At 37.9% G+C, this 144179-nt stretch overlaps 9 protein-coding genes, 4 long non-coding RNA genes and 2 other non-coding genes across 35 annotated transcripts in view; 7 read left to right on the forward strand and 8 right to left on the reverse strand.

Annotated features, from left to right (window-relative positions):
* The first annotated feature begins 9373 nt into the window (after positions 1-9373).
* On the forward strand, positions 9374-15611 carry LOC123865577. 5 transcript variants are annotated; one of them, XM_045906692.1, is made up of 6 exons: positions 9374-9553; positions 11090-11237; positions 12931-13639; positions 13936-14042; positions 14316-14537; positions 15366-15611. In XM_045906692.1, exons 2-6 carry the CDS (start codon positions 11127-11129, stop codon positions 15480-15482), a joined length of 1266 nt encoding a protein of 421 aa, XP_045762648.1. In that variant the 5' UTR covers positions 9374-9553; positions 11090-11126; the 3' UTR covers positions 15483-15611. The 5 variants fall into 5 exon arrangements, with proteins under 5 accessions (XP_045762648.1, XP_045762645.1, XP_045762647.1 ...); XM_045906689.1 differs by lacking the exon at positions 9374-9553 and adding an exon at positions 9578-9819; XM_045906691.1 differs by lacking the exon at positions 9374-9553 and adding an exon at positions 9869-10014.
* Positions 15612-16310: 699 nt separating this feature from the next.
* LOC123865583 (mediator of RNA polymerase II transcription subunit 20-like) lies at positions 16311-18951 on the reverse strand. Its single transcript, XM_045906710.1, has 3 exons — positions 18341-18951; positions 16952-17070; positions 16311-16724 (listed from the first exon to the last, which is right to left on the reverse strand). The coding sequence occupies exons 1-3, from the start codon at positions 18352-18354 to the stop codon at positions 16444-16446; spliced, it is 414 nt and encodes a 137-aa protein (XP_045762666.1). The 5' UTR covers positions 18355-18951; the 3' UTR covers positions 16311-16443.
* A 1385-nt stretch (positions 18952-20336) lies between these two features.
* Positions 20337-28456, forward strand: LOC123865579. Of its 10 annotated transcripts, XM_045906699.1 has the most exons (8): positions 21428-21690; positions 21879-21943; positions 22172-22654; positions 23883-24030; positions 25920-26628; positions 26928-27028; positions 27334-27555; positions 28086-28456. In XM_045906699.1, exons 4-8 carry the CDS (start codon positions 23920-23922, stop codon positions 28200-28202), a joined length of 1260 nt encoding a protein of 419 aa, XP_045762655.1. In that variant the 5' UTR covers positions 21428-21690; positions 21879-21943; positions 22172-22654; positions 23883-23919; the 3' UTR covers positions 28203-28456. The 10 variants fall into 10 exon arrangements, with proteins under 10 accessions (XP_045762659.1, XP_045762660.1, XP_045762655.1 ...); XM_045906697.1 differs by lacking the exon at positions 21879-21943; XM_045906703.1 differs by lacking the exons at positions 21428-21690; positions 21879-21943; positions 22172-22654 and adding an exon at positions 20337-20506.
* A 6228-nt stretch (positions 28457-34684) lies between these two features.
* On the reverse strand, positions 34685-37000 carry LOC123865582 (mediator of RNA polymerase II transcription subunit 20). Of its 2 annotated transcripts, none has more exons than XM_045906708.1 (4): positions 36713-37000; positions 36215-36357; positions 35728-35987; positions 34685-35005 (listed from the first exon to the last, which is right to left on the reverse strand). In XM_045906708.1, the coding sequence occupies exons 1-4, from the start codon at positions 36724-36726 to the stop codon at positions 34793-34795; spliced, it is 630 nt and encodes a 209-aa protein (XP_045762664.1). In that variant the 5' UTR covers positions 36727-37000; the 3' UTR covers positions 34685-34792. The 2 variants fall into 2 exon arrangements, with proteins under 2 accessions (XP_045762664.1, XP_045762665.1); XM_045906709.1 differs by lacking the exon at positions 34685-35005 and adding an exon at positions 35058-35164.
* A 2407-nt stretch (positions 37001-39407) lies between these two features.
* LOC123865580 (homocysteine-responsive endoplasmic reticulum-resident ubiquitin-like domain member 2 protein) lies at positions 39408-47062 on the forward strand. Of its 2 annotated transcripts, XR_006795997.1 has the most exons (5): positions 39408-39785; positions 43189-43631; positions 44617-44841; positions 45330-46016; positions 46085-47062. XR_006795997.1 is itself a non-coding variant. In XM_045906705.1 (4 exons), exons 1-4 carry the CDS (start codon positions 39651-39653, stop codon positions 45580-45582), a joined length of 1056 nt encoding a protein of 351 aa, XP_045762661.1. In that variant the 5' UTR covers positions 39408-39650; the 3' UTR covers positions 45583-46167. The 2 variants fall into 2 exon arrangements, 1 of the variants encoding a protein (XP_045762661.1); XM_045906705.1 differs by having other exon boundaries at positions 45330-46167.
* Positions 47063-49787: 2725 nt separating this feature from the next.
* Positions 49788-50567, forward strand: LOC123865585. Its single transcript, XR_006795999.1, has 2 exons — positions 49788-49844; positions 49896-50567. It is a non-coding gene; the product is annotated as an uncharacterized LOC123865585 (long non-coding RNA).
* Positions 50568-50877: 310 nt separating this feature from the next.
* LOC123865576 (putative uncharacterized protein DDB_G0282133) lies at positions 50878-59134 on the reverse strand. The gene is made up of 6 exons (XM_045906688.1): positions 59109-59134; positions 58794-58945; positions 53787-53933; positions 53402-53538; positions 53018-53235; positions 50878-52718 (listed from the first exon to the last, which is right to left on the reverse strand). The coding sequence occupies exons 2-6, from the start codon at positions 58936-58938 to the stop codon at positions 50903-50905; spliced, it is 2463 nt and encodes an 820-aa protein (XP_045762644.1). The 5' UTR covers positions 58939-58945; positions 59109-59134; the 3' UTR covers positions 50878-50902.
* Positions 59135-59802: 668 nt separating this feature from the next.
* LOC123865575 (protein lingerer-like) lies at positions 59803-89721 on the forward strand. 6 transcript variants are annotated; one of them, XM_045906681.1, is made up of 29 exons: positions 59803-59950; positions 62610-62758; positions 63294-63368; positions 64795-64917; positions 65664-65775; positions 66605-66766; positions 68452-68528; positions 69647-69715; positions 71475-71552; positions 72262-72354; positions 72978-73062; positions 73568-73659; positions 73925-74227; positions 74861-74953; positions 75395-75476; positions 76411-76541; positions 76896-76982; positions 78080-78181; positions 78712-78858; positions 79978-80062; positions 80213-80370; positions 80932-81030; positions 81658-81747; positions 82390-82537; positions 83646-83749; positions 84139-84258; positions 84755-84790; positions 86056-86163; positions 86882-89721. In XM_045906681.1, the coding sequence occupies exons 2-28, from the start codon at positions 62651-62653 to the stop codon at positions 86143-86145; spliced, it is 2949 nt and encodes a 982-aa protein (XP_045762637.1). In that variant the 5' UTR covers positions 59803-59950; positions 62610-62650; the 3' UTR covers positions 86146-86163; positions 86882-89721. The 6 variants fall into 6 exon arrangements, with proteins under 6 accessions (XP_045762637.1, XP_045762641.1, XP_045762642.1 ...); XM_045906685.1 differs by having other exon boundaries at positions 74864-74953; XM_045906682.1 differs by having other exon boundaries at positions 59933-60014.
* LOC123865587 lies at positions 65145-80663 on the reverse strand. Its single transcript, XR_006796001.1, has 3 exons — positions 80650-80663; positions 67725-67729; positions 65145-65257 (listed from the first exon to the last, which is right to left on the reverse strand). It is a non-coding gene; the product is annotated as an uncharacterized LOC123865587 (long non-coding RNA).
* Positions 67089-68205, forward strand: LOC123865584. Its single transcript, XR_006795998.1, has 2 exons — positions 67089-67413; positions 68072-68205. It is a non-coding gene; the product is annotated as an uncharacterized LOC123865584 (long non-coding RNA).
* Positions 89722-90357: 636 nt separating the features above from the next.
* On the reverse strand, positions 90358-97728 carry LOC123865586. Its single transcript, XR_006796000.1, has 3 exons — positions 97719-97728; positions 94912-94916; positions 90358-90659 (listed from the first exon to the last, which is right to left on the reverse strand). It is a non-coding gene; the product is annotated as an uncharacterized LOC123865586 (long non-coding RNA).
* LOC123865581 (6-phosphogluconolactonase) lies at positions 90963-92905 on the reverse strand. The gene is made up of 4 exons (XM_045906706.1): positions 92683-92905; positions 92157-92357; positions 91428-91708; positions 90963-91070 (listed from the first exon to the last, which is right to left on the reverse strand). The coding sequence occupies exons 1-4, from the start codon at positions 92801-92803 to the stop codon at positions 90969-90971; spliced, it is 705 nt and encodes a 234-aa protein (XP_045762662.1). The 5' UTR covers positions 92804-92905; the 3' UTR covers positions 90963-90968.
* Positions 93358-93441, reverse strand: Trnal-cag. Its single transcript has one exon. It is a non-coding gene; the product is annotated as a tRNA-Leu (tRNA).
* Positions 97729-140143: 42415 nt separating the features above from the next.
* On the reverse strand, positions 140144-140216 carry Trnam-cau. The gene has a single exon. It is a non-coding gene; the product is annotated as a tRNA-Met (tRNA).
* Positions 140217-144002: 3786 nt separating this feature from the next.
* The window catches only part of LOC123865228 (la-related protein 6), a 4571-nt gene continuing 4394 nt past the window's right edge, over positions 144003-144179 (forward strand). Inside the window, exon 1 of the mRNA XM_045906158.1 lies at positions 144003-144179. This exon is cut by the window's right edge and continues 4394 nt beyond it. The gene's annotated coding sequence lies outside the window, so the exon portion shown is untranslated.

The following is a 144179-nucleotide window of genomic DNA, read 5'->3' on the forward strand; positions in this document are numbered from 1 at the left end:
TACCCAGTAGCTAGAACAGCAGTAACCAGGTGTAATTGTGAAATATCTGTAGTCACTGGGAGCCGATAAGCCTGATTAATGTCGACACATTGGGGGCTCGAACCATATTTATTGTATCGCTTTTAACCTATTTTAAAACAAGACAGCCGTAAATATTGAAAAGGATTGTCGTGCACTAATAGTACCTACGTACACTGTAGTAATTTCTCTTTGGGGTTCCGTACTCGAGAGGTACCAAAGGGACCCTATTGCTATGCCTCCGCTGTCTGTCCGTCTGTCTGTCTGTCAGCGGGCTGTTTCTAATAACCGTAATCCATTTCCATACTTTACTAATATTATAAATGCGAAAATGTGTCTGTCTGTCTGCTACGTTTTCACGGCCCAACCGCTGAACTGATTTGGGAAATGGGCACAGACTTGGGATACACCTTGGGGAAGGACATAGGCTACTTCTTATCCTGGAAAATCAAAGAGTTCCTACGGAATTAAAAAAATCTAAATCAACGCGGGCGAAGCCGCGGGCATCCCCTAGTAGAATATAAAGAGTTGAAATCACAGAATGTGTATTTCTATTGCCGCTACAAAATATAACAAAAATATCAAAATGGCTACCGTGAAAATTAAAAAGTATTATTTCTTGTACGATGGTACGGAACCCTTCGTGTCACAAGTCCAACTCGCACTTGACTGGTGTTTTTATTCATTCGTATCAAAAAGTAACACTAAAAAGAAAAAGAATCTTTCGTTATTCTGGAATCGTTTCTGGAAGTTGTGAAACAGGCCCTGAGTCTAATACCAACTTACAACTAAGTAGGTAGGTATTTCCACAAGACAGTTTCCCATGTTCCTAGCGTAATACAAACGTTTGTTTGGTAAACAAACTATTGTTTGCCCGAACTGGCATAATTCTCTTCACAAGACGACGATGGGTGGCGTCAATTTTAATCAACGTAATATCTTGCCATAGCACGAGAGACCGTGGAAATTTTTAAGCAAGTGTTTGAAAGCTGGATAAGAAAGTGAAAAAATATGAAAAAGTTGCCAAGTGCGAGTCAGACTTGCACACGAAGAGTACCATCATACTAGAAATAATTAATTAAATATTTTCATAGCAGCCATTTTGAAATTTTTATAATTTTTGCTATAGCGGCAAAAGAAATACACATTCTGTGAAAATTTCAACCTATTGCGGTTTACGAGATACTGTCGGCTGTTAGACAGGCGTACGGACGGATGTACGTACGGATGGACGAACGGACAGACGGATAGACAGGTTCCAGCTCAGCACAGTGCTGTAATGTCCTTAATAAAAATACAAAGGCATACAGCGCTGATCTTCAGTCATAAGTTAGTAATGGTGTAGTAACTAAAGTAAAGATGCTTCCGTGTCAATAAAAGAGATACTTATGAAAGAAAAACTTGCTCAGCGCCGCTCTCTTAACGATTGACACTCTCAAAGCAATGTTGAAGTCTAGGTTACAGCGCGCTTGCCTAGAAGATGCATTGAAGATACTTACGTGGCAGGGATCCAAACCTTAGCAGTTCATATCAGAAACGTTGAACAAAATCATTTCGTGCGAGTATATTGGATGCCGTCTACATAAGGATGCCAACGCTCACGATAGGTACAACAATAATGCAACGGATAGAGTTTGAAGTTAGAACCACTGAACTTTCGGGATTCAGTCTGCTCATTGACCTTTGAGCTATTGAGGCCTCAATTATTTTCAAGCACCTCCACAAAAGCCGCCACTATCTCTCCAACTCTCAGCAGAAACGGCTATCTCAATTACATTAAGTCAAAACAGCTCCGTTTTGGTCCAGTTATGGTGGATGATGTAGCGACCATGTTTGTTAATAATTGAGGACAATAAATAGCTGGCTTCCTCTGGCCGTTGGCAAAATAATTGGGCCCTAAGGGGTGGAAGTACGTAGTGAAAGGTACATATTTTATTCCGTGATAAATGTTGTTATATCCGGGTGTAATTAATGAATGTTTTCTTCTTTTACCTAGCAACTATAAATAAATGTACCTTAAAATGACCTTAAAACAGTTTATCTCAATATGAGATCAATTTTATTTTACCCAACAATTTTGGGCTACCTTTACACAATATAAGTAGTCCTTCGAGCTGGTTTCAATGTATGATTATTAAGATAAAAGATTGGAATGGTAAGAAAGGATTTTTGAAAAACCACCTAATAGAGTTAATTATTATGGGCAATATAAGAAATATTTTCAAATTCTGTATCACTGATTTTGATTCATTCCCTAAGGGGATAAAATACTTACCGACTGAATAAAACTCTAACACTGATTATCTACTAATGGACAAAGCATAACTTAAACCGGGTGTTCAGAAGCATGAAATTTTGTACAAGAGTTCCATATAATATGACGTAAGTGGGCACTCGGAAAGGATTTTTTGAAAATAGGAGGTAAAATATGTGTAGGGGTGGCTCTTTCAAAATCAATGAAAATAAGGGACGAAAGTTTGTATAGGAAGTATGTACCTACTTATATCAGTTTTGAAATTGTGGAATTAATATAGGTAGTATAATATAGGTTTCTGTTATTAAAATAACAAGTGTAAATTAAAAATTTATAACACCCCCGACGATCCAAATTATCTGAGTTTTCCAAAACATCATTTCCAAATAAATAATTATGTATTTAGGCAACGTCCATCTTGACAGCTTGACATTTGTCTATTGACATAATATTATGAACCTAACGGTTATCTAACCTTCTTTTCTACAAGAAAACTAGAAAAGAGCTAATAACTCTTAAACGGCTGAACCAATTTTTTTAGATTATAGCTAAGAACACTCTCGATCAAGCTACCTTTCAAACAAAAAAAACTAAATTAAAATCGGTTCATTCGTTTAGGCGCTACGATGCCACAGACAGATACACAGATACACAGACACACAGATACACAGATACACACGTCAAACTTATAACACCCCTCTTTTTGGGTCGGGGGTTAAAAATAGTGTTTTTGGAAGTGCCTCCCCTATTAGTAGGGGAATAAAAAGAAAATTCGGTTCCTGAAATATTGTTGCCAACGGAAAATATCATCAAGGAGGTACCATCACGGCAAGTTTCAAAAGAACAAGCAGATCATTTTCTACAGGTAAGTACCTATTATTATAGAAACTTTCATTGATGCCTAGGTATAGTATGTACTTACCTACACAAATATGGATGTCAGATGCTTTGCGTCCAATGCCGATATACCCGTTAATCAAACACAGCGTGGTCGCCCCAACAATGGCCAACATTGCGTAGGTCGTGTTGAGTAATCGGAATACTACCAAACAATGCCCGCCCCGGCTTTGTGCTTTGAGCTCTACCTATATCTTGCTGGTTATCTATTGTTAAGTACAGTATTGATATGAAAGGCCAACGTTTTACTCTACCTGATTGGAATAAGAGTGAAGAGCTAGAAGACGGCATCTACGAGAATTCCGTGCCAGATAATAATATTATAATAAGTATATTATGGTGACAGAAGGGGTGGCTCATTTTTCGCGCAATGGATCAACCAGCCAAATGCAGCCAGTATTCTTGGCACCATTTCCTTTTTGGTGTGGAATAGACGGGCATGATGTGTACAGTAATAATATTAGAGAAGGCTGACTTTTAGTTTTATTGTAACATTTCCAATTTTTATTTTGTCTTTAAACTATGGTCAGAGATTTCCATTGTCCATTTCGATTCCATTGATTTATCATCATCATCATCATCATCAGCCTGTGGACGTCCACTGTTGGACATAGGCCTTCCCTCTACCTGACCTCTACCTCTATAGAGCGCCACCACACCCGGTCCTCAGCCTTCCTCATCCAGCCACTATCGGGGGGTAAGGGAGTGCACTTCCATCTTAGCGCTTCAACAGTCAACCTCACCTGCCCGCGGTGCCCCCTGCTAGTTTACTAACAAGGCTCTGGCGACCGATAAATGGCGGTATAACCATTTCCAAGCAGCTGGACTTGACCAAATTACACTGGGTGGTGTCGGGCAGCAGCGACACCAACACAATCAAGTCTAGCACTGCGATGACCAACACGCCTGCCCAGCGTGGTCATTATGGGCATATTTTCTCCCTATGAGTAGCGGCAATACACAGTGGCATTGATTTATAGAAATTATAAAATAAAAATTGCTTCCATGGAATACCGCAAATCATCGCCCGGTTCTAATAACGTGGCTAGATCTAGAGATACAATTGGAACCTGTGTTTAAGCAAGATTTGATTGTGTCGGACAGCACAACGGGCCTTGTATTGCAATCTGCAATATCTAGATTGCCGAGTTGCGCTGAGACTAGATTCAATTATGTCAAGTTATAGCGCTTCTCAATTTATACCTAATTCAAGATCCTAATAAAATACGTCTACATTCATGTTTATCTAGGCACCTACCTAGATAAGACATGATTTTATTTAGTTTGAAGTCAAAATATTATCATTTGAGCAGGCTAGAATTTAGAGTAAAAAGAGCTTTTCCATATTTTGCCTTAGTTGAAACTTCATTTAAATAAAGTAAGAATTACTCCGCCTAGGGACCTTTACGCGTGGGTGAAGTCCATTACCAATATCACGTTAGCCACTTACCATCAGGTGCGATCGCAGTACCTGGACTTACCTACTAACTTACCTAGAACAAGTGTAAATTAAAAATTCATAACACCCCCGACAAGTGAAGGTTACAGTAACTAGAAAAGAGCTGATAACTTTCAAACGGCTGAACCGATTTTCTTGGATTATAGCTATGAACACATTCGATCAAGCCACCTTTCAAACAAAAAAAAACTAAATTGAAATCGGTTCATTAGTTTAGGAGCTACGATGCCACAGACAGATACACAGATACACACGTCAAACTTTTAACACCCCTCTTTTTGGGATCGGGAGTTAAAAATGCTTATCCACTATTAAAATATTTTCCAAATGGAACTCTATCCTCATGCCCCAAAGGAATTCAATATCCGCTCGCTAAAATTACTCAATTTTAACTTTCTCGTCTCTAATTTTGAACAAAAGCCACTTCCACGTCTCAATATTGTCAGATAGATGCTTATCACTCCAGACATAAAGCTCGATAACCCGGCAAAATTAAATTGGTACACATTCAGTTTAGTGGGCAAAGTGTGAGATTTTACATCTCACCAACGCGACGTTGATAGAATTCGAACATTGAAACAAAAATGTCAGAGTAAAATGGACCTAAAACCCTTGGTATAAAATCAAAAATTCAGTAACATCGATTTTAATTTCACAAGGCTTTCAAACACGCCGCATCAAATCGCGCGGTAGTGTATTTTACAGGGTAAAGGAAATTACAGTGTCTACAGTCTACACAATATTATTATTATATAAATCCATCCATCCATACTAAATTATAAATGCGAAAGTGTGTCTGTCTGTCTGTCTGTCTATCTGACTGTATATCTGTCTGTCTGCTACCTTTTCACGGTCCAACAGTTTAACCGATTCTGACGAAATTTGGTACAGGGTTAGCTAATATCCCGGGAACGGACATAGGCTACTTTTTATCCCAGAAAGTCAAAAAGTTCCCACGGGATTCCTTAAAACCCATCCGCTTAACCGATTTGTATGAAATTTGGTACCGAGGTAGCTTGCGTCCCTGTAATTGACATAGGCATTTTATCCCGGCAAATCAAACAGTTCCCACGGGATCTTTAAATATCTAAGTCCATGCGGACGAAGTCGCGGGCATTCTCTATAGTAATACATAGAAGGAAAGGCTGACTGACTGACTAACTTACCTATCAACGTACCTACAGCTCAAACTGTATGGATCGGGCTGTGGCATGCAGATAGCCATTATGACGTATACATCCGCAGTTTTGAATATTCAACTCCTAAGGGGATAGAATACGGGGTTTGAAATTTGCAGCTACTGCAGCATGCAAGCTCATACGATTCCACGGTGCATTTGACGTGAATCTTACAAGAAAAATCTTTTTTGATTTGACACTGAATCATTTCGACGATGCGTCGAATTCTATCAACGTTAGTGAGGTGCAAATGTCATACTAGCACACAGAGCAACGTCCCGGTAACGAGGAATTTGTACGAATCTGTCCCATTTCCACCTGGTCGTTGTCACCTCTCCCGTCCCGCACGTTCATTTATAATTCATTCATTCTCTCACGACCCGAGTCGACATCCGAGTTTAAACCCCATCGGAGGATACGTCTATAATGCTACTAAATTGTAAATGACCATTCCCGACTTTGAGAACTTCGAATTTGGAGGTGTTTAAATTATTCATCTCAAATTGGCTGCGTGCCATACGGCTGTGGTTTTCATGAATAATTTAGCGTTTGGAATCTCTAAGGGCGCTGCTTGATAACGTTTAATTTTATTTCCACGTGATTTTACTAGCTATTTTGTGGTGTGTATTCACGGTGAAACTTCGTCTGGAATCGAGTGGGTGATGGCGGTAAAACAATTTTAAGCTCCTCGCTGCCTTGAGCAAAGACAAACTTAATATCACTTATGAGTTTCTGCAAGAGCTAGGCATCATATAAGCGTCGCATCAGATCACTGATAATGTATTGCTTGGTAAAATGTTAAACTTAAACAACGGAAGTCACCAAAACACTACTGTTAAAAACACAGCAAAAAAAAACACGCGCCGAATACGCCCGAATTCAATAAATCCCCGGGCCGAACAGAACTGGCGGGCCGTAATTTGAAAGGGTCGCTCTAAACAACGGAAGTCACCAAACACAATACTGTTAAAAACACAGCAAATACAGCCCCGGGCCGAACAGAAATCCCGGGCCGTAATTTGAAAGGGCCGCTCTAAACAACGGCCCGGCGGCGGCGCGGCGTCCGCAACAGCACAATCACTAGCATTCGTACTCGCAATTGGCAGTATGACTACGAAGCGATTCAATTATTTCGTTCCGAACGTTTTGAATTTAGTTATATCCTTGTTAAAGCTAGTTTTACCTGCCTCTAGTCGCTTTAAATTACAATGTAAAATGTATTGCTTAAATTGTTTTTTAGAATTATTCGTTCAGTGTCAACGAAAGATGACCAGGGCTGGAGTTAGGTCTCTTGCAGAGACTCTCACACGTAGCAGTCTTGCACCGCCACCACCTAATAAAAGACAGTAAATATGACAGCTATCTGCCAGTAAAAGTCTCGTCAAAATCGGTCCAGCCGTTTCGAAAGTACAAGTAATCTGGGCGAACTCAGTGCGGCCCACTTAGGACTCAGTCTAGAAGCTCTACCCTTCTTAATCCGCTGGGCAGATGCATTCGCCCACTTTTGGCCAAAGGCTCCAGAGGTTTTAAACACACGCATGAAAGAGTGTTGCTAGGAATGACTTATGGATCCGAAACATGGTCGCTAACTATGGACCTCATAAGTAAGCTCAGAGTCACTCAGCGGGCGATGGAGAGAGCTACGCTTGGAATTACTCTACGTGATCAAATCCAGAAATGAGGATATCCGTATCCAGAAGAACGATAGTAACCGACATACTCGAACCTCATTGGGTTGGGAAGCTGAAGTGGTAATGGTCAGGGCACACAGTTCGAAAAACCGATAGACGATAGGCGACCTAGCACCGGAAAACGCAACGTTAGAAGAACTCTCCACTAAGTGAACAGACGACATCAAACGAATCGCAGGGAGCCGCTGGATTCAGGCGGCTCAAGACCGTGGTGTGTGGAAGTCCCTACAAGAGACATGTCAGTAGTGGACGTCTATCATTTGATAATGATGATGATGATGAAGAGAGACACAAACAAAAATGGGAAACGACGACAGACAAAGAGGTCGTAGGCATAAAAGCCTACTTGAATAAAGCATGCCACTTAAGTGAAAAGCTCGGTTAGGAAGAAGTAAATTGAAAGCGTTCTGTTCTGTACGTGATAATTGAAATGCCTCTGTTAGCCCGCTAATGGAGTTCTCGTGATTGTTCCTTTGTCGGTGCGGCTCGTCTTAGGCGCAACGCACACCGTCAGAGTGTGGAGGAGCCGAGATGGAGGCGTCTTTCCTAAAGTATCAACTTAATATAATTTTTTTCCTCCCCACCCCCCGACTTTTTTGACCCCCGACCTCCCGAATAGAAGCCATGTCCTAACAACTTAATATATCACCGCACCACCGCTTTTAACTACCTATAACCTATACATGTTTGTGTGTTGGTTTGTCCTTCAATTACGTAGCAATGGGGCAACGCAAAGACGTGATTTTTTTAAAACGTAAAGTGAAAGAAAGACCCAGGCTAGAGAAGAGAGTGACCTAGGCTACTTTTAGAAAATCAAAGGGATGAGTTTTTAGAATCTAAATTCATACGGACGAAGTCGCGGGTATCAGCAGGTAATTACTTAAAATAGCTTTTGAGGCTTCAATACAAATAATCTTATATACATACATGTACATAACCATTCGGTGACGCTACGTAGGTACGATAGAGAGTAGATTTAGCTATTTGTATAAAACAACAAGTGAACAATCCAATGCAGCTTGAATGCTATTGTACCAATACTCCAATTTGAAATTGGCTGTATCGCCGAGTGGAGATTCAATTATTTCGTTTGGAAACAGAATACGAGTAGGTACTCAAGTATATACGATGTAGCCTGTAGGCACTTACCTAACTATACCTCAGCCTACATAGAGATAAATAATAATATATTATGTAATTAAATGTTAATAACTAATCTCTGCCCTGTTTAGTATAGGTAGGTACATACATTCTACAACTACATACTTAATATCGTGGTAATTTATGTACTAAGATCAGTATTTTTAGGGTCGCGTCTGCCAAGAATACCTATAGGGTACCTATTTCCCGTTGACCTAGAATCATGGGCAGGTAGTTAGGCAGGTCTTAGGTATAGCTCAAGTAAAGGAAAAAATCCGAAAACCGTGAATTCGTGGTTACATCACAAAAAAATGTGTTTATGAACAAATAAATAATATTTTCAATTTTTAAAGTAAGATAAACTATACCAAGTGGGGTATAATATGAAAGGGTTATCTTACCCTTAGCCGGGCTTAGGGTTAGGGGATAATATCTTACCTGTACATTCCAAAACAGATTTTTATTTATTTTTATGCATTTAATAGTTTTAGATTTATCGAGCAAAATGTTGAAAAAAATACTCGAGTACGGAACCTTCGGTGCGCGAGTCTGACTAGCACGTGGCCGGTTTTTTTTATTATTCGTCCTAAAATTATTCTAATCGCAGACCGTTCTATTTATCTCCAAGTTCGCCAACATGGACAAATAAAAATTACCGAAACCGGAAAACTGCCGTGTCGTCAGATTTGACGTGTCAAAAAGTTCTCTCATGAATCAACTTAACAATTTCAAACGATTTTGTAACATTACTAGAAGACTAGAACTTAAAAAAACAAGATTTCTTACAACTATTATTTTGTTTTACAAAAAGCCAAAAATTGCAACTTTTATTCATTTGAAAATCATAAATAGTTGTGAATTCGTTCCGCTTCCAGCCGGGCGATAGAATAGAATAGGTACCTACCTACTCGATTTGGTAAGTTTATCGTTCTGTATCGTCGATAAGATACGTATTTTTCAGAGGGAAGTTTACTTTGTTGTCAGATGGTTGTTAGATTTCACGTGTAAATTGTTAAATGTTAACCCAAATTATAATACACCCAGGCAATATAATAATATGCCACCCCTGTTTACTTAATTTATCGTTGATTTCTTGCATTCAGTGGTAAAAGTGCCGTGCAAGCCAAGTTTGCTACTTTCCTGAAACCTGAAGTATTATTGAATAATTATAATCGTACAGATGTAAGTAGTAATAAAATACAATGTGATCAAATTTAAAAAAAGAATAGGAACGACAGTCGACAATGACCTCTCCTCGTCCCTCGCCTCGACCTGTCAAATAATTAAGCTGTCAGTTGGTTGACAGCTGTTCGTACTTTGATAATTTCGTTCAGAGTATAGAGGGAATTTTTGTTGGAATTTTGTTTAGATACCTAGGTTTGTTATTTTATTTTCTTCTAAATGATTCAGAATCAGAAACGAAGTGTTGTTTTGGCTGGGAGAGCCCGAGAGATGGTCCACAATGTAGACAAATACTTTGAGAACAATAAAAAACAGTGTTGCATTGCTGGAAGAAATGAAGACAACGAGCGTCCTATCAAGGCCAGATGGAGATATAACTGTGACTCGTGAAGTATACGCAAGCATTTTGAAAACCCTGCAAACCGCTATCAGAGTGGCTGAACGAGTCCATTTGGCCACTGGTATAAATCAAAATACTCGTATTCGACGAGTGGCGGGAGACCGAGGCTAGCAGTGGTGAATTAACGACATCAATAAGAACTTGAGCCTAAAATAAAGCTTGAGGTCGAGGAAAATATAGAAAATGAGAATAACACGGAAAAATAATAGTAAAATGACGGACTAATAGGTTAACTGATGTTCAAAGGGTCATATTAATGTTATCTAATAATTATGTGTGTCTAATGTGTACCAAGACCATTGGCAAGGTAAGTAGTCCAGTTTGAAATTGCAACATGACAATCTGAGATCTGTTTTTATATACTGTACTGCATTATTTACAGATTGGACTACTTGTTTTGCGATTACTGTGCTTTGTAACTCTTGATTAATCATTGAATGACACATATTGCTAAAACAGTTGTCAATATGTAGCAGCTTTTTTTAACCCCCAACCCAAAAAGAGGGGTGTTATAAGTTTGACGTGTGTATCTGTGTATCTGTCTGTGGTATTGTAGCTCCTAAACTAATGAACCGATTTTAATTTAATTTTTTTGTTTGAAAGGTGGCTTTTTTGAGAGTGTTCTTAGCTATAATCCAAGAAAAATGGTTCAGCCACTTGAAAGTTATCAGCTCTTTTCTAGTTACTGTAACCTTCACTTGTCGGGGGTGTTATAAATTTTTAATTTAAATTTGTAAATTAATTTATTTGTTTACTAAATAGTTTACAAGGCTTATTAGATTATGGTATTAGTATAGATTTACAGTGATAAGAAATTTGTTTGAAATATAACTTCTTGAGATAAAAACATTGTTTTTTTTTTGTTTCCAGTTACTAATTACTACTAACGCTATACTACTGGATAGCAATGGAGGATTTCACGTCTTTGCTGCCAGTTTCTCCTGTTCTCACCAATGAGCTACTCAGTGAAGCTCTGACAGAATGGTTTAAGGAGCCTATGACTTTTACACATTGGGAGGTGAATTAGTTTGTTCAACTTAATCTACATCATCTAAAAATTCTCAACTTAATCTATATCATCATCTCATTAACTCATAAATTACAAAAAATCATAAAGAGCAGTTTACAATAACTTGGAACAACTCATCATGATGAGTTCTATAATAACAGAACTCATCTTGACAAGTTCATCTGTTGTAGTTCTATTTTGTCAAGACTATTTTTATATTTGTAGATATAATAACTTAATGAATTCTTGCAGTTATCCCACAAATTATCTCTCCCTGCATGGTATTTCTCATTGCTGAGGATTGTAGCCATTCATACCATTACTTAAATAATGGTAGGGGTTTTATGGGATAATAATAATTCAGTGGGTTCCCAGAAACTTCCACATACTTAGGTTCTATCTATAATGTGGACCTCAATAAGATTTATGCTCTCTTTGACTTGCTATCCTACAGCTAAGTATATACTTATATTGTTTACAAATTAAAGTGTTCCACACAAAGTCGTGGATCAATTTCTAGTATTTATGAGAATAAATGTGTATAGTTACACTTAATTTTAATGTAAGTACTGTTTTGATATAGGTTAGTAGTAGGTACTTATCTATTTATTATCTTATCATTCTTGATCAATAGATAAATAAAAATTTGTACTGGTGAAGGAATAGCTATCAGTATCACCACTCCAAATGATTATTACTATGTATCACAGCTTTTTGGCGTAGGTACATATTGTAGTTGCGTCCCATGCTAGCCTAGCACAGAGACTTAAATCTTTTTATCCACCTGCGGCAAAGCCAAAAGGGAGGGTTATGATTTTAGCAGACTATATAATTATGTATGTATGTGTGTATGTTTATATCCAGATTCTGTGTGTTCCACCGTAGCGCCTAAAATACTGGGCCGATTTTGATGAATGAGGTGTCAATCGATTCATCGTAAAGGTCCGGTTGACATAGGCTACATTTTATATGAAAAAAATTGACCTAACGGATGTTACATGAAAAAAAGTCTCCAAAATATTTTATATTTTTTGCTATTGTATCAAGTTGGGTGTTAAATGAAATAGGAGAAAATTCTGAGTTCGTAAATATAAATGTACTACAACATTAAAATATACCAAGCGACAGAAAAACAATTTTACTATAATATTTCAGCGTTTATTAAGACGATCGCAGTCGGGTTTTAGTTTTCAACTTTTTGACTTTACATCCCCATTACTGCCACCCCTACTATAGCTCAGACCACTCGAACATGTAAATTGTATACCAAATCAAAAAGAAAGAAACTGCGATACATATTACAACCGAACTTGTTAAGTTCGTTTCATTTTCAATCACACTAATATTATAAAGGAGAAAGTTTGTATGTGTAGGTATGTGTGTGTGTATGTTTGTTACTCCTTCACGCAGAAACTACTGGACGGATTGGGCTGAAATTTAGAATGGAGATAGATTATACCCTGGATTAGCACATAGGCTACTTTTTATCCCGGAAAATCAAAGAGTTCCCACGGGAATTTTAAAAACCTACATCCACGCGAACGAAGTCGCGGGTATCAGCTAGTTAATAATAAAATTAAGAGTAGATACCTATTCAAGTTTATTTTGTTACTAACATCGAATAATTGCTTTCTTTGAAAAGTTGTTTTGTAATGAAAATGTGTTATGCAGCAAACCTTAAGTATAATACATTACATTTCAGTATGTTGGAGGCATGGGAAAAGGAGACTCTTTTCTAAGCGAAGTGATTCGAATCAAAATCTACGGTGACTCAAACGGCACATCGAAATATGTGCAAGTTGTACTCAAAAACATTCCCAAAAACGTGTGCAGACGTTTAACATACAGAAACGACGAATTCTTCAGAAACGAAATCAATTTCTACCAGAAAGTCATTCCGAAATTACTAGAATTTCAATCTAGTAAGAACGTCTCAGATCCTTTTACAGGATTTACCAAATTATTTCTTGCATATAGTGACGGTTTAAATGACGTCGTATGCCTTGAAGATGCAAACGTCGAAGGGTTTGGAGGCCATACTTCGCGACAAGAAGGCATCGATTTTGAACATTGCAAGGTGACGATGAAAACTTTAGCCCAATATCATGCATTATCCTTCGCTATAAAGGATCAAAAACCGGAATTGTTGGACAGGATAAGTGATGCTATTTTCGAAACTTACTATGATCCCAGGCTTTGGGATTGGTATAAAAGATTTTGGAAAAGAATTTGCGGTATTGCAATCGATGCTGTTGAAAAGGAGTATCCAAATTCCATATACCTAGAGAAAGTCAAACAGTTTGCTGTACCGGAGAGGTATGAAGATATGATTCGGGCTGTAAGAGATAAAACCAATGGCGTTATATCGCATGGAGACTGTTGGACAAATAATTTTTTGTACAAATACAATGGTAATTCTGTTTTATATATTTTTATACTTAATAGTTTCAAAAAATTTGGGCTTTGGAATGCCTCACACAAAGGAGCTCACAAAAGTGAAACAAACAGCTCCCATTTTGTATACAACAGCAATTTACTGCAATCAATTTTATATAAAACAAAAGAACTGTAAAATTGCAGTTGAAATGCAGTTTTATTGTAAAGCAATAACTACATCCAAACTCAAAATTAATCCATCTTTTTCAAATACTATTGTCTTAATCCGAACGGTTATTTCATTCATTCAAAAAGTGTTTTCTTTCATTGGTTCAAGGCACTGGTCCGGTGAGCGCTAAGATTATTGACTTCCAGCTGGTTCGATGCGCCAGTCCAGTGTTAGATGTCGCATTCTTCATTTACGCTTGCACTGACCAGGTATACATACATTATTATTATCCAGACGAGGTACTTTTTCATTTGCAATTAGGTGCCTACAAGTTTTGAATTTCTTTGATATCCGAAAACTTGAGTAGTAAAAAAATCTAAATCTCAAAAACTTATTTTTTTGAGGCAAATCTTTTTTATCGGGATTTGGGCTCCGCCGGTGAGTCGGACTTGCACATGAAGGGTTCTATACCATGTAAAATAATAATTATGGTTTTTACTATTTACTTCCGAATTTGGATTTTGTAAAGCTACGTATTTCAGGTTTTGCGGGAAAAGTATTACGATGACCTCCTAAAATATTACTACGAGGTCCTGTCTGGACAAATCAGGCAGTTGGGCAGCGACCCTGACAAGGTTTACTCTGTGGAGACATTTATGCAAGAGATTAAAAAGTATTCCTACTTCGGCCTTGCCTTCAGTTTCGAGTCCACACCGTTTATTGTGTTAGCTCCTGAAGACGCAATAAGTATGGATACTGTGCAGGTATGTATTCTAGTCAATCTATGAGAGCGAGGGAATAGACAGCACCTGTGTTTGCACATACATAGTTACTTGTGCAATGGAGATTAGCCACCGTGGCTGATATTCTATGACTCAAATAATTTGCTCTCGTAACGACACAATGTAACACAGTAAGCCCACGCAAAGAGCAACCGCCGAGTTTCTCGCTGGTTGTTCTCGGTAGGAACGGCATTCCCAATCAGTGGATTAAAGAAAAAAAAAGTGGTAAATTATTTTGATGATTCAAAAGCACTTGTTAAGTTTATTTGCATAAAAAATAAATCCTACTTTATTCACTTGTAAACAATCTTTCGGATATTATACAACATTTTCGTATCACATAGAATGTATGTGTGTAAAATGAATCTATGTGATGAGAAAGATGTTCCTAAAAGCCTAGGGTTGGCCCTGCGCTTCAAAGATTCATTCATTTTAGATTTGGTATGCAATTCAAAATGAAATTATCGACTATTTTGAATTTACTATAACCGATACTGGCATTATTCACTATTGAGAAATGGTCTAAAAACTTGTAGATTTTTTTAATGCATCTAAAGATTATTGTTTTTAACCCCCAACTCAAAAAGAGGGGTGGTATAAGTTTGACATGTGTAGTTATCTGTCTGTGGCATTGTAGCTCCTAAACTAATGTTTTTTTTGTTTGAAAGGTGGCTTGATCGAGAGTGTTCTTAGTTATAATCCAAGAAAATCGGTTCAGCCGTTTAAAAGTTATCAGCTCTTTTCTAGTTACTGAAACCTTCACTTGTCGGGGCTGTTATAAATTTTTAATTTACATTTATGTTGTTACAGGGTGATAAAAAGTTGAACATCGAGGACTTTTGGCAAATACCACCCTTCAAGACCAAGGAGGGTCGCTTGAGGGAGGTCAACAATATAGTGCACTGTGTGGACAGAGGCTACATATAAAGCGCATAAAATATAAATATAAGCGCATATAAAGCTGCATATCATAGAATAAGTTTTCAGAAAATTCATTGTCAAACTGTCCCTTGCCATCATGTTGGTATCATAGCAGTTCACACTATAATAAACTACCTTCCGGGACTTCGTCTGCGATGGTGTTTGCTGGCGCGCGTGCTGTGCTTGTTTGGAGTGTTTTTTTTTTGTTAAGAGTGGCTGATTTTTGTGTTAGTTGGTGTTTTTTGGTGGAGGAACTGACTGGGAAGCGCTCTAAAGGGGCGCCGCGCGTATGTCGGCGGGCGCCAGCGCAGACGGAGTCCATACTTGTATAAATTCAATAACTTGAAAATATCACAAACTTGACATTGGCTAATCAGAGTAAAGCCAGATTTAAAGAAAAATAAAACTACCTTCCTAGGCAACAAAGCAATAATGCCAACATGACAGCAAGATAATAGTTATAGTGTCTGTAGTAGCAGCTTAACATGCTCTGACATTGACATTCCACAACACTATATTTTAGTTTTATGGGGCATGAGACAGTCCCAGGTGGTTCCAGTTTAAGAATTTAGCTCTAGTATCGACTATAACTCACAAATTAGTCGAAACTAGAGCTAATGTCTTAAACAGGACCCTTTGAAGTAAAGATTTTTATATAAACCTGTGAGGATGATACTGCCATTGGCGCAATTAAAGTGCCATTAGCCTAATTTGTCGTATTAGTTTACAAATTGCGAAAAACAAAATTAAATTTAAATTTCGCGGACAGGCCCGTCTCATGCACCTTAAGGAGAAAATTGTGCCTGGATGAATAAATAAACTTTATTGTAATAATATTTTATATAGTCTATTTTTAATTTGTTGTTCATAATTAAATTTTTAACATAATATACTTATGTTTTAATAATAAATTGAACAAGAGTTACACAAATTCGAAATTCAATTCGATTCTCAAAAATATACGAAACTAGCTTATGGCCGCAATTTCGTCCGCGTGGACTACACAAATTTTTTTATTGAAGGGCAAAGAGCCAAATTTAACACAGAAGTCACCCAGCTCAAACCTGGTGCCCTTACTCTCCATCTTAGTCTGTTTCTTAGATGTGTAGATGTTGCTCAACTTCATCATGAGCAGGTCAAACAGGCTGTCTGCGACCACATGGATGTTCTTTGAACCACTCTCTAGTATTGAGAATACGGATGCTGGCTGTTCAGAATTGTGTAAAACATGCACTGTTTTTGTTGGACCTGAAAAAGTAAAATAAAAATATAGGAAAGTTGTTTCTTGTGGATTTGGCTAAGCCTACAGAATCCATTCAAAAATAACTACTTTGTTGTTCTGTATCAGTTTTCTAACAGCTAAAATCAATAATTAATTCTCAATTTATATGATTGAAATTATATTTAAATTGAAATTAAAGTATTATGGGCATCTATCTTATATGAGTAAACCTATTAAAATTTTCGTCACTTACCCATTTGAGGGAGCGATAGATAACTTTCACAGTCGACTAGGAACTGTCCCTGTTGAGTTGCCCCCAGCGCTAGCAGCCGCTTGCCAGTCTTGTTCTCTGGTACTGGATACTGCTGCAAACTAATAAAACATACATTCATCATCATTATCAACCCATTGCCGGGTCACTACTGAGCACGGGTCTCCTCTCAGAATGAGGTGGGTTTGACTTTGGCCACATTCAATCCACACTTGGCCAGTGTGGTAACACTAGCCAAGTGTGGATTGGCAAATTTCACACATCTTTGAGAATATTAACGGCGAATGGCCAAAGGTTCTGGCATGCAGTTTTCCCCACGATCTATTCCTTCACTGCTAAGCGAATGATATTTAGGTTTAAAGAGTTTATTTCTCAGAAGAACAATGTTCACTTATATGAGAATAATTCTAAATATAAATATAGTTAAAACATAATTTTTAAAGGTACGGTGACTTTATACAATAATAATATTTCAAAACATGCTATATCCTAAGTTAACAAAACTAAAATATATATCTATCTATCTATCAATCTATTGTCTGACAGTACTTTTTTAACTCGGTTTTAAATTTTGGAAAAGATTTTTCCTCCGATATGTGTTTTGGCAAGTCATTATATAGTAGCGCTCCCTCAAACTGTATAGTTTTGGTACCATAATTAGTCCTAGCTTTAGTTAATTGTAGCTTGTGCTTGTTACGTGTACCATATTTATGAGATTTTGTTTTAAAAGTGATTTGTGTATGTACGGAGTCCAAAAGTATTTTTCTAACTAGTAAACATATTTTGTATTTGTATAATTGACTTATAGATAGTTCATCAGTTTTCTTATATAATTCTTTAGTCGGGAAGCGATAGTCTAGATGAAACAGAACTTTTAACAATTTGTTTTGAGATATCTGAAGATCCTTTAAATTAGTTTTATATGCACATCCCCAAATCTCTATTAAGTATTCCAGTAAAGGCTTGGCTAATGAGTTATAAAATATGATACTTCGGACTTTATGCGGTATACAGCGTGCAGATTTACGCAACGCTCCAGTCAATGATGTAATTTTTGTCTGCAGGTAATCTAAATGAGCTCGCCATGTTAATTTAGAATCCAGTACAAGACCAAGATATTTTTCTGCTTCTGACTGTTTCAGTTCTTGGTTATTTATAGTTAAGGGATCGATATCAGGAACTTTTTTGTTTTTCGCAGTAAAAAGCATGTAAGAGGTTTTAGCAACATTTATAGTGAGCAAATTGTACTTAAATATTTAGTTAATTAAAACGCACATAACTCCGAAAGTTAAGAGATACGTACCTACATGCCGGGATACATTACTTACTTCGCTATTAAGTTGATAAATTTTGTAACTATAGAGTACTTACACTGTGACACCCATTCTTTATTAAAACATAAGTATGAAATAATATATTGGGCTTTTAAATCGGCATCAATAACTTCGTGTAGGTTATGTTCAGAAATAACGCTATTTATACGATTAACGCAGTTATAAATGCATTTAAACTATTATATACATAAAATTGTCCCTTTCGATAGTTTAATAAGTTTAAAAGCAAGAGTTTTATTAGTGGAAATTAAGAAATTCAACAACAAAATAACCGCTCAAATCACAACAATAATAAAAACATAAATGCACAGACCACGAATCCGAATAAATGGGGCACCGGGCAACGCATCTTTAGGGGGCATCTTTTACGTTTAGAACGTAGGTAGTGTAAATATACTCTTTGGGGGGCAACGCAATAGAAATTAGAAATAGATAAGAATTGATACTTGACACAGTTGAAGACAGTTTTTTTTTGCTCTCGTCTGGCTTTACAAAGATAAGCCAATGTCAAGTTTGTACTTATTTACAAGTTAGGGAAACTAAATTATGTAGTATGGACTTCATCGTGCCGACGCTCGCCGACATATATGCGGCGCCCCTTTAGAGCGCTTTCCCGTCAATTCCAGCATGGTTCCAGCACCAAAAAACACCACTGAAACACAAAAACCAGCCACTTTTAACAAAAAAAAAACACTCCAAAAAGGCAGCGCCCGCGCCAGCAAACGCTAACATAGACAAAAGCCCTGAAGACAGTTGGCACTTTAGAGATATAATTGGTATTCTCCTGTATTCTTGTCGGTTTCTGCGCATGAGAACAAATCCACTTCTATGATCATAGACAATGAAATAGACCAATCTCAATACGCAAACTCTTAATTGAAAGTGTTTTCACCAATAGTAATCAAGCTTTATTGATAACTAAAACAGGCATTCTTAAAAATACCTACTTTGCTGGACCAATAGGAAATGGACAGATAATTTTAATTTATATGGCAAATTGACAAGTGCGCGGGGTGTCTTCTATTATTTTGCGAAGTATTTATTTACGTACTAGAGGATGCCCGCGGCTTCGCCCGCGTGGATTCGGTTTCATTAAATCCCGTGGGAACTCTTTGATTTTCCGGGATAAAAAGTATGCCTATGTCCTTTCCCGGTATGTATTCTAAGTCTGTACCAAATTTCATTAAAATCGGTTCATGACAAATGACAAATGCGTGAACGATAGCATGCTATCCCGCGGGAACTATTTGTTTTTTTTTTTCAGAAAAAAAGTAGCTTATATCAATTGCTAGGTCTTCAACTATGTCTATGCAAAAAATGCCGTCAATCGGTAGCTCTGTAGCGGAGTTATTGAACGACAAAGGCGTGAAAGATAGCGTGCTATCCCGCGGGAACTGTTTATTTTTCCGGGATAAAAAGTAGCCTATGTCCTTCCCCGGAAAATAACCTAAGTCGGTACCAAATTTCATTCAAATCGGTTCAGCGGTTGAGCCGTGAAAGCGTAGCAGACAGACAGACAGACAGACACACTTTCGCATTTATAATATTAGTATGGATAATTCGACTAAAATCGGCAAATGCAAGACATGTTCGAAGATTTAGCGAAAGATTAGTGAAAATTACTTGTTGCATCATTTATTTATTTATAAAGTTATAAATTTGTGGGTCAAACTTATAGCTAACTAGAGGATGCCCGCGACTTCGTCCGCGTGGATTTATGTTTTTAAAGATCCCGTGGGAACTGTTTGATTTTCCGAGATAAAAAGTAGCCTATGTCTTTCTCCGGAATGTATCCTAAGTCCGTACAAAATTTCATTAAAATCGGTTCAGCGGTTAAGCCGTGAAAGCGTAGCAGACAGACAGACAGACAGACAGACAGACAGACAGACAGACAGACAGACAGACAGACAGAAAGACAGACAGACACACTTTAATATTAATTTAATTTAAATAATTAAAGACACACTTTAATTTGATATAATATTAACATGGATATTAATATATCTAATGATTATCTAATAACGTTCTCATATTTAATTAGATGACATCGATGATTAGATGATCAAAAATGATAGCAGATAACGTGACATTGATTGTGAAGGCACCAAATCAGCAGATCGAGGATCAAAACGTCGAGTGCCAGACTTCTTGGACCGTGAGGCAACTGAAGGGCCACCTTTCAGTAGTATACCCAAGCAAACCGGTAATTTTCTATATCTTACTTTGTCTTTTTACTTGTATTGCTTCAATTGGTATCTAATCTCTATGTACTTTGTCGTATGCGGAAGTTTATTTTGGTCTCTATCTCTACTTTCCTTATCCTAGCATACTATATAATGTATAACCGTCATGATATCCATGGTAATCATTTTTTTCTTGGTTAACAGGGCTTAGTATTGTTATTTTTGCCTCTACAAACTTTGCGGCTGAAATAATTGAGTTTTCAGCATTATCTTTGCGCCTATCTCATATTATTTAAGCATCGAGTAAGGTAAGTAAATTTTATTGGTAGGTAAAACGCGTCTACTATGTAATTAAATGTTAATAACTAATCTCTGCCTTGTTTAGTATAAGTAGGTACATACATTCTACAACTACATACTTAATATCGTGATAATAATATGTACTAAGATCAGTATTTTTAGGGTCGCGTCTGCCAAGAATACCTCTAGGGTACCTACTTCCCGTTGACCTAGAATTATGGGCAGGTAGTTAGGTAACTAGGTCTTATAGCTCAAGTAATGGAAAAAATCCGAAAACCGTGAATTCGTAGTTACATCACAAAAACAATGTGTTTGTGAACAAATAATTAATATTTTCAATTTTTAAAGTAAGATAACTATACCAAGTGGAATATCATATGAAAGAGTTATCTTATCCTTAGCCGGGCTTAGGGTTAGGGGATAATATCTTAACTGTAGGTATATTCCAAAAAAGATTTTTATGCATAATAGTTTTTGATTTATCGAGCAAAATGTTGAAAAAAATACTCGAGTACGGAACCTTCGGTGCGCGAGTCTGACTAGCACGTGGCCGGTTTTTTTTTATTATTCGTCCTAAAATTATTCTAATCACAGACCCGTTCTATTTATTTCCAAGTTCGCCAACATGGACAAATAAAAATTACCGAAACCCCGAAACCGGAAAACTGCCGTGTCGTCAGATTTGACGTGTCAAAAAGTTCTCTCATTAATCAAATTAATAAAAAGTATCAAACGATTTTGTAACATTAATAGAACTAAAAAAAACAAGATTTCTTACAACTATTATTTTGTTTTACAAAAAGCCAAAAATTGCAACTTTTATTCATTGGAAAATCATCAATAGTTGAGAATTCGTTCCGCTTCCAGCCGGGCGATAGAATAGAATAGGTACCTACTCGATTTGGTAAGTTTATTGTTCTGTATCGTCGATAAGATACGTATTTTTCAGAGGGAAGTTTACTTTGTTGTCAGATGGTTGTTAGATTTCTCGTGTAAATTGTTTAATGTTAACCCAAATTATAATACACCCAGGCAATTTAAATAATATGCCACCCCTGTTTACTTAATTTATCGTTGATTTCTTGCATTCAGTGGTAAAAGTGCCGTGCAAGCCAAGTTTGCTACTTTCCTGAAACCTGAACTAAAATCGTACAGACGTAAGTAGTAATAAAATACAATGTGATCAAATTTAAAAAAAGAATAGGAACGACAGTCGACAATGACCTCTCCTCGTCCCTCGCCTCGACCTGTCAAATAATTAAGCTGTCAGTTGGTTGACAGCTGTTCGTTCTTTGATAATTTTGTTCAAAGTTTAAAGGGAATTTTTGTTAGAATTTTGTTTAGATACCTAGGTTTGTTATTTTATTTTCTTCTAAATGATTCAGAATCAGAAACGAAGTGTTGTTTTGGCTGGGAGAGCCCGAGAGATGGTCCACAATGTAGACAAATACTTTGAGAATAATAAAAAACAGTGTTGCATTGCTGGAAGAAATGAAGACAACGAGCGTCCTATCAAGGCCAGATGGAGATATAACTGTGACTCGTGAAGTATACGCAAGCATTTTGAAAACCCTGCAAAACGCTATCAGAGTGGCTGAACGAGTCCATTTGGCCACTGGTATAAATCAAAATACAGTAACTCGTATTCGACGAGTGGCGGGAGACCCAGGTTAGCAGTGGTGAATTAACGACATCAATAAGAACTTGAGCCTAAAATAAAGCTTGAGGTCGAGGAAAATATAGACAATGAGAATAACACGGAAAAAAAATAGTAAAATGACTTGACTAATAGGTTAACTGATGTTCAAAGGGTTATATTAATGTTATCTAAGTATGTGTGTCTAATGTGTACCAAGACCGCTGGCAAGGTAAGTAGTCCAGTTTGAAATTGCAACATGACAATCTGTTTTAACCCCCAACCCAATAAGAGCGGTGTTATAAGTTTGACGTGTGTATCTGTGTGTCTGTGTATCTCTCTGTGGCACCGTAGCGCCTAAACTAATGAATCGATTTTAATTTAGTTTTTTTTTGTTTGAAAGATGCCTTGATCGAGAGTGTTCTTAGCTATAATCCAAGAAAATCGGTTCAGCCGTTTGAAAGTTATCCGCTCTTTTCTAGTTACTGTAACCTTCACTTGTGGGGGGTGTTATAAATTTTTAATTTACACTTGTTATATACCGCATTATTTACACTGCATTATACTGCATTATTTACAGATTGGACTACTTGTTTTGCGATGACTGTGCTTTGTAACTCTTGATTGATCATTGAATGACACACATATTGCTAAACTAAAACAGTTGTCAATATGCCACATTTTTTTTTTCAATTAATTTATTTGTTTACTAAATAGTTTACAAGGCTTATTAGATTATAGTGTAAACATAAACTAGGTTGGGGTTTTCTGTACACCATAGTACTACGGACAACATAAAGCACACATTCTAAAGTAATTAATCACAAGCACACAGTTATATCAAACTAATTACATTTACCTAACTAACCGAGCTATGTTGATCCCTTGCTGATCACTTGGAGTGCGAGCTATCTTGTAACAAATGAATAGAAAATTGTAGTTCACTATGCAGATGGCTTGAAGCAGTCAGTTATAACTGCTTGGCCTACTTGTACAACCTTAATATCAGTTCTCTTGTAGATATCAAACCTTTGCTATTTTGACTATGCTCTAACATCACAACATAAGTCATTTTTTGGCAGTTTTAACATTTCAAAGCCATTTGCTAGAGAATTGAAAGATGCATTGTTTTGGCCAGACGAACAAGAATATATCCAAGAGAAACTCTTAAAAATTAAAAGTATAGTATGGGACAGGTTGAGATGACAATTAGGGTATGAGGCAGGCAACACCCCGCACGTTTGTGCTCACCCCTAGTGGGTTAGAGCGGGGGCTGTGCGGGTGTGCGGGGCGTCCTCAACCCAGTTGCCATCTCAATCTGTTGCACACTATAACTGAGTTAAACTACTTTTTGATATAAAGTCTATATTAGAGTCATATTATTTTTATTTACAGTGATAAGTAATTTGTTTGAAATATAACTTGAGTTAAAAACATTGTTTTTTTTTTTTTGTTTCCAGTTACTAATTACTACTAACGCTATACTACTGGATAGCAATGGAGGATTTCACGTCTTTGCTGCCAGTTTCTCCTGTTCTCACCAATGAGCTACTCAGTGAAGCTCTGACAGAATGGTTTAAGGAGCCTATGACTTTTACACATTGGGAGGTGAATTAGTTTGTTTTCAAAATATTCACAAATTAATCTATATCATCTCATTAACTCATAAATTACAAAAATCGCAAAGAGCAGTTTACAATAACTAGGAACAACTCATCATGTTGAGTTCTATAATAACAGAACTCATCTTGACAAGTTCATCTGTTGTAGTTCTATTTTGTCAAGACTATTTTTAACCCCCGACCCAAAAAGAGGGGAGTTATAAGTTTGACGTGTGTATCTTTGTATCTGTGTATCTGTCTGTGGCATCGTAGCGCCTAAACGAATGAACCGATTTTATTTTAGTTTTTTTTATTTGAAAGGTGGCTTGATCGAGAGTGTTCTTATCTATAATACAAAAAAATTGGTTCAGCCGTTTAAAAGTTATCAGCTCTTTTCTAGTTTTCTTGTAACTTTGTAACAGATCGTTAGGTTCATAATATTATGTCAATTGACAAATGACTAGCTGTCAAGATGGACGTTGCCTGGATACATAATTATTTATTTGAAAATGATGTTTTGGAAAACTCAGATACTTTGTTGGGGGTGTTATAAATTTTTAATTTACAATTGTTCTTATATTTGTAGATATAATTAATGAATTCCTGCAGTAATCCCACAAATTAACTCTCCCTGCATGGTATTTCTCATTTCTGAGGATTGTAGCCATTCATTCCATTACTTACACAATGGTAGGTGTTTTATGGGATATTAATAATTCAGTGGGTTCCCAGAAATTTCTGCATACTTAGGTTCTATCTATAATGTGGGCTTCAATAAGATTTATGCTCTCTTTGACTTGCTATCCTACAGCCAAGTATATACTTATATTGTCTACAAATTAAAGTGTTCCACACAGACAAAGTCGTGGATCAATTACTAGTATTTATGAGTATAATAATGTGTATTAGTTACACTTAATTTTAATGTAAGTACTGTTTTGATATAGGTTAGTAGTAGGTACTTATCTATTTATTATCTTATCATTCTTGATCAATAGATAAATAAAAATTTGTAGTGGTGATGGAATAGATCAGTATCACCACTCCAAATGATTATTACAGCTTTTTTGCGATTTGGCGTAGGTACATTGGTATGTTGTATTTGCGTCCCACGTTTCAGCCTAGCACACAGACTTTTAAATCTTTTTTTACTTTAAAAGTGGCAACACTAACTAGTACCTACCTGCTTTCAACCACAGCCTCAATAGCTCAACGGTTATACGAGTGGACTGAAATCCGAAAGGTCGACGGTTCAAACGCCACCCGTTGCACTATTGTCGTACCCACTCCTAGCACAAGCATTACGCTTAGTTGAAGGGGAAAGAGGAATGTTAGTCATGATTCAAATGGCTAATACTCTTTAAAAAAAAACCCCCATTACTACCACCCCTACTACAACTCGGACCACTCGAACATGTAAAAAACCAAATCGCAAAGAAAGAAGCTGCGATAGGTACATATTACAACCGAACTTCACTTGTTAAGATTGTTTCATTTTCAATCACACTTCACTCTATCACACTAATATTAGAAAGGCGAAAGTTTGTGTGTATGTGTGTATTTGTGTGTGTGTGTATGTGTATGTGTGTGTTTGTTACTCCTTCACGCAAAAACCACGACCGATTTGGCTGAAATTTGGAGTGGAGATAGATAATATCCATTATCCAGGATTAGCACATAGGCTACTGTTTATCCCGGAAAATCAAAGAGTTTCCACGGGATTTCGAAAAACCTAACACCATGCGAACGAAGTCGCGGGCATCATCTAGTTAATAATAATCAAGAGTAACTATTCAAGTTTATTTTGTTATTAACATCAAATAATTCTTTGAAAAGTTGTTGTGTAGCGAAAATGTGTTATGCAGCAAACCTTAAGTATAATATATTACATTTCAGTATGTTGGAGGCATGGGAAAAGGCGAATATTATCTAAGCGAAGTGATTCGAATCAAAATCTACGGTGACTCAAACGGCACATCGAAATATGTGCAAGTCGTACTCAAAAACATTCCCAAAAACGTGTGCAGACGTTTAACATACAGAAGCGACGAATTCTTCAGAAACGAAATCAATTTCTACCAGAAAGTCATTCCGAAATTAATAGAATTTCAATCTAGTAAGAACGTCTCAGATCCTTTTACAGGATTTACCAAATTATTTCTTGCATATAGTGACGGTTTAAATGACGTTCTATGCCTTGAAGATGCAAACGTCGAAGGGTTTGGAGGCCATACTTTGCGACAAGAAGGCATCGATTTTGAACATTGCAAGGTGACGATGAAAACTTTAGCCCAATATCATGCATTATCCTTCGCTATAAAGGATCAAAAACCAGAATTGTTTGACAGGATAAGCGATGCTATTTTCGAAACTTACCATGATCCCAGGCTTTGGGATTGGTATATAAGGTTTTGGAAAAGGATTTGCGGTATTGCAATCGATGCTGTTGAAAAGGAGTATCCAAATTCCATATACCTAGAGAAAGTCAAACAGTTTGCTGTACCGGAGAGGTATGAAGATATGATTCGGGCTGTCAGAGGTAAAACCAATGGAGTTATGTCCCATGGAGACTGTTGGACAAATAATTTTTTGTACAAATACAATGGTAATTCTGATTTATATATTTTTATACTTAATAGTTTTTAAAAATTTGGACTTTGGAATCCCTCAAAAAGTGAAACAAACAGTTCCCTTTTTGTATACAACAGCAATTTACTGTAATCAATTTTATATAAAACAAAAGAACTGAAAAATTGCTGTTGAAATGCAGTTTTATTGTAAAGCAATAACTACAGCCAAACTCAAAATTAGTCCATCATTTTCAAATACTATTAATAATAATTGTTGTCTTAATCCGAACAGTATTTCATTCATTTAAAAAGTGTTTTCTTTCATTGGTTCAAGGCACTGGTCCGGTGAGCGCTAAGATTATTGACTTCCAGGTGGTTCGATGCGCCAGTCCAGTGTTAGATGTCACATTCTTCATTTACGCTTGCACTGACCAGGTATACACACACAAACATACAAACTTTCTCCTTTATAATCACAGTGTGATTATCCAAACGAGGTACTTTTTCATTTGCAATTAGGTGCCTACAAGTTTTGAATTTCTTTGATATCCGAAAACTTGAGTAGTAAAAAAATCTAAATCTCAAAAACTTATTTTTTTGAGGCAAATCTTTTTTATCGGGATTTGGGCTCCGCCGGTGAGTCGGACTTGCACATGAAGGGTTCTATGTCATGTAAAATAATAATTATGGTTTTTACTATTTACTTCCGAATTTGGATTTTGTAAAGCTACGTATTTCAGGTTTTGCGGGAAAAGTATTACGATGAGCTCCTAAAATATTACTACGAGGTCCTGTCTGGACAGATCAGACAGTTGGGCAGCGACCCTGACAAGGTTTACTCTGTGGAGACATTTATGCAAGAGATTAAAAAGTATTCCTACTTCGGCCTTGCCTCCAGTTTCGAGTCCACACCGTTTATTATGTTAGCTCCTGAAGACGCACTAAGTATGGATACTGTGCAGGTATGTATTCTAGTCAATCTATGAGAGCGAAGGAATAGACATAGCTCCTGTGTTTGCACATACATACTTGTGCAATGGAGATTAGCCACCGTGGCTGATATTCTATGACTCAAATAATTTGCTCTCGTAACGACACAAAGTAACACAGTAAGCCCACGCAAAGAGCAACCGCCGAGTTTCTCGCTGGTTCTTCTCGGTAGGAACGGCATTCCCAACCAGTGAGTTAAAGAAAAAAAAAGTGGTAAATTATTTTGACGATTCAAAAGCACTTGTAAAGTTTACTTGCATAAAAAATTAATTCTATTCTATTCACTTGTAAACAATCTTTCGGATATTATACAACATTTTCGGATCACATAGATTCATTTTACACACATACATTCTATGTGATGACATAGATTCATTTACTATACTTAGACATATTTACTATGACCGATAATGGAATTATTCACCAACGAGAAATGGTCTAAAAACTTTGAGATTTTTTTAAATGCAGCTAAAGATTACATATTGTTTTTTTGTTATTACAGGGTGATAAAAAGTTGAACATCGAGGACTTTTGGCAACTACCACCCTTCAAGACCAAAGAAGGTCGCTTGAGGGAGGTCAACAATATAGTGCACTGTGTGGACAGAGGCTACATATAAAGCGCATAAAATACAAAAAGAGCATATAAAGCTGCATATCATAAAGATCAGAATAAGTTTACAGAACGTACACTTTGTCCCTTGCCATCATGTTGGTACCATTGCAGTTCACACTATAATAAACTCTACCTTCCTAGACAACAAAGCAAAAATGCCAACATGACGGCAAGATAATAGTTATAGTGAAGGGTCTGTAGTAGCAGCTTAACATGCACTCACATTGACATTCCACAACACTATATTTTAGCTTTAAGGGGCATGAGACAGTTCCAGTTTAAGAAAGGGACTTCGTCTGTGTTGGTGTTAGCTGGCGGGCGTGCTCTGCCTTTTTGGAGTGTTTTTTTTTTTTTGTTAAAACTGACTGGAAAGCGCTCTAAGGGGGTGCCATGCGTATGTCGGCGAGCGCCGGCACAGACGGGGTCCATACTTGTATAGTTTAACTAACATGTTACAAATAACTACAAACTTGACATTGGCTAATCTTTGTAAAAGCTAGACGAGAGAGGAAAAAAGAAGTTTAAGAAATTAACTCTAGTATCGACTATAACTCACAAATTAGTCGAAACTAGAGCTAATGTCTCAAACTGGACCCTTTGAAGTAAAGATTTTTATATAAACCTGTGAGGATGATACTGCCATTGGCGCAATTAAAGTGCCATAAGCCTAATTTGTCGTATTAGTTTACAAATTGCGAAAAACAAAATTAAATTTGAATTTCGCGGACAGGCCCGTCTCATGCACCTTAAGGAGAAAATTGTGCCTGGATGAATAAATAAACTTTATTGTAATAATATTTTATATAGTCTATTTTTAATTTGTTGTTCATAATTAAATTTTTAACATAATATACTTATGTTTTAATAATAAATAATACATAATAATTGAACAAGAGTTTTTTTTTTTTTTTTTTTAATTCTTTATTTTGTGATGGGGCTTAATCACTTTGTGATTATGTCGCCCCCATGAGCAAATCAACCTTTATATAAAACCTTAATCACTAAAAAAAACAATATTTGAAAGTATTATACGTACTAAAGTTACTGGGCTGCAAATAATAATGCACACAGCTTCTTAGCCTGCTCCGATAAGGGGCAAGCTAAGAAGCTGTTGCACACCCCCACATCCATGTGTCGAGGAAGCACTCGTCGACGCAGAGCCGCGTTCCGCTCACACTCCATCAGCACGTGTTGAGCATCATCTATGACTCCACAAACTGTGCAGTTTGGGGAGTCAGTTTTACCCATTAAATATGTAAACTTGCTCGACGGAATGTGACCAGAGCGCAGTCTGAGTAATGCAACTACGTATTTCCTCTTAACTTTGTCAAACCATGGGTACCGAAGAGGCTCACTCTGCAGAGTCTTATACCAAATACCTTTTGTTAGTGAACGTTCATCAAAATATTCACGCCATGCTTGCGTACACATCATCTTCACGCTTCCAAGGAGGTCAGAAGGCAAAGGTAAACAAGAGTACGGTGTACCGTCACGCGTCGCTTGTCGGGCAGCAGCGTCAGCCTCTTCGTTTCCCGCTATCCCTATATGTGAAGGAATCCATTGTAGAATAACACTTTTCTTTGATTCACGTAATTTACAAATAGCATCTATGATAATCATGGCTATCGGAATGCCTCGACAACTCGAGGGTATCTGAGCCAAATGTTGGATACTGCTTTTCGAATCTGTAAATATAACGAAATTCTCTCTGTCTATTTTCATTATGTGTGAGAGTGCTTCTGCAATAGCTATAAGTTCACAATTCATGATGGAAACGTTAACATTAATTTTAAATTTAGTAGCAACAATCATTTGTGGATCATAAAAAGCAGCTCCTAGACATGTTTTATCCTTAGACCCATCCGTGTACAATCTGTAGTGTGATCCGTATATACTATTAATAAATTCCAAACATTTCATTTTAAGGTCCATGACATTAAGTTGTCTTTTAGCAGCGTCTATCCCAGTAATTTTAGTACAAATAACTTCTGACAAATCAATATTACTAACCCATGTACTTAAAGTAAATACATCAGGAATTGAATTACAATACATCGGTGTTTCTTTATAAGTTCTATATATGTCTACTAATAATGGTAATTTTTTATTCCTCCAGTAATATCCGTGGCATAGGCGGGAAAGCTCTTCTAAAATGTTGTTAGTTATGTTGTTATTTGTAATATTAAATCTCAAATAAAACTTGCCTGCAAGAAATCGTCTACGAACTGTAAGCGGTTGAATACATAGCTCACTTTCCATCACATGGATGGGTGTGCTCTTAATAAATCCTCCTACAATCCTCATTGCTTGGTTCTGTATGCGATCTAATTTAAGTAAATGACTGTTAGCACTAGTATGATAAAGAAAGCTGCCGTAATCAATTCTACTTCGGATAATAGCTATATAAAGTCTACGGAGGTGTTTGGGATGAACGCCCCATTTAGAGCCTGCCAGAATTTTAAAAATATTTAAATGTTTATTAATTTTGTCACGAATTTCATTAATATGTTTTGTCCATTTTAAAGAACTATCCAACCACATGCCAAGATATTTTACACAATCAACTTGTTCAATGATGTTATTATTAATATTTAAATTAATTCTTTTCCTAGTTCTGCCTCTGCTAAACACACATACCTTTGTTTTTCTATCAGAAATATTTAAACCTAGCTCAGCAATAATATTTTGGAACGAATCTAACGCATTTTGCAAAGAAGAGATAGATTCTGTAAGTTGTTTCTGGCAAATATAAAGAATAAAATCATCTGCATACTGGGAAATAAATACTTGGTTGATATTTTGGCACACTTTTATAGTAGCTGCGTTAAACAATATAGGCGATAAGGGATCCCCTTGGGCAATACCTATGCCAGTAGATCTACTCAATATTTTATTATCACTCGTTATTATTGACAGATTTCTCTGATGTAGATATTGCCAAAGATAATTGCATAAAAGGGATCCTACACCAAGATTATCCAGAATAGTAAGAAGTGCGGAGACATCTACGGTGTTATACGCACTCTTGATATCTACAAAACAAGCAAGTGTTGGCAGGCCTTTAGAAAAACCAATCTGAATCCTAGAGACCAATCTGGAAAGTCCATCATAACACGACTTATATCTTCTGAAACCTGTGGTATTTTGCGAAAGATAATTATTCTTTTCTAAGAACCATTCCAATCTACGCGTTATAATCGTGTGAAGTATTTTACATAAGCAAGATATCAAAGCGATTGGTCTAACACTAGAATTCAAATTATTATTATTGCAGCCCGATTTCAGTACGGGCAGAATTCTCACGTTTCTCCATTGTTCCGGAATTATGCTCGATTTTAAAAAAAGATTATATAAAGATGTAAGTACTTTTTTACCAGCAAGAGGAAGATGTTTGATCATTGAATAGGATATATTGTCTTGGCCTGGGGCAGTATCTTTATTTTTAATAGAATTGATAACTTCCTGTACCGAAATCGGTGCACTTAGGTTTGTATTAACAGAGGTGAAAATAGGGGTTGGTGGATCAACATAATCTGGCGCTAAATCTAACAACAATGCATCGGCTTTATCATAATCTATAGTAGATCTACCTAATCTACGACCTTTAACCCAATTCATTTGTCTCCACATATCACTTGACGTCGTAATATTATCTATATTGTTACAAAATTGTTGAAATGATTGGCAGCTACCTCTACGTATATCTCTTTGTGCTATGCTGACCTTTCTCTGTAAAGCGCTGAGGTTCTCCGGTGTAGGGTTTCGCCTGAAAATGGCCAGAGCCCGTCTTCGCTGCGCAACTGTATGCGACAGTTCCGGTGTCCAGTACGGTTTGGGTATGAATTTTTTCTGATGCAGGGGATTTTCGCAGACTTTTATCGTAGGTATGAATTCATCAGCTGCTCTACTTACAATATCTATAAATTTGTTGTATGCATTTTGAGGATCTGAGGGAAGAGAAAGGTTCAAGAGTTCTGATTCTATTTTGTTTGTATATGATGCCCAATCTGCTTTCTTGTAGTTTTTTCGTTTGGTAAAATTTCTTAAACATTCAATTACAGTACTAATTTTTATTAGCATGTGATCGCTCTCTAGATTTTCATTCATCACTTCCCACTTGAATTTTAAAGCCAAATCCGTGGATATGATAGACAAATCTGGAGAAGTTCTCTGGACAACACCATCAACCAACTTTATTCTTGTGTTTTTTCCATCATTAAGTGTAAAAAAGTTATTGTCCAGGATGGAGTCAAAAATTTGGTTTCCACGTGTATCTATTTTCGATGACCAATTGGAGTGATGGGCATTAAAATCCCCTGCTATTAGTGTCTTTTGATGAAGTAAAGAAAAAATTTCATCCCAATCATTTTTGGTTGTTCTTACTGATGACGGACAGTAAATAGAAATTATATTTTCTATGTACGCGCAATTAAAAAGTTTAACGTGAATGGCTTGTATTTGCCTATTGGAGATGTTAAGATCGCAAAGAATTGCTTTTATAGATTTATGGGTTAATATAGCCGTTCCTCCATAACCGTCTTCGCGATCTGCTCTGAAGATATTGTAGCCACTAATTCTAAAAGAACTTTCAGGATCAAGCCATGTTTCACTTAGTATAGCTATGTGTATTTTTTCTTGGCTAAGTAAGAGTTCAAACTCCTTTTTTTTAGGTCGCAGGCTTTGACAATTCCATTGTACTATGTTAATTTTTATGTGCTCGTATCCGTTACCCATTGTCTAATAACCGAGAAGAAAGGCAGCTGAGTTAAGTAGTTCAATACAAAATGTTTGACCGCTTCAAAAATTATCGTGGCACAGGTTTTTATTTTTTCCTCTATAGTTAGCTTACTATCACATATTTTGTCCTTCATTTGTTTTAGTATTTTCTTCCAGTTAAATTTATTTGTTTCATGTTTAGAGCTGTCTTCTTTGGTATGATAACTTCCATTTTCATTTTCACAAAAGAAATTAGTATCTTCATCTTCCCTTGATTCATGTTTCTCTTTCTGACTCTTTCGTTTTGTGGTATTTTTTTCCTGTTCACTCTTTCGATTCCCTTTATCCTTCGATTTCTTTTTTAATACCTCAGCATAAGTATTTTCAGCATAAGATGTCGTTGCCTCAGTACTAAAATATTCATTTGTGTACTCGGCATCTACTTTAGAGTCGGAATCTTCTGTGTCGCTCTGATGACTTGTCTGTTCCGGTCGTACATATATGGTTAGCGCCCTTTTGTACGAACAATTAAATTCTGCCATTAATTCTCGAATGCGTTTTTCTTTCTTATATATAGGACAAGTATGAGATAGTGCCATATGTTTACCATGACAGTTACTACATTTGAATGTTGTGGCAGTACAATTATCATGGTAACCACTACATTTTGGGCAAATCACTTTATTAGAAGGACAGAATCTAATTTTATGTCCAAATCTCCAGCATCGCGCACACTGACTGACTGGGTATTCATAAGGAGTTACGGTGCTTACTGTTTCAAAAATATATACCTTTGTTGGCAATGTTGATCCCTTAAAACATATTCTTACAACTTCTGAGGGTTCCCAATGACCATCACTGCTGTTTCTCCGTTTCAGTCTTTTAACTCCTATAATATCTATTTCACATTTTAGACTTTCCAGTATTTCTTCATCAGTTACATCCAAATCAATATTTTTGATTACCCCATAAGTCTCCTTGATGTCAAAGGTCCTTTGACATTTAAACCCATTTTCTTTCATAAATTTTGACTCCATTAACTTGTCTGCACTACTATCATTGCTGAATTGTATAACAGCTTTGTATGCACTAATATATTTGACCCTTGTAATGTCTTGTATATTTTCAGTCTTTAATATTTTCGCTAATTTAAACTGTTTAGGCAGCATCTCCGATGAAGTGCTCGTTATGTTTATCTCTATTTTATCTTCCGGTATCCTGATAGATTCGTCTCCTTTATGTGGTCGAGCTAATCGTTTGCCTCGCCTATTCACCGTAGTCCAAACCTCCTCTTGGTCTACTGGCCTGTTTCTCTTAAGCGATCTTGATGTATCCATGCTATTTTCTTCCTCTATAGGTTCGTCACAAGTCGGTCTTGACGTATCCATACTATTTCTTTCCTCTATGTTCTCGTCTATGATCTCCATATTCGCACTATTACTTGTCACCTCACTATTATAGATCCTTGCATAATATCCAGCTATACAGTTAGCAGTCTGCTCTTCGATTGATATCACATTATCGTGCTTCTCGCTGTTCATTTTGTATTAACATTATAAAGCGAAAACGCATCAACACGATCTCGCGGAACAACGTGAAACCGGTTCGGTATCGAACAGAAAGCGCGTCCTCCAGTGCTGAGCGACCGCGCGCGACTGAACAAGAGTTACACAAATTCGAAATTCAATTCGGTTTTCAAAAATATACGAAACTAGCTTATGGCCGCAATTTCGTCCGCGTGGACTACACAAATTTTTTAATTGAAGGGCAAAGGTTAATATTAGTCATCTATAAAATCCTAATAATATTGTTAAAAAAAAAGATGCAAATACTCTTTGCAATCAGAATCAGTACCAATGTGTCAACAAAACACTGCACTTAAACTGCACTTCGCATCCCTGTGATTTTCCTGTAAGCACTGAAGTGTTCTAGATACTGGTATATAGTATCTATGGGGGTGTAGATCTCGTTCATTCTGCTGAGGAAGTGCTGAGGGGGCTGGACGGGCACAGAGGGGCCCAGCAGACCCTGCAGGAACTCGCGCAGGAGACCCCATACTGCGTTCGCCATTACGCAGGGCCGATATTCTACCTAATACAAAAATAAATCTTTGGGTACATACATCTGTGCTTACATTGTAAATGCAAGTGTGTCTGTCTGTTTGCTAGCTTTTCATGCATCCGTTTAGCCAATCTTGACAGATGTTGGTAGAGAGATAGCTAGTGGAAATGCCCATATGCTACTTTTATCCTGGAAAATCAAGGGTGATAATGTTACTTTCTAATGGTGAATTTTTTTTCAAAATCGGTACAGTAATTTCAGAGTTTATCGATTACAAACAAACAAATCTTTCCCCTTTTTAATTTTTTATGCATTTTTTTTTATTCACTATAGGCAAGCGCTTGACCACAATCACACCTGATGGAAAGTGATGATGAGACGCGCTTACCTAGAAGGTGCCTATTCACTCTTGTTTTAAAGATACCCGGATTGTTATTGGTAGAAAACACAGATCGTGGAACACTATTCCAAACCTTAGCCATGCATATGAGGAATGATGACACAAAAAGTTTCGTGCGTGTAGATGGAATGTCGACGACATAAGGATGGAAACTCACCCGACGTCTTGCGGTTCGGTGGTATAATGGTGAAGGGGGAACATATCCTTTATTGTATAATATGGGTGCCTTAAGAGAGAACAGGCATCTTCTAGTAAGGATGCTTTATCTTATCATCTGGTGCCAGCAGATCTAATTGCAGCCAAGCACTAGTCTATAAAAAAAAAATTAGTAGAGAATAGATTTCTCACTCACCTCCACAAGTACCCCCTTGAAGCTCTGGTTCATAGTAACAGAGCCAAGTTTAACGCAGAAGTCACCCAGCTCAAACCTGGTGCCCTTACTCTCCATCTTAGTCTGTTTCTTAGATGTGTAGATGTTGCTCAACTTCATCATGAGCAGGTCAAACAGGCTGTCTGCGACCACATGGATGTTCTTTGAACCACTCTCTAGTATTGAGAATACAGATGCTGGCTGTTCAGAATTGTGTAGAACGTGCACTGTTTTTGTTGGACCTGAAAAAGTAAAATAAATATATAGGAAAGTTGTCTCTTGTGGATTTGGCTTAGCCAGCAAAATCCATTCAAAAATAAATACTTTGTTGTTCTGTACCAGTTTTCTGATAGCTAAAATCAATAATTAATTCTCAATTTATATGATTGAAATTATATTTAAATTGAAATTAAAGTGTAATGGGCATCTATCTTATATGAGTAAACCTATTAAAATTTTCGTCACTTACCCATTTGAGGGAGCGATAGATAACTTTCACAGTCGACTAGGAACTGTCCCTGTTGAGTTGCCCCCAGCGCTAGCAGCCGCTTCGTGAGCAAATCAATCACATAGGTACCAGTCTTGTTCTCTGGTACTGGATACTGTTGCAAACTAATAAAACATACATTCATCATCATTATCAACCCATTGCCGGGTCACTACTGAGCACGGGTCTCCTCTCAAAATGAGGAAGGTTTGATTTTGGTCACATTCTACCACACTAGGCCAAGTGTGAATTGGCAAATTTCACACACCTTTGAGAATATTATGGCGAACGGCATAATAAAGGTTCTCAAAGGTTCTGGCATGCAGTTTTCCCCACGATCTATTCCTGCACCACTAAGCGAGTGATTTTTAATTAATTGAAGCGCACATAACTCCGAAAAGTTAGGAGATACGTACTACATGCCGGGATACATTACTTACTTCGCTATGTTGATAAATTTTGTAACTATAGAATACTTACACAGTGACACCCATTCTGTATTAAAATATAAGTATGAAATAATATATTGGCCTTTTAAAACGGCATCAATAACTTCGTGTAGGTTATGTTCAGAAATAACGCTATTTATACGATTAACGCAGTCATAAATACATTTAAACTATTTTATACATAAAATTGTCCCTTCTGATAGTTTAATAAGTTTAAAAGCAAGAGTTTTATAAGTGGAAATTAATAAATTCAACAACAAAATAACCGCCACAAATCACAACAACAATAAAAAATAAATGGGCCACCAGGGTCAACGCAATAGAAAATAGAAACACGGTGCTATCGCTTCGAACAACCTGACTGGAAACAAGTTTGTTGTATAGTTTAGGAACTTGTCGATAGATGGCGGTGATAAATTTTGTAATAGCCACACTTAATTTTTTTTTATACTGGCATCCCCATTTTTTCCGTCGTTACACGTTTCATTTCACGCAGCAATTTCATTTAAAAAAAATCAAAATGTTGTGTAATATCAAACAAATTTAACCACTAAAAATAATTATTTATTTTATTTATTTATTTTGTAATAATTTTGCGGCTAATTTATTTTCCTATTCGTATTGTAATATTCATTTTTGCGGACTTTATTTTCAAAATAAAGAGGTCAGAACGGAATATGTGTCACGTTAAATTGTCATCTGTCAGTTGTCATTGTCATTCGTGTTAGTTATGTAACTTATGTTATTTAATTTTACTCGTAATAATTTCTTCATAAACGTAAACTTGTGCGCTAACATTTGCTAAATTCAATGCTACTTTGCTTTAACTGGACACCGACGGACCCGCTTTTTATTGTTGATCCACGCTATATTCACTGGTTTTTGTTTGCCTTTCGATTTGGTTCCTGCCGACGATGCCGCATAATTTGACTATAAAGTGCTGCGTACCGAACTGCGGCAAAACACGTAAGTGCAATTTTGTTTGAAACTATCACTAGCACCTACGTTTCATATTTCAATACGTATGCAATGAAATTAAATGCAAACTTAAACATAACCTAACTAACTAACCTACAAAACCTTAGAGCATATATTTTTCTGTGAAATTTTAAAATAATATAGTTTATTCAAAAGTGACATGTTTCTTTTATAGGATTGGATGGAACAATCTTACACATTTTTCCCAATCCTGAAGAAGAACCTGACCGGTTTCGGACTTGGCTCTATGCAATTGGTGGAGATACTTATACTGGCATTGGAAAACAAGACCATTTTTAAGTATCGGAGAATATGTCATCATTATTTTCAATCTACAAAATGACGTAGATGTTCAAGTTATTATACAAAAAAGTTGTATTGATTATTATAATAAAAGAAATGAATGAATTTTGTTTTTCTGTTCGTTTTGATACACGTTTTAAGCTCTTTTGTTTAGAAAGTTAAATATATTTTTTAAAAGCTACCAAAAAGAGCTTAAACGTGTGTCAAAATATCCGCAAAATTTACATAGAAAAATAAAAATTTAAATAAGAAGAGTAGGCTGCCTAGCTATACATACATAAATAGCTACAGTTATATACACAAGAAAATTAGTTTAGGAACTAACCACCAGGGGCGCTGGTTTCCATATCTCTCCAAATACATGGGAGTGATAACTCTATACCCTATATACATCCTACTCTATGAATAGAAATAGATAAGAATTGACACAGTTGAAGACAGTTTTTTTTTTTCTCTCGTCTGGCTTTACAAAGATAAGCCAATGTCAAGTTTGTACTTATTTACAAGTTAGGGAAACTAAGTATGGACTTGGTCTGTACCGACGCTCGCCGACATACGTGCGGCGCCCCTTAAGATCGCTTCCCCGTCAGTTCCAGCATGGTTCCATTTCCAGCACCAAAAAACACCACTGAAACACAAAAACCACCCACTTTTAACAAAAAAAAAAACACTCCAAAAAGGAACCGCACGCGCGCCAGCAAACGCTTAACACAGACAAAAGCCCTGAAGACAGTTGGCACTTGCGAGGCCATTACAAATTATATTCCGTACTAGCTGATGCCCGCAGCTTCGCCCGCGTGGATTGGTCAGATCCCCTGCAGCATCAGGATTGAGGAGTTGGACTCCAAATTTTTTATGAAACAATGTCGCAAAGTTCCTCTATCGATTAAAAAAGAAATGACGCAAATCGGTTCAGAAATCTCGGAGATTTCGGTGTACATAGGTAGAAAAACACAACTCCCTTTTTAAAAGTCGGTTAAAAAAGTAGCCTATTTTACGCCCTGGTCAATCCTCTACTTGCCTGTGAAAGTCCCGTCAAAATCGGTTCAGCCGTTCCAAAGATTAGCCTTTTCAAACAGACAGACAGACAGACAGACAGACAGACAGACAGACAGACAGACAAAAATTTTAAAAACGTGTGATTCAGTTATGGTATCGTTCAAATAACCATATGAGCTTAATATGAGGTAGTTATTTTGAAATTACAGACAGACACTCCAATTTTATTTATTAGTATAGATTCTTTTGGTAGGTATTCTCTTATATTCTTGCCCGTTTCTGGGCATGAGAACAAATCCACTTCTATGATCATAGACAATGAAATAGACCAATCACAATGCGCAAACTCTTTATGGAAAGTGTTTTCACCAATAGTAATGAAGCATTATTGATAACTAAAACAGGCATTCCTAAAAATACCTACTTTGCTGGACCAATAGGAAACGGACAGATAATTTTAATTTATAAGGCAAATTGACAAATGCGCGGGGTGTCTTCTATTATTTTGCGAAGTATTTATTTACGTATAATTCGACTAAAATCGGCAAATGCAAGACATGTTTGAAGATTTAGCGAAAGATTAGTGAAAATTACTTGTTGCATCATTTAAAAGTGATAAATTTGTGGGTCAAACTTATAGTTAATAGTATTATCTAATAACGTTCTCATATTTAATTGGATGATCAAAAATGATAGCAGATAACGTGACATTGATTGTGAAGGCACCAAATCAGCAGATCGAGGATCAAAACGTCGAGTGCCAGACTTCTTGGACCGTGAGGCAACTGAAGGGCCACCTTTCAGTAGTATACCCAAGCAAACCGGTAATTTTCTATATTTTACTTTGTCTTTTTACTTGTATTGCTTCAATTGGTATCTAATTTCTATGTATTTTGTCGTACGCGGAAGTTTATTTTGGTCTCTGTCTCTACTTTCCTTGTCCTGGCATACTATATTATGTATAACCATGGTAATAATTTTTTTTTGGTTTACAGGGCTTAGTATTGTTATTTTTGTCTCTACAAACTTTAAATCAGCTGCGATAATTGACTTTTCAGCATTATCTTTGCGAACATGCAGATAAGATAGGGCATATTTAAAAAACTGTGACCTTTTTACCCAACTGCTGCGAAGCCCAAAGGAAGGTTATGTGTTTGACCTGTATTTTGCTATTTTATTATCATAAGATTGAAAGCCTAAACATAAAATAAGTAGTACCTACCTACTTAATATGTAGATATAAACAATAAATGTTTCTTCTAACCGCTGAACTATAATAATTTTTTGGACTAGGTACTAAGTAATATTTACCTAAATTATTCCCAGAAATAGTTGTATCCTTAAGAATATTTTTATTCAATGAGTACCCGGGCCTTTATATAGAATCAATTCAAAGAAACATCAAAATCGGCCCAGTACTTTAGGCACTACGGTAGAAAACACAGAATCTGGATACAAACATACATACATACATACATATAATGCTAAAATCATAGTCGTTATAATAATCGTTTATGTTGTAGTTGGGTATAAATGATAACATTGTTCAACTAATAATTACTTAAGATATGCAAATTACATTATTATGTGTCTTCTTTGCATAAAGTAATATAGTATATACTATATATCCATATTATATACTAAAAACACTTGTATGAATATATGTGATACATAACTATTAAGTATATAAATATATGATGTACTTACTTTTATCTGCATATTATTGATACATAATATAAACTAAAATGTTACAGGTAACTTAATAATTTGTTGTGATAAGTATGGTAAAATGCAAAAATGTTTATAAAGCCATGTATTAAAATGTTCATAAGCAATGTGTACATTTAAGAGTGTAGATTGTCAGGGCTAATATTCTAAGTAGACCTTTTTAAGAGGGCTCTCTCTGTCACTCGTTTCATACAATCGTAGTTCCAATTTCATTTGAATATTAAGCAACCAAAGTCCATGAAATATAGCAGACATATTCTAGAAACTAATATCTATGTCTGTGGTTTTCCAGATTTCTGTTAAAATATTCGGGTTCAAAGTTACGCGGTCTTAAAAATTTTCATACAAATCTTTGAGCCCCTGTAATTTTAAAACTACATATTTTTAGAAAAATCTAAAACACCACAGACACAGATATTAGTTTCTAGAATATGTCTGCAAAATTTCATGGACTTTGGTTGCTTAATATTCAAATGAAATTGGAACTACGATTGTATGAAACGAGTGACGGAGAGAGCCCTGTTAACATCCAAAATGTCAGAAAAAGTACAAAACCTGTGGTGTGTGAGTCTGACTCGCACTTGGCTGTTTTTTTTAATTTGTTGATAAACCTTGATGAGTCTTAGAGATGAGTCCTTGATAAGTGTTTGTCTGAAATGCAAGTTATTTAACAGAAGGATAGATACAGATTTGCATCATAACATTAGTATTTAAATTGTCCCTGCCAGGAATCGAACCCGAGACCTCCCACTTAAACTACAGTAAACACAGCATAGTGGTAATGGTAAACCACTGCACTAGAAAGGTCATCAAAATTTAATTTTCTCAAAACTTATAAGTACTCCATAGAGTAGGTATAGAAACAATTTAAGAGCAAACTGGGTAAAATAAATACTGTAAAACCGTTATCAGTATGAAACTGATTAAATCCTAGCTGTACCTACCATTGTTATTATTTTTAACCCCCGACCCAAAAAGAGGGGTGTTATAAGTTTAACATGTGTATCTGTGTATCTGTGTGTCTGTGTATCTGTGTATCTGTCTGTGGCATCGTAGCGCCTAAACGAATGAACCGATTTTAATTTAGTTTTTTTTGTTTGAAAGGTGGCTTGATCGAGAGTGTTCTTAGCTATAATCTAAAAAAATTGGTTCAGCCGTTTAAGAGTTATCAGCTCTTTTCTAGTTTTCTTGTAGAAAAGAAGGTTAGATAACCGTTAGGTTCATAATATTATGTCAATAGACAAATGTCAAGCTGTCAAGATGGACGTTGCCTAAATACACAATTATTTATTTGAAAATGATGTTTTGGAAAACTCAAATACTTTGGATCGTCGGGGGTGTTATAAATTTTTAATTTACACTTGTGATTTATGTGGTATAGTTACCTATCTTCATTTACCTATACTTATTCATCCATACTAATATTATGAATGTGAAAGTGTGTCTGTCTGTCTGCTACCTTTTCACGGCCCAACAGTTTAACCGATTCTGACGAAAAGTACAGAGTTAGCCAATATCCCGGGGAACGATATAGGCTACGTTTTATCGCGGAAAATCAAAGAATTCCCACAGGATCTTTAAAAACCTAAATCCACGCGGACGAAGTCGCGGGCATCCTCTAGTTAAATTTAAATTAATTTGAATAAATGATTTGATTTTGACCATTAGTTAGTAGTTGAGATACTTTTTTTCTCTCTCTCGTCTGGCTTTACAAAGATTAGCCAATGTCAAGTTTGTAGTTATTTGTAACAAGTTAGTTAAACTATACAAGTATGGACCCCGTCTGTGCCGGCGCTCGCCGACATACGCACGGCACCCCCTTAGAGCGCTTTCCAGTCAGTTTTAACAAAAAAACACACCAGAAAGGCAGAGCACGACCGCCAGCTAACACCGACACAGACGAAGTCCGCCGTTGAGATACTATAGCCAATTAATTTTCCTGTTTCCGCTTGAATTGTCACATATCACATGTACGGTACGAGTATAACAGATCAGTCGGATACCACTCCGCGCTATAACAATAATTTAGCGTCGTCCGGCTGTGAACCGCTTAGGTCATTACCGTATTATTTACCAACTAGACCAGGGGACAAAGGTTGAACGCTTAACTACTAACTCGCTAGAGACTGCGCGCAACTCGCGAACAAAAGATTTTTCTCTTAAACTCATCATTTAATTTTTTTATAAACTACTAGCTAATGTCCTCGACTTCGCCTGCGTGGATTTAGGTTTTTCGAAATCCCGTGGGAACTCTTTGATTTTCCGGGATAAAAAGTAGCCTATGCGCTAATTCAGGATATTATCTATCTCCATTCCAAATTTAAGCCAAATCTGTCCTGTAGTTTTTTCGTGTAGGAGTAACAGACATACACACACACACATACACACAAACTTTCGCCTTTATAATATTAGTGTGAAGTGTAATAGTGTGATTAGTGTGATCATCATAGGACATTCGAAAAAAAAACAGCTTTCTAATCAAATTTTTCATTGTTCCAGAAAGAAGACGAGCAGAAAATAATATACTCAGGCCAACTTCTAGACGACAACACTATCCTGAAGGATGTGCTGAGGAACTACGAGACCCAGATCGCGCATACTATGCACTTGGTGTGCTCTAACAAGAAAATGATGGAACAAAAGCCTGAGCTGCCCAAAACCGACGGCCTACGCCAGAGGAACGTTACGGAGACCGCCCCACGGCCGGCCGAGACCACGTCCAGGCCAGAAACGAGGCAGAATGACCAGAACCACACAGTAGAAATGCAGAACTACCTTAATTCTTACCTAAACAACTACGGAAGAGTACCTCCATATCCAAACTATAACCTAAACCTTGGACAAGGTTACCTTCCCGTACCAAATGATCCAGCATCCATGGCTAATCATGTTCTTATGGTTCAGCAAGCGTACATCCAGTATATGCAGCAGTATAATAACATGTAAGTGCTGCTCTTTTCTTTTTGACAAGCGATGACGAGGAACCCTTGATCCTAGTGGTTAAAACGTCATCCTCCTAGCTGGGGATCAAAAGTTCAATCTCTGAACTCGCTTGGTGGTATGGCTTTGCCGGTAGGGTGGTAACTAGCCACGGCCGACGCCTCCGACCAGACCAGACAAGAAATTTTGAAATTTTAAAATTACAAACCCCTGCCGGAAATCGAACCCAGGCCCTCCATTTCAACCATTGCGCTAGGGAGGCTGTCATAATGGTGATGTTAATCGTTTCACATACTTTTTACACTTATTGACTTTGATACAAAGTTCATACAATTGGCGATAAGATTACGTCATTATTTTATACATATTTAATATTCATGTGTACTTAATATAGTTACGTGTTAGCACTTGAATGTTCGAGAACATTGACAACTGCAGACGAAATTACGTTTACTTATTCCTTTAAAGACACAATTAGTACCTTTGAGAGCCTGTGTTATTAAAAATGCATAAGTACGCTGCAATTCTATTAGTCTATTAGGGTCCAGCATAGAGTTGTCAGTGTAGAATTTGTGTGAATTTGTAAATTTTTACATGACTGCTAAAGAATAGAAGTGTATCTAATGTTTTCAGAGTTCAATAATAATAATGTTTATTTTTCTAGAATATGCTACATGCATATTATTTACAAATACGTGAGTTTCTCTAATCCCCACTTGTAATTTCCTGAACAGTAGGTATATGGGGTATCCTTAGAATCCATACATCATCTCGAGTGACACTGGCTATAATTTTTTTGAAAAAAAAAAAATTCAACATGAAAAAAAATGAACAATGAAAACATGGTACACCAATCGTGTTTTTTATTTCTTTTTAATACATTATGACTTGTTTCAACGATTTTTCTGCTAAGCGTTGTTGATTTCGATAATCCAAAACATGAACTCAAAAAAACTAGGAATAATTAAACTACCCTCAAATTTCCAGGAGGAAATCGTTAGCGGAGACGCAGCCAACTCCACCACCAGTAGAAACGCCCCCGCAGCCCCCGGCTGAGGCGCCCGAGGCCGAGCCGGAGGACGGACAAGCCAGAGACTGGCTGGACCATCTGTACGCCGCGTCCAGGTTTGGCATACTGCTGTCGCTGTTCTGGCTGTACGGCAGCCCGGCCAGGCTGCTACTCGTCGTGCTTCTGGCGGCTGCTGGCTATCTGTGAGTATTCCTTATTGTTTTCTATATCACTACCCATCCATACTTCTATACTAATATTATAAATGCAAAAGTCAAATTCAAAATATTTTTATTCAATTAGACTTTTACAAGTACTTTTGAATCGTCAAAAGCATCTGCCAGTGGTTCGGAATGCGTTCCTACCGAGAAGAAACAGTAAGAGACTCGGCGGTTGCTTTTTTGAGATTTGACATACAATATATATGTATAAAAGTAATAATTGACGCCCGCGATTTCGTCCTCGTGAATTTAGGTTTTTCAAAATCCCGTAAGAAATCTTTGATTTCTTGGGATAAAAAGCAGCCTATGTGTTAATCCAAGCTATTCCGAATTTCCGCCAAATCCGTTCAGTAGTTTTGCGTGAAAAAGTAATACATACATAAATACTACACACGAACTTTCGAATATTAGTGTGATTATTAAAGAACTGCATAGATTTTGTATATTCACAATTAGTATGTCCTTTGCAGGCACCAAATCGGTTTCTTCCGCGACCTCCACTTGAACCCAGGCAACAACCAACCGAACCAGGTGAACCAACCGCGCCGCAACCAGCAACCGCCCGACAACCAGAACGACGACAACCAGAACCCCGAGCCAACCGCCCGCCCCAACAACGAACCGCCAAATAACGAAGATGACAACCAACAGTCGTTATTAGCGGTCACCTGGATGATATTCACAACGTTCTTCGCTTCCTTAGTACCGGATACCAATAATTAAGTTCCAAGAACATAATATAATCTGAATTATTGTTTGTAGTGTACCTCTTTCAGACTGTGGTAGTGTTTTACTATGAGGTTCCCAAAATGGGCTATGGAAATTACTGCGGAATATAGCCCAGCCATAATAAAATAATGTTTCGTTTCTTTTGCTGGATGTAATAACAAATTGCCAACTATACGATTGCTCGTAACTTAGTGTAGATTTGCTGTCAAATTGCTGGCAATAAAAAACAGTCATGAAAATTGCTGCAAAATATACCTCAGCTGTAAAAAAAAATCGTTTACTCAGCCCAGTCGCTAGATTTAATGACAAGTTGAGCTGTGGAGAGTTGGCAGTTTTAGGATTTGAATTAACTGTCAAATTGCTAACAACAGATTGCATAAAAATTACTGCAAAACATAGCCCGGCCATATAGCCCAGCCATAAAAAATGTTTCATTTATTCAATCACTAGATTAAATGACAAGTTTCCAGCTACTACACGATTGTTGGCTACTCAGTAAATGTTTCATTTATTTAATCACTAGATTAAATGACAAGTTTCCAGCTACTACGCGATTGTTGGCTACTCAGTAACATAGATTTGCTGTCAAATTGCTGGCAATTCAAAAATTGCTGGCAATTAAAAACAACAGTCTTCTTATCATCTTTGTTTGCTTTAGACACAAGTTGCCGGGTAAGAAATTGCATGCTTAAAATCATTTTTGGGCTATAAAATTGCATTTAAGCTATCAACATAGCTTTGTTAGCTTAATTATTTGTTAGGTCAGGCAACTTGAGGGCTACCAGCTCGAGAAATTGCTAAAATACAAGCCTACAGTAGGTAGGTTTTTCAGTGAAATCTTTTCTCTTTATAAATAACTTCTGTAAAATATTGCCAGTTGAAATAAATCCAGTGTTAGTGACAATTTTCAAGGTAGCAACACTGTAAATATTATACACTATTTTTAAAATATTGTGAAGTTAAAATATTTAAAAATAAAGAATTAATAATAAAAAATGCTGAACACTCACAGACTAAATAAAAAAACAATATTTTATTATTTAAATTCAATAAGTAGACATGTATTTAAATATGCAAACCTTGAAAATCGTAATTCGATTTTAATCGAAAGTATTTTGTATAGTGATCATAAACTCATGTCATAAGATAAGATCACAAGGATTCGTTTCCAGTGAAGCGGAGCGGAGTGATGTGTTCAACACACCAAGTGTTATAATATGACGTAATACACGTCATCACTCAGTATAAATCTGATCGATCGAAAGCACTCGTCTCCGCTCCGCTCCGCTTCAATGGAAACACCCTAAGCGTATAATGCCTAACAATAACAAAAACATATTTGGGTGTTTCATCTGTTATTATGTAGTCTGTGAATGAACTGCTTAAAAATATTCGAGATAATTATATTGAGTTGGTTTATGTGAGGTTTAGCAAAATTAAGAAAATTAAATTAGAACTTTGAAATTTAATTTATCAAAAAAACGGGTGACGTCGGGGAAAGCCCGAAAGCGAAGCTTGTGTGCGAGTTCGAGACGGTAGTGTAACCGCGCGCTAATGGAGACGTAGTTAACGATAACAGTGGTTTTATCGTTAACTACCCCTCACACCCCCTCCCCCCCCCCCCTTGGTTTACTCGGCGTCCGAGCGCGCAATGATAGAAGCTTCGCTTAAAAATATTTTTGGTGAATTATTAACTTTATTTTGTCACTTGTGGATTTCGGTGTACAGAATACAGATCAGAGTTACAGTAAAACGCATCTCGCATAAGATTGAAACATCTATATCTCTAGTAATTAGTTGAACAAAAACTCTAAACTAAGTAAATTAATTAGTGCTATCCTTTTCCTAACATTGAGGATAACACTAAAATATCAGATAAGCTTTTTAAAGATACTTTATTGCGAAGTGGTGAGAAAAAACCATTATAAACAAGAAAAAATATGGGACGGGATAAACACGTAAATAAATACATTAGTGCAGAATAAGGGTTCATTATTGGCGTCAGTCATAAATGATGTATTTATGTTTAGTTAACTTATTTACTGAACACTTGATTTACTCAACTGAATAAGTGAAATTGCTATATGATGAGTAAAATGTAAATTACCCTTATTATTTTAAATGCGTGCAATGTTCATGCATAACAAGTAGTCCAAGGCGTATAATTATTGTGCATAGTACAAAAACAGATCTCAGTCGGGCATCCATATTTAAAATTAGTATAATATGACTTTCAGGATTGCTTGTTTCGCGATCAGTGTACTGTACTAACCACCAGTGACAAATTAGCCACACAGCTAAATGACTATGTACTGATGTTAAACCAAATATTAATTGTATATAACTTATTTACTTGGTAGTGATAGGATAGTTTTACGGTTTTAATGATATTATCTAAGGATGCATTTGGACTGATAGGGCAGAAATTACGAATGGTGCTCTCGTACTGTATTAATTGTATGTGACATTTGGCCACAAAATATTACAATGCAGTACTAGAGGACTGGGAATGTAGGAGGGCATTTCTATCAACACAAGTGTAAGTTAAAAATTTATAACACCCCCGACAAGTAAAGGTTACAGTAATAACTAGCAAAGAGCTGATATCTATCAAATGGCTGAACCGATTTTCTTGGATTATAGCTAAGAACACACTCGATCAAGCCTCCTTTCAAACAAAAAAAACTAAATTAAAATCGGTTTATTAGTTTAGGAGCTACGGTGCCACAGACAGATACACAGATACGACCGGCAAACTTATAACACCCCTCTTTTTAGGTCGGGGGTTAAAAATGTAACATGACGTATTAGAGAATGTTAGGCTGAGATTTATAGAGCGTACTTTGACTTTGCTCAGACATAAACTAGTCAAAACGAGACAGATTTATGTCAGCGATATAACGCTGTCTCGTTTCCCAATGTCTTTAGTCCAAGCAAAGTCAAAATGCGTTCTATAGATCTTAACCTGCACGAGAGAGTACCATGTTAAACACCGAAGACGACGTAGGTTTTTGTAGTATGATTCTACTATAATTTTATTTTTAGGATGCGTTTCGATTGAAGCTGAGCAGAGCGCAGACGTGTTTTCGACCAATCAGACTATCGAGAGATGAAGTGATAAACTCATTGGTCTGTTTTACTCATCCCCGATCCGCTCCAGTTCATTGGAAACGTATCCTTATACTCCTCTCAACTAAAGTGGAGTAGCATGGAGACGTTTTCAGTGGATCAATCTGATTATTGATAGATCACGTGATTATTTTATCACGTCATCTTTTAACCACGTGATTGGTGTAACACAGCTCCGCTCAGCACCGTTTTGGTAGACAGGCCACCTTAAATGGCTTAAGTTGTCCCCTTTATGAAGTTTTATCGAATATGCGGATTCATAAAATGTCATAGTTACTTACCTATCAGTCCATATGTGACACAATACGAGCATGTACAGAATATTCTCTTGTAAATATTTTATTGATGGTTTCGCTTTTATCAATGTCATATAAGTGTCGCTGTACCATTTACCAATTATTATTGATCACACAATTATGTAGATGTGTAGCGACGGATGTGCATAAAACCCACTAATAGGATCGTTTCATAGCTTAGTCTTCCTTAGGGCGATTATGCACTGCATCCGATCCGAATCCGTCAAAATACGTTCCGAAGTAGTCATGGAACTATTTAGTATGTTAGTTTACGCACTAGCTGAGACTTCCGTCGTTCCTGAGAATATCTCGAATGAGTCTCCGATTCATATCGCACATATGACGTACTAGCAGATGCCCACAACTCCGTCCGCATGGATTTAGGTTTATTTTAAAATCCCGTGGGAATTCTTTGCTTTTCCGGGATAAAAAATTGTCGAAGTTAACTTCCGAGACGTAAGCTACCTCTGTACCAAATTTCATATAAATCGGTTTAACGGATAGATTCTTAAGTCTCGTAGGAACTCTTCGATTTTCCGGGATAAAAAGTAGCCTATATCCGTCCCCGGGATGTAAGCTAACTCTGTACCAAATTTCATTACAATCGGTTCAGCGGTTGAGTCGTGAAAACGTAGCAGACAGACAGACAGTCTGCTACGCTTTCACGGCTCAACCACTGAACCGATTTTAATGATTTGTACAGACTTAGGCTACATTCCGGGGAAGGCATAGGCTACTTTTTATCCTGGAAAATCAAACAGTTCCCACGGGATCTTTAAAAACCTAAATCCACGCGGACGAAGTCGCGGGCATTCTCTAGTATTAATATAAGTATGGATTTACGTCAAAGAGGTCCATTGAATTAACTTGGATTTGGATCAGAGATCGGACGTAAGCAATATCTGAGTTTTTTATCCGTATTTTCACGGACTTGTATCGGATGAGTGCGTACAGTAATTTGATTCCTAAGCCATTAAGGAAGTTTCCCTATCCAAACTTGCAGTTTATTAGCTCAGATCAGCTCTCTAATGCCAACCATATTTTTAATTCCTCAACAAACGCATTGAATACCTCTTCGCCTTGTCGGTTAGAAAGCTTCAATACCCCCCTTAACATTCGTACCGTCAGTTATAAACGTACCGCACGAACTAAATCCGTACCCAAGCGTACCATCAATGTATTTGAAGAACTATATTGTATAACAGTTTTTTAAATGGCAGAAACATATTTACAACATCCAACACTCCACCACACTACCAACATCCGACGTGACGTGTTATCCTGTTTTGGAAATGCTTCTGGTCATACAAAAATATACTTTAGTCAACATGTGGCGTTGAGTGTTGTAAGTGTGCCCCAGCCATTATTATGCTTTAACATTTTTTTGCTGTTTTGACGATATAAAAGTATAATATGAGGCATTTTTTGTAATAATATTAGGTGTTTTTGATTTTATAGGTTTAGTTTTTGCTATGCTGGATGTAAATCAAATTCATACTGTGATAAGTTTCGATTGTTTGCGTTCGCATGAATAAAACAAATTAATAATACTGAAAACAAGTGTTTTATTTTACTAGATCTTTGCCTTCCATAGATTTTGGCCTAGAATAGTTTCAGGTAAAAATAGTTCTGGACGACAATGGAGTTGGTACGGGATATGTCCGTGTCCTGCTGCTTTCTTTCCAAGCAAAATAAGGGCGCGTGGCACCATCTTCACGCCTCACTTCGAACATTCAAATAAATCAAAATTTTTTGATAACAAAATTGCTAAGTAACTTATTGATAGACAACAAAAGGGTAAGATTGATTCGTCAGTTAGTTTATCTGACTTAAAAAAAATCTAAGATCGCATATGAAATCAATATTAAATCTTCAAAACAATGTTTATTCTAGAACTCATCATCAAATTCGACATCCATTAAATCATCAAGATTATTTACAACTGCATTCTCTACTACTTTTTCAACTAGAACTGCCTTTTCATTAAAAACTGCACCTCGGCTATCTACCTCTTCATCGTTTTGAGTTTCTCGACTAGTACTAACATTAGCTGATTTTTCATTGTTCGCCATATCTACATCAGTATTAGGTTTTTCGTTATCATTTGTATGGCTTTCTGATATAATCATTGCTAAATCATTTTCTTCATCATTTTTAGCATTACTATTATCTGAATTATCATATGCTTCATTATTGTCTATCTCAAAAAAATTATCACTTGCACTGTTACTATTTTTAATTCCATCAACTTTTGATGTAGCTTTTTGTTCACTAACATCAGTATGGCTTTTATTTTTATTTATATCAAAATGATCATTTTCGTCGGAATTTTCAACGATTTCTAAAATTACATCATTGTTGATTGTATGCCCAGCTGTTAGTTGAGGGCCCCGTTTTATACCATTTGTGTGGTCTTTGTCACTATCTGTTCTATGTACATCAACCCTAATAGACTCGTTCATCAAAACAACATCATCTTCATCAGAACTATCATCATTTTCTTGATTTTTATCAGAATTTTCATCAATTTCTAAAATAACATGATTGACGATTTTATCAATTTGGTTAGGCCCTTTATTTATATTAGCTCTGATAGATTCACTCATTAAAGCAATATCATTTTCGTCGGAACTACTATCATTTTGTTGATAATTAATACTAGAATTTCCACGCATTTCCATAATTTTGCAATAAGTTTGTTTAGGTCCTTCTTTTGTACTATTGATACACTTTTTATGTACATCGCCTAATTGATTTTCGTCGGAACTTTCAACGATTTCTAAAATTACATCATTATTGATTGTATGCCCAGCTGTTAGTTGAGGGCCCTGTTTTATACCATTTGTGTGGTCTTTGTCACTATCTGTTCTATGTACATCAACCCTAATAGACTCGTTCATTAAAACAACATCATCTTCATCAGAACTATCATCATTTTCTTGATTATTATCAGAATTTTCATCAATTTCTAAAATAACATGATTGACGATTTTATCAATTTGTTTAGGCCCTTTATTTATATCAGCTCTGATAGATTCATTCATTAAAACAATATCATTTTCGTCAGAACTACTATCATTTTGTTGATCATTAATACTAGAATTTCCACGCATTTCCATAATTTTGCCATAAGTTTGTTTAGGTCCTTCTTTTGTACTATTGATACACTTTTTATGTACATCGCCTAATTTATGTGCTTCAGCCTTAATGGATTCATTCATAAAAACAACATCATCCTCTTCGTCAGAACTATCAATAATGTTTGTCCTAGCCTTTCTTACATTTCCTACATGATTTTCTTCAATGTCAAATATATTTTCGGTATTAACACTATTAATTTTATGAATCTCATCATCACTCAATGCTTTTTCACCAGTGTAAGTAATGTTATCTGTCTCGGATGCTGTATTTGAAATATTATCGATGTTTTGAGTAGGGTTATATTTTACTGTATTAGCATTATTAGTTGCATTATTTTCGTTATGACTCATCTTGGTTTGATTGTAAGAAGTATTATCACTTTTTGATACAGTTTGAGATACATTAGCAATATTTTCAGGGTTTTGAGAAGTGTTTATACTATTTGAAGCATTTTTAAGTCTAGCAAGTCTCCTTTCTTCAGCAAGTTTTCTGCTTTTAAGAATCCTCTCACGTTGTTCCTCGCTTATGGATGGTGAAGAAGTCGCTTTTGGCATCATTAATGTTCTGGAATAATAATAATGAACATAAGATTTTATACAATCCTACTAGCTGATACCTGGCGTATGCTACTTCGCAAAAAAAGAAAGTGCCAAATACATTGTTTTAGTGGTCTAAAACTCTATCTTCGCATTATTGCCTTTCGAATGAAACCAGTTTTGAGCACATCGATTGAATGGTTTCAGTCTATAATGGACATAGGTAAAAAGTAGAAGCATTTTTTATATTATGAGGATTAGCTGTCATGCATTAGAATAGGATTTGAGCGCCATCTATTGTACGTAAATGCTACCTATCTATCTCACCTGTTCTCTTTGACAGCACTTTCCAGCCCTTTCTTTACAGAGGCAGGCGTAGACGGGGCTCGCGCCAACTCTATCTGTTGCTGTAATAGCTTATCAAACTCATCTTCAGGTGGGGCCTCGCTGGGGGTCTTGTTAGGGGCTTCATCGTCACTCGAGTCCCTCTGCACCACAGTTTCCTCTGACAGGTACTGATCTGTTCTTATTTTATGGAGGTGCACCTAGAATCCAAATAAAAATAAAAATCTATTTATTTGTTGAAATAAGTACAGTTGTCATAAGTTGACTAATAACTGAACTCTCGGGTCACATCATCACGCCCCTCCTGCACCACTCAACTACCACAGGAACCTACGCAGTTATGTGTTATGTATGTAGTATACTTACCATAACAGGCCTCTTCTTGCCTAGGGTCTCAATTTTCTTCAGGCAGTCATCAAACTTAAACTTTGGATACAATCTGTACGCCCAATGCTCTAACTTCTTTAAAACTAAATCCAAGTCCTCCTTTTCATGGCCTTTACCTGTTGTTGTGTAAAAATACATTTCTATAGTAAGTAGCTTTTCAACTTGGTGTAAATAAAGATTTTCTTTGATAAATACTAGATGATGTACGCAGACATTGTTTTTTTTTTTTTTAAATCCTGTGGGAACTCTTTGATTTGTTAGAAAATACCCTATGCCCACCCCTCAGATGCAAGCTATCTCTTTTCATCAAAATTGGTTGAACAGATGGTTGTGAAAAGAAGACACCAGACACAAAGACAAGTACCTTTAAATTTGAAATCCTTGAAATGCTCAGGTATCACCTGAATACCTCTAGGCCCAGTCAGTCTAGCCGGATTTAATATGAACCTTGGGTTTTTGATCACCCGGCTTGCTTTGGTTGACGCAGGATCAACACGCTTCTTCTCTTCCTCTGTAATAAATAACAAATGTGTTGTTACACAATCGGGTAGTCTAATATCTAATAATTATTTTTTGATTGTGCTACTATAAAACAAGCAAAAGCATTTTTATCTGTTATGATTTCATGGCTCAGCCACTGAACCAATCTTGATAAAGTACTGCATTTAAGATTGCTTGCAATTTAGACATAGGCTATTTCATTCTTTAAAGTAGATGATGCCCACAGCTTTGTTTGTGTGAATTTAAGTTTTAACTTTTAAATAATCCTGTGGGTTGTTCTTTCAAGTGGATAGACCGTGAAAAGCAAGCAGACAGATAGACCAGTTTCGCATTTGCCATATTAAAAGTATGGATTTAGTCACGCGCTTTTAACTAAGTGTTAAGTATTTCGGGTGGTGGGAGGGCGTGCTGTACACGTCAGTAACTCAAGCCGGCTAGTTGCACACTGTTTTAATGTAGGTACAATGCAAACAATAGGCGAGTACGCGGGACGCAGCCCGCACCTATATTCGCTACATATCCACATATACAACATCCCTTCCCCTTAGGCTAAGAAACACGATTAAACCTACATCTTATTATCTAACTATATCGATATATCACTGTCGTGATGCGGATCCGATGGCGGTGTCGAGAAAATCGGACTTATTGCCCGTCGCCTGTGCGCAACCTTGACAGCGTGCGGCGGTGACTCTTCTTGCCCGGGCTCCCGTGCCGAGTCTCCCTCCCCTTCTGGTTGTGAGACAGCCTCGCGGTGGGCTGCAGCCGGTGGTGATACGTCTGGTATCACGTCCGGGTCCCAGGACTGGTCGTCGCTTGCCGCCGAAGATTTTCGTGGTCTTATCTGATCTATATGTCTGGTGATTTCACTGTCCAAGTTTGGCACATATACCACATACATAACATGTCCGATTTTCTTTTTAATAATTCCTTCGATCCAATAGAATTTTTTAGTATCCTTGTTTTTAGTTACCCATACGTTATCATTTTCCTTAAACTCTGTACGTTGTACTCCTTTGTAATGTTTAGCTTGTGAGGACTGTTTACGTTGGACAGTATGAGTAAGGTCCGTGGACGACGGTGACGGCGTGATGGGGTTTAATAAGTCCAGCCTCGAGCGTAACGCGCGCCCGTATACCAATTCCGCAGGCGACTGATCAGTGGTGCTATGTTTTGAATTCCGGTAATCAAATAAAAATTTATTAATGTTTTCGTGAAGAGACTTTTTGTTAAGTCCGTCTAAAATAATACCTTTTAGTCCCTTTTTTACAATTTTTACATAACTCTCGGCTTGGCCATTGCTGGCTGGGTGATATACTGGGGATAAAACATGTTCAATACCGTTACGTTTACAAAAATCATTAAATTCTATCGAAGTGAAAGAAGAAAAGTTGTCACTTACCAGGGTATGCGGCACCCCAAAACGTGACATCAACTCATACAATTTATTTATAACTGCCTTTGAAGTGTATGACGAAGACATGTCGTAACATTCTACCCATTTACTATATGCATCTACAATGATTAAAAACATACGATTATGAAACGGGCCCAAGAAATCTACATGAATTCGGTGAAATGGGTGCGGCGGCAGCGGCCAAGGTGCAAGCGCGGCGTGCGGCGGCGCGGGCCGCAGCGCGCAGCAGACGGCGCACGCCGCCGCCAGCGCCTCCAGCGCCGCGTCCACGCCCGGGAACCACAGCCGCTTGCGGGCCTCCGCCTTCATTTTCACTACCCCGAAATGTGAACTATGTAGTTCTTTACAAATAGTGTTTTGTAAGTTTACAGGAATAACGACTTTGTGTCCACGCATTAGAATACCATTTTCGTATGACAACTGTGACCGACAATTAAAGAAGGATTTTAAATTCACGTCAGTTATTTTCCTAGGCCAGCCGTTCATTACATACCGTATAACTATAGCTAGGTGGGGGTCGCGAGCCGTTTCGCGCCGTATGTCACTGAGTGTCACTGGCAGGTCGCCATCTACTACGAAGTTGACGTAGGTTGCGCGATCTTCGCACTCCGCGAGTTCTTCGTGAGTTTCCGCGAGCCCCCCCTCCCCGCCTGTCCTAGACAAATAATCCGCGCTGTTCCGCTTGCTATCTATATATTCTATAGTATAATTGTACGCAGTTAAGAATATGGCGTACCTCTGTAGGCGGTTTGCGGACACTTCAGGGACGCCTTTGTGTGGCCCGAATATTGCTAGCAAAGGTTTATGATCCGTTCGTAGTGTAAAGGGCTCGGACCGACCATACAAGTACTGATGGAACCGCCTTACGCCGAAAATGATAGCCGTAGCTTCTTTTTGAATTTGAGCGTAATTTTTTTCCGCCGAGTTCAACGTACGAGAAGCGTACGATATCGGTCTTTCTAACCCGTCACTGCCGACTTGTGACAGCACGGCCCCTAACCCGGTCGGTGACGCATCTACAGTCAATATTAGCTTGGCCCTAGGGTTAAAATGTGCTAGTGTCTTATCGGACGCTAAAATATTTTTTATTCGAGTAAAAGCGTCATCATGCATGCCAGTCCACTCCCACTTGGTATTTTTATTTAACAGATTATATAATGGACTTAATACGGATGACGCGTCGGGTACAAAGTTCCTGTAATAATTAGTGAGACCCAGAAATGACTGTAGTTGTGACACGTTTGTAGGCTTAGGAGCTTGTAATATAGCCTTTACCTTATCGAGCGACTTCCTAATTCCGTATCTGTCTATGACGTGGCCTAAGTATGAAATCTCATCTTTAAAGAATTCGCATTTACTCATCTGTACCGTTAAGCCCGCGTCATCTAAGCGTTGTAATACCGTATACAGCCTATGTTTATGCTGGTCTTTATTCGCTCCCGTGATGAGAATGTCGTCCAATAGAAATATGATTCCATCTATACCCGAGAGCAAGCATTCCATCGCCCGCTGGAAAACGGCCGGCGCGCTCGACAACCCAAAAACTAAACGGGTAAAATTGAAGAGTCCGCGATGAGTGTTGATGCATGTTAGACTTTGCGAATCTTCATTTAAAATAAATTGATTGTATGCCATAGATAAATCTATTTTACTAAATTGTACGCCTCCATGTAATTTTGCTAACAAGTCATTGACTGTCGGCAACGGATATTGGTCTATAACCAACTGTTTATTTATTGTAACTGAATAGTCGGCACATAATCGAATGCTGCCGTTCTTCTTTAAAACAGGTACCACCGGCGATGCATACTCGGAGTGTTCGACAGGTTTCAAAATGCCTAAAGATAATAACCGATCCAGTTCCTTGTCTATTTTATCTTTTAGCGCGTAAGGTACTGATCTCGCTTTAATAAAAATCGGCTTAGCATCCGGTTTTAGGTGTAAGCTTATTTTATACTTGTTAAACGCCCCAAGATTGTCAGAGAAGACATTAGGAAACTGATTAGTGAGTTGTTTGACAATATTAGACTCGCGACCGGCCTGCACCTCCGTGCATAACGCATGCACGGCCGCGCCTCTTGCGGGTGCTAGTTCAAGGTCAAACTCGCGAATGAAATCCCGGCCTAGCAATGGCGGGCCGCTTGCGCACACTACATAAACATTCAATACTTGCGTACGACCATTATATGATACAGGCAATAATACAACTCCGATTGTTTTAATATTTTCACCCGTATAACTAAATAACTTTTTGGTGGTGACTGTCAATGGAAGTTGTTTAAAATGAGACTTGTAGGTATTTTCTGAAATTACGCTTACCGCGGAACCACTATCGATTTCAAATTCCAAAGCTAGACCACTGATCATGACGCGCTCTGTCATCGGTTTTCCTTTTACGCATCGTATATTATAAAAAGACTCACCGTCGTCTCCGTCGTGTACGGTACCTTCATCCACGTATTTCACTTTCCCCTCGTTAGGGCACATCTTACGTAAATGACCCTTATTATTACACTTTTTACATTTGTAGGTTTTGAATCGACACTGATTAGACTTATGGTTGGTGAACCCGCACACACTGCACTTTTCCTTGTTGGTGACGTTAAACACGGTGTCTGGACTCGCTGCGCCGACGCTGCTCGCGCCCGGCGCCGCCTGCGACGAGGCCTGCCGCGCACACCGCACGCTCTCAGCCAGATCGATGGCCTTAGCGAGGGTCAGCTCCCGCTGGTTTTGCGCAAACAACTTGTCCCGCTCGCGTCCTGCTACCATGCCCATAATAAATTTATCCAGCAAGGCTTCCTCCAAGTTCTTGAATTCACAGTGAGCTGCTAATCCTCTTATCCTGGCTGCCCATTGAGTGTGACTTTCTCCAGGTCGCTGTGTTGCGGCGTAAAATGTCGACTTTTCCGCAAACCCGAGCCTTTTTGGTGTGAAGTGATCGTCGAGTAGTTTCACTAACTCTTCATATCCTAATTCTTCCACCTTCTTGGGTAACGCCAGGTCACTCGCTAGCTTGAATGACGACTCGCTCAATGACGTCAGCAATATGGCCCTCCTCTTAATTGTTCCCTTGTCGGTTGTCGAGTTGATGTCATTCGCAATGAACCATTGATCCAACCGCGACTTGTAGCTGTCCCATTCTTGTGAAAGATGGTCAAAAGTCGATAGGACCCCATAAGTCGCTCCCGTAGACATTTCCACCAATCTCGAATCCCATCCTCGTCGCCACTGTTAAGTATTTCGGGTGGTGGGAGGGCGTGCTGTACACGTCAGTAACTCAAGCCGGCTAGTTGCACACTGTTTTAATGTAGGTACAATGCAAACAATAGGCGAGTACGCGGGACGCAGCCCGCACCTATATTCGCTACATATCCACATATACAACACTAAGTTAGCTAGCTAAGCTTTAGTCATGCTTTGGTCGCAGCGAGTTTGACTCTTATAGGTTACCTGCTTCATCCTCACGTTCACTGTTGCTGTCGCTGTCAGATCGTGAACGAGGCCTTTCGTCGAATTCGTCGCCTTCAATGACTCTCTCTAACTCCTGGGCCTCGTTTGCCTCATCTTCCAAAAACACATCTTCAAGGAGCGACATAATAATTCTAACCAACAAAAAGGAGTAAGGACTTCCCGGAACCTGATCAGACACAATTTACAAGTCCACTGTTCGTTTAAATATCGGCTGAGAACAATTTTATATTTGATTTTACCCAAAGAAAATAAATAAAATCACTGATTCCCTTGTTTTGATTTTTGAAGTTTGACCGGTTTGACGTAAAATTTGGCGGGAGGCGGAGAGAAAAAGGAAGACGTGTACACAGATTATATTGTATTGAAGATTAAGTATGCCGCTAGCGGCACTCTTACCTATTTTAGTTTTATATACTGTGCGTTTCAACGAATAGTACCTATGGCGTTATGTTGGCTCCCCTGTCTGTTGGGTGGTCATTGGCACCATATTGGCATGAGAAGACGCAGATTTTGTTTATTTTCATTTCATTCATTCAGGAAAATCAAATGAAAATAAACAAAATCTGCGTCTTCTTATGCAAATATGGTGCGTGCTAATGACCACCCAACAGACAGGGGAGCCAACATAACGCCATAGGTACTATTCGTTGAAACGCACTATACTGATCACCTGATTTGGTCGGGTCTCCAAGTCGGGTGCAATTTAAATTTATTCGTTATCTGTGGGCTATATCTATACAGATTAAAAAATATTAACGGGGATTTTTGAGGATTTTTGGCATAGGTTCAATATACTAAAACCACTCATTGTGCGGTGTTGCACTACTAAAAGCCATTAGGTATTACAAAATAAGAAGAAGATACCAAAACCACAGACCTTGTATATCGATGCGATGACCAAAACAGAGTTGAAAGTGTTTTAAAAAGTAGTAAAACAATAAGCTAATGTAAGGGATGAGAGCTTTTATTTTAAAAACAGTACAAATTAATCGTAATCCTGCAATATTGTCATAAATTAACTGCTAAACCTGTGGAAAAACTGGCCATTATTTGAATCGGAACTTTAGAACTTTGACATTACGGTACAACACTATTATGTCACGTGACCAGCTTGCGTTTTGAGAGCGCATTCACAGGTATGAAAATTCGTGAATTTTATTAGAAATCGTGTTAAATTACGGATAAATCCATAGCTTTAAGGTAAATTCTTAAATTTGGGGTGGAAAAAGTGTTAATGAGTGCATAAATGAGGTGTAAATTGGTGTGGTGGATGGTTATTTCGTCAACAAAGACTGTCATTTTGATACCAAGAAAGGTGCTTCAAGAATGGCGTCCCCCACATGTGCCGCCTATTGAATTTCGTGGTCGTTGGGAATTTTAGAAATTGATGACGTGAGCTCTCTTATTACGAGCGAAGGTGCAGACGGCCGTATCTCCGCGGCTTACCGTGGGAAGTCGTTGCAGTCGCGCTGCAAAATTTCAAATTTGTATCGCCCTTGCAGTTTAGTGATTCATTGTCCTGGTTTCTGCGAAAAGTAATGCAAAATTTTACGTTTTTCTCAACATAACTCGTTTTGGAAGTATATATTCCAGGTCTGATCAATTTTTTTTTTTGCCGAATAATGAGGCTAATCATTCATTTATCCGCCCAAGTGTTTGTTTACTTATTTTCCGATAAACGATAATCATACTGCTGATTGGTAGTTCCTTCCGTATCATGTAATAATAGATAATGCGTATAATAATGAACGAAGTCTTCCTTTAGTCTACTATAAAGTAACCTTTGTCATAAATCTAGACTACAAACTTAATGTTTAGCTGTTGGTAAATTCATTTCCACAGTACCTATGTACTATGTAGGTATACCAGTACCTATGAGTAGAGAAAACAAAATTTTTGTATTACAACATTTTACAGGGTTTGAAAACTTTGATTTGATGTGCATTGTAAGGAAAGGATCATAACCCAAACATTTTGCTATAAGTTGATTTGTTATTCATTTTGTTTTGCCAGGAAATATTATCTTCTAATGAGTTGAAACATTTTGCTTAATATGCTTTCTTTCCATGCTTCAAAAATACTCATTTAAAGGAAGTGTTTATTTAATTACTTAAAGATGATGCTGTATAGTTCAATGTTAACATATTCCTTCCTTATCTTATTAAGTGGGTACATTGTGTGTAATGATTACTTTATTACTAGTATTTATAATATGCTAAGCAACTTGTATTGATATATGTCTGTATCAATTATTGTGGTTCAATTTATTTATTATAGCCATACCTATGGAATCTACTTTTTAAGATAAGCAGCCCTAGCATCTTTCCATACAAACATAGTTTGGTTTTCATTTGAATACCAACTAACCAAACAATTAAATTTTATAGACATGTTCTAGAAACAAATATCTGTGTTTCTGGTTTTCTAGATTTCTGAAAAAAATTATAGTTTTGAAGTTACATGGGCCCCAAGGTTTAAATGCAAATATTTGACCCATTGTAACATTAGAACTACACATTTTTTTTTTGGAAACCTGACATTTTTACATTTATTGTAGTGACAAATCTATTCTTCAAAAGTTTCCTCCAGTAGGATGTAAATCAATGTGTTGATGATATTGTCCGGCAGGGTAAGGAGTTTAGGTTCTAAATGTAATAAAATTGTGTCTTTGAATGGGTTCTTTTTACTGAATGTTGTTTGAATAGTTGCATAACAGTACAAGAAAGTAACTAAATTAATATAACTATACGTTATTTCAATTTGGATTATTTATGAATATGTTATTGAGTACTAGATGACACCTGCAATTTTATGGATTTAGTTTTTTTCCAAATTCTATAAGAACTCTAAGTAGTTTTCTGGGATGAAAAGCAGCCTATAATAGGATGCTAATGTTATGTCCATTATAATTTATACTTGGATTTGACTCCTTTCTATGGTTTCTCACTAAGGGTTGATTTACATTGACTGTGAGTCGAAGGGAAACCTAGAATTTTCCTTCACAATGCTCTCTGCGGAAAAAGCTAGCACTAGATTTAGACTTGCCAATTGAGTTAAGAAATTGCGTACAACACTTGACTACTTCTTATTCTTTGGGGTTATGCAGGAGTACCCTGTATCACTATGATTGTCCCTGATCCTTTGTGATTCCCTCAACTTCACATTTCCTTGCCAAAACAGCAGCACTTTTTTGACTAGAATTGAAGTAGTATCATCTGGGTATATGATGTGTACGATTGTTTACGACATTGATCTCGATGCGCGCATCTTTTTACCCGACTGTGGCAAAGCCAAAAGGAAGGGTTATGATTTTAGCAATCTATGTATGTATGTATGTATGTATGTGGGTATGTATGTTTCTATCCAGATTCTGTGTGTTCCGCCGCAGCGCCTAAACTACTGCCGATTTTGATGAATAAGGTGTCAATCGATTCGTCGTAAAGTTCCGGGTGACACAGGCTTCACTTTATACAAAAAAAATTGACTTAACGGATGTTACATGAAAAAAGTGGGAGTCCCCAAAAAATTTTTTTTTTTGCTATTGTATCAAGTGGGATGTCAAATTAATGAGGAAAAAATTCTGAGTTCATAAAAGTAAATGTACTACAACATTAAAATATACCAAGCTACAGAAAAACAATTTTACTATAATATTTCAGCTTTTATTAAGACGATTGCAGTTGGGTTTTAGTTTTCAACTTTTTTCTCAGTAGAGATTTGTGGAGGTAGAGGTGAATATGCTATTTAATTATTTTTGTTTTGATTTGCTGTTAATCTGTATTGTGTTTGTTGCAGCTGCTTGTACATAGAAGCTGTAAATATTTAGGCAGTTAAAGATGAGTTTGGGTGCGCGCGCCACCAAGGGTGGTGCGAAGAAGGAGGGCAAGGCGGACAAGGGCAAGCCCGCCGACAAGCCGCAGCCCAAGGAGAAGACTAAACCACAGGTGAATATACTTGTCTTACTGCCTGAACTAATACTCTCTCAGTGCATTCCTTTATTCTTTACCAGCTGATTCCCGCGACTTTGTCCGCATGGATTTAGGTTTTTAAAATCTTGTGGGAACACTTTTTCTGGGATCTCTTCTTCTAATTCGTCATCACTCTTGTCAGAGCAGTCGTTGTTATCACGAATTGACGTTTTTGGGGGCAGATATTATATGCCTCACAAGCATTTGCCACTTCTCTCTGTTTTCCTGGCTTCCATTTTCCTCTGTCTATATAAAAAGTGGTTCTGCAAAAATAGTCATCACCAAAAAACGCGGGAACTTTCAAAAACTAATGGTTTTAAGGAGATCTAAGGACCACCTAGTCCTAGCGGACGGTGTTCGCGATCCCACGATTTCTGCCGCGTCAGGAGTGTCCGTTTCTGTGGTACATGTCGGAATGCGCTAAGCAGGCACTTCTAACATTGCGGCCTATGTATGTGTAAGTTTTTTAAAGTACTAAAATTTCAATAAAAAAAAATATTTTTCGTTGCAGGCCACTACAGAGCAACTTCGTATGGCAAACATGATTGACTGTAAAAGCGAGGACCCCTCTGATGTGCGACGAATGGTAAGTTATTTATTACAATATTTAAAAAAAAGTTTGTGTAAAAGCTGTGATATGCCTAGTGGTTAATGGTGCTGACACAGAGCCAGGTTTTCGTTACTGACAGATTGGCAGGGGTTGCTACCGATCAGTGCGTATAAAATAGCTTATTAGCGTAAAAACAGGTAATAGGCATAAGTTAACATAAGCCTATTTTACCTGTAAGGCTATTTTTACTGGGTGATACCATTCCGCACCGGCCTGTTGGCACCTGAGAAGCTGAGATCAGCACACTTTGATTTTGCTCAGACTTAAGACACTGTTAAAACAAGACAGCATTATACTGCTGGCGTAAATCTGTCTCGTTCTAACTGAAACTTAAGTCTTAGCAAAGTCAAAGTGTGGTCTATAGATCTCAACCTAAGACGTCCATCTCCTATTTAGAATTTCATGAGTACTATCTTGTCTATGACATTTCTGGATAAAGTGGCTTTCTAATCATGAACGAATTACTGAAATTGGTCCAGTAGTTTCAGTTTATTGATTACAAATAAATAAATCTTTCCTCTTCATAATTTTTGTATAGAAGTATAATAGATATAGATAACTAAGTGGGATTTTTATATTTTTATCTTTAAATGCGTTTTTATCTTTGTGAGCATCACAGAAAAAGTCGCGCGCACAATAAAGGTCGTTTACCCGCGCTTCCATTCATATCATAGTGTTTGTTTATGCATTGTTTTTCTGTTACTGTGTTTGCAAACATTTTTATTAATGGTTATGCATTATTATGATAATACGAATTTACTGTAATTCTTTTTAATATAGTTTGTAGTTTCTTTATAGTAAATAACTTTAGTTAAATTATCTATTTTTTTGAGTAAGGGATGTAAGATGTTTACAATACAGAATTAAACCAACATATCTAGTCAGGAATGAAACTCATCTGTTGTAGAAAGAATAAGTAGTTTCTGTTATCTTCAGCAGTCCCTCAATGCAACAAGCCCTTGGATAAAAGTCTACTAAAAGGGTCATACATACCTATTCATTAGTAACATACTTATTATTTTTTTACTTTTTAGAGGTTTTTGAAATGGTTTGTATAATACATAGATACTATGGCGCTAACATGCCAGTGCGTCGCCTTATTAGATTTTATTCTTATTAGAATTTGGCTGGATACTAATATGTATTGGTTGGATAGTAATAACCGGTCTAATAAGAAAACTAGAAAAGAGCTGATAATCCTCAAACGCCTGAACAGATTTTCTTGGATTATACCTAAGAACACTCTCGATCAAGCCACCTTTTAAACCAAAAAAATTAAATTGTAATTGGTTCACTCGTTTAGAGCTACGATGCCACCGACAGATACACACATCAAACTTATAACACCGCTCTTTTTGCGTCGGAGCTTGGTAAAATAAAGAATTGGAATGGTTTGGTTCAGGTCACGGAACTGATGGAAATGACGCGTCGCACGGAGGAGGAGGTCTGCTCCGCTTTACACGACACCAATAACGACTTGGCCGCTGCTTGCAACCTGCTGTTTGAAGACAGTCAGCGGATACAGGTACCATTGAGAGACTCTATAGGCAAACTAAGTAGAAACCAAAGGAGTAAGGTTTAATAAAAAACTGCCATACCCCTTCCAGGTTAGCCCGCTTCCATCTTAGACTGCATCATCACTTACCACCAGGTTAGATTGCAGTCAAGGGCTAACTTGTATCTAAATTTAAAAAAAAAAAGGTGATTCCATATATTATAGGCTGGGTTTAGCAGTAAAAGCGGCTGTTTCATACTTCACCTCTTCTGGTCATTACATGTGCTCTAGTCATACATCGATAAATCACCCACTGCGCAGGTACAATGTCAGGTCTTTTAACAAGACGCCAAATATGTAGGCCGGTATACTATCATCCAATTCAATTTCAAGGTCAGAGACCTTGTGACACCAACTGTAGTTTACATGAACATTGTCAGAGTGAACTAGAGTGGGGGAACTCTTGATTTGATCCTTACTCGACGATCTGACAAATATTAGGCTATGGATGATGTGAAATCAAAGAATAATAGGCGATTCATAGGCCACCTAGCGTCAAATGTAGGAATTTGACGCCTGCCAGTGACATCGAAGCCGGTTATTACAACTTCCCTAAAACGGAACTTGCATTGCGAAATTAATGTTGCGTAACTAATTTCAATACGCACGAAATTAGACGTTTACACGTGAAAAATTAATTTTATGCCACTAAATTTGTAATGTAAACTAGACTTAACTGTCGCGAACTGTGTCATGGTGACGTGTTAACTGTGCAGGGCGAATGGCAGACGAGAGAGAAGAAGAAAAAGAAGCCCCCCGCGACCGCGGGCAATGGCGATGTGGAGCCGCCCAGAGACGCGCCGCGCTCACGCTCCGGACCGCGCACACGTGAGTACTACGAAGGCCGGACCGCATTACAGTGGCGCTACGCAGCACTGCAAAGCGTCAAAATATTATTTCAATCATTTTGTGCAATGCACTATAGCGGCGTTTCATAGCGCGTTGCAATATACAGGCCGTTCACGACGGTTGTGACTTGAAACTTCTATATACATTGCAGCCTGCAGATATCAGAAAACTCTGTTAGTGCGATTCCGGTTTGCGTGTTCTTCTTGTAATTCAGCGGTACTTATATTCATAAGGTACTGGTGGTGCCATCTAGTGATAACGTCGTGAGTGGCGTCCGGCTTGGTTTCGTGTGTCGAATGATTGTTAATTGATTTCTTCGTATGAGTGAGAAGTGCCCTTTTTTTGCAATTGTGGCGACCGTCACAGGACCATTGCTTTGTTTGCTTTATTCCTTACAACTTAAGGTTTATTATTGTGTGATTTGCAATGGTGCCAACATAAAGGGGTCAAGTTATAGTGAATGGTCTGTAGAGAATATTTTGACGCGAAGCCACGCGCCGCTGTAGTGCGGTTCGGCCTTAATGCTGACTTCTGCACAGTGTGTTTTGATTTTGCTCAGGTCAATTGCAGTTGGAGAATTGCATATATGATGCAAGGCATTATGCTAAGCTGTACATCTGTTAGGGATGGTGTCTGAGCGAGTCAATAGTTTGCTCACCGAGACAAGCTAGTATAGGGCGATTCCTCTTGCTCGATCGATTGACAGACATAGGCCGAGCGCCTTATTGTCTATTGGCTCGTGTCCGTGGACAAGGTATACCGAATAGTTATGTTAAGGCGGCTAATCATATTGTTTGTATTGGTATAGGTCGCGGCGAGGGTGAAGGCTCTATGCGCGGACGCGGCTCAGGGCGCGGGCGAGGAGGCGCGCGGGGCGGACGTGGCGCGGGACGTGGCGCTCGACGTGGCGGCGCCTCGCGCCCACACGCGCAGCGCAACGACCAGGACTGGCCTCACACACCTGACACTGGTACTTTTTTTATTTATAGACTAGCGCTGGGCTGCAATCTGACCTGCTGGCAAGTGATGATGCAGCCTAAGATGGAGCATGTTTGCCTAGATGCCAAGGGATATTTTATTGCTTGAAACGCAATAAACTGAAGAGTTACAGACCAGAAGTTTAATTCCGGAAAACCTGCATCAATCATTATGACAATCGCAATAGTTGTGATTGGTTGAATTTTTGGTATTTTTGTTGCAATAATGTATTTTAGCCAATACTGAGCAAGTGTCGGCCAATAAGAGTTAATCCAACGATTGTACATACATCTTGTATGTACAATCACAGTACAAACAGAACAGTAGTTTAACTTCATACAAAGTGGCCGCCGCCGGTTTGAATGTATGCGTGAGCAGCGGGCGCCGTGTACCCACGGAAGTTTCACGCACACATTCGCATAGTCTCAAGCGGCTCAAGTGGCCGGCAGTACGGGCCGCGCCGCCATGCTAATCGCGCGCAATTGCGTATTACGTTGCACGCTCGCTCTTTTTTGTTTTGTTAGTAACAATTATGACTTCAAAAAAAGCCAAAATTTATTGTGGTGTCTTCGGGTGTCTCAATAACGACTCCAACAAACCGGACTTATCATTCTTCAATATACCTACTGAACAAGACACGTAAGTACCTAAACATTTTTGTAATAAAATTATGTGTCGGTAGGTACCTATGTGTGCTAGCCCAGGATCCGTGTCTGGATGTACTAGGTACCTATTAATATATTTAATATTTTATATTTAGATAGAATAAAATTAGAATAATATCAATTTTTACAGAAAAAATTTTTACTTACTTAAGTTATGGAGTAGGGGAGACCGGGGTTAGTTGACCAAGTTTTCATTTGAATAAGCCTATCTTTTTAATTTTTCACCTAAATCGGCCAAGTACGAGTGGGACTCGCGCACCGAGGGTTCCGTACATATGTAAATACTTATACTTCAGGGGTGTTATGTGAGATGTTTTGTACGTAATACGTATGTAATTCGCCCTACTACTTAGACTACGCTGTCCGTCTGTCTGTCTGTCTGTCACCAAGCAGTATCTCATGAACCATGATAGTTAGACAGTTGAAATTTTCACAAGTGATGTTTTTCTGTTGGGTTTACTCTTTGTGTAAGCTCTAAACCCCTGATTATTAAACGTAGATTAGAGTGTCATTTCATTCCGTCTAGTCTACGTTTATTAATAAGGGGGCATAGCAATAGGTTAGATTTTCTAAAATACGTGTTTTATAACTTAATATTTCTTTTATTTGGCTTATTCATTTAATTGTTTCAGGCGCTTACAATGGCTACGATCAATCGATCGCGAAGATTTGTCCGATAAGCCAACACGTCGCATACTCGTGTGTGAAGTATTCAAAGCTGAAGATAGAATTTTTAAAATTTGTCTTTTCTTTTTAAAACGTCTTTTATTTACACCCCATTTATGAATTGGTAAAACATTTCATTATTATTATTACAAAATTAAAAACCTAGTGCTGTCATACATAATACGCAAATAATATTTAATTAAAAATAAAAGTGACAACCCTAGGCGTCAACGCAGGAGTAGGTAATTAACTCGCCGATCGGCGTTAGTTAGCCTACTATTCTGTTTGTACTGTGGTACAATGGTCTATTAAAAAAAAATATGCTAATTTTATTATTGTATCACAGGTGGCAACATCGATTCGTTTCCCACCACAGAGGATTGGGACAATGAAGAGTGGTCCGGCTCTCTCTCAGACACCAAGGTGAATATTTATCTGCATTTTTTTATTTATTAAACAGGATAAAATTAGCAAAATGTTGAAAAAGTCAATCCATATTCACCAAAATTTCACTCTCATCTGAAATTAAGATGCTGCATTTGCAATATATTATCGTCCATTTAACTATTGTCTATTTGTGTGCCGCCCATCGTGCACTGTAAGTTCGAAAGAATAAAAAAAATCTTCCATATTCCCTGGAGGTTACAATATTAGTGGTTTTTTTTTTTCAAGTAATTTTACACAAAATCTGGCATTGATACTGCATAAAAATTCAAAATTCAGAATATTTTTATTCAATTACACTTTTACAAGTTCTTTTGAACCGTCAAAAGCATCACCCACATATACTCTTATATACGAAAATCGATTGTTCTGGTAAATGATATTACCTTGTATAAATGCTAATATTTTTTTACATGCCCAACTTAGTTTTCTGTCCCACACTTTGTCTAAAGAGGCCAGAGCACTGTAAGAGCTATACAGAGCATATGTTAATTGTAGGGTGTAGGTAATGATTTTGCTCCCATGAGAATGATATGTTCAATGTCAACGAAACCCTCTATAAAATTTTAGAATTTGAAAAAATCCATATAAAACGAAATGGGGGGCATGTTTTATTCGGAAAGAAATGGAGTTTAACCTAATCATCTGGACGGGGTAATATAATACGATTCAGATGATACTAATTGCAGAATTCAAATATAGAAAATAGTACAATGGACGAAGTACATTAATGTGACTTTCTTACAACAAGCAACACTCTTTATTAATCGTTATAATTCGTCCATAATTAATATCGGTTATACTGCAGTGAGTGTCGATGGGCAATTCATTCGAATAACAATCGATAAAAACCGATAGTATTCGATTTACCACTTGATAAATAACCGTAGGTCTGAAACGATAAAAGCGAATGCAATTGCGCAACTGATTTAGATTCTCGATATATTCGTCTGTCGATTTTTATTCGATTGTTTTTGTGAAGACGAAAAAATCGACAATCGATTGTTCAATTGTTGGGTTCATTCGATTGTTTTTGCTACAGTCGCCCATCTCTAGCAGTGAGTGTCGTTTCGCTCTACATTGGTGTGTATTTTTAGGTGTTCACGCCGAGCGCCAGCGCGCAGGCCGCTGGCGCGGACGACCCGACGCCCGTCGTCCCCTCCACTGTAAGTTACTGCCCACTTGCAATATGGGGTCAGCCGGGGTAATTGTAAACATGCCCCTATAATATATGGAACCCGGTGTTGAAAAATATGTCGCCATTTGTAAGACATTGAGGAATGAATATTGACCCTTAGGCAGAGATGTAATAGAGTGCGCATTGGCTTTGCTCAAAATTTACTTAGAAGTAAAAAGAGACAGAGTTATATAGCCTTTCTCGTTTTAACTAGTAAAGTCTGAGCCAAGTGAAAGTATGCTCTATTAATTTCAGCCGTGAAATATTTTTTTTTAAATTCTAAAGTCAATTCATTCAAAGAAATTCATTTGTTGCATTATGCATTGATTTTCAGAGCGTGAAATATAAGATTTAATTGCCATTAGAAGTTTTTAAAATCAAGTGTTTACATTTACCCCTGCAAAATTATGATATTTGAGCGTTTTGGGGTAAATGTGATGAACAACTAATGTTGCTATATGTAATACATTTTACTATTTAAATGGGGGAAACAACACTGCAGCGTAATTTTTTCAACCTTTTTCGTGTGTTGAGAAATTGCTTATTTTTTCTGACAAGTGACCTTTGGTGCTACAGGCAATAAATCAAAGCAACGTTCCATTTGCCTTTCAGTTGATTGAACATATTTATTAGATTTTTATGATAGGTGTTGTAATTGCCCCTGTTTACACTTACCCTGGATGAGTATACTTACTTTGCAATCGTTACCCACGACGGGCGGGCGAGGACGGTATATCTACTATGGGGTTTTTTTTACTTTTTTGACATCTAGCAATAGTAACTTGCCTACTAGTCAAATCAGCAATTTTTTATCAAACGTCAAAACGTTCGCTTAGCAAGAGAGAATATATGAAATACATGACATCATAAACATTTGACGTAATTTTTTTAAGTTAAAACTTATAAATTCAAATGGTTAACAAACTTAAAACTAGCAGCGGATGGATTTTATGAATTTTGGAAAACCTCTACTTAGTAATTACTTAGAAATAATTTATTTTTGACATAAGCATCATCTCAATTCTCAGAATTTTCATTTTGGAATTATTAATTTTGACAAATCCAAAAAACCTTTTTATTTTTGCTTTATTTCCACGTTTTACCGTATCGAATATCGATATATGTCGCGACATATACGACAGTCGAAAACGGAGACGAACATGTGAACAGTGACTCGCTTCCCGAGTCGCCCTCTTTTGCGAATGTGTAAAAGGCTTTGAAGATTTTTGTCTGCCTTTACTCTATCCGCGGAAAGAAGTTAGTATAGCGCTCTCTGTGTTGCGTAATCCCATACAAATGACAAAGACAAAAACTCAGTGGGCGTTAACCATTTTGAGACACCTTAACCAATCACAAACGAAAGTACGTTTCGGTTGTGATTGCAAAGTGAATATACTTGTGTGTGGATTTCGACTAATATTTGCTTTTATAAACTACATATTTTGCTTTTTAATAAAATAAACATTGCCTACGCCAAATTTAACCTATAAATGAGAGGACAGATCGTACCCACGTGCTATGATTTCTGTCAAATGACAGAACCCCTTGTAAAGGTGCTTTTCTACTAAAGCGGAGCGGAGCGGAAACGTATTCAATATCCAATCAAGTTATTGTTAGATGACGTTTTTGCGTTATCTCTCATAATTTGATTGGTCCAAAACACACGTCAAGTTCGCTTCGCTCCGCTTCAGTGGAAACGGACCTTTAGTATGTGGTGTGTCGCTAAACTCCGTCACGTTTGTTCGCAGGAGGACTGGGAGTGCGGCACGGAAACAAACGGACCCAACATACCCACCTATACCTACCATAACCAGCAGCACATACCTGTGAGTATACAGATCCACCCCCGCCCTGTTTGATATAAAATGAGTAGCTCACGGATAAAATGGAAAAAAATTGTAAGAGGCCCAAAAAACCGTTTCAAAAAAAGATTCCGACGAATAGAGAACCTCCTCCTTTTTTGGAAGTCGGTTAATTACGAGTCGGACTCGCACACGAAGGGTTCCGTACCATTGTACAAGAACTAATACTGTTTAATTATTATTTTTGAAATTTTTATTATTTGTTGTTGAGACAACAAAAATACACATTCTGTGAAAATCACCTCTCTACCTATTAAGGTTCACGAGATACAGCCTGCTGATAGACAGATGGACAACTGAGGCTTAGTAATAGGGTCCCATTGGCACTCTTCGGGTATGGAACCCTAGTGTACTAGGGGTACTCAAGTCGAGTAGCGCCAATGTACACTCAATAGATACCCCCCTTTCCCTTCTAATTAAGCGTAAAGCTTGTGCCAGGAGTGGGTACGACAATAGTGCAACGAGTGGGTTTTGAACCGCCGACCTTTCGGAATTAGTCTGCTCAACCGTCGGGCTATCGAGTCTATCTATGTTTGAACTTGTTGGTACCTTCAAAAGAAAAGTGAATAGGCACCTTCTGGGCAGGCGCGCTCCCCATTACGCTGCATCATCTCCTGTTTGGTGTGAATGCATTCAAGCGCAAGCCTATAAAAAACTGTTGGTTGTCTGTCAGCAAATGGGCGGTGCGAGTAACGCGGTGTCGAGCGCGCCGCCCGTCGCGCCCAAGCCGGAGCCGCCCGAGACCTACGTGCCGCAGCACCATCAGGTACATTTTTCGCGTTAAGTCCACATACATCACACTATCACAATCACAATATAATATTATAAAGGCGAAAGTATGTGTGTACGTGTGTGTGTGTGTATGTTTGTTACTCCTTCACGCAAAAACTACTGGACAGATTTGGCTGAAATTTGGAATGGAGATAGATAATATCCTGGATTAGCACATAGGCTACTTTTTAATCCCGGAAAATCAAAGAGTTCCCACGGGAAAATAAAAAAAACCTAAAGCCACGCGGGCGAAGTCGCGGGCATCGGCTAGTACAGTATATTTCCAAGTAGCTGATGCCTGCGACTTCGCGTGGATTTAGGTTTTGAATAAATCCCGGTTTAGGTATTAAATTTTTTTTAAACTCTGCTTTTCCGGGATCAAAAGTGACCTAAGTCAATTTCCGGGACGCAAGCTATCTGTGTACCAAATTTCATATAAATCAGTTACACGCGTAGACCTTCAGGAATTCCGTTGGAACTTTTCTGTGATAAATTCCATCGAAATCGATTAAACTTCTAGGCCGTGAAAAGCTAGAAGACAGACAGATAGACACACTTTCCCTGTATAGTCAAGAAGCTAACATTCGTGTCCGAATAATGTTTGTTGTCGTGTTCCAGCCAATGGGTATGTCGGGCAGCCTGAGTGCGGCGCAGACGCAGTACCTGTCGCAGCTCACGCAACAGACGCAGCGGCACGACCCCAGTACGTATACACTTTGATTTAGATTCATAATAATACGTTGTTACGGCTATACTCAAGTATTTACTCGATGTAGGCCCTACTAGTTTCGAACCCATCCGGGCCCTTTTTTCATAGGGACTCAGCTGCTGACAGTCTCAGCCAGCCAGTAGGGCCCAGCGATAAAGATCAGTAGGAACTGTCGGGAGATGATCTGTCATCTATATGTGATCGAGTGAATTCATTTTTTCGAGAACACATTTTATACTTTTTTTGTGACCAAAAATTCACGGTTTTTGGGGGTTTTCCTTGTGCTATAATACCTACCTACCTGCCTGCCAAATTTCATGTCACTTTTCAGGTCCTTAACTATACCCATGCAAAAAATCACGTCGATCCGTTGCGACGTGATTGAAGGACAAACCAACAAACAAAGACATTTCGCATTTATAATATGGGGAGTGATTCAAGCCAGTAGGAATCCTTGTTAATGTTGTAGTGTTGCGTTACCGTACGTGTCGTATTGCAGGTGTGTACACAAGTAACTACGGCGTATATGGCGCGACGGACATCAGCGCACAGAGGAAAACGCAGCGGGTCAGGGTGCCTCCGCCTTCCAAGGTAAGCTTAACTATGTATATATTTCCTTGAAATTAGTATCTTGGCAAATAATTTGTGATAATATATACTACCTCCCACTGTCCATTTGTTTGTTTTCTCCCTAGCGTTATAGTTGTCTTGAAGAGAGCTATTTAGCGATAAGACCGCCTTTTTGGGCCTACATTTTAAGTTTCCTTTTTTGTAACCTGTCATTTGTGTTTTGTGGTGGAATAAAGTATACATACATACGAATCTGTCATTGATAAAACACTCCTTTATTTCTCAGATACCCTCGTCAGCGGTGGAAATGCCGGGCGGCACAGACAACAGCAGCAACCCGTTCCTCGACGTGCAGTTCGGCGCGCTAGAGCCCGAGGCGCTGCACGAGACCGCGCCGCAGCCCGCACACGCCGCGCACCCCGCGCACGCGACGCACGCCGCGCACCCCACGGCACAGCCCACGCACCCCGCGGCGCAGGCGTCGCACCCCACGGTGCAGACGACGCACGCCGCGGTGTCCAACCACTCGGGGCATTCCGTGCAGCCCTCCGTCACGCCGTCGCCGCCCACGCCGGTGCCCGTCAAACAGGTTTTTCTGTCTTATTATGAGTGCCAATAAGCTACTGAAATGGGCATATAGGTAGGTGATGCCAACGACTTCGTTCGCGTGGATTTAGGTTGGCTTTTAATCCAATGTTCCGTACTTGGGTATTTTTCCGACATTTTGCACGATAAATCAAAAACTGTTATGCGTAAAAATAAATAAAAATCTGTTTTAGAAAGTACAGGTAAAGCCCTTTCATATGATACCTCATTTGGTATAATTATCTTACTTTGAAAACTGAAACGCATTTTAATTTTTATTTGTGATGTAACCACAAATTCGCGGTTTTCGGATTTTTTTTTCCTTTACTTGTGCTGTAAGATCTACCTGCCTGCCAAATTTCATGATTCTAGGTCAACGGAAAGCACCCTATAGGTTTTCTTGACAGACAGACAGACATACCAGAAAGTGATCCTATAGGGGTTCCGTTTTTCCTATTGAGGTACGGAACCCTAAAACACTCGCATTTATTATTATTACAAATTATTTACAAACAGATTATTACAATATTACAATGGATATGAAAATTCGACTTTTTGGTACTGTAGATTAGTACCGATTTCTAAATTTAAACTAATTGAATTGGCTTAAATATAATGCGTATTTGTTGGTTGGTAGCAGGTGACGTCACAGCCGGAGCCTCAACCCGTGCCCACCAGCCACGAGACGACTGAAGCGCCTAGTAATAGCTACCCCAACACAAACAGTATGGTAACTATCACATTATCTACCAGGGTCATGGGGTTATTAACCGACTGTGCAATGTAAAGGAGTGGTTGTGTTCAGTTTAGACTTTATTTTCTCACAAAGAACAAGGAGTTCACTTACAATGAGAAATACATAATTATTGTAGATACATGTTTGTAAATACATTGTATGTTTTTATATGATAAAATAAATAAATAAATATACTTTTATTTGGGACTTATATGGGTCTGTGTCACAAAAAATAATGTAGACAAACTAACAAAATCGAAACAAAAATAGTCTGAGGGTTATTTAAGAAAAGTGCAAGAGTAAGTTAACGGTTAACCTTTAAAATAAGGACTAAATTCATACTTTTGACATGACGTTTGACACATAAAGTTAAAATGGCGGGTGAGAAGTCATTTTTACGCACTATACGGGATTAACTGTGTAATTTGTTTTCAGTTAAACGATAACTTATCAGCAGTGGAGGCGACGCCGACGAGTCAACCTGTCGCGTCAGAGCCGGTAGTCACCAACAGCACGTGTAAGTTGCGAGTATTAATACTAAGAGTAGGCTTTTGAGGCTTCGACGTCATTGGCAGGCGTCAAATGTCCCTATATTTAACGGTATTTATTTATTTATTTATTAGGACACTAGAAAATTATAATATTGATACATTCTTAAATCTATAAATACACACACACACATTATTAGATACATAACTTATTAATTAGGTGTCACAACTTGTGCCAAAAGAAATTAAAAATAATAATTATTAAACAATAAAAAGTTTACAATGTACAAAAATGTCTTAAAATATAATGAAAATACTAATTAGTCATAATTAATAAAGAAAAAGAAAAAAGGTGAATAGTGACTACAGGTAATAAGCAGTAACGGTATCTTATAAATCACCTATTTTCTTTGATTTCATGTCACCCAGCCTAATTTTTGACATAATATCGCCGATTCAGGATCAAGCTAAGTGTTCAATCACTTTGGAAGGGCTTCCCAAGCTTATTTTTACTCTTGGGAGTTTGCTATTTTTGCGTAGTACAAGGTTTGTTGCGTAGTCCTCGGAGGCATTATATTTAATTCCGTATTTGTGCTCACCAGGGACACATCTCGTCAAATCTTTTTGTTTTTCGTTAAAATTTATCGGTTTAATGGGTGGGAATAAAAAAGATATCTTGTATTTTATACAATTAATATGGGAAAGACCCATCATTTGGGAGCCTCTTTCTAATAATATACAAATAACCAAAGCCGTGGACATGTCTCCCTCGTTGGAACTCATTTTAAATAGACAAGTTAATAACAAATATGTTCTATACACGGAAATCGCAGTGGACACCCTGTTTGCTAAACATGTTTTACTAACGTGTTAGCAAAACAGTATTTTGTTCATAACATGGCACAGCGGACCCGACTTTACGGCGTAAGAAATGATGATACTGACAGTGTTCCTCTTTGGCAGCACTAGATAAGCTGTCAGCGTCGATGAAGCAACTGGGAGTGTCGGGCGTGTCCTCGGCGTCGGTGGCGGCGAGCGAGGCGGCGCCGCCCCCGCAGCCGCACCACCACTACGCGCCGCACCACAGGCCTAAGGTATACCAACTAACTTTACCGAGTATCTCTATTAAGACTGTAGTAATTTTTTTGAAGAAAGATAGTAAAACAAGGAACCAAAAGCTTAATTTGCTATAATCCGCTAAACCAGACAAATCTATATGATACCACCCAGCACCACACAGATCCCAAAACCACTCGACGCACGTTTCGCCCCGACACCGGAGCATCTTCAGATGTAGACCTTACAATGCCTAATTCCAACGAATTGTCTTTGCAAAGACATTGTAAGGTTTTTAAGTCGGTTTTTTAATGTCAAACGAACTTTTAGTGCCTTCTTCTTTTAAAAAAATGTGTATGTTTACAACGATCATAACGGTTGTGGTTGCGCAGACAGTGGGGCAACAGAACGTGTACGCGCCGCACCACGCCGTGTCGCACCACCCGCCCGTCTACGGCGCCAACGTGTATGCGCCACAGGTGAGTGAACAGCCAGAGGCCGTAAGCCGTTTAGCACCTTAATGATCATATTCGCATGGCACCGTTATGCACATGCGTTATTATTTTGGTATTTCGTCACTGCGCATTCAAAATCCGCTATGTATTTTTTTTTTAGAATTCTTGTTTTTGATGTCATTTTATTTGGTTTAAAGTCATGTGTACATGTAGAAACCCTTTTTTTTTTTTTAATTTATTTAATCAAAAAAAAATCACAAGAATCTATAATATTATAGCTCGCCAAACTGGTGTGCCAGTTTGTTGGCGAGGTGGCGCTCTTATTTTAACTTACATAACTAACTTATCCATACACCTTAATCTATACTTATAATAAACTGTACTACGAATAAATATTTATTTAAACCTACCTACTCCGTTAGGGAGTCCCTAAGTACAAAAATTTACAAAACAAAAAAATAATATAATATAAATATAATATTTAATAATATAATTATATAATATATATATAATATATAATATAATAATAATAAAAAGATAATAATCTTTTTAGCTATGTGATTTTGATCTAAAAGTGAAGTATATATATATTTTTTTAATTTAAGTTTTAGAGTCTTGATTGTGAAGACTTGTGGTTTTCCACATAGCGGAGTTTTCATGCGTAGTGACGATTTATTTGATGCTCGGTGCTAGAGCCACTCGACGTTAATGTCGGGGTCGGTGTACACCAAAGAGCTAGATTACTACGTGGCTTCCTGCAGACCTGTCCGTGCCTACAGCTGGATGGCGTAAATACAAGTCACACATTTGTCACACTACTGTATCACTTAAAAAAAGTTCAAAACTAAAACCCGACGACAATTATATCACTGTATAGGTCGAATCGGCTAACTTAAAATTAATTTACACAGAAAAGCAAAACCTAACGAAATCAACTCATTCAGCAAAATAGGCTCTTAAGCTCTTTAGTGAAATATACTTATTTTACTTAACTACAAATACATAGACTGCTAAAAGCATAACACTTCCTTTTAGCTTTGCCGTAGTCGGGTTAAAAGAATATTTACTTATTTCACTTAATATTCCATATACTGTGATAAACAATGTTTGATCGTATGCAGGTGAACTCCACAAACGCATCGATGTCCGGCGCATCGATCGCCAGTGCGTACCCGTCCAGCGTCACCCTCACACAGTACCAGCCCATGATCAACTCCTACCAGGTAAGAGCTTTGCGGACTTAGCTGAGATCTATAGCTCATGACTTTGCTCAGACATAAGACACTATTAAAACGAGACAGCGTTATAACGCTGGCATAAGTCTGTCTCGTTTTAACTGAGACTTAAGTCTAAGCAAAGTCAAAGTGTGCTCTATAGACTTCAACCTTAGAGACCAATTAGTGTCCATACAAAATGAAAATTGAATTTTTACATTTCACTTGGCAAAAGTGTTAACATTTAAGCGGTAAGCATTGTTTTAAAGGCGTTATTACCGTTGTCTAACTGCACAAACTACAATTTAACGTTTTTTTAATTCATTTGCTTATTATTTCCTCGCAAGTGATAGAAAAGTACTATACAAGTCTGGGCCGAAATAGCAATTAACGACCTCGTTTAGTTCAAAAGAATCCACTAGACGCTTCGTCCTTTCAAATTCACTCGGGAAGTCATTGGCTTCGCCTCGTTCTTCCAATACTACTCGGCCGTTAATTGCTATATTTCCGGTCTGGCCAGTAATGCGGTACTGTTTCAGCAACAAACGTCAGCGACGTCAGTATCGGCCGTGACGGCGGCGGCGTACGGCGGCAGCGCGCTGTACACCGCGGCGCCCTACACCGCGCCGCCCTCCCACCCCGCCGCGCCCTACCACCACCCGCCCACCAAACACCACAAAGAGCAGGTGAAACTCATTGCCCTATTTTGAGAAAGCAATCAGAACCCTAACCTTTTTTTATTCAGATACAGGTTCGCCCTTGACTGCAATCTCACCTTGTAATAAGTGATGATGCAGTCTAAGATGGAAACAGGCTAACTGGAAGGAGTATGGAAGTTTTCGTTAAACCCATACTCCTTTGGTTTCTACACGGCGTCGTACCGGAACGCTAAATCGCTTGGCGGCACGGCTTTGCCGGTAGAGTAGTAATTAGTCACGGCCGAAGCCTCCCCACCAGACCAGACTAGAAAAGAAATTATAAATTCCAAAACACTGCTGGGTACCGTACCCTGAGCCTCCCACTAATAACACAGCGCTTAGCACAGCGCCAGGGAGGTCATCAGTGACTCGGGCAGCCTCACGTAACGACCCCCCGATAAAAGACGCCCTAAGCACGTCACTAACGACTCCGACGATCGAATCATGACTGACAATTCAAATTCAAATTATTTTTATTCAATTAAACTTTTACAAGTGCTTTTGAATCGTCAAAATAATCTACCACTGGTTCGGAATGCCGTTCCTACCGAGAAGAACCAGCCAGAAACTCGGCGGTTGCTCTTTTCAAATTACAATTTACAATAATATGCCATACTGTATACAAGCAATTGCAGCGCCGTGTATTGCTGGAGCGAGTCAAATCCAAGCTTTTTTGTCATTTACATAATCTTCGATTGTATAATAAGCTTTTTTCAAGAGCATACTTTTAATAGATTTTTTAAACTTGTGTAAAGGCAAGTCTAAAAGTGATTGTGGAATTTTATTATAAAATATTACACTCATTCCCACAAACGACTTTCCCACTTTCCTGAGGCGGAGCGTAGGATATGCGAGACTATTACGGTTTCTAGTTTGCCGGTCGTGGAAATCACCGATTTTTTGTAACTAAGAATGTTTTGCCGTACAAAAATTATATTAGTGTAAATATATTGAGAAGCTACTGTAAGAATACCTGTTTCCTTGAATTTCTCTCGTAGGGAATCGCGCGGAATTATAGATGATAAACGCTATCTTATAAGGCAACACTCAAATTCAACCTCTTTACAGCGTTATTAGAAATTAAATTATGTGTGTCTGTTATTCCAGTACGACAACTCAGTAGCATCAAGTAACAGTTTAACGAGTACGTCCACCACGCAGACGTCGACAGCCAAAGTTGCGACCACCACAGGTGAGAGAATATCCCTCTTCCATACTAACATTATAAATGCGAAAGTGTGTCTGTGATTGCGATTGTGCCATTGTAGCAGTCATTCTACCGCAATCGAGCCCCTGGACAGCGTTTGACACAGTAATGCAGCTATTTTCTTTTTTCTTTTAGTAAGCGGTGTAGTAAACTCGGGCGCGTCGGCGGCGTCGACGGGCAACTCAACGGGAGCGAACGCGGCCAGCGCGGCTGGCTACGCGGGCGGCGCGTTATACGGCGGCGCTTATGCGTATGACGAACAACTCATGAGGCCTGGACTGCCGCACCACATGGTGAGTACAGAGAGTGCCCTAAACATTTTGCATTCAACCAAACACTCGGACTCACTCATCATTCACACACTAACTCCCGTATTCACAAACGTTACTATGAGGTCTCATAGTGCGCTCGAATGCATAGTGTAGGTTCCACCAATCAGATTACTGTGTCACGTCAATTTACAATGATCTGATTGGCGGGACCTACACTATGCGTTCGAGCGCACTGTGAGACCTCATAGCAATGATTATAAATACGGCCGATACACTCGCTCGTCATTCACACACATACACTCACTCACTGCGCACTCGCTCACACTCATCATTCACACACATACACTCACTCACTCGGCACTTGCTCACACATATCCACTCACTCACTCATCCACTGGATTCAGAGGATGCAAGAGTGTGGCGTGTAGAATACCCTTTAAGAGACCTATGTGCAGCTGTGGACGTCTATCAGTCGACGAAGATGATGTCAGTTACTTAGGTTTTCTGACGATCTCATTGTGGATTTTATCTCAGATAGGCACTCAGCATAGCGATAACTGATTCGTGTAATGCGTATTGCAGGGTGGATATTACGAAGTAGGCTACAGCGCGCGGGAAGGTACCTTCGGACTGGGAGCGGGCGAGAGGTTCGGCAGGACGGACGCCGCCTCGCCGCAACAGGTGAAAATCTTTTTCATTTACTATAAAAAGTATACTATATTTTAATATACGAATTCCAAACCGATCAAGTGCGAGTCGAACTCGCACACGAAGGATTCCGTACCGTCGTACAAGATATAAGTCGTTAACACTTTTAAGTAGAACTTGCAATTAATTTTTGCGTGAACACATTTTAATTTTTTTTTTGTGATCTGACCACAAATTCACGGTTTTTGGTTTTTCTCCTTTACTTTGTGCTAAGACCTACCTTCCTGCCAAATTTCATGATTCTAGGTCAGCGGGAAGTGTTTTCTTGACATACAAACAGATAGACAACAAAGGGTTCCTCTTTTCCTTTTGAGGTAAGGAACACATCACAGGTTTACATCAGCTTCGGTGAAAGTCATTTTGACCATACTGGTCTGGATCTGTCTGACCCAATCCAATCTGAATTCTGATCAAATCAGGTGGTTGATTATGTGGTAGAATCATTTGATGACTCGAAAGTACTTGTGAAAGTTTGATTGAATAATAAATATTTGGATTTGGTTTAACTCAGTGATCATCACTTACCTTGATGGCTCATTTGACATATTTTTTTTTATTCTTTACTACAATGAGCTAAATGTTTTTGTTGTTCTATTGTAGGTCCCCGCCGCGCTACCGCCCGGCTACGCGTACTTCGCGTACCAACCCCCTCCCACCACATACCAGTACGGAGTTTCATACCACCCCACGGTAAGACTACAGAGAACTAATAGCTTTTTTACCTGACTAACGCAGTCTAAAGAATGAGTTATGATTTTAGCAGTAAGTATGTATGTAGGTTTGTATTTATGTGTGTTCCACCGTAGCGCCTACTGAGCCGATTTTGATGAATGAGGTGTCAATCGATTCCTTATTTGACTGGCTATATTTTATACTAAAAAAATGGAAGAGTAAAACATTTGAAGTCCATAAATATAATGCAATGTTAAAATACACTGAGCGACAGAAAAACAATTTTACGATGTATACCTATAGCTATCTATCGGCAGTTCGCGGGTAGTAGTCGGGTTCTTGTGAAATGTTTAACTGTCATTTATTAGACTCGCGACTCCCTGCCAGACGTCCTTAAAGTTTAAAAATTTACAGGTGCCTGGCAGGGGTTTGCCACGATACTAAGGTTGAAATCTATAGAGTGCACTTTGTCTTTGCTTATACTTAGGTTTCATTAAAAACGAGACAGATTTATGCTCGCCGATCGTTCCTCCCTGAGCTGGGGACAATACGTAGAGAAACTTTTAGCTTTTATAAAGTATTGGAGGTCTGGCACACGCTGGCTCTCTTTCTGTCTCTATTAATAAAAAAAAGCATAACAGAATTGAATGTTCGGTGCAGTACGGCGGTGGTTCGAGCGTAGGCGGCGTGGGTGGAGTGGGCGGCGTGGGCGGCGTTGGCGGCGTGGGCGTGTCGGCGGGCGGCAAGGTGTCGGCCTACTCGCAGCAGCAGCAACCCCCCTACGACGCGCAAGACTCATACAAACCAGGTACTTTTACACCACTTCCTAATTTTAATGTAACCATCGTAAGTGATTTCCATTATCAAGGTATACAAGTATAGGTTCTTCTTCTTCTTCTCTCTGGGCTGGTTTCCGCACTTAAACGTTTCCGTCTGTTGTGCGTGCGTTGCCCCTCCCTGCCGAAGTTTTCACTCCAGCCATCCAAGCTCGCTCCAGAAGCCAAGTAGACCGCCCAGGTTGCCGAGGACTTCATGGAGTGAGGTTGGGGAACCCAAATGGCGTTCTCGTTGTTCTGCCACGACCATGCACTCCAGGAGCACGTGTGTCGGCGTCTCATCGACCTCCATGCAGGCCCTGCACAGAGGACTGTCGGTAACACCTATAACGAAAAGGTGTTTGTTTAGTGGGCTATGCCCTGTTATGAGTCCCACCACCTTCCTAAGTTTACCTTTGTCCAGGCGGAATAGTTTGTTCAAGTATAGGTTGTTACGGGTATACTCACGTATTTAGTCGATGTTAGCCTGACTATTTTTGAACCCATCCGGGGTTATTTTACATAGGGGCTCAGCTCACTGCGTGTCGGGGTTGTTCGGGTGCCTGGCTGATTATAGCCGTAACCACTTATACTTATAGTTCGTAATTTAGTATAACGCTTATTTCGATAGTCGTGATAGCCTAGTGGTAAAGACGTCCGCCATCTATTCTTGAGGTCAGTGGATAGATCCCGGGCACACACCTTTAACAACTAACACTGTCAGTAATCTGTTAGCATCATCATCATCAGCCTGTGGACGTCCATTGTTGGACATAGGCCTTTCCTAAAGAGCGCCACCACACCCGGTACTCAGCCTTCCTCATCCAGCCACTTCCCGCCAGCTGCTTTATATCGTCGGTCCATTGTGCTGGAGGGTGTCCCACACTACGCTTGCTTATATACAGTTTCCACTCAAGGACTTTCCGGCTCCAACGGCCATCGCCTCTACGACAGGCATGGTCTGCCACTGTCACTTCAGCTTGCTAATAGTTTGGGCTGTCAGTGACCTTTGTTCTCCTGCGGATCTCCTCATTACGGAACCGGTTAACACAAATAAGGTTATAAATACTTATTTTTATATTTTTTTTGTACCATTTCCAGCGGGCCCATACACAGCCAACGCGAACAAATCAGCCGGCGCCGCGTCTGCGGAGCTCACCACGGCGATGTACGCCAAAACGCACGTCGCGCTCAACAAGGTTAACGTGAGTATACATTTTTTAAATTCAATATAGGCAAACGCTTGACCACAATCACACCTGAAGGACGCAAGCTACCTCGGTACCAAATTTCATACGAATCGGTTAAGTGGATGGGTCTTTAGGAATCCCGTGGGAACTCCTTGATTTTCTGGGATAAAAAGCCTGTGTCCATCCCCCAGATATAAGCCAACTCTACCAAATTTCATCAAAATCGGCTAAAATGTTGGGCCGTGAAAAGCTAATAGACAGACAGACATACTTTCGCGTTTATAATATTAGTATGGAAGTATGGATTTATTTTTAGTTCAATCTTTATATCCAGCCATGTCAAAAATCTTCGACAGATATGAAGGTTGCGCAGCTCACACTAATGTTTTGTTTGCATATTTCAGAGTTACGAGAAGGCGGGTTTCCACAGCGGCACCCCGCCGCCGTTCGGTGCGGGCAGCCACCTCTACATCCCAGCGCCGCCGCACCACCACGCGCACCACCACGCGCCGCAGCAGCACCAGGTAACACCGACAACATCTCCGCCGACAACACCGACACTATCACCAGCATTGACAACAATACCAACACCGACTACACAACCAACATTAACGTCACCACCAATATCAACACTAATAACATCATCAACACTAACAACACTTACAACACCAACAACATTACTAACACCACCAACAATTACAAAACCACCAAGACTTTTAAACAACACTAACAATACCTCCAACTAACAACAATGTTCAAAAACTCACTAAACATGAAAACATCATAAAATATAACATTCTTCACCTATTTTCTTTCCTGCTAGTATTTTTTAAATACGAAAATAATCATTCAGCCTGCTAGCTCAATCAAAAACAATTGTACAGATTATAAATATGTAGGAAGTAGGTATGTTGAAATGAACACCACAAAAATTCACACAATATAAATAGCATGATGTGATTTTTTTATAGTGATTTTAAGTTTTATCTTTATATTCTTAGAGTTTGCTTTCGTTTGTAGATGGATGGTCGGGTGAACAGTAGTCATAATAGGCGGGTAAGTTATACATATTATATGTTTATTTTGCACTTTCTGTTAGGGTTGTCGATTGCTCAACATTATTTTTATAAGTAAAATAAATTGATTGGCCATCATAATTAAATGAGTGTGAAAGGCCAAAGATATATTAAGCATAATATAAAATGAATATGGTTGTAATGAACTGCTGTCCCTAAAAATAATTAGATTTGACATTTGGCAACCCTACTGTGTCTATACACTCTGCAATGTTTATATATTTATGTATTATATATTTTATATTTATAGTATTACCCGCCTTGTAATAATGCATGTGAATGTGCATTTATATATATTTTTTATTAGCTTATGCCCGCGACTTAGTCCGCGTGGACGGTGGACTACACAAATTTCAAATTCCTATTTTATCCCCTTAGGGTTTAAATCTTCAAAGATTCTTTCTTAGCGGATGTCTATTGTCTACGTCATAATAGCTATCTGCATGCCAAATTTCAGCCCGATCCGTCCAGTAGTTTGAGTTGTGCGTTGATAGGTCAGTTGTTAGTCAGTCAGTCACCTTTTTTATTGTATATTTAGATGTGCTGGCAAAATCTCGCGATTTAAAAATTGCTCCTCGACCTACCTTGTATTAGAGTAATTGAAATCAGTTCCTTTACCTTCTCTATTATCTTGTTGCACTTTAAAACAGGCGGTAGAGTATGTGAGAAATAAGATGCCATACTTATAAACTTTATGAACATTAAAATAGTAAATTAAGAGAGACAAAAGTCAAATCATTTATTTAAAATAGGTTATATTGTACACTTTTTGATGGATAATAAAATGGTTGATATACAAGTATTTGCCAAAAACTGTGTTTCAACGTGGATATAACATTAAATATATAAAATTGGTAAAACAAATAGATCGAAACAAATGCTGACGAGACAGCACTGAGATTACATATTTTTATTCCAAGGTGTGCTATCTTGACCCCTAACTTTTTCCACTGAAATGAAATGGGGTCTAATTATTTATTATCTTCTTTTTTTAAAATTTATTTCTGTATATAGACCAACCGATGTGCCCCAGACTGGTTTCATTAAAACGACTTAACAAGGCAAATAATGCGAAGACGTTTTTTTTAATAATTCATAAAATGGAGCCCTTCTTCTTCCCTTCATCAAATCTTAATTTTTTTGGCAGAGATATTTTTGCACTGTTCAAAAATAAGATTTCTGCGCAGGTACATCAGCGTGACTTACAAAAGTGGTAGTACTATACGTAACGTAAACTTGTTACAGGAGAGCGGTTCGGGAGCGCGCGCGGGCGCGGCGAAGCCGGCGGCCAACAAGCCCACGTACTCCTCGCAGTCGTACTGGACGCCCAACTAGCGCGCTGCAGCTCACGAGGTAACATCATCCCCATTTTAAGTATAGAATGTACCGGCTATACTCAGTACTCACGTATTTAGTCGATGTAAGCCCGACTAGTTTCGAACCCATTTGGGGTCCTTTTTCATAGAGACTCCGCTCCCTAAGTTGGTTTCTCATTGGATTCGGTGGATCGTCGTGCTAGAAGACTCACTGGCGACAAAGCCCTGGTCAATTCTAAGCTTCAAAGCTTTGAACAGTGTCGCAAGGTTGCAGTCTGTATTTCGGAAAGTGTGCTAAGGAATTAGTCGAACTATTTCCCCCCTTGCCATTTTACAATTGAACCACTAGGCGTCGCCAAGGCCTGCGTCCCAACATAGTCGAAATCGAAGGGTGTCAATAGGACTCCACTGCCCGTCCATCCGTCCATCTGTCTGTCTGTCTGTCTGTCAGCGGACTGTATCTCATGAACCGGAATAGGTAAAGAGTTGAAATTTTCATATGTGTTTCTATTGCCGCTATAACAACAAATAAAAAAAAACAAAATGGCCGCTGTACAATAAGTGTTATGTACGATGGTACGGAACCCATCGTGTGCGAGTCTCACTCGTACTTGAAGGAGTTTTTTGGCAGTCATGTAAAAAAAATGATTCTTGAGTAACTTACCTACTTAGTACCTTCAGCAATACAGGTCTTTCCTAGTGCAGATGTTCTTATTGTATTTAAGTTCAACAAAATGATTATTATTATTTTCCAGGCTCTCACCGCAAAGATAGACACGTGTACATAGAAGGCGATCGCTAACCTCAAGTCACCGGCCGGCGCTCGGCGAGCACGCTCCGGGCTCGGCTCGTGCCCGCTCCGGGCTCGGGCACGGCTCGTCACCCCCCCACGTGTAATCAATCAACTCTAAACTGACGTCCTTTTAGTGGCTAACTGCAAAAAGTAGTTTGTGGAGTTATTATAATGTACAGTCAAAGGCCGTAACTCGTTTAGCACCTTATAATGTGGCACGGTTATGCCCATGCGTTAGGTGTGTGTGTGGCGTGTTTGTAGAAAAAGGTCATAAATGTGACAGGTTTTTGATGCAATTGCTACTCGAATCCTGAGGCCGACGGTATACCTATATAACGGATTTAGTCAGATTTTTAATTCGTTCTAATTCTGACGTTTTTTAATTTTATGAAATAACACCAGTCTCACAAATGAATGTAACAAATTCAAATAAAATATAAAATAGGTTAATGGAGGTTTGTGGGCTATTGCCAAAAACATGGGAATTTAGAAAAAGTGAAATTTCTAGAAAACTCAAAAACTACTTTTTGCAGTAAGCCGCTTTTTAGAGGGACGACAGTAAATGCGTCACCACGAGACACTTCTGTAATAAGACTTGCTTTCGTTGTAAGAATCACACGCGTGCGTGCGTCCGTACGACGCGCTCTTTTAGGGTGCCTATCCACTGGACCAAGACAGTGGAGACAGTTGGATACACACACTAGAACACACTCAAACATACATTTCACTCCGTATGTGGAGTAAAATATATATTGAGTGTGTTCTAGATGTTGGTTGTATTCTTTTCCTGCTTCTTTAGTAGTGGGAGAACGGGCGGTGCATATTGAATGCGGCACGTACCATATGCAGATTTGTTTTGACGGATTATAGCAAATTAAGCTTTCTAATTCATCTTTGCATATGATATGTGGAGATGTGTTTAGCAATCAATCAGATTTTTGATAGATATGATAAAATTATCAAATCTGATTGATCATCTCTCTGCTGTGCGTGGACAGGCACCCTTAGCGTTGTTAAATTATTATTAGTCGCCCGGCGTTCCGATGCGTTGCTATGTGTCAATTTGTATCGAAGTATTTAAAGATAATAATATTGATAGTGTATAGGTCGAATTGTAAATGCTCTCATTAACTAAAAATATTGGACGCGAGCGAACGCCGCGCGACTAGCTAAGTGTTGTGTTAAGGCTGTGTACACACCAATGTAATGTAGACAAGGAATTAGGCTACATTTTGTAAATTTTCAAGGGTGCGAAGCTGCGAGCGGTTGCTAATGAGAATTACCAGGGTTGGATTTTGGTCAATATTTTGATCAAAACGTATTATGCACTAAACGATAATCGTCGAAAATTCACAAAACAGATACCCAAAAACTGCGCCGAATTAAGGACCTCATCATTTTTGGAAGTCCTAAGATTGAAATAAGGTTTATGCATGCTCTTATCAATAAATAATATAAATGTAGGTGACCTTAATTCAGTGGCCTAAAACTCAATTTTAAAATACGATCACGTCTGCTCTCCGTGCTAGTCTATTTAAATAGACGTTAAAAATCGATTTAATAACTCCTATCACAAACTTCCACAACATCCCAAAATCAATCAAAAATCTTAATCATTTATTCAAAGTAGGTACTATTGTACACCTTTTTAGAGTCAGAATTGCTAGATTTGTAAGATGATATTATGGTGCTGATAATTAATTACGTTAAAAATAAAGCTACGAGTCCTCTACTAATTCGCTCGCCTTTGCTGATTCTACGAGTGAGCGAGAGTTCAGTGTCTATCGGCCAAGCCAACAATTTACCGCTCGGTGTGTACACGTCATTAGACGCGCGACTACGCGTGTAGCTTGTATAGAAGTAAGGCGACGGACGCACGTGTATGCGCAGCCTACAGTGTCTCGTGTGTAGACGCAACCTTTTTTTTTTGTTAGTGAAACCTGTAAGAAACCGGCCCTCCTCATTCTGTTATGTGCGTGATAAATTATGCATTACAACATTAAAAAACCAGACAGTACGTGTATCTATTTTAACGTGTAACTGACTATTGTAAAATAAAATGAAAGGTAATTAATTGAATGAGAAAGGTTAATCTATGTTAATAAACTTGTTTAATTTGAAATTCCTAGTGTATTTAGGCGACGGGGCGCCGCGTTTTTAGTATACATTTTTATAAAAAGCTGCGTTTCAACGCGAGATTAGGTTAGTTAGCTATTATTCCGGTGTGTCTCGACTGATGCGGAAGCGAGCGGAGCGGAGCGTAGACGTGTGCTCCGGATCAATGAAATTTTGAGAGATGGCGTGATAAAATTCAACGTCAAACTCGAGTTCACTCGTCTCGTCTTCAGTGGAATCGCACCTTTAGGGTCGTATTAAGGCGGGCACACACTCTGGGGCCAAATCGTTCGTGTTCCTGCATCGCTCTCGGTGTGTCTCGGCTTAAAGCTCGCCGCGCCCCGCCGCGTCTCATTCTGTAAGTCTGCTCCGTTAGGTTACAATCATTTTGTTTAAATAAATTAACAGTAGTGCTACATTTATCTTTATATATAAATTATGTATTGTATATGTAAGTGCTTGGTACGCTATGCGCGCCTCGACTTTTGTATTTAGTTGTCATACTTTTTGTAATTACATATTATTATTATTAAAAATATTATAATTAAAATGGACGTCATAGTTCGTCGACTGTATGTAACAACGTTTTAGTAAATAAATAATCGAGGTCTTTTTTATCGTGAAAGAATGCTGAGATGATCTCGCGGGCATTTGAGAGACGAGGAAATACACATATTGGAACATGAACTGCACTTTTATTTTCTCGTACAACTCGTCGCCCCCGCCCATTACTGTTTATTCTAATCCTAATATCCATCCATTCTAATATTATAAATTGTTGAAAGTGTGTCTATCTGTCTGTCTGCTACGTTTTCACGGCCCAACCGTAGAACCGATTTTAATGTTTGGTACATACATGGGATACATCTTGGGGAAGATCCTTAAAAAACTGAAATCCACGCGGACGTGTGGATCAAAAACGGCTGAACGGATTTGGCTAAAATTTGGATTGGAGATAGATTATACCCTGGATTAACACAGGCTACTTTTTATCCCGGAATCACTTTTTATCTAAAGAGTTCCCGCGAGATTTTGAAAAACAAATCCACGCGGACGAAGTCGCGGGCATCAGCTAGTTATTCATAAATTAACTTTTTCCAAGGTATGCCACTCCACACTTAGTTAGCGTAGCGGACTTGGCTTAAACCCTTCTCGTTCTGAGACCTGTTCTCAGTAATGGGCCGGCGATGGGGAGGTCATGATCCATAAATATATAAAAAATTACTTCATAGTATATAGAGATATCAATCCATCGCCAGCTCTTTACAGTGGACTGCTCTTCTCAGAATGAGAAAGATTTAGGTCAGATTCCACCACGCTGACTAAGGGCGCGGCAGACTTCACGCCTTAATAGAAAACATTACAGAGAGAAGATGCATGAAGCTTCCCTGACAAGTTTGTCCTCCACCATCCTGCCATCATTTTGAAGCAAGTGATATTTAATTTTTAAAATGTAACTAACTACATAATTATAATACAAAACCAATCATTTACAAGAGTTAAATATTTATTGAAATAGGAATGTATTTAACATTTAATTAAAGGCACAAAATGCTTACATTTTAAGACTACTATCACAACAAAAATTATGTGAAATTCTTCACATTGTATCAAAAATAACCTTACTAGAACATTGTGCGTATTTAATAAGTTATATAAAGCTGCAAAAACCCTCATCAATCCTAAATTCAAAAGCTTTTTTTAAACAAGTAATTAAAAAGTCTTCAAAAAAACCCTGACTGCTTAAAATCCGCCATTTTATGTACACTCACGCCATCAGATGAATCTGATGACATTTGAATTGATCATTTATTGAAATCAGTTTAGCTGAGTAGTTATGAGTGAACGTAAGAACAGATATACAATCAGGCCAAACACATAACCCTCCTTTTGGGCATAGCCGCAGTCAGGTAAAAAGCACTTTTATGAGTTGTTTATAAATGTGCTGCAGCAGCGTCATCTACGATCCAGTAAACTGAACCTGCTTCTGGCTTCACTCTGCCTGCAGGCAGGTCTTCCTTGTCTTTTAGGATGCGCTGGAAAAGGAAAAGTTTTTTGTTATAATAATACAAGAGGATGCCCGCGGCTTCGCCCGCGTGGATATCGGTTTTTTTAACTTAGGAACTTTTTGATTTTCCAGGATAAAAAGTAGCCTATGTCCTTTCCTGGGATGTATCCCAAGTGTGTAACAAATTCATTAAAATCAGTTCAGCGGTTGGGCCGTGAAAACGTAGCAGACAGACAGACAGACACACTTCGCATTTGTTTGACATGTTTGACTGCATCTTTATATTATCTCGAGTTTATTGTACCATAATTCTGAGCTGTCCACCAGATTGGTTCTTAGCCATGTAGTAGCCATAATGTAGTCAAATATTGGTTTAAAGACTCACTTTAACCATATCAGCTTTGCCCGCCCCACTTATTGCAAAAATACAATTCCTTGCATTATTGATAACCGGGTAAGTGAGTGTTATTCTTGCTGGGGGAGGCTTAGGCGAGTCAGTAATAGGTGCCACTTTCAATTTAGTCTCTTCCAGGAGAGGGTGATTAGGGAAGAGCGAGCAGGTGTGGCCGTCTGGACCCATCCCCAGTAGAAGCAAGTCGAATTTGAAGTCCTCACTTTGGAATGCTTTAGCTAACTGCTCTGTATAGTCTTTGGCTGCTTCTTCAGCTGAAATAAAACATTATTGGTCCTCATTACCCATTACCAATTCACTACTGGGCATGTTCCCATTCTGTGAGAACATGCCCAGACTACCACACTGACCCAGTGCGTATTGGCCGCCTTCACACACATTTGAGAACATTATGGAGAAGTCTTAAGCAGGTTTCCTCACAATGTTTTCCTTCACCTTTAAAGTGGTATTTAATGCATATATCTCCAGAAAGGTAAGAGCCTAGATGTGCGTGCCTGGGATTGAACCCCCTAACCTCTGGATTAGAAGGGACATCTTAACCACTAGGCTATAACTGCTGATTAGTCTTACCGCAACAAAATTAAACAAGAAATAAAAATAAACACTTAAGGTTTTTATCTCTAGTTAAATAGGCAAAGACAACTAGGAAAAAATTTGTTTAGAATGGCCAATCTATCAAGAATTTCAGAACTTATTAGTTACCTGACACCTCCTGCTTTATGACAACAAACTGTTTTCTGTCCAGCCTGGTTTTTGGTATCAACTGTTTCTCGTATGTTCCAAACGTAGAGTCCTCACTGTCCTCTGGCACCACCCTCTCATCACAGAAGGCTATCACCCATTTGTCCCACTCTGTGTCCACTTGTGGTAGTCCCTCACATAGGTACTTCACTACTGAACCTCCTGGAAATGAATTTTAATTTTATTTGGTGAAAAACTTGGGACCGGAGCCTGGAGCAGACCAGGGCTCAGTCATGTGACCTGAGATATATAATAGCTATCTCACAAGAGAAAGAGAGATCAGGTCCTGGTAAAAACTGAATGCAGAAGTGGAAATAAAATCTACAATAAAGAATTGCTAAGTAGGTACTGCAGTTATATAATAGGATAGGTAGATGTATCTCAGATTAATGATGGCTTGAAATTACTGTGAAATTCTGAATTTCTTGTATCCTAAATCGTTTCATTTGTTGTTTGTTTCTTACATGCAGAAGAAATAAATGTTTACCGGAAAGGCCGACGACAAACTTTCCACGATTCAAAATAGCGTCGTTAGATATTTTTTCAATGTAAGATGACAACTTTTTAATAATTTCTTGCTCGTTTGCGACTTTTATCACTGTAGCCATTATTAGTTTTTATCTAAAAGAAAAGTTTTTAGAAATTATTATAAAGTTGTTGTTAAACTAAAAATAACCTCAAAATTCAAAAGTGACATTGACAAATTAAATGACCTTCAAAGTTCAAACGTTCAAAAACATTGTGCAAAACTGTCGTTGTTACTACTAATAATAAAATTATTATTTTATTAATTAAACCTAGTACCTAATACCACATCGGATACTTATAGCTGTATGAGTAAATATTCATTATTTGTTTCTCCTACAAATTCACCATTATTCATCAGTACTTTGCACTCTGCCCTTTACATAAAAAAATACCTTCTAAGTATAGAAATATAGAAATGCTGATCAGTGACCACTCTCTTGTACTTATGTGCGATCAGCATTATTTCGAACGGAGCTGGTGTGCGAATTTTTCACGCAAGAAATACATGGTTCAGCTCGTTATATGGCGCACGAATCATAAAAAATACGGTTTTTTAAATAACAATGACCATGTTTGACGGACGTAATATCAACTCCTGAAAACATTGAAAGCATTTTAAAAACCAAAAAACCTTTGTCAGAAGTGGGATTCGAACCCACGCCCACAGAAGTGGACTGCGACCTGAACGCAGCGCCTTAGACCGCTCGGCCATCCTGACTTGATAATATACTACCAAATTGACAATCAGTTGCTTAATTTCATACAAATACGAATAAATTTCACTACTCGACACTAGATGGCATTAATTAGTCTAGTTTTTAAACAGAGTCAAGCAAGAAGAAAAAGTGAAAGTATTGAAAATGGGCACGACGACCGTCATCGTACGGTTGTTGACCGTCAAAATTATTGTAGTGACGTAATTGCTGTAACAGCAACGGTGAAGCTTTTACTCCACTATCGATTTCGTTACGCGCAGCGCGAGCGCTTTTTCTTAGAAGCAGGCATACATTGCGAATACAATTTCGAGGAACGTAGGCTAGGTAAATAGGTTGAATTTTTTCTAATCCATCATCATCATGATCAATCCATAGCCAGCTCACTACTGAGCACGGGTCTCCTATTAGAATAAGAAAGATTTGGATATAGTCCACCACACTGGCCAAGTGTTGATTGGCAGACTTCATACACCTTTGAGAACATTATGAAGAACTTTCCGGTATGCAGGTTTCCCCACGATGTTTTCCTCCACTGTTAAACCAAATGTAATTTTTTAAAAGGCACGTACCTCTGCAACTCTGAAAAGTGAAAAGTGCGTGCGTGGGATCGAACCCCGGACCTCTCGAATTGTAGAAGGCCGACGTCTTAACCACTAGGCTATAACCGCTCCGATCCATACTATACCTCATTATCACCCGTCGCCGGCTCACTACGGAGCACGGGTCACCTCACTCTGAAGTGAGAAGGGTTTTGGTCATAGTCGCATTACGCTGGCCAACTGTGAATTGGCAGACTTCGTATATCTTTGAGAACATTATGGAGAACTTTCCAGCACGCAGGTTTCCTCACGATGTTTCCTATTGAATATCGACAGAACAATAAAATTACCTACCTACATGTTGGAATACACCTAGCATTTTTCTATAACCCTCAAAACTACTTACCTATATTTATAAAGCGCGAGCATAACTTAATTCACACTAATTACAGGCAGGGCCGCGTGGATGGAGATAGTTCAAGGGTGCTTTGATTTATCGCGCCGTGATTACAGGTCGCGGCGCATCAATACAGATAAATGGTAGAGATCATCTCTGCAACACAGTTGAACTTATAGAAGTAGATATTTTGCGCACGTTTTTAACAGGTTAGATATGTAGAGTAGTACTGGGTGTACCTGAGTATCCTAATCCTAATCCCAATAATTAATATTATAAATGAAAAACCCAATTAATATTATAAACGTGAAAGTGTGGATGTTTGGATGTTCGAATGTTTGTTACTCAATCACGCCAAAACTACTAGACGGATTTGGCTGAAATTTAGAATAGAGATAGATTATACCCTGTATTAACACATAGGCTTCTTTTTATCCCGGAAAATCAAAGAGTTCCCACGGAAATTTAAAAAGGTAAATCCATGCGGATGAAGTCGCGGGAATCAGCTAGTACGGCTATAAATACCCAGACTACACGGTACCTTAGAGGTACCTTGCTAATATTGATCATGTGGTTTTTAATTGAATTTTTTTTTTATTTTACAAGGAAAACCTACTACAGCTTACAGGAAAAAGTAAAAAGATAAGAACAGAAGCAGAAGAAAATTAAAGTTATAACAAGTTTTCACAGATAGAATTTACAAAAGGTAAACAAAAAACTACTGGGGGACAACAGATTAGTGGGAACAGGTAGTAGGATAAAAACAATAAGCGGAAAAACAAAAACGGAATAACGAATTCCTTAACTAAAGCATAAGCATTAAAGATCTCGTTGGCCAGAGTTCTACGGATAGTGGTAGCAGTGGTGCAAAATAGATCAAATTTTTATTTTATTTATTTATCTAGAATTATTTTTAGAATTATTATTACTTATTTTTTGTATAGAAGATGACTGACTTCTCTGGGCATCGTTGCGGTTACTAAAGTAAGTATTGTCCTGATATCGATTTCTGCTCCATTGGTTGACTGTGGTAGGCTACGACTGTAGTTACGACTCTACCGTCCCTATTGAGCATAGCTCTCTCCATCGCCCGCGCAGCGCAAAATCAAAGAGTTCCCACGAGATTTAAAAAAAACTTAAATCCACGCAGGCGAAGTCGCGGGCATCAGCAAGTTATAAGGCCTAACATGCTCTTTGGGAGGTAAATAATGTTCACCAAGTTTTTCTTAGTACGTGTTTTTTTTGGAGAAAACCACAATCAAATTCAATAATATTAGGTTACGGTTTACCATTGCGTAGGCAGTAATACCGACATAGAAAAAACCACCTTTGCAAATCCTCAAATGGGCATCATTTAAATACTTAATTAACGAAATATATATTTAACGATCGAACGTACAATTAATTATTATCAGTGACCTACACTTGACAGCGTATCCGTGTATTATCGCCTCTAAGCTCAACTCAATTAGTTTTCAAAATACATAATATTATGCCCGCGGCTACTGTTGAGCACTGAACGGCCTTCTATGTTCAGGTGCAGGGCTGAAACGACGCAATCAATTTATTTTTACCCGTCTGCGGCGAAGCCTGAAAGGAGGGTTATGTTTTGACCTGTATGTAGGTATGTATTACGTCCCTATGACCGCTTGAAACTACTCAACGGTTCAACCGATTTTGATAAATGGTACGTCTTAATGGCACAAGTATCACTGAGTATATAAAATTCCTAAAAAAATCAAAATGACGGATTTTATGCGCTATATTGTGCGGGCTTTTTGAAAACGTTTTTTATCAGTAGATAATTTTATAGCCCTTTTTGAAGAACAAAGAAGACAATATTCTCGTCCAAAAATCTTCAGTGCTTGAAGACCAAAGTGTCCGAACAGTGTGTGTTGCCAATGATGACATCATGAGATCACTTACTATGGCCTCATAAGAAAGCTCTGACTCACTCAGCGGGCAATGGAGAAAGCTACGAGCTTTGAGTTTCTCTACCGGATCAAATCAAAAATGAGAAGATCTTTGGGAGAACTAGTGCTCTGACACTGATGTGGTAATGGGCAGGGCACATACTTAGTTCAAAGGCCGATAGACATTGGAGACCCAAGGTGTTGAAAATTGGAATGTGACTTCGCACCAGACAGATGGCATCAAATAGCTGCATCAATTATTATTACAATCGCAATCGTTGTGATTGGCTATATTTAAGCTATTCTTGTTGCAACAATACATTGTAACCAATAGTAAGCGAGCGTGACGAGCATCAACCAATCAGAGATGATTGCGATCGTGAAATTGTAGCTGTCATTCTACCACAATCGAGCCGCTGGTCGCAGGGAGCCGCTGGATTCAGGCGGCGCCTGCAAGACCGTGCTGTATGGAAGTCGGAGATCTACCTATGTCCAGCAGTGGACGTCTATCCGTTTGTGATGATGAAGTTGCAACGATCGCGATAAAGGTACCTAGGTACTAGTAAACATTTAATTATTATTATGTATGTACGTCTTTTGTCGTGCCTATTCATCAATAATATAAATACCCATTAATAATGAAATGAAATAATAACAAGAGAACATGTTGTTCTAGAACCTACCATAGCCTTAGCTCATGTGAGTAGTTACACTTGACCCACATAATATGTTTCGCTTTCTGCACTCGATACATATAAGTTTATATTGCTTCACTGACTACTGTCGCTGGTTATGCTTGAAATTTTTATTATCTCAACTACTTTACTATTAGTCGCTGCCTAAAGAAAATGTTGGATAGAAGGCGACGTTATTTTGCGGAATTCTGTGATATACCTACTACACGGAACTACAAGTTTAAATTTCTTACAAATCTGTATAGTACAATGTACAGCATGCGAATCTACCGCCCGCTCTCCAAGCACAAATAGGTAAAGAAGATCAATCAATCAATCTAACGGTAGGTAGGTACGTACTAAATAAGAGGGCTCTCTCCGTCACTCGTTTCCACTCGTTTCATACAATCGTAGTTCCAATTTCATTTGAATACTAAGCAACCTAAGTCCATGAAATTTTGCAGACATATTCTAGAAACTAATATCTATGTCTGTGGTTTTCCAGATTTCTGTTAAAATATTCGGTTTCAAAGTTACGCAGTTTTAAAATTTTCACACAAATCTTGGAGCCCCTGTAATTTTAAAACTACATACTTTTAGAAAAATCTAAAACACCACAGACACAGATATTAGTTTCTAGAATATGTCTGCAAAATTTCATGGAGTTTGGTTGCTTAATATTCAAATGAAATTGGAACTACGATTGTATGAAACGAGTGGAAACGAGTGACGGAGAGAGCCCTGTTAAGCTTTTACTGAAACATTGCTCATGGGATAAATGTACATTTTCCACAAAAAGGCGAGATAATTAATCATGGATCCAGTTGCATTACTAATTATTGTGGATCTAGGACCTTTAAGAAAGCTCAGAATCACTCAGTGGGCGATGGAGAAAGAGAGAGATGCTTGGAGTTTCTCTACGTGATCAAATCAGAAATGCGGAGATCCATAGGAGAACCAGAGTAACCGATATACTTCAGCGCGTTTCGAAACTGAAGTGGCTTTGGGCAGGGCATATAGTTCGAAAAGTTGCTCAGCGAGCTATGGAGAGGGCTATGTTAGGAGTTTCACTGAGGGATAAGATCCGAAATGAGGAGATCCGCAGGAGATCCAAGGTCACTGACATAGCCCAAACTATTAGCAAGCTGAAGTGGCAGTGGGCAGGCCATGCCTGTCGTAGAGGCGATGGCCGTTGGAGCCGGAAAGTCCTTGAGTGGAGACCGCGTTTAAGCAAACGTAATGTGGGACGCCCTCCAGCATGATGGACCGACGATATAAAGCAACTGGCGGGAAGTGGCTGGATGAGGAAGGCTGAGGACCGGGTGTGGTGGCGCTCTTTAGGGAAGGCCTATGTCCAACAGTGGACGTCCACAGGCTGACGATGATGATGATGATGATAGTTCGAAAAACCGATAGACTTGGTTGTTGGGGTCCCAAAGTGCTAGAATGGCAACCATGCATCGGATAGCGCAGCGCTGGAACCCCCTACTAGGTGGGTAGACGACATCCAACAAGTCGCAGGGGAGCCGCTGTATTCAGGCGGCGCAAGACCGCAATGAGGAAGTCCCTACTAGAGACCTATGACGAGCAGTGGACGTCTAACGATTAATGATCATAAATGATGATTGCACAACATACAGATAAACTTAGCACATTACTATAGATAGATCCATACTAATATTATAAATGCGAAAGTGTGTCTGTCTGTCTGTCTGTCTGCTACCTTTTCACGGCCCAACAGTTTAACCGATTCTGACGTACAGGGTCAGCTTATATCCCGGGGACGGACATAGGCTACTTTTTATCCCGGGAAATCAAAGAGTTCCCACGGGATTCCTAAAGACCCATCCGCTTAACCGATTTGTATGAAATTTGGTACCGAGGTAGCTTACGTCCTGTAATTCACATAGGCAACTTTTTATCCCGGAAAATCGAACAGTTCCCACGGGATCTTTAAAAACCTAAGTCCACGCGGACGAAGTCGCGGGCATCCTCAAGTATTTTATAAATAGTAATAGCGTAGGCGTAGGTATAAATAATATAACCTCTAGTGGCAAAGACTAAAGAATGCATTAAGGTTAGTGTTTAAGTGTAACTAATGGGCGGTGCTAATCTATTATCACCACTGAATTTGATTATCACTATAGGCAGGGCCACACCTAGGCACATTAAGCTACACCACCACATGTATATAGGTAGGTACGTACTTAATTTGCGAATGGGAAAGTATATCTGTCTGTCTGTTTTCACGGCTCATCCGATCAAACGGATTTTACGTTTAGTATACAGGGGTCAGCTTGCATCCCGGAGACGGGCATAGGTTTTACCCCGTATTTTTACCCCGTATCATAATCATCATCAACGCAATGTCCACTTAGCACAGATCTCTTTTCAGAATGAGAAGGTTATAGGCCATAGTCCACCAAGTGCGCATTGACAGACTTCATTGATCACTCACCTTTGAAAACATTATGGCTAAGTAACTCATGCAGTTTTCATCACGATGTTTTCCTTCAATTAGTGAGTGATATTTAATTGCTTAAAACGCACATAGTACCTTCTAATTACTAACCCCAAAAAATTATTTAGAGTTTCGTGCCTGGGATCGAACCCCCGACCTCCTGTATTGGATTAACCACTAGGCTATTACAACCTTATTAAATCTTAATACAAGTGTTTCAAGTTTATGTAAAATCACTATAGAAATGAAAAGTTTTACATTGGTCCCTCAAACGAGCTTTTATGTAAAATCATTATAGAAATCAACAGTCTCGCATTGTCCCCTTCAACGAAGCTCCAAACTCCACTGATGAGTTTCAATGTCACAAGACGTCGCCATAGTCTAAGAGACGTTGTAATAATTAAAAAACTTACTTATCTTTTTTAAAGTTGAAATCACATCACACTTCACACTATCAGACTAATATTATAAAGGCAAAAGTTTGTGTGTATGTGTGTATGTTTGTTACATAAACTACTAAACGGATTCGGCTGAAATTTAGAATGGAGATAGATAATATCCTGGATTAGCACACAGGCTACTTATTATCCCGGAAAACCAAAGAGTTCCCACGGGATTTCAAAAAACCTAAATCCACGCGGACGAAGTCGCGGGCGTCAGCTAGTATTAAATAAAATTTAAAGCTAGCCTTATCTGATTACTGTACAAATGATGTCCGCGTGGAATGGTGCCAAGAATACAGGCTGAAATTCTGCGTTGGACAGCCAGGTTGATCTTTTGCGCAAAAAATGAACCAGCCCTTCTGTCACCAGATGAGGCTATTAATCGCGGTAAAATAGGTCGTAAACTTATTATTTAACTAGACAATGCCGCACAGGAGTGAGTTCCCACGAGATTATTAGTATATTTTTACCCACACATACTAATATTATGAAGGAGAAGTTTGTGTGTATGTATGTGCGTAGGTATGTGTGTGTATGATTGTTACTCTTTCACGCAAAAACTACTGGGCCGTTTTGGCTGAACCTTAGAACGAAGATAGACTATACCCTGGATTAACACAATAAGCTACATTTTATCCCGTAAAAATCCCTGGTTCCGCGGGATTTTAAAAAACCTATATCCACGCGAAAGAAGTCGCGGGCATCAGCTAGTAAAAAATAGTTTTTCCAATATCGTATTGCAGCAAGCACACATCGGAATAATTTATCACAGACAAATTCTCGCTGCATACAATTATAATTATCTTAATATCATTATAATATTTCAAGTTGAAATAATATAGGTATTTATGCATCAAATCTTATTTTTTATTTTTTTATTCTTTTTTTATTTACTTAATAAAAAAACTTTGTAAAGTGCAGTTGTCATTATATTGAAGAGCTTTGCCGGTCGTCTCTTGCACTACAACAACTTCAGAGAAGTGGGTGAATGTCGCGTGTGAAATGCGCACGACAAACAGTTCGCCACTTGCTAAAATAAACAATTATCACGGAGGTGTGATGATGGTACTAAATTAAATATGCAGTAGGTACATAGTAGTCGTCTGAGGATGCGTCTACGCTAAACAAGTAATTACTCGTATAAAACTAAGTAGTTTTTGCTCGCGAATAGTCCGCGTAACCATTTGTTCTCGAATTTATGATCCTGGCCCAATTTTCCGGTATCACTTTTTCCCTTCCTTCGTAGTTGATATTCCTCAAACACGTACGAAGCGATTTGCTTCCTCGTTTCTCATCCGAACCGCTAGGATATGGAACGCCCTTCCGTCATCAGTTTTCTCCTCCACTTTTAATATGGGTAGGTACCTCCACGTCAAGAATGAATACGTCATCACTTGCTAGCAGGTCTGATTGCAGCCAAGCACTAGTCTATAAATTAAAAAAAATTTTCAAAAGAAAAATAAAACCGACTTCAAAAACCAAAAACACTAAAAAGTAGAAAATAATTTTTGTTTAGCTACACATGTAATGTACCTAGGTATGAAGTCGAGCGAGCATATTAAAACAAAATTAGAAATCCAAGAGTGAAGCTCGCCCGACTTCATACCTAGGTACATTACATGTGTAGCTAAACAAAAATTATTTTCTACTTTTTAGTGTTTTTGGTTTTTGAAGTCGGTTTTATTTTTCTTTTGAAAATTTTTTATTTCACAATTTTTAGTGGCCCCACTGTACTATAATATGCTATGCCCAGTTAAAACCCTACTGTTTACTAAGCTATTACACTGATCGCGAGCAATTTGCTCTTATCCATTGAGGAGTTCTGTTCTCCATCTCCAAAGATATTCATCAGATCTTCACCAAATTTATATGGGACCACCTGCACAGTATACCCTTTCAAACAAAAAAAAAATTTTCCAAATCGGTCCAGGGGTCTTTGAGTAATCGGGGAACATACATAAAAAATATAAAAAAAAAATAAAAAAAAAAAAAAAAAGATCCCGACGAATTGAGAACCTCCTCCTTTTTTGGAAGTCGGTTAAAAAAAAAAGTAACTATCTCCCACGTTCACGAGGTTCATTATTTTTTTGGTACATCTACTCATGTAATGAACATTATCTAGTAACTTGTATAATATTGGGTATGCATAAAATCAATATGATTAAAGTTTAAGTTTGATTGACTTTCTCCTTCTCAAAGTAAGATAAGTGGTCAAAAGTGTGAATTAGCAATAATCTACCACTCGCCAGGTTAGCGACCGGCGCGCGGCGGCGCAAGGTTGCTGCGTTCGGCTCCTAATCAGTTCATATATGGCCACTTATCCGCCAAATCAATCTTATACTTAACTATGTAACGTTGACAAAACAATTATCACGGCCTATATTTTTTTTTAATAATTTATGTTTTGATATTTTTAGGGTTTCGTATCTCCAGAAAAAAATGAACCCTTGTAGGATTACTTCATTGTCTGTCTGTCTGTCGTATCTGTCATGACTCATCAAGGGAACCAAAAATAGGGTACTTAGCGTTGACCTAGAATAATGAAATTTGGCAGGTCTTAGGTTTTGCAATGTCTTATAGCACAAAAAAGGGGATCCAAAAACCGTGAATTTGTGGTGACAACACAAAAAAACTAATGATTTTAAGCTTATTTCGTGGTTTAACGAACGAAATTAATTGTACGGTTAGTAACAGGGGCCCTACTACCACCGCTAAAAGTAATAATGTTTCAATATTGTTTTGACAATTTCATACAAGTTGTATATGAAAATGTCAAAACAATATTAAAACATTACTACTTTAAGCGATGGTAGTAAGGCCCCTGGTACATAACACGATTAATTCACTGACTTTATTTGTCGATTTTCCGACCCATTGTATTCGAGTCGTGGTCAAGACTGGACCACAAAAGATCACAAAAAAAGATTTAAACTGTTATTTCCTGTACGATGGTACGCAACCCTTCGCATAACAGTCTGACTCGCAGTTGATAGTTTTTTACAATATATTTCGAAAATTAACAGAAATTCTATAAGTAGAGATACTTTATGTGAAACATTTTGTAGAGAATTTGTGGAACAAGAATTTTAATCTTTTACTTGGTTACAGTTCCTGTAAACAAACATGACTGTTTTCACTACCGGCTTTACAGTTCTGTTTACTTACGCAACCAAAGCACATGGTTCACTCCTCGTGGCGGCCTGGCTTACAAACACGTGATACACCTAAGCCTCTTTCTTATCACGCAACCAACATACCTGTCTAAATCGCTGCCATAAAAAATAGTTATGGCAGAAAATATTTTTGCTTTTTTTGTGGACGCTCCGTGAATTTAGTACGTGTTGCGTACAAGATCCGTTTACAGCCTGACTTGTGCCATTAAATGGTCCTTACGGTGTGTCATATTTCATTAACAGAAAGGTAAGTACTTACTTTTATGTATAACTAGACTAGATGATGTCCGCGACTTCGTCCGCGTGGATTTAGGTTTTTCGAAATCCCGTGGGAACTCTTTGATTTTCCGGGATAAAAGTAGCCTATGTGCTAATCCAAGATATTATCTATCTCCATTCCAAATTTCAGCCAAATACGTCCAGTAGTTTTTGCGTGAAGGAGTAACAAACATACACACACACACACACACACATACAAACTTTCGCCTTTATAATATTAGTGTGATTAGTGTGACTAGATGATGTCCGCGACTTCGTCCGCGTGGATTTAGGTTATTTAAAAATCCCGTGGGAACTCTTTGATTTTCCGGAATAAAAAGTTGCCTAAGTCAGTTTCCGGGATGCAAGCTACCTCTATACCATGTAAATCGGTTAAACGGATGGGCCTTTGAGAATCAAGTGGAAGCTCCTTAGTTTTCCGGGATAAAAAGTCTATGTTCTTGCCCGGGATGTAAGCTAACACTGTACAAAATTTCACCAAAATCTATTGGGCCGTAAAAAGCTAGCAGACAGACAGACAGACACTTTGGCGTTTATAATATTAAAATATAGATTATATTACTTATGTTGCAAGATGGCTAGAGCGCGATCCTACCATCTTGGTAAAGTCGCGTTGTAAGGAGGAGTTAAACAGTAGAATACGTTTTCGAACATATCTACTGTTTATCTCCTCTAGGACTCCTCCTAAACTGTTAGGTTTACCTAAGTAGATATTGAAATAACTATTATGTTAGACGTATGTGTGGTTAGGTGTGTAAATGGCACATAGGTCCATGCAAATTTCAATTTAGGTAAATTACCACGCCTATGTGACATATTAGAGTTGATTACCTAATCAACTCTATAAGCACCTCGTTCATCTAAATATATACAAGTGTAAATTAAAAATTTATAACACCCCCGACAAGTGAAGGTTACATACAGTAACTAGAAAAGAACTGATAACTTTCAAACGGCTGAACCGATTTTCTTGGATTATAGCTAAGAACACTCTCGATCAAGTCACCTTTCAAACAAAAAAAACTAAATTAAAATCGGTTCATTAGTTTAGGCGCTACGGTGCCACAGACAGATACACAGATACAGAGACACACAGATACACACGTCAAACTTATAACACCCCTCTTTTTGGGTCGGGGGTTAAAAAGGACAAGCTGACTGACTGATCTATCAACGGACATCTCAAACTACTGGATGGATCGGGCTAAAAATAGCTATAATTATGACGTGGGCATCCGCTGAGTAAGGATTTTTGAAAATTCAACCCCTAAAGGAGTAAAATAGGGGTTCGAAATCTGTGTTGTCCACACGGACGAAGTCGCGGGAATAAGCTAGTTTCATATATTACTAGATGGTGCCTACGACTTCGTCCGCGTGGACGTAGTTTCTTAAATACCGAGAAAATTCTCATTGTCAGGGATAAAAATGAACCTATGTCTGTCTCCAGGATACAAGCTATTTATCTACTAAATCTCATCAAAGTAAATAAAATTGGATGGGCCGTGAAAGGTAGCACATAGTGGGTAAACAATAACCAGACGGACAGACATTATGTCGCATTTATAATACTAGTATGGATGTACTTAATAGCTAATTTATATTATACGAGAGAGCAAAACTATTGGCCTCTACTAGTGCAACATAAAAAGTTGTTCGAACAGTACCTACATACTCGGGGATTAACACAAAGGTCAGAATGTAGGTGACCTACATACTCACACCTACCTACTGTCCTTATCACTAAAAAAACCGGCCAAGTGCGAGTCAACCTCGCGCACCGAGGCTTCCGTACTCGGGTATTTTTTCCGACATTTTGCACGATAAATCAAAAACTATTATGCATAAAAATAAATAAAAATATGTTTTAGAATGTACAGGTAAAGCCCTTTGATATAATACCCTATCTGGTATAGTTATCTTACTTTGAAAGTTGAAAATACTAATTATATTTGTTCATGATCGCATTTTAATTTGCTTTGGGAAACCACCACTAACTCGGATTTTTCCCACTTGTGCTTGAACTACTTTGTAGAAAATTTTGTAGGTAGGTAGCTACCTACAAAATTTCATGATTCTAGCTCAACGTGAAACCCTATAGGTTTCTTGACAGACACGAAAGACAGATAGCCAACGAAGTGATCTTATGAGGATTCCTTTTTTTCCTTTTGAGGTACGGAACCCTAAACGTAATAGCAGACCTAACGTAATTCGTACTTTACCGTGGCGTGATAGTAAAAAAAAAACTAAGTCATACCTCCTTGTTACCCAGTTACTTCTGCGAGAAAATTATTACATTTCTAAATAACTACAAAAAATACAAAAATTATATTTTGAAAATAATTTAAGATTAATAACTAATTAGTAATTATGTGTAAGATACACATTTACGGACTCAAAATGCTTTCATAGTATAATATTAGCTATGGTACGTAGGTACGTCGTAAATAAATATAGGTATCTATTATTATAATAGTTTCTTGCCAACTCGTCTCAGTAGAATTTAATTTCCGAACCCGTGGCAAGATCTTGTCATATCATACGTGGCACAGGGTGTCTACATGAAATAAATAAATTCATTTGAAGAAAGGATTTAGAGAAATTCAAAAGGGGTTTTCATAAAACCTAAATCAACGTGGACCAGTTGGGCGAAGAAAAATATGACTGATATTATGATATTGTTTTTACATAGTGCTTTTATATGTGTAGTTATAAAACCTAGGCGCCACAGTCTAGCCATATGGCATTCATCTCCGGATATAAAACGCGTTTATATAAACTTCTGTGACCCTGACACCATTGGCCATAAGCCAGGTTCAAGTATGTGCCTTTGAATTAAGCATGCCTGTGTCTTATATGTCTTTTTCTGCATGTCTGTTATTCTTGTACTGGAGACAAGTACGCGAGACACCGCTGGAACTATAGAGTTGAGCACATTTTATATCTATTTTTGCTTTTTCAAATACAAAGTCTCTTCCCCTTAATACACTACTTAGACAACTACTACATATTATGTCAGAAGTTCGGGAACATTGTGTTTTGGAATCACCATAAATTACGTTAACTATAGAACAAGTAAAGCGTACAGCAAAAATGATAGTTCTAGATAAAAATCCTGATAATATCACACTAATATTATAAAGGCGAAAGTTTGTATGTGTGTGTGTGTGTGTGTGTGTGTGTGTGTGTGTGTGTATGTTTGTTACTCCTTCACGCAAAAACTACTGGACGGATTTGGCTGAAATTTGGAATGAAGATAGATAATATCCTGGATTAGCACATAGGCTATTTTTTATCCCGGATAATCAAAGAGTTCCCACGGGATTTCCAAAAACCTTAATCCACGCGGGCGAAGTCGCGGGCATCGGCTAGTTATTATTACTTGACACAAACCAAAAACATAATTAAATGTAGCTGTTAAATAAAAAGCTTATCACATAATTAAGATCTCTTTCAGAGAGCTTCTATATTATGTACTAAGGTACCTATTATTATCTTATTTACCTGTAATCCGTATGGTATTTATTTTAGAAGTTTTTACACCTACCTACCTTTGACCACATATAAATACCTGCTTATTAATTACCTTAATATAGGCTTATTATTAGGTCTTACACGTAGATCTATGTTAAGTTAGTAACATTAGGAAAGATTTTCTCAAAATTAAAAGGTTATTAATAGATATCTGACCAAGTTGCAAGAGTCAGTAGTTTAGTTAAATAAATAACACACAGACGTTGTGAATTGTGATGTGTTGTGTTGTCATATTTGCATATAAATAAGGCTTTTACAGGTAAAAGGCCGTTTCATTGCAATTTATTGAATTGAATTACCTAAACTTGGATAATTATACCTAGCATCTTTTATGCTTTCATATAAATCTACTACATACTATCACATTATATGCCATTCTGTTAATACCAAGATAAATTCTATTAATACCAAGATTAAATTAAATTCAATACCTTCAGTAGTAACTTTGTAGTATGGTTGTTACTGCTATCTCATCTCCTCAACCTATCGCCGCGCCGGCCCACTACTGAGGTACAGGTCTCCTTTCAGAAAGGCCAGGGTTTAGAGAGAGAAAAATCACAAAGAGAGAGAACTCATGTCCACCATCATGCGAAGGAAGCTCGCTTTCTTTGGGCATTTACAGAGAGGAGGACAATTCTCATTCCCAAGATTAGTTTTGGAAGGGAGAATTGCAGGCAAAAGAGCTCAAGGTCGCCAAAGACGTAAATGGTTGGACGATATAAGGGCGTGGACAGGGCTTAGTTACCCGAAGTTGAAAAAGGCGGCTTTTAATAGAGAAGCTTTTCGGATGATGATCGCCAAACTTCGTTTCGAAGAAGGCACGCGATGATGATGATGACGATGAGGGATTAGAGCTTAGGCCATAGCCCATCCACGGTAGCCAAGTGTAGATTGGCAAACTTCATTCTCTTTTCAGCAGAACTTTCGGGAATGCAGGTTTCCATATTTTGTAAGTAATATTAGTATGGAAGTATCGTATAACTGACATATTATTATCAACGAGCAATAATTTCAAGATTTTGATTGCAATAATTTTCTCCATCGATATAGAAAGCCAGTTTTCTCTATATTGTAGACCCGCATTTTGATTAGGCATTTTGGTATAAAATATAATGACCACTAAGATACAGATACTACTTAGAGACCCCATAAATTTTTTCATAAAATTCACCTTAGTGAAACAGCTCAAATCGAAGCTCAGCTAAGGGCTTGGCTTTACTAATTATAAACTTGTGAGTGCAACCAATTTTAGACGAAATGTTTTTTTTTTTAGATTATATTTTGTACTTATGGGAGTTTGAGCTAATTCTCTCTTCTGATTGGTCCGCGTTCGTGCTTTATTAGGTACTAGCTGATGCCCGCGACTTTGTTCGCGTGGATGTTGGTTTTTCAAAATTCCCGTGGGGACTCTTTGATTTCCCGGGATAAAAAGTAGCCTATGTGCTAATTCAGAGTATAATCTATCTCCATTTTAAATTTCAGCCCAATCCGTCCAGTAGTTTTTGCGTGAAGGAGTAACAAACATACACACACACACACACACACACACACACACATACAAACTTTCTCCTTTATAATATTAGTGTGATTTTGTTTTGTAAATAATGATGAAAAATATTGTCTGTCACTCGGGGCCAAAATATTTTGTTCTCAGGTGGCGTAATAATTAATTCCTCACTACGCTCAAGATTCTACTTTAGAATCCTCTGCTTCACTCTGAATTTATAATAACGCCCTGGAAGAACAAAGAATCACAAGCTTAACTTGCTATAATCCGCTGAAAAAAGTAAAGTTGTATGGCACAACATGCATCATGCGACACCACCCTCCCACTGCTAATCAAGCAGGAAAAGCAAGCCCCCAAGCAAGCCCCAAGTACCACCACGCAACACCACACAAATACACAACACACTCAACGCACGTTTCTCTCCGACACCGGAGCATCCTCAGGAAAAGTAGACCCTTTTTTTTTCCGCTGGTAAAAATGCAATTACGCATGCCGCTCAAAAGCGGGTATGTGGGGCTCACTAGCAATGCATTTGATGCTGCATCCATACAGCATACCCACTAAAAAACCCAGCGGTGCCGTCCACGTCCAGTTAGAGGCGTCTCAGGATCCCGGTTGTCGTATGCGACTGAGACAAGTAGACCCTACAATGCTCGCAAACTGGAAGAACAAAACCTTTTGGACCCCGTAACAGAAAATAGGTAACTATAGCAATGGAAGCAACAAAGTAAGACGTATGTGTAACATAGTACGTGGTATTTCGACGGTTGGGTATTTGACTTATAGGTTTTTTGGTCTAGCTATAGGTCTCATTGAATGTAAATGTCCACACAAATCTGGTATGTTATTATATTTTAGTAACATGTCCGTTGCACAACACACACGTGCGTTTCGACATGGTTCTCGGTAGTGATGTGTCACTGTTGCAGATTTAGTGGTGTAAAGATCGAATATTCTTGACTACCTCCCTGGCGCAGGTATCCCTCCTTCTAGAATCCCTCCCGGGTTCAGGGATTTCGAACTGTATAATTTCTAAATTTCCGGTCTGGTCTCGTGAGAGGCTTCGGCCGTGGCTAGTTACCACCCTGCCAGCAAAGCCGTGCCGCCGAGTGATTTAGCGTTCCGGTATGATGCCGTGTAGAAACCAAAGGGGTATGGGTTTAGTAAAAACTGCCATACCCCTCCCAGGTTAGCCCGCTTCCATCTTAGATTGCATCATCACTTACCACCGGGTAAGATTGCAGTCAAGGGCTAACTTGTATCTGAATTAAAAAAAAATCGACGTCGATAGACTACACAAACTTCACCCTTTTTTCTCCCTTAGAGGTTGAATTTTTAAAAATCCTTGCGTACCGTATGTTTACGTTATAATATAATAATAAATGAAAGTTTGGATGTTTGTTACTCCTTTGTACTACAATAACCTGGTGGCCGAAATTTGGGGTTTTATGCCCTTAAGAGGGCTCTCTCCGTCACTCGTTTCATACAATCGTAGTTCCAATTTCATTTGAATATTAAGCAACCAAAGTCCATGAAATTTTGCAGACATATTCTAGAAACTAATATCTATGTCTGTGGTTTTCCAGATTTCTGTTAAAATATTCGGTTTCAAAGTTACACGGTCTTAAAAAATTTCATACAAATCTTTGAGCCCCTGTAATTTTAAAACTAAATATTTTTAGAAAAATCTAAAACACCACAGACACAGATATTAGTTTCTAGAATATGTCTGCAAAATTTCATGGACTTTGGTTGCTTACTATTCAAATGAAATTGGAACTACGATTGTATGAAGCGAGTGACGGAGAGAGCCCTGTTAACACTAGGCTACTTTGCGCGGGATTTATCTCTGCCCAATGTGCTGGAATGGCGATATTATAGTGCACAAATGTGTGTGCAAACACAGGTGCACTCTCTATTTCCTCACTTTTATAGTCCGATTCGACGAAATCCGACACGACCGGACAAGGAGACTCTCCGAGACAAGGGGTGCATTGGTCTGACTAGGGAATCGACCAACGAGGCGGTTAAATAGTATAGAATTGAAAATATGGTAGCTGCACATCACTAGTCGTCGAGCCGGCATGGGCGCGGCTGCTCACCTTGCATATGCTCTGACACATGCATTGCGTACACGCGCCGCGGTTTGTGACTTTTTCATAACACATATCACTCAAGACTAGGCGTTACAACTACAGGTCTTAAGTTCTATTGCCTTACTTAAACCTTTACCTATTACCTAGGTACCCATAGGATTTTTATATTATATTTTATTATCCTAATGCTCTAAAACCAATTCCTTATTTGTATTTTTATATCGCAAATTAAGAATAATAATATGTTTAAGAAACTAACTAAGTACTTTTTTTTTAATTAAGTACTTTACATCAGACTTAGAATACAATAATGCCAAATTCCGCTACGCTACGTCTCGTAGAGGCCGCGTAGACATCGTAGCTACAGTACGCGACAGCTTGAGATGGCAATCGGGGTATAAGGCGGGGGACGCCGATTTAACCGATTTTGACGAAATTTGTTACAGAGGTAGTATAATACTAATAATATAAAATCCTGTTACCGCTATATGAAGGCGTATTAATTAATTGAAAAAAAAAAAAATATGAAAACTAAGAATCAAACAAAAAATTTGTTCCTCTGGATGATGCTTTGATTATATTATAGGTATTTTAAAAAGGTTTCCTAGACAGTTGGAATATCTATACTAATAAATAAAATTGGAGTGTCTGTCTGTAATTTCGAAATAACTACCACATATTAAGGTCATATGGTTATTTAAACGATAACATAACTGAATCACACGTTTTTAAAATTTTTGTCTGTCTGTCTGTCTGTCTGTCTATCTGTCTGTCTGTCTGTCTGTCTGTTTGAAAAGGCTAATCTTCGGAACGGCTGAACCGATTTTAACGGGATTTTCACATACAAGTAGAGGATTGACCAGGGTGTAACATAGGCTACTTTTTTAAATGACTTTCAAGAAGGGAGTTGTGTTTTTCTACCTATGTACACCGAAATCTCCGAGATTTCAGAACCGATTTGCGTCATTTCTTTTTTAATCGATAGAGGAACTTTGCAACATTGTTTTATAAAAAAAAAATTTGGATTCCAACTCCTCAATCCTGATGCTGCAGGGGATCTGACCAAGCCACGCGGGCGAAGCTGCGGGCATCAACTAGTACATAATACTACGGACGTCACAACTAGAAATAGTGTGATGCGTTGCAATAGAGAGTGATGACCTGTTCTTTAAATAGTACCCCTACGACCATTGATTTATGGTCGCTGCCTACGACAGCAAATCCCTTTAGGAATTTCATAATCCTTGTCGGTGTATCTTTTTCAAATAAACCTTGAATAAATAAGTAGGTATAGGTAATAGGCATAGACTATTACTTGGATTATTATTATTATAGTATTTTTAATATTAACCATTTTATTGTACCTAAAATTGTATTTGCAATACCCTGACAGGGTCTCATGTATTTAGCTTTTAGCTTTAAGCACCCACCATCAATTAATGTAAATGTACATGAAAGCAAATAAATAAATCTGAATCTGAATCTGATTACTTAGGTAAAATTCTTCAAGTTCGCCATTCGCGTTGTACAGTTTCACTAGGTACAATATTTTTATTTTGATATTTATTATTTTATTTTTTTGAGAAAAAGTACAGCTGTGTATGAGAACTTATGAAAATCTTTTATTGCAGCTTTTTTTTAAATCAATGGTTCCTTAAAAATTAATTATAGAATCGAAAACTGTGAGGATAGCTTAGAAGGCCTAAGTTCTAACAACTTAGACCTCCTATTCGGGGACTCGGGGGTTCTATCCCGGGCACACACACTTTACTTTTTTTTATATGCGTGGCAAATTAAATATCATTTGTTTGAACGGTGAAGGAAAACATCGTGAAAAATTAATCTGCAGGCGTGAGAGTTCTCCATGTCAATCCCATTTGACCAGCGTGGCTATGGCCAGATCCTTCTCATTTTGAGAGGGAGCCTTGTGCTCAGTAGAAAGCTGCTGATGAAATTTCATTTTTCGCCTCACTGGCCGACCTCAAAACAACATTCTGTATATAATCAGAAGTTGATAACAATCAACAAACGTCTTTACTATTTGTCCAGGTTAAAAGTGTTAATGCTTTGCCCTTAATGGTTATCGGAGGTCAGATGTCAATCGCGAGCCTTAACAAACCTGTCATATTCGTTCATTGAGTTGAGACATTAAAGTTCAAGTATGTACTAAATATTGGGTGACCGCCTGACTCCCAATGGTTATTTATTATTATCAAATATAAAGTGATAGCGGCTGTTTTTAACTTTCAAGATGGACGCTATTGATCGTCCATAATTTATACTTTTTATTTTTTAATTTTCGTGATTTTTTTTGTGGTATCCAGTAATCATCAGTAGACTGTACTATCACCTGTTTTCGTTTTTACTAGCTTTCTGAACCATCCAACCGATCTGCCCCAAACCGGTTTCATTAGAAAGGCAATAACGCGAAGATGTTTTTTTAATGCAGTAATACACGCCGGGCATCCACTAGTTCACAATAAATCTGGAAATAAAAATGTACCGCAAAGCCTTAACCGCAATTCTGAATAGGATTAAATATTACTTCGCACGGATGAACTATTACGCAGCCTATACTAGCGCCCTATTTTTTAATCACTTCTATTAAATTTACACTTTAACACAGTCAAATAAAGTTCAAATTCGCATCATGCTTCAGGGAGAAATGTAACACAGGACGTTAAAGTAAAATGATCTTTAAATTATAGGTAATATAGGGCTTAAAGTTAGTTGGATGAGAGGGAAAGGTAGGCCTGATTTTTTTTCATGTCGAGGAAGGATGCCTTATTGGATTAGGCTTTGTACTTGATATGCATTGGTATTTACGTTACCTAAGCAATAAGTAGTATGATAATATATTATTGATAGTGTATGTAAAGCCTACATATTATAAAATAAACGACTACTTTAAGGGCGATTACGCACTGAATCTGATCTGAATCTGTGAAAATACATTCCGAAGTAGTCATAGAACTATTTGTATGGTAGCTTACGCACTAGCTCCGACTAGACTTCCGTCATCCGAGTGCTCTCCGTCATCCGTGAAAATATCTCGGATGTGCCTCGGATTAAAATCGGACATAGTACCTACTAGATGATGCCCGCGACTTCGTCCGCGTGGATTTAGGTTTTTTGAAATCCCGTGGGAACTCTTTGATTTTCCGGGATAAAAAGTAGCCTATGTGCTAATTCTGGATATTATCTATCTCCATTCCAAATTTCAGCCAAATCCGTCCAGTAGTTTTTGCGTGAAGGAGTAACAAACATACACACACACACACACACACACACACACACACACACACACACACACACACGCGCACACACACACACACACACACACACACACACACACACATACACATACAAACTTTCGCCTTTATAATATTAGTGTGATTATGATGTAGATATGTCAAAGATGTCTACTGAATAGCTTGGCTTTGGATCAGAAATAGGGTGAGTGCGTAAGCAATATCCGAGTTCGGTCCGAGTTTTTTACATCCGTATTATCATGAACTCGGATCAGAGTGCGTAACCGCTCTAACGATTAATGCAGGGCCCGTCATCCTACTAACTCGAAACTTGTTGTTGGGGTTTCAATATTGATAACAAACTTGAAATAATTGGATTATTGGATGAAATAAATACTATATTATGACCAAATTTTTAAGTGTCTGTGAAGTGAGAAATAAAAAGAGACTGACTTTTTGACAAGCTTTATCTTGATAAGAGAATATTAAATATATAAAATAGTATCAGAAGGCGAGCCAGTATTTTAGAATAGGCATTTACTTTAAGTGTTAACAGTACCACACATTACACGAACAGAAAGTAGTATGTATTGAATCAACGCTTAAAAGTCAATGTTCATATGTCAATATTATAAGTAAGTCTATACGGAGAGCAACAGGGACTTTTAATGAATACAATTTTGACCCTTAATGTCAATTTTATAAAGGTTAGAATAGAATGAAGGATTTATGCGTGGGTGTGGCTATCCATTCAGACTCGTATGGTCCATGTGTGCAGCGACAACGCACCAAAACTGTGTCAGGGTCTTCCACTGATTTTTAAAAAGAAATATCTTCTTATTGACAAACATACGACCATATCAAACTACAATTGGATAAAAACCTATACATACTCAAAGCAAACTTTACTCAGTTTACTTAGACATGGTTGTATGTCGTGCGGCGAATAAATCAATTCGAGCTTATAATTATGGCGAGCGATTTTTTTTTTCAATATGGCAACCGCAGGGTTAACAAGTTCGCGGGAATATTGTTTTTAATTACTCTCCTATGAACCTTGGACTTTAGTGAAGGAAAAAGGAAGTTGGGTTGCCCAATACCTAGATTAATATTTTTAAACAGTATGTTACGGTTAATATATTATATACTATACGGTAAATATTAAGACGAGTTTCATCCTAAATACGTACACGTGTGACGTATCTAATAGGCAATAGGTAATCATGTATCTATCATAAGCTATGTTAAATGTATCTGCCTATATGGCTTATCAATCGACTTTTCAGGATTTTTCAACAATGTGTTCAGCATTGTTGAAAAAAAAAAAATTGATTTTTTCAGGAAAATAATCAAAAAATAATAAAATTTTGAAAGTCTTTTCCCTCAAAAATTTCCCACTCTATCTGGTTCTTCAGTACCTACCTATAATTTTTTTTATTATCAAATGCCCATTTTGTCTCTTTATCTACAACCGAATATATTCTAAATAAAATAAATAATAATTTATGTAAGTATACAAAGTGTAAAACGATCATAATTAATTAGGTATAGAAGATTAAGTATTAATTAATTATTATTCTAAACGGATGCTATCAAAATATTAATCATTTAAATATTAAGCTTTATCATTAAAATATATAACGGGCGATAAAATATCAAAATGACCATCATATTACCATCATGATTTAACGTAAAATAAAAGCAGTTTATTCGTAGTGAGCTCCAGACAAACGTAATTTGGCTCTCATTTTGATATTAACCAATTAAACTTAATAAAATTTTGTAGATACCTTCTAGCAATTTGTGTCTGGGGTTTGCCAGAGTCCCGTTAAAATTTTTAGTTTTAAAGTTACACGGGCACAAGGATTTAAATACAAATTACGAAACTAATAACGCTCGATAATGAAACTACATTTGTAAGGAGCTCATTACGAATAAACTCCTCTTACAAGTTTTCTCAAATGGGCAGATTAGAGCGCGACTAATTCAAAAGAGGTCCATATTTAGTAACAAAGCATAAATCCCTTGTAATAATAGGTATACTTAATGAACCGCTTAGAGGAAAATAATATTATTATTTAGTGTGACCTCAGCTTGGGCATTGTATGTAAATGCATAATAATATTTAATTCGTATTATGTTTTACTTATGAAAAGCACGTGCCGCACTGCTCCGAAGGATTTTGCAACGTGGTAAATCTTAGACCAAAAATTTCCACGGCTTAGATACTATCTTTTTTTCTTTTTAATTCTCATTTAGAGAGCTGGGGGTCACTAATTCGACCATGTGGCTCTCGTAGGTCTAGACTATTATATACTAGCTGTGCCCGCGACTTCGTTCTCGTGGAATAGTGACTTTTCGGGCAGCGTGATTCTTTAAATTGACATAACTTTTTTATTTATGAACCGATTGACATGAAATAAACACTAAATGTTAAGTGAAGCTTACCACAATATATTAGTGAAAACCGTATCTAAATCAAATAAGCCGTTTCTGATATTAGCGTGCACAAACACACAGACAAACAGACAAACAGACAAAAAAAAATTAATTACAATTTCGGCTTCGGCATCGATATAATAACAACCCCTGCTACTTTTTTTTATATATTTCCATTGTACAGACACCACTTTTCTACAATTTTATTATATGTATAGATGTATAGTCTTCTACGGAGCTACATCCACACGAACGAAGTCGCAGGCATCAGCTAGTAAGTCAATAACTGTATAACTTATTTGCCTTAGTCGTGCTTTATCGGAAATACCCTTGACATTCAAAGATAATGATTACTTACAATAATATATTTTAATAGAATTAAACTGATATATCTGCCGCATTAATCACTATGATGTCACTTGTTATCTAATAGATCTTATTTGCTTTTCACCTGAGCAAGGCTGCGAGTGACAGCTGATTGATATTATACTCATATCTAATCATATAATTACAATACACAATGGAGTGTAAGATATTAATTTGATTATTGTGTAGGTACATAAATTAAGCTGGCGTTTGGTGTGGTTTGGCCGTAACAATTCTTAGTTATAAAGTTATAAACTCTTTAGGTAATGAATCGGTGATTTTATGGTTATGTAAGTACCTACCTAGTACCTACTATCGAAAACCCCACATGCCATGTCAGAATTGAATTAAAAAAAAACAACGTATTTACTAAGACCAATTATTATTTATTATTAACTAGCCGATGCTCGCGACTTCGCCCGCGTGGATTTAGGTTTTTCGAAATCCCGTGGGAACTCTTTGATTTTCCGGGATAAAAGTAGCCTATGTGCTAATCCAGGATATTATCTATCTTCATTCCAAATTTCAGCCAAATCCGTCCAGTAGTTTTTGCGTGAAGGAGTAACAAACATACACACACACACACACACACACACACATACAAACTTTCGCCTTTATAATATTAGTGTGAAGTGTGATACTTAATAACGGCAGACCCAATGTTGTCTAGTTTTATAGAATACCAAGATTAACATGGGGAAGAATTGCACTGTTCTGTTCCTTTCAAAGATCGCAGATTAGAATATACTATACATTATATATTATTATGTATTTATATGTAAATTTTTACAGTATAAATTTTTAAACAACTTACAAACGTCTCTGACACTATGTCAGAGGAAGCAGCCGCCTCTTGTTATAAAAAAAAACTGTACATTATTAACGGCTGAGTTATTTGGGAGTACGGGGGTTCGATCCCGGCACGGATCTTTAACTTTTCGGAATGATATGCGTTTTAATCAATTAAATATAACTTACTTTAACGGTGAAGGAAAATATCGTGAGGAAACCTGCATGCCAGAGAGTTCTCCGTAATGTTCTCAAAAGTATGTGAAGTCTCCCAATCCGCACTTGGCCAGCGTGGTAGACTATGGCCAAACCCTTCTCATTCTGAGTGGAGACCCGTACTCAGTAGTGAGCCGGGATGGGGAGATCATGATGACGATGATGATGATGAAGATGAATTAATACTTAAGCAGTTTTTATTGTCTCCTGAAAAATTGGATCTGTGATCACAGATTGAATGTGAACTATGAAGTGAATTTCTAAGCCGACGAGCGACATACGCGCGTATAATGAAAATTATTGAAAATTATTTTCACTATAAATTGTGGGTTTTATGAAAATGCTTTTAATCGACATCCAGAAAAGGGGCCTCCTTCTCAGTTCGGCATGTATTTTATTAACTCTCTATATCTGTGGAGTCTAAATGATTGGATGCTCATTCATGTTCAAAAATACGTAAAAAGTACTACGGCTATAATAAAAAAAATTAAACTTCCTTTTCTTAACGTTGACTTGCTCCACTATTAAAACGTTTCCTTATGTTTCTTTTAAACTTCGATTCTTTAAGATAAGAGCAAATTGCAGTTCCGAATTAAATGCTTATTCGTTGATCACTGATAACGAAAACTACCACACAGTACAAAATAGCCCTTAGTCCTTTCTAATTGGGTTCAAAATAAATTGCATTGTCTTTAATTTCAACTAAATTAGAGCGCAAACTTATTTATAGCAAAATGTAGAATTTTAGGCTTTATTGGATGGACATAGAGTTCATTACAAACGCAAATTAGTAATGGTTGCGGTTAACTATTGTCACAGCGATGGGACATTGGGGAAGGTCGTATTACGTGTGCGCGTACGGTGCGCAAAAAAATAATTAAATAATAAATGTAACATCTCAATTGTTAAAACTAGTGTGATGTAATAAAGATTGTGGCTTGGAAGACTTTTATGTAATTTGTCTGGAAACATAATTTTGTAATAATAGAGCTGTGCAAGTATCAGATTAATAGTAAAAGATAAGTCGCCTTTATTTCACCTGATGTCTTATCGAACTTATAAAATCAGTGGCAAGTTTCCGCGTCGTTGTACGTAACATCTGCCGTGGAGTGTATAAATTCTACGGTGATTTACTTTTACCTTTTTGAAGTACCTACTTACTTGAAACTTCTTTAGACACCACTTGAGAGATTGCTTGAGAGTTTACTCAGATCTTTTTCGGATGGAAGTGCGTCACTACCACATAGATCAGCTGTTTACAAATATTTTTTGTTTTTCAAAATATTCTTGTTTTAGATATCATGTTTATATGTAACAAATTGTAACACAATTATTCACAATAATTCACAAAGTACTGTCTCTCTTGTACACGACACTTAAATCCTAGATTAAATAGGTATCATTATTAATTTAAGTTTAGTCAAAATTTTAGTTTTAGTTTCGTGTACAAAGGAATAAATAGGAGAATTATAACTGTGAGCACACAACTATTTGTTTAAATAGTTGTGTGCACAGTATCATACTGTGTATTGTGTGTACAAATAAGTATTATAGATGTACCTAAGTTATTAAATTTAATGTATGACTTTTTTTGAAAAAATAAATAAATTTGAATTTGAATTTGTTTTGAAACGTAAGTACATCTTTTATTGAGGTGGTATTAAGTAATTACTTAGGTATCTTATCGTTTAAACTATCGTGAGATATCCATCTACACTTCTACACTAATATATAAACAGGTTAAGTTTGTAAGTTTGTGTGTAGGGGGTAATCTCTGGAATTATTGAACTGTCTGTCAGACCGTTTGTCCGTCCATCCATTACCGCTATAACAACAATAAAAATTTCAAAATAGCCGCCATGAAAATTTAAAAAGCGTTATTTCTTATACAATAGTACTGAACTTCGTTGTCGAATCCGACACGTACTTAACAGGTTTCTACATAATAATTTAAAAGAAAAATAAAAGAACAGAACTTTATTCTGTAGACCGTATTCTTTATCTTTCACCGGTAGTCGCAGATTTACGTGAGGCCGGCGCGCAGGAAGTGTGTTTATGTCAATGACACTTTGCCTACACTACTCTATTTGTTTTGTGTCATTTTGCAAACCTACTGAATTATGTCTACTGTCAAATGTTTTTATTAATTGTTCAGATAAAAAAAGGTCAGCAAAAATATAAAAGTTATAGTAAAATAATGTATAAATATTAACAGTTTGAGGCTTTGTTTTAGACATTTTATAATAATGTGCTGAAGCGTGATAACTCAGTGGTTCAGAAGTTGTCGTCTTTCTAGTCGAGCGACCGGAGTTTCAACCCCGGTCATGCACCTCTAACTTTTCTGTGAGTTACTCGTATATGTACCGTAAAGGAAATCTGCATATCTGAGTGCCGATTCGCAATTCGCCAGCGTCAAACCACACACTCTGACAGGAGAACCGTTCTTAGCAGTGAGCCGGTGCGAGGTGATCGGTTGATGATGATAATAAATTATTATGTTAAAATGAATAATTGAGCTTTCAGTGATGTTTTTAAGTAAATAAACTAAGTTCACTTTTGATTTTTGAACCGAAGCTTCTTAACCGGAGTTTGAAAATTGGAACCTAAATTCGGAGTTTAGAATCTAAATGGCGAAAACGAAACGCACCTCAATAGGTACTCGTATCTGGGCAGCATGTATTGCTCATGCTCATATTAGTGGGTCAGATGATATCTCACGCTTTTATTTTTATGATTAGCGAGCAAACGAGCAGTGTCACCTTAGTTCGAGTTAGTCTCTCATTTTGTATAGATAGAGTCATAACAGTTTCGCAAGGAACTTGATATACCTAGCAAGCGCCCTGGCCTTACCGTGCTGCTAATTTTTCCATAGGTACCTACATACTCGTAATATTGACATTTTCTCTCCCAAAATGTCAAGGCTCGATTGTGACCTACTCTGTAAAGAAAGGTCATTAATTTTAATTAGGTGTAATTAATAGTTACTTCATATAATAGGTACCTATTCGGTGCAAGAAATACATCGTGAAGAAATCTGCTTGCTGCAAAGTGCCAACCTAAGCCTTGGATAGGCACTTGTACTAAAGAACTGTCGATAGTGAATTTATAGGTTTATCTTACACAAAAGGCTTAAATACAAAACTTTTTTCAGGAAAATCATCTTTAAATTTTACAAAAAAATATAATAAAAAATATTGTACTATATTAATAATATAATATTAATATAGTACAATATAATAATATTGTACTATATTGTATATAATAATATTGTTATTGAAATCGCTGCATCGATTTTGATATAATATATCGCATAAAAAGCATCCGGCTTGGCAGTTATTTATTGAAAAATATTGTATTAAATATTTCGAAATTTTCTTGAAGTTATACTATATTAATTTTATTTTAGTTTAATTATTATAACTAACGGAAAAGATTAACAATAACTTTTATTGCGATTGTAGTCTATAGATAGAAGGTATTATTATAGAATAAGGAACATAAACATCATTAGGATAACACGAGCATTACACAAATACGCAGTAGTTATCTCCAAGGCCTCAGACCTGCAGCGCGACCTAGGTTACCTATAAATAATTGCGTCGATAAGGAAATGTGTCGGAAACAAATGACAAGGATGAGTTTAAAATGTACTTAATAAATTATTATCCGAGAGCGTGTGGGAAGTGTTAAAGAGATGCTTGTAAAAGCTGCTGTCGGTGCCTAAGCTTCATTTAGGCCAGAGCAATAAAAATTACTTCCATGAGCTTGTGGGAAGTATTAAAGAGATGATTGTCAAAACTTCTGTAGCCACAGAGTACCTAACTACTTACAGGGCAGGAGTTCAAATCCACAGTAAAATGACTCGGCATAAAAATATAAACTGCTGAACACAAAACGCCAGCGTTTGTTGCATGCTGCATTCTCGCATGTTATAGCTTCGACTAAAAACCGCCTTTAAATTGCACATAATATTAGTGGTGCCTTTCAAGAATTTTATGAATAAGTTTCGGTTAATAGATATAGATTGGTAATACACCTTTCAGGGTCCTATTATTATTGGGCCAACAGTTCGGGTGGTAGGCATGTTAAAATGTTCACATTTGAACTTAGGTACCTAATACCATGACAAATGAACAATGGGATTCAAAATACCTCACAGGTTCATCATTAAAAAATACAAAATATACCTACGGCTACTTGTAGGTATCTACAGACCGCCTGGAACATCTAGGTCGGCTCAAGTTCTATGTATATTAAAGATATTTATTATTTACTTGTACAAGCGTTTAACAAAAATATACACCAGCTTTTAACCTATAAATTATCGATCGTTTAAGTACAATAGGAAGTATGGGTGAAGTGTACACAGGTTTCCATGCTTTACTAAAGGAACATTGGAATGTCGGAAGCGAAGGTGCAATGTGTAAACAATGATAATTTTTATGCTATTTATGTATTTTCCTTCTGTTTATGAAATCGCACAACAGAGCAAAAGCGTCTATAGGTAGGTAGGTAACTTTGATTTTTGATACACTTGATTTGTGTGAGAACAAATACTTGAATTTCCTTGATCTATTTACATACTAGCTGATGCCCGCGACTTCGTTCGCGTGGAAGTAGGTTTTTCAAAAATCCCGTGGGAACTCTTTGATTTTCCGGGATAAAAAGTGGCCTATGTGCTAATCCAGGGTATAATCTATCTCCATTCTAAATTTCAGCCCAATGCGTCCAGTAGTTTTTGCGTGAAGGAGTAACAAACATACACACATACACACAATCTTTCGCCTTTATAATATTATAGTGTGATAGAAAGACAACATAATACGAAGTAATATGATTTGACCTTATTTTCAAATATTTTATGGAAAGAAACTTGAGTGAAGTATAGAAAATCGGGTAATTTCATCTTTAAAAAAGTAAAACTTCAAAACCCATTACACCGTTTGCGAATTCGATGGAGTTTATTCATCTTATGCTAAGTTTTTTGTTTGAAATCATACATGATACTTACTTTACTGACTGCACGCTTAGCTACTTGTGACTTTCTAAACGCGAAGGAAATCTCAGAGTTCCTACAATCTCAGGTGCATTAATCTGCTTCCGTAACTTGCTTATTTTATTATTTTTACTTTCTAAAAGCGTTACTTTTTCAAACGTTTACCTATCGAGTCACTAGCACACCTCTATGATTTAATGATAATGTGTTTTTGGGTCAGCTAATGCAACATTCTGAAGCTCTTACGATTTTTTTATATTCCTAGCTAGAATCAATTATTCCTGACTAGATGCTGCCCGCGATTTCATCTGCGTGGATTTAGGTAGAACTGGCATCGATTCTGATGTTTTTATCTACACTGACACAATTTAGAGTATCTGCATCTTTTTCTTTTTAACCCCCGACCCAAAAAGAGGGGTGTTATAAGTTTGACGTGTGTATCTGTGTATCTGTGTATCTGTCTGTGGCACCGTAGCGCCTAAACTAATGAACCGATTTTAATTTAGTTTTTTTTTTGTTTGAAAGGTGGCTTGATCGAGAGTGTTCTTAGCTATAATCCAAGAAAATCGGTTTAGCCGTTTGAAAGTTATCAGCTCTTTTCTAGTTACTGTAACCTTCACTTGTCGGGGGTGTTATAAATTTTTAATTTACACTTGTAGTTATTAATATTGCTGAAAAAGGGCATAAAATGAATTTTAAATTCAAAGACTTAGTAATCTTTCTGTTTTAAACAATAGGCTGGTAGTGGTACCTAAAGTCACAAAGTTTGACAGTTCTAAATTAAATTAGGTTTGTCTGTCCCTTTCTTATTACAATGCTAAGAAAAAGATGCGAATACTCTAAAATAATTTAGTTGCGCTAAGAACTAGTACCAAAGCCTCGATAACTCAACGGTTGAGGAGCGGGCTGAATTCCGAAAGGTCGGCGGTTCAACCCCACCCGTTGCACTAGTCGTACCTATAGGTACTCCTGGCACAAGCTTTACGCTTAAATGGAGGGGGGTATTAGTCATGATAAGCATGAGACGCAGAATTTAGTGGAAAAGCATGGTACCTAAGCTAATATTAAATCGTAATAATCTGCAGATCCTAAGTCCCCACAGTTAACATGGGCAATTCATACAGCATCATGTTGTAAGTATGTACATGGATTATTTCAGAAACTTTTTCCTTGAAGGCTTTCCTCATTTTTTGGAGTCGGTTAAAAGTAAAGTCTATTTTCAAATTGCGTAAATCTTCAATCGATTCTTATTTTTATAATATTGATTGTTATTTTTTATCATCTGAAAAAGGAGGATATAAAATACAACTAAGGTTACCTAAGTAACGGAAATATTTCATCAGTTCAAGAAGTGTTTACATCAGAAAATTAATATTGTTTCACAAAAGTATCACGAATGTACGCAATGTTATAGTATTGTTAATATTTTTCCCGGTTCCTTATCATTTACTGACCAATCTATTTCAGGTGACCTGCGCAATTTGTATTTATATAAGAATCATCATTATTATTGGCACTAGTGGCAATCAATATGTAGGTATTCTTATTCAATTATTGCAAGTGATACCTGTAGTGATACCAGAAGTGTGCCTTCTGGTCATCTCAGATCAGGGCGCGTTTGGAACCCCCGAAGCTTTAGTTTTAAGTGTACGTAATTAATTATCACCAGCATTATTATGTCAATTTATTTGTCCAAAACAATTATCGACAGCTAAAATGTGCACAATGGATCACAAGTTGAAAAAAAGCAGATCAGGCGGGTCACCTGATGTTAATTGATCTTCGTCGCCCATGGACATTTGCAGTTCTAGAGGAACCGCCAATACGTTGCCGGCCTTTCAGGAATTTGTTGGTCCGCCCTTTGACCAACCCCCCCCATGTTGTAATCTAGTGGGAACAGCTTACGGATTACCTTTGACTTTGATAGGTATTAATTCCTTGCTAATTTCATGGACTTTATGAAAGACCTACGAAATGTTTTGCATTTAGTCTTCACATATAAAGCTATGACAACACCTGCGCGTCATGAAGACGAGCTGACGCGATGCCGGAGCGCCCACGACGCTTTATTATGTGCTCACTTACGATTAGGAGACTACAATGCGAGTCGCGAACCTCATTTCTAAAGGCATTGTTGCTGGTAACTGGGTCACACGCATGTAGGATGCATTCCACTCTGCAGATGCAGCCGAATCGCGTTGTTGTCGCATACTGGTGGCATGGCACCATTAAAAATCGTGGGAGGCAACCCCGCGCGGCTGACGTTCCCGCTTCGTAGTAGCATTGGTCGCGCAGGATTGGATGATGCTTAAAGGTGCCCACGCACTCGAACTGCACTGCAGGGGAACTACGCGTTGCGGCAGCGCCCCGCACGATATTCTCTCCAGCCGCGCCGCGCGGCAGTGACGTACGCGCGTCGCGGCTGGAGAGACTATCGTGCGGGGCGCTGCCGCGACGCGCAGTTCCGCTGCAGTGCAGTTCAAGTACGTGGGCACCTTTAAACGCATAGACGTGCATTCCGATTGTTATTATTAGTATTTTTATAGTAACTTTATTACGTTAACTATTAAGTAAGTAAATAAAATATTAATCATAAAACGATTGAATGATATTGTTCATTGTGTAACCGTTTAATATGAAAACACTTAATTTAAGTATGCCAGGTAAATAAAACCACAATAAAACTGTTTATTTGGCACGTTAGACATGTTCAAAAAAGGCCGACGATATTTTATTATTTGTTAAGTGCCATTTTATAGCTTTCAAGTGAATATGTAGGCACTAAATAAATATAAATAAAAATGCTGACATAATGACCTTTTACATAATATTAAGTTTGTTCTGAGTTATTGATTGTTTATACTTATTGAGCATGTAAAACAGTTGGTCCTTCGTCTGATCTCTTTCCGGTCATGTAGGATTGCCGGCCCAACAGACCAAGAGAGTGAGGTCTGTCAATTTTCATTGCTAAAATGTGTCTGTCTGTCTTTTATTTATTCGGTTTGCCTTATCACCCGACATCGCCCCGCCGAAGGTGTTCTGTGACTCCAGTTGTTCTGCCACGCCCGTGCACTCTAACAGTAAAACTGTGCTAACAGCATGTGCGTCGGTGTTTCAGAGTGGACACGTCATAGTCAAGCGTGCCACAACTGGTCACAACACTCAAGTGACAACCACGACTGATGTTCTGTCAATAGCGAAACGACTGGGAAGAAGAACCAGTTTCAAAATTGAAGACGAGTATACAAACAAGCGTACCGGTAAGCGCAGTGTGGGACGACCTCCAGCCCGCTGGACCGATGACCTGAAGAAGGTGGCGGGGAGCGGGTGGATGAGGAAGGCGGAGGACCGTGTTTGGTGGCGCGCTCTTGGAAAGGCCTATGTCCAGCAGTGGACGTTTACAGGCTGATGGATGAATGGATGGATACAAACAAATCACTGGTAACTTCAAAAGAAAATGGAATAGGCACCTTCTACGCAGGCCCTATATCTTAGAATAGAATAAGTATAAATACAGTAACAAGAACAAATACATTCAAAAAAACTTTTACAAATGCTAGGCTCCATTATCCCCTACTGTTTGGTGTGATTGCAGTCAAGTTCAAAATAACCTCCCTTTTTTTAAATCGATTAAAAAAACTAAACACTTACATGACTCGTACCTAACCACTGAATTTTTAAAGGTTTCAAACCAAAATAAGAAATCAAAGTTTAGAGTTACCTAAAATTTTCTTCAAAAAAATACCTTTTTCGACATCCGCTCGAGGTTATCAAATTTTCTTAGAATAAATTACAAATAGAAGTCGAGACAAGAAACACAATAATAAAAGATTTGATAAGAGTAAGGTTGTGGCGAGGAAAACCCATTCTCATTCGCGAAAGTAGGTACGAAGTAGTGACACACATAGATTGTGGTTTTTTTAACCTTCTCCGTAAGTATGTGCAATAAGTTGATAATAATTAAGTACTTACGTATATTATTACTTAATTTACTTGACATTAACTTATTAAGGGCAATACCTTAATAGAGATATTTCAAACTTAAAATATGAATAGTAACACTTTCTCATAAACAAACAATTTCGGTTCTAAAAGAGGTTTATTCGTAATGCGCTCCTCACAAACGTAATTTGGCTCTCTTTTGAATACTAATAGGGAGAGAACAAGCGCGTGCAAGACCTTCGATATTTTATAAAAGCTAAAAGGTTTTCATGACCATGGTGGCTTTAGGAGATAACAGGTAAAAAGGTGTAAAAAATCTTACGTGAAAATACAAAATTTGGCAATCCCCCACCAGACACCTTCAAATTTGGGTGTCTGGCAGGGACTTGCCAGGATACTAAGTGTCTGGCAATGCATGACGCGATTTCTTATTACTATTCCGAAGAAAGTATAAAAAAATTAGATTTTATATTTTGACTTATGATTGTTTTACACTTTTTACCCGTTATCAACATAGTTGGTTGAAATTAGTTTCGTAAATACTTAGTTGTAAGTAGGCCTAGATATATTTTATGATTATTAAAATCTCATATTTCATCATAACCACTGTTCTCACAAAACAAAAGATTAATAAGATCTATTGTTAGAGCGCTTGTAATTAATTCAAATTAAAAGTGAATTAGTCCGTCCAGCGTAATCAGTGAATCAAATCAATACGATTTGTATCGGTATTGGCAGTTCATTTTTCAATCGGACGTAGTTTTATCGATATTTGAATCCTTGATTTAAATAGTGTTTATAAAAATATGGCACCATTCTAATTTAATGGCTCTATGTAAGAAAGAAAGGAAGGAAGGAAAATGATTATCTTATACCTAAATTGTGTCAGACTGCAGACATCACAATTTAAGGTGCACTACACGGGTCTGCTTTGGTTTTTAACCGACTTCAAAAAAGGAGGAGGTTCTCAATTCCTCGGAATCTTTTTTCGCAATTTGTAAAGTAATACGACGAAGAAATTAGTCAGAGTATCGACTTATTTGTAAGTAACTTACGTCAAACTCATTATTTCTTAAACTGAACATTTTCAAGTAAATATTTTTATAGAACCTGTGGAGATGATACTGCCACTGGCGCTATTAGAATGCCATAAGCCTACTTTGTCGTATTAGTTTACGAATTGCGAAAAACCAAATTAAATTTGAATTTCGCAGTTAGACCCGTTGAAAGCACCTTAATCAAATATCTAATAACCTAAGAGGTTATTTAAAACAAAAGGTTATTTAAATAAGAGAGTTCTTAGGGAGTAAAAATTGACCTAACATCCGTCAGGTAAATTTTTTCGTATTTAAAATGTAGCTTAATTATCACCCAGACCATAATAATGGAATCGATTGACACCTCATTTATCCAAATCTGCTCAGTAACTTAGATGCTACGGTGGAACACACATAAATACAAACCTACATACTTAGGCTGCTAAAATCCCTTACCCTTCCTTTTGGCCATGCCGTAGTCGGGTAAAAATTATTGTCCTCCTTCGTTTTTAATACCTCCGGAATATTATGTTGTCCTCTTTCGGAAGGAGCTGGCCGTAACGAAAGGTTATCTTTAGTGACATAACATTACAAATAATTGCGTTCGCGCCGTTCACAGCAAACAGACCCGTTCAATAAAAGTTGGTACCTACTGGGTACATAATATTCATGCAAGTTCGATCGTGATGTGTTGACACAGGTGTAGCGACAATGGCGTGGGTGGCGCAAGTTTGGGGAGCAAAGCTTTTATAAAAGCTTTGTGGGGTAAAGTGTGAGATGCGTCAATGCATATCAGTCGATTATGCAACGTCTACCCTTATTGATAACATGACCGACTTGGCTAATTTGAATAAGGATATGTTGGCATTAGTTTTCTTGTAGAGTAGAGAACCAGTGAATATGTATGTTCTAGGCAAGTGCGCCCTATCTTAGGCGGTATCATCACTTATCAGCAAGCTGATTGCACCCAAGCGCTAGCTAGACTATAAATAAATAAAAAATCGATTTTGTCTCCACACCTCACAGAGTTCGATCCCAGTTACGAATGAATGAATGAATGAAGCCCCCGCGTTGAAAAAGTTGAATATTATGTGTGTGTGTGTGTGTGTTTTTGTGTGTGTGTATCAGAGGAAAAACTCATGTTCAACAAAGCCGGGGTTTTGACTGTTTCAGAAAAACTGTTATACCTTTAAAATGTAAAATTACCAGTACATAAATATCACTTTTGAAAAGATAACAAACAGGTAATTGAACTAAACTCATTGAAACTCTCTAGATAAAGGTTTGAAAACCTACCTATAAATTCGATAACAGCGAGGCATGTGCTCGGCTCTATATGACGTTTGGAAATACCACTTTTTTTATTGGAAAAGTTTTGAGTACGGGGTCACGACCCCTAGCAATAGAGAAACTAACTCTGAGGCATAATAGAACCAGCGTTACTATATCCAAGTGTGCTAGTCTGCAAGGCTCTGTTCTATTATCAGACAACACAGTGCAAAAATTCTTTGAAATTACTTTTTCAAGGAGTTCCACCCGCTTGTCGCTTGTCACTTATCCCCTCATATGAGTCTTAAAGAACTTAAGTACACAAGTATGTGGTGTGATCTTGGCCTTATTATATTTTGGCATTGAAAGTATCGCGAATGGAGTCGTGAATGACATGGCAGGTCTTAGGGTTCCGCTGATAAATGGTGCTCTTTCATCTCCCACAGACTATAGACCGAGCGACCACCAACGAAAGTACTAAATCGGTGTTCCACATGATATATTTCGAAGTGTCCAAAACTTTTTGACCTGGTTCCTCCTTCACTTTTCTATTATCGTTCCGCATGGCATCGTCAAGACCTGCAACCGTACGTAGTCGAAATTGCACAGAAACATACGAAGCGATTTTTTATAGAGATTGAACCTCCAGGCATCAGTTTTCCCTTCCATTTTTAATATGGATACACCCTACTATGTGTAATACTACCTTCAAATCAAGAGTGAATAGGAATTCAAAGCAAGCGCGCTCCATCTTAAGCTGCATTATCACTAGCCAGCAGGTCTGTTTGCACCTAAGCGCTAGTCTATAAATTAAAAAATATATATATCTATACTTATTAAATGTAGGCAAATTTTAAGGTTCTGCCATCGGTTCGGCAACCAGATTCTACTGAAAAGAGTCGGCGAAAATGCAGCTACGAATGATACCAATAGGTATGTATTAGCTTCATCTAGATAGATAGATAGATAGAAAACTTTATTGCTCACAAATGTGAAATAACCAAGACATAACAAAGAAACTAAAACCTAAAAACAATTGTATGCAAAGGTGGCTTTATTGCCTACACTACACGTGTATGGGATTTTAATAGGCTATCTCTTGGACTATATGTGGTTACATTAATTTAGGAAGGTGATCTATCTCTTGGGGCACATTTGGAGATGAATGTGATATGGCCTAGAGACGCCCCTTTTTGGTAGAGGACTTAGAAAAACATGTGTTGTTTGTTTTGGTTTCAAGAGAATAACAACTTGCGGTTTGTTAGGTAAGCTTTTGAATAAACAAAACTATTCACTATTGTATCAATCTGTCAATTTAATTAGGAAATCAGAACTTCTGCTGTTCTGTTTTTAAAATAAAACAAGTGTAAATTTGGATGCTTAGTACTTCTTCACATCCACACACCACAATGACTAAATTGATTTGACTGAAAGGTACGAAAATAGCTGATAAACCCACTTTTTATCCTGGAAAATTAAAGAGAACTTCAGAAAAAATTAAAATCCACATGGACGAAGTTGCAGAAATCATCTAGATACATGGTGCAGAATAAGCTTGCATCCTGGAGACATGAAACATAACTAGAAAAAAAAATTACTAAGGATTTTCACGCAGGATTTTCAAAACCCTAAATCCACGCGGACGAAGGCGCGGGCATCATCTAGTAGGGTCCAAATTACGCGAACAAAGTCGCGGGAAAAAAGTGATATAACACGTTTTGACATAGTAATCTGTATTACACATAAGTAGTTACATACACTTTACATTTACACTCACGTTATTGATAACATGTCTCATTCGACCTTATTTCCTTCCGACTGACATTGAGGTCCAACAAATGGCACTGTTACATACGAAATGATTCAGTCATTCTTTTTTTATTACACTAGCTACGCCCGTGGCTTTGTCTATGAAAAATCCGGTCAAGTGCGAATCGGACTTGTACACGAAGGGTTCCGTACCATCGTATAATGAATAAAACTTTTCAATATATTTAATTTTAAAAGTTTATTATTTGTTTTGTTGCTATAGCGGCCATAGAAATAGGTAAGTACGTACATATTCTGTGAATATTGCAAAAAACCTATAACGATTCACAGCCTGCTGAAATATGGACGGACGGACGGACGGGCGGACAGCGGAGGCTTAGTAATAGGGTTCCGTTGGCATCCTTCGTGTACGGAACTTTAATAAACTCTTGACGGGCCTTATCTGCTACGACGTAGACGTAGTTGTTCATACATTCATTCTTTTATTGAGGCATAATGTAAGAAAAACCAAGCAGTGACACCGATGCTTTTTAGTGTTCCGTACTCGAGGGGTGCCAACCAATGCCAACGGGACCCTATTGATAAGCCTTCGATGTCCGTCCGTTTGTCTTCCTCGTTACGGATTTTGCCCCCCAGAGACATCTAACATAGCCCGTTCTAATAGCACTTTAAAACTTGCTTGGCTCGATCCAAAATAGTGGCTAAGGCCGGTATCCACCTAAGGAGATGTATTCAGTCGACCAACCAGATTCATATAATAGAAGACACGAAAAAATTAGCAAATTAGCGTCATCTTTTAAAAATCTGATTCCTTTCCGCTTAGGTGGATACCGGGCGTCCTGCACAAGGCAGTTACTCGCCTCCTGCTGCATCTCATCTCTCACACCCCGCAGAGTGCTCTGTGCTGAGTCGACGTAGGTAATCATTGGTCGAGTGTATTAGTTTTTGGTGATAGAGGTAAGATTAAGGTTGAAAATACAAGTAGATCTATCGAAAAATTGATAAAAAATGCAGTTTGCTTTCCGTAGCCAGTCATACGCACTACGCACCTTTTAGGAACTATGTATGGAATATGCGTGTAGATATCTATCACAGAATCTATAATGGGAATAGAGGTGGTTCCTACTATTTATTATATAGAACTTTTTTTGTTTAAATTTTAATTTTTCATATCTTTTTCTTTCCTCCTCTTTTTGCCTGTTATTATATCTAATTATTAAAACAATAATAATTATCATTAGCATCATAATCAACCCGTCAATAGTTTACTACTGAGCTGTCTTTGCACAGTTCGCTAATGCTATGCTCGTCTTCTATAATAAGTTTTCCCCGTGTTGCCCAGAAATCGGGAGTAGTCGAGGAAAATAGGTACAGACATGATAGAGGTGAGTTTGTCACCCACAAATGTGTAGTGAAACGTCAGTGCGCATTGTTGTAAAAACACACGTACATAATATTTGCAGAGAGTCATAGTTTAATTAAAAAACTGTAAAGCGCGTGGAAGTCCCTTTATGAAAGCTACATTGTATTGTACACCTCTATCCAGCAGTAGACGCATATCGTTCAATGACAACGATAACGATTAACGATTAACGAATCATTCAGTAAAAATTTACGTTATTGCTTTGGATGCTATAGCTAATATTAAAATTTATAATCTACTGAATTTTATTTTTGTACTCGAGTAAGTGCCCTGGTAGGGGTAAAAGACAGCGGATACCCTTCTATTACTGTATTTGAAATTCGGTGGCTTGTATGTTCGTATGTGGATGGAATTTATTGGGAACCTGATTTGAGCGGAATTCTTGTTTAGGCATTATTTATGAGCTAGGTCTAGGTGACCTAGATTGACGATATATGTGGAAATCTTAGGCACTTAGGTAGGTATTCACTTAAATAGTTAACTTTATGAAGTAGGTAGCCACTCATACCTACGGCAACGGCATACAGATAAGGAAACCAAGAAATTCCAGTAGTTAGGTTCGTACCTATATACTTAGAATTAAATTAATGTAAACATTCAAGATCAGAACAGCCTTTTTTTGGGCTGAGCAAAAAGGCATGATGAATACGAAATAATGACGGGAAAAGTTACCGGAAAAAACCGACTAAAGTAAAAAGTAGATGTCCAGTGCACCTCAGGCTTGCCAAAAAAGTGTTAATGTTTTTAAATTTCTACTTACATAGTAAAAATTCAATCGGTGTTAGATTTTACGTTTTTTGAAGAAACCTCGAAGAATCATTAAATTTTAAGCAATACAATCATATTGCTTTTAACATCATAATATTTAACATTAGAGGCTGCCCGCGACTTCGTCCGCGTGGATTTAGGTTTTTAAAGATCCGTGGGAACTACTGTTTGATTTTCCGGGATAAAAAATGGCCTATGTCCGTCCCTGGGATATAAGCTGACCCTGTACTTTCAGAATCGGTTAAACTGTTGGGCCGTGAAAAGGTAGCAGAAAGACAGACGGACAGACACACTCTGGCATTTATAATATTAGTATGGATACATAAAACTAAGTTACAAATAAAGAGTGAAGATGACGTAAGCACATCTTTATTTAAAAATTCATTTATCGGCACTATAATTACTGTAGATAAAAAAGTAATTGATACTTCCGACATCGCTTGCAAAATATACCAACTATCTAATAAAATAAGTACCCATTTATTAGGTAGGTAGCCCAATTATTTGGGTTCCGTTGCGTATCTAAAAGGTAAAAACGGAGCCCTATTAATGTTCCTCTGCTGTCTGTCTGTTTGTCTGTCAATCTGTCCACGTATCACAGGTCACTCATTGTGTCTAGTTCGTAGACAAAATGAGTTACAAATCTATTTACTTATACAATTTTAGTTTTTTATGTCAGAAAATAATTGAAATAGATAGTCATTTAAATAGGCTACTTAGGTCCCACTCTACATAAAGAAGCTTTGCTTTAAAAAAAAACCGGCAAGTGCGAGTTAGACTCGCGCACGGAGGGTCCCGTACACAGCTATTTTTTGCTTTTCTTCGGATTTATTGCTTTACTTGTGCTATAAGACCTATCTACCTTCCGCCAACAGGAAGTACCCTATTAGGTTTCTTAACAGAGACGACAGACAGACAACGAAGTGATCCTATAAAGGTTCCTTTTTCTATTTGAGGTACGGAACCTAAAGGAAATTTCGGGAAAAAATGTCGCAGAATTTTACCCAATTATCATAAAACATCGCGAGCTAATTATCCCCTCGAGCATTTCCTGTGAGCGAGGCCGCTTCCTACATCGCATACAGTGTGTCTAGGTCACACACGAGTATGTCACACGAGGTAAATGGGTTTTGCCTGTTCACACTATCCGTTACAGCTGAATATCGCAATGCTATATGACGACCTCCCTGGCGCACTGTGGTCGCATCAGTGGGAGGCCCGGGTTCGATTCCCGGCAAGGGATTAGAATTTTAAAATTTATTAATCTCTGGTATGGTCTGATGGGAGGCCTCGGCTGTGGGTAGTTACCATCCTACTGGCAAAGCTGTGCCGCGAAGCGATTTAGTGATCCGGTACGAAAATGCCGTGTAGAAATCGATATGCGGTATCGATTTAATAAAACCGTCACACTTATCCCTTCCAAGTTAGCCGGCCGCTACCATCTTAACTGCATCATCACTTACCACCAGGTGAGATTCCAGTTAAGGGCTAACTTGTAATCGAATAAAATAAATGCTTTCAATGAGAGCATCAATAGCTCAACGGTCAAGGAGTGAGCTGAATTTCGAAAAGTCGGCGGTTCAAAGACCACCTGTTGCACTTTTGTTGTACCTACCTACTTCTCCCACAAGCTTTAAGCTTAGTTGGAGGGGAAAGGGGACTATTAGTCATGATTAACATGAAACGTCGCTAACGAAATATGCCTTCATTATCATCGTCATCATTAACTCATCACCAGCCCACTATTGAGTACGGGCCACTATTGAGCACGGGCCACTACTGAGCACGAGTCTCCTCTCAGAATGAGACGATTTTGGGCCATAGTCTACCACGTTGGCCAAGTTCCCTTCATCATCGTCGTCATCATTTCAAGCCATCGCAGGCTCACTATAGGTACTGATCAGGGGTCTTCCCTTAAAATGACAAGTTAGGCCACCACGCTGGCCAAGTGCGGATTAGACGACTTCACACACATTTGAGAACATTATGGAGAACTCTTAGGCATGCAGATTTGCTCCTTTATAGCTGTTTTCCTTCACCGTTAAAGCGAGTGATATTTAATTGCTTAAAACGCACATACTTAGCTCCGACAAGTTAGAGATGCGTTTGCCCGGGATCGAACCCCCGACTCAGACCTCCCAAATAGAAGGCCGAAATCTTAATCACAATTAAATAATTGACTAAACCTAACTAAACAAATCAGTCAAGTGCGAGTGCGCTTCGCACACGAAAGGTTCCGTATCACGGTACAAGAAATAAAGTTTTTTAATTTTTTATGGCGATCATTTCGTTTTTTTTTTATTTGTTGTTATAGCGGCAATCAAAAATTTCAATTATGGATCACGAGGTATAGCCCGCTGGCACACAGACGAACGGACGGATCACGGATATCGGAGGCTTAGTAACAAGGTCTCGTTGGCACTTTCGACTACGGAACCCTAAAAATAGTTTTAGTTGCAAATTATAGGTTCTTTATTTGTGCATGTCAGTGGAAGATGATGAATTTGAAATGAAGCAAGCAATTAGAGTCGTAAGCAAATAACTAATAACTTAATCTTAAACTGAGTTGAAGCAAAATAAAAGAGCAAATTGCTCAACGGTTCATTAAATAAATAAATTGCACTAAATATTTACATGACCCATGTAGCCTTTGCCTTGCTTAGAATTTGCTTTTTTAGGGTTCCGTACCTCAAAAGAAAAACGGAACCCTTATAGGATCACTTTGTTGTCAGTCATGTATGTCTGTTTGTCTGTCTGTCTGTCTGTCCTTCCGTCCGCCCGTCGTGTCTGTCAAGAAAACCTATAGGGTACTTCCCGTTGACCTACAATCATGAAATTTGGCAGCTTGGTAAATCTAAATCCGAAAACCGTGAATTTGTGGTTACATCATTAAGAAAAAAAATTAGAATGTGTTTCAATTTTCAAAGTGAGATAACCATACCTACCAAGTGGTGTATTATATGAAAGGGCTTTACCAGTACATTCTAAAACTGATTTTTACTTATTTTTAATTTTTATGCATAATAGTTTTTGATTTATCTAGCAAAATGACGGAAAAAGTACCCAAGTACGGAACCCTCGGTGCGCCAGTCTGACTCGCACTTGGCCGGTTTTTTTTATTTATTTAATGTAAATATCAATGCATGGCATCCTCCTGATATGCCAATAGCATAAATACGTAGACCATTACGCACTAGCTTATAAATATTTATTTATATGATATTATGTATACTTATAATTAATAGTCATATAAAATTTACAGAGTATATTAGCGAAAATTTCCGATAGGACTTTATTATTTAAATATATTAATCCAATTAAGATCATAAAGTGAGGTCACGCTTCTGACCTCAAGTTAATGTTAATAAAAAATATGTGATTATATCCTAAGAGTCAATTCACATTGGTGCAGATTCGAAGCGATATATGTGGCGATACGTTGTGACATAATATTGTATTTATACATTATTAATATTGAGCTCTATCTGTTTTGCACATGGCCACATTTATATCATAGACATTTTTTTCGAAATAAATATAGCGAGCAAACGAGCAGGTGGATCACCTGATGTTAAGTGATTACCGCCGCCCATGAATTTTACAGCACCAGAGGAACCGGCAATGCGTTGCCAGCCTTTCAGGAATATGTTGATCCGCCCGGCCCCTTAAATAACCCCGATGTTGTAATCTATTGGAAACACCGCAGATGGGAGGATATTGCATTCATACTATATATACGTGACGTATATAGTTCGTGCTCGGTAATGAGTAAGACCGAGGACTAAAGCGCATTAGAGTAGAAGAGATAGTGCTCTACAAATGTGCACCAAGTGTCCTACTTGTGTAACATATCTTCTTCTTTTCACATATACAATTATTATTATTAACACTAAATAAAAATACGTGGCGATGCGAGTTGTCTAGCGGCCCGAGACGAGAAAAGTCGTCATGAATTTGAAGTATTTGGTGCGCCGCGGCACTTCGACACTGCGCCAATGTGAATTGAGCCTAAGCCCAGAGGGAAAGCGAAATTGTCTTTACCAATAATGTCGCGATAAAATCTCATTAAACTGTGTTTAAATGCAACGAAATAACAAACGCTTGTTTGTCAACGTCAATGTACGCAAGATAATAAAATTATTTACTATTATAATTTATTTATTTAAAAATAATGTGAATGCAAGTTTTACGCGTGTAATAACCTGGGTTGAAATAAACCCAGTTTTTAGGACCAAAACACTCTGTTTAAAACAGAATTAATAACATGTTTAAAATATTTTTTTTTTTATATTTTTGAACGTAATATCTATTTTCTAGAACAATTGTTTTAAAGTAGCCATGCCTCATTGATGAGTGTCGCAACCTCTCTCCATTTATCAGGTAGATACACAATTAGAAGAGGTTACTTTTGGGATGATAATGCGGTGGCCTCCCAAATCCTTCCGCATTTTATTATGTTATATCTGCTTAATAAATAAAAATAATAGTAATTAATATGTAAATGTAATCAAGGGATAAAATATTACCCTTCAATTAAAATATGGCAAAATATATGCCTTAACCTGAGTCATGGAATAATTTAAAATTAAAAATGAAGACCCGGTTCCAAGGTACAGGCAAAAAGTTGTTAACAATTCAACCGACGACGCCACATTGAGTTGTAGACCATAGAGATGCAGACCTCATACATCAGCCGTTAAAAAAACGCTCTCACTAAACTGTTTAACTTTTACTAAATCTATCCAAAAAATCACATTGTGTGATTGAAGAATAAACCAATAAACAAACCACTTTTGCATCACTACATATTATAAATTAAAGTCTTAGAAACTAATGTAAGGATTTTATACAGTTTTCAATAATAAACAGAGGAATTATATAAAAAGCTTATAGGCTGTAATTTATGAACATTTTGCAAAGATAAGCTACCGGTAGGATATGTTAAGTCAGAAAAGATTGTCCTGTCTGAGAGTTTCGGTGGCATGCGCTGCTCAAATATCCAAGTTACACAAAAAATATAGGTATATAGTGGAATAGTCCTCCCTGCGAAGCTGGGGCGGGTCGCTAGTTTATAATCAATATTAGTAGGGATATTGTTTAGAACGGAAGGAAGGATTGCGCTATATGTCGAAGAATAAATATAGCGATATTATTCAAATATTAAATTATCAAAAGCACAGCTGGTCACTTTGCCAGTCAGGTTGAGATGGTTTTGCGAGATATCATCGTGTCTTGTACATGATGTCTATGCCTATGACACATTGTTTTGATCTCGACTGGTAAAGGTAACTCATGTAGGAGTGGCTTTAAAATCACACATTTCACACCCATTGCGTATGCAGCACGTACACGTGACACGTGCGTAGTGAAGCGCGTGAATCCGTAGGCATAACTGCACGCATTACGTCTACGCGAACGTTCACACCACGCAAGCGGTATGCCGTGTCTCATACGTTTCATACATGACAACGCAACGGTTATACATTATAACGCAACGGTATGCGCTACGTCTACGCTTATGCAACGCTTACGCAGCCTGTGTGAACGAGCTCTAAGGACTAAAATCGTACTTTTGACATGCCAGTAGTTGATACATAGAGTAAATAGTAAATCCTTCTCTCCCCGTTTGAGACGGTTTTGCCGTGTTCGCGAGATATCGCCGTCTCTAGTATAAGTCATCTCTATGCCGATGACACATTGTTTTGATCTCGACTGGTAAACGACCGAGATCTTGGCTCATGACCTTCGTCCGATGCGAACTGAGATTCGAGACGAATACTAAATCAGTAGTTACATATTCTGCGCATAATCAAGCATGGGACAGGAAAATGAATGGACTTTGGGGCAATAAACACACAGTTGTGATTTGTGACACATTAATTTTATCGCTAGATCCGCATAAAAATGGTTCCTTGCATGTAAAATAGTTTTAAAGACGCGGTATCGTTGCTAGGTGGAAGTAAAACATGAGATTAATAAAATTACTTCAAGGTACATACGGTTGGTATGAACTATGAGTGGATAAGGATTCAGAGTTTCCGGGGCTAGATCCCGAATACGTGCCTCTAACTTTTTAAAATATGAAACTCATGAGGAAATCTGCTTGTCTGAGAGTTCTTTTGAAATGACGTGGATTTCTTCCAAACGCTGCGCTTTCCGGTACACTTACTTTGTGATTCTAGCTCCTTGGTACCCCTACCCGATTCGTACCCCACCCTACCTCCTAACTCCTATCTAATCCTTAGCCTTACTATAATCCGCTGGAACAGACCAAACTGTATGGTGCAACATGCAGCACGCGATGTGCACCGCTCGCCCTCCAACTTTACCTAATGTTTAGCAGTAAATTCCTTGTATACCTTACAAGTGGCCTTGTCCTGCAGTGGACGTCTATCGGTATCGCAAGCAAAGCCGCTGTGGCAAGCTACTATAATTATCTTATCTCTGTAGGTTATACGGAAAAATTATATCAATAAGGAAGTTTTTTTGGACAAAAAAATATGCGAAGACTCTTTATTACGTTTCAAAGGTTGCAGTTATTAGGGTTCCGTATTTGAAGTGTGCCAACGAGACCCTATAATTAAGACTCCGCTGCCCGTCCTTCTATCCGTCCGTCCGTTTGTCAACGGGCTGCATCTCGTGAACCCTAATAGGTAGAGATCTGAAATTTTCACAGAATGTCCATTTCTATTACTACTATAAAAGCAAATACCTACTAAAAATTTCAAAATTGCAGCCATGAAAAATGAGTTAATTCTTGTACGATGGTACGGAACCCTCCCTAAGCGAACCCGACTCGGACTTGACTAGTTTTTTATAACGATGGCTTACCGTAATGTACTTTGTAAAGGACAAAAAAATTGTCTGTTTTCCCGTTGGTATTTTTTGCTGTCTCCTTGATTATTATCAAGTAGGAATTTTCGCTCTTATTTTGAACTGATAAGCGGTGATAGCTGATAGCCGAGTGTATATAAATCCTAAAACGTCGGCGTTTGGAGGGTACGCAGTTCGGTCCCGGGGATTGCAATTTTAACTTTAAAAATGAAAGAAAACATCGTGATGAAACTTGCATGGTTATGAGTTTTCCATAATGTTCTCAAAGGTGTGTGAAGTCAGCCAATCCACACTGAGCCAGGGTGGCGGACTAAGGCCTCAGACCTACTCATTTTGAGACAAGACCCGTCCTCAGTAGCGAACTGGCAATGGGTTGATCATGATGATGATAATGAGGCAGTTTTCTATGTCGCCTTGCAAGATGCAACCATGCCGGTATTTCGAAATACAAAACTTTCATCTTTTGAAGAAAATGATTGTATTAATTTGGAGTTAAAAACATTATAACACACAAACAATTATAAGAGATATTTTCAAAGTACCTGTTTTTATAAAAATTATAAATAAAAATATAAATTAAACCAAAAACTATGCCCCGGGTGAGGATCGAACTCACGACCTTAAGATTATGAGACTTACGCGCTGCCTACTGCGCTACCGAGGCTGTTGACGTGGCACTGAAAAATAATATAGTATTACTTATTCTACTGAAACTGTGATAGCCTAGTGGTTAGAACGCCCGTATCCTAATCGGATGACGGGGGTTCGATCCCGGGCACGCACTTCTAACTTTTCAGTTACGTTCATTTTAAGCAAATAAAATATCACTTGCTTTAACGGTGAAGGAAAACATTGTGAGGAAACCTGCATGCCTGAGAGTGCATCCGCATTGGCCCAGCCTAGCAGGCTATGGCCTATACTCTTCTCATTCTGAGAAGAGACCCGTGCTCAGTAGTGGGCCGGTAAAGGGTTCATCATGATGATGATGACTTATTCTACTATTGTAAAATTAAATGCCCTGAAATGATAGCGAGAAACGGATCACCTGATGTTAAGTGATTACCGCCGCCCATGAAGAGCATCAGAGGAACCATCAATGCGTTGCCAGTCTTTCAGGAATTGTTAGTGGTCCGCCCCTTGAATAACCACATGTGTTAATAGAAAACATAGGTAGGTAAGTATTTCATTGACGATATGATCGTCAATGAAAATGTAGGAGTGCCTAAGTAGTAAGTATAAGTAAAATCCTACTTAGTATTATTAGAATAGAGGGTGGTTCACCAAATAAGTAGGTTACGTCATTGAGTATGGCTTCCGAAGACTTATGCGTGTCTGATTTCTCCACCCACCTATTTAATTGTTGCTAGGTGAAATAACCTACCTACATGACTTTAATTTAATAGGGATTTTCACAATTCACAGATAGCTTGCATCACGGAGACGGGATATGAGTGTTTATCCCAAAAAAAACCGGTCAGACTCGCGCACTGAGGGTTCCGTACTCTGGTATTTTGTCCGACATTTAGCACGATAAATCAAAAACTATTATGCATAAAAATAAATAAAAATCTGTTTTCCAGATACAGGAATACCTGTAATAAAGCCCTTTCGTATGATACCCTACTTGGCCGGTTTTTTTAATAATCAAATCTACTTCGAGAAAGTCGCGGGCATTATCTAGTCTAAAACGAAATGGATACTAGATATTAAGAAATGATTTTTTTCTTATCGTAATAATTTAACAGGGCTCTCTCCGTCACTCGTTTCATACAATCGTAGTTCCAATTTCATTTGAATATTAAGCAACCAAAGTCCATGAAATTTTGCAGACATATTCTAGAAACTAATATCTGTGCCTGTGGTGTTTTAGATTTTTCTAAAAATATGTAGTTTTAAAATTACAGGGGCTCAAAGATTTGTATGTAAAGTTTTAAGACTGCGTAACTTTGAAACCGAATATTTTAACAGAAATCTGGAAAACCACAGACATAGATATTAGTTTCTAGAATATGTCTGCAAAATTTCATGGACTTTGGTTGCTTAATATTCAAATGAAATTGGAACTACGTTTATGAAACGAGTGACGGAGAGCTGAGCCCTCTTAATAGCCGTTAGTATGATCTTGATCTTTGCGTATTTTTAGAAAAAAAATATGCTTAAACAATCGCCAAGGAAACATAAGCAAAAAATGCTTACTCTGTAATTCCATAATCGGTTAAATAGTCATTAAAGATAGATTTACACACGGAAGATTAATTTATTATTGTTAGGGTCAATAATATTGTCTAACGAGTTAAATTGAAATAATGGAATACAAAACTTATTGTTTTCTTTCCTATTTTTAGGTTTTCTTTTCTTTATTGAAAAAGTTTGAATAAAACTTAGAGCTATTTTTTATATATTACTAACTACTTATAAGGCTCCGCGCAAACGGGCCACCAATGACCAACCACAGCCACTGGTGGCTGTCGTACACCACATCCTTTGGTACCGCGTAAACGAAATGTAAGCACCTCTCACCAGTCAGCACAGCGATTAAAGACCGCCGACCTAGGTGGAAGGACGCATCAGGCGAGTCGAAGGAAGCCGCTGGATTCTGGCGGTGCAAGACTGTGTCGTATGGAGATCCCTATAAGAGACTATATCCAGCAGTCGTTATTTAGTCATTTAATTATTTATTTATTTCTTGCATTCCCATAGTATTACATAATTCATTCAACAATTATTACAATAGGTATAACTGTTATTATATAATATCAAATTCAAATTCAAATTATTTTTATTCATGTACTTTTACAAGTGCTTTCGAATCGTCAAAATTATCTACCACTGGTTCGGAATGCCGTTCCTACCGAGAAGAACCAGCAAGAAACTCGGCAACATCGTAGTCGTATCTGAAGTATATTGGAACCCCGTTGGGCACAGCTATTTTAACAGAGAGACGACGGTCTATCAGATGATGATGAAAATGATGATATTTTAAAGCAGCCAAATGTAGGTATAATAATCCGCGATCACATGAGTAGATCCGCGATGATCAGTACCTAAGCTAATTAGTGACGTTACCCAACACTCAACAGCCGACAGTCGCGTCAGCGGGTAACGCTCGCCTAATCTCGTTTAAAATGTAGGTGGCGAATGTAATATCCACCTACGCTAGCCTACGTTATAATCTGCACACGAGTGGTAGTTGAACTCTGTGAAAAATATGGACTGAAAAACTGTTTTTTTTTTAAAAATAAAAATAGCGAGCAAACGAGCAGGCGGATCACCTGATGTTAAGTGATTACCGCCGCCCATGAACATCCAGTACCAGAGGAACCGCCTATGCGTTGCCGGTCTTTATTAGAATAAGGATAAAGAAATTTGTTGGTCCGCCCCTTGAATCTCTATGTGAAATTTTGCAGACCAGTTGTAGAGCGAACTTAGATTTTAGTGAAATGGGCGCAAAACTACATTTTTCCGGAGCGCACTACAAATACTAACAAGTCACAAAGTTCTAAGGCAAAAATCGCATGGTGAAATTTTGTATTGCGGACTCACATTTTCAGTAACGTGCAGGAACTTTAACTATTTAACTACCTAGCCTCGTCGTAGGTACTAAAATGTATGTTACTAATGTCACATATGTTTTGAGGAGTGGTCCATAACTGAATATTACCAAACAATATAACCAGTTTAAACGCTGCCAAGCGCCACTGACTGAATAATTCTTGATTATCTGGTACAACCGCGACCTACATATAAGATAATGCAAATATTTGAATTACTTACAGTGAGATGAAGTTAATTGTTTTATTTATTCAGATTTCTCTTAATTGATAACGGCGCGGGCACGAAATCTGCCAAGACTGAAGATTTCCAATGAAAATTTTCTTATCGTTTACCTTTTAGTGTTCATTAAATCATTAAACTTTATAATTTGAAAGATAATTTCAAATATTGAGACAATGAACTACCAGTTAGATTTAAAAAATATGTTGTTAAATTAATAATGAAGAAGATGTCAGCTATCAAAAAGTTTGTATTAGGTACAGATATAAATGCTTAGGTGCCTACAAACGATTACTTTTTCACTGAATACAAATCTAATGATAATTAAAAATGAGTAAAAAATTGATACTCCAATGATAGTCACTCACTGAATTTTATTATTTCCATTGTTCCACACAGGTGACTAAAGAATTTAAACGAAGCAGACAGGAGTAATTAGGGACGCAATTAATTAGTGTACTAAAACACGCTCTGTTTTTATCTAATTTATAACATTGCGCGCAACGCACGCGAGTCTATTATCGTAGCATAGATTCGCCTAATCATCGCGTGCATATTCATTTATTCATTTCTCCGCAACCATAATACGGTGCGTGGGTCCGCGGCCGCTGATGCGACCGCTAAACTGTTTGCGGTCTCCAACACGCCCTTTGGCGCCGACACATGTTAAGTAATGAACGCAGAGCGTCTCGTAGTCTGCAATGCCATCTCGTCGGTTTCCGAGCGCCTTTTACCGCGCATCCCTCCGATATTATAAAACGGTCGCGTGCGCGCCGCGCGCCCGCAGTCGTACCTAGCTACCGAGCGAGTCGCACGCTCCTGTTATGCTAAAGTGGTAATCCCACGCGCTACC

Source organism: Maniola jurtina, chromosome 5 (genome assembly GCF_905333055.1).
Source record: "Maniola jurtina chromosome 5, ilManJurt1.1, whole genome shotgun sequence".
Classification (NCBI taxonomy): Eukaryota; Metazoa; Arthropoda; class Insecta; order Lepidoptera; family Nymphalidae; genus Maniola; species Maniola jurtina.

Excerpts from the sequence above, each read along its gene's own strand:
- LOC123865583 (XM_045906710.1), bottom strand. Across the intron at positions 16,725-16,951 it reads TCTATCGCTCCCTCAAATGG|GTCCAACAAAAACAGTGCAT; the intron begins GTAAGTGACGAA and ends TTACTTTTTCAG.
- LOC123865581 (XM_045906706.1), bottom strand. The coding sequence starts at position 92,803 with ATGGCTACAGTGATAAAAGTCGCAAACGAGCAAGAAATTATTAAAAAG. Across the intron at positions 92,358-92,682 it reads GTTTGTCGTCGGCCTTTCCG|GAGGTTCAGTAGTGAAGTAC; the intron begins GTAAACATTTAT and ends ATTCATTTCCAG. Across the intron at positions 91,071-91,427 it reads GCAAAGCTGATATGGTTAAA|CGCATCCTAAAAGACAAGGA; the intron begins GTGAGTCTTTAA and ends TTCCTTTTCCAG.
- LOC123865582 (XM_045906708.1), bottom strand. Across the intron at positions 35,988-36,214 it reads TCTATCGCTCCCTCAAATGG|GTCCAACAAAAACAGTGCAC; the intron begins GTAAGTGACGAA and ends TTACTTTTTCAG. Across the intron at positions 35,006-35,727 it reads TCAAGGGGGTACTTGTGGAG|GTAGAATATCGGCCCTGCGT; the intron begins GTGAGTGAGAAA and ends TTTTTGTATTAG.
- LOC123865580 (XM_045906705.1), top strand. The coding sequence starts at position 39,651 with ATGATAGCAGATAACGTGACATTGATTGTGAAGGCACCAAATCAGCAG. Across the intron at positions 43,632-44,616 it reads ATGCAGCAGTATAATAACAT|GAGGAAATCGTTAGCGGAGA; the intron begins GTAAGTGCTGCT and ends TCAAATTTCCAG. Across the intron at positions 44,842-45,329 it reads CTGGCGGCTGCTGGCTATCT|GCACCAAATCGGTTTCTTCC; the intron begins GTGAGTATTCCT and ends TGTCCTTTGCAG.
- LOC123865579 (XM_045906703.1), top strand. The coding sequence starts at position 23,920 with ATGGAGGATTTCACGTCTTTGCTGCCAGTTTCTCCTGTTCTCACCAAT. Across the intron at positions 24,031-25,919 it reads TGACTTTTACACATTGGGAG|TATGTTGGAGGCATGGGAAA; the intron begins GTGAATTAGTTT and ends ATTACATTTCAG. Across the intron at positions 27,029-27,333 it reads TTTACGCTTGCACTGACCAG|GTTTTGCGGGAAAAGTATTA; the intron begins GTATACACACAC and ends TACGTATTTCAG.
- LOC123865577 (XM_045906692.1), top strand. The coding sequence starts at position 11,127 with ATGGAGGATTTCACGTCTTTGCTGCCAGTTTCTCCTGTTCTCACCAAT. Across the intron at positions 13,640-13,935 it reads TTTTTTGTACAAATACAATG|TTCAAGGCACTGGTCCGGTG; the intron begins GTAATTCTGTTT and ends TTCTTTCATTGG. Across the intron at positions 14,538-15,365 it reads TAAGTATGGATACTGTGCAG|GGTGATAAAAAGTTGAACAT; the intron begins GTATGTATTCTA and ends ATGTTGTTACAG.
- LOC123865576 (XM_045906688.1), bottom strand. The coding sequence starts at position 58,938 with ATGTCGCTCCTTGAAGATGTGTTTTTGGAAGATGAGGCAAACGAGGCC. Across the intron at positions 53,539-53,786 it reads CAAGGATTTCAAATTTAAAG|GTAAAGGCCATGAAAAGGAG; the intron begins GTACTTGTCTTT and ends ACACAACAACAG. Across the intron at positions 53,236-53,401 it reads GCAAGAAGAGGCCTGTTATG|GTGCACCTCCATAAAATAAG; the intron begins GTAAGTATACTA and ends TTTGGATTCTAG.
- LOC123865575 (XM_045906681.1), top strand. The coding sequence starts at position 62,651 with ATGAGTTTGGGTGCGCGCGCCACCAAGGGTGGTGCGAAGAAGGAGGGC. Across the intron at positions 74,228-74,860 it reads CGCCGGTGCCCGTCAAACAG|CAGGTGACGTCACAGCCGGA; the intron begins GTTTTTCTGTCT and ends GTTGGTTGGTAG. Across the intron at positions 76,983-78,079 it reads CCAACGTGTATGCGCCACAG|GTGAACTCCACAAACGCATC; the intron begins GTGAGTGAACAG and ends GATCGTATGCAG.